At 47.7% G+C, this 139,571-nt stretch overlaps 6 protein-coding genes, 11 non-coding genes and 2 pseudogenes across 26 annotated transcripts; 14 read left to right on the forward strand and 5 right to left on the reverse strand.

Moving 5' to 3' along the window:
• The first annotated feature begins 10,067 nt into the window (after positions 1–10,067).
• LOC115865470 (H-2 class I histocompatibility antigen, Q10 alpha chain-like) lies at positions 10,068–26,821 on the forward strand. Of its 3 annotated transcripts, XM_030880357.3 has the most exons (8): positions 10,068–10,410; positions 14,180–14,287; positions 19,421–19,681; positions 21,113–21,388; positions 23,761–24,030; positions 24,149–24,244; positions 24,570–24,602; positions 24,781–26,821. In XM_030880357.3, the coding sequence occupies exons 2-8, from the start codon at positions 14,239–14,241 to the stop codon at positions 24,843–24,845; spliced, it is 1,050 nt and encodes a 349-aa protein (XP_030736217.3). In that variant the 5' UTR covers positions 10,068–10,410; positions 14,180–14,238; the 3' UTR covers positions 24,846–26,821. The 3 variants fall into 3 exon arrangements, with proteins under 3 accessions (XP_030736217.3, XP_069901398.1, XP_069901399.1); XM_070045297.1 differs by having other exon boundaries at positions 24,570–26,821; XM_070045298.1 differs by lacking the exon at positions 10,068–10,410 and adding an exon at positions 17,140–17,344 and having other exon boundaries at positions 24,570–26,821.
• Positions 26,822–33,473: 6,652 nt separating this feature from the next.
• On the forward strand, positions 33,474–37,796 carry TRIM52 (tripartite motif containing 52). The gene is made up of 2 exons (XM_030880358.2): positions 33,474–34,402; positions 37,728–37,796. The coding sequence occupies exons 1-2, from the start codon at positions 33,581–33,583 to the stop codon at positions 37,794–37,796; spliced, it is 891 nt and encodes a 296-aa protein (XP_030736218.1). The 5' UTR covers positions 33,474–33,580.
• A 9,001-nt stretch (positions 37,797–46,797) lies between these two features.
• On the forward strand, positions 46,798–51,414 carry RACK1 (receptor for activated C kinase 1). Its single transcript, XM_030880360.3, has 8 exons — positions 46,798–47,023; positions 48,031–48,202; positions 48,731–48,878; positions 49,125–49,220; positions 49,637–49,747; positions 50,184–50,324; positions 50,828–50,938; positions 51,308–51,414. Exons 1-8 carry the CDS (start codon positions 46,915–46,917, stop codon positions 51,371–51,373), a joined length of 954 nt encoding a protein of 317 aa, XP_030736220.1. The 5' UTR covers positions 46,798–46,914; the 3' UTR covers positions 51,374–51,414.
• On the forward strand, positions 47,286–47,353 carry LOC115865565 (small nucleolar RNA SNORD95). The gene has a single exon (XR_004044348.1). It is a non-coding gene; the product is annotated as a small nucleolar RNA SNORD95 (small nucleolar RNA).
• Positions 48,488–48,566, forward strand: LOC115865563 (small nucleolar RNA SNORD96 family). The gene has a single exon (XR_004044347.1). It is a non-coding gene; the product is annotated as a small nucleolar RNA SNORD96 family (small nucleolar RNA).
• An 836-nt stretch (positions 51,415–52,250) lies between the features above and the next one.
• Positions 52,251–62,560, reverse strand: TRIM41 (tripartite motif containing 41). Of its 7 annotated transcripts, none has more exons than XM_060296791.1 (6): positions 60,986–62,554; positions 57,160–57,255; positions 55,204–55,434; positions 54,626–54,648; positions 54,301–54,530; positions 52,251–53,876 (listed from the first exon to the last, which is right to left on the reverse strand). In XM_060296791.1, the coding sequence occupies exons 1-6, from the start codon at positions 61,793–61,795 to the stop codon at positions 53,272–53,274; spliced, it is 1,995 nt and encodes a 664-aa protein (XP_060152774.1). In that variant the 5' UTR covers positions 61,796–62,554; the 3' UTR covers positions 52,251–53,271. The 7 variants fall into 7 exon arrangements, with proteins under 7 accessions (XP_060152774.1, XP_030736196.1, XP_060152773.1 ...); XM_030880336.2 differs by having other exon boundaries at positions 54,301–54,428; positions 55,204–55,467; XM_060296790.2 differs by having other exon boundaries at positions 55,204–55,467.
• Positions 62,561–63,939: 1,379 nt separating this feature from the next.
• On the forward strand, positions 63,940–64,012 carry TRNAV-CAC (transfer RNA valine (anticodon CAC)). Its single transcript has one exon. It is a non-coding gene; the product is annotated as a tRNA-Val (tRNA).
• A 388-nt stretch (positions 64,013–64,400) lies between these two features.
• TRNAK-CUU (transfer RNA lysine (anticodon CUU)) lies at positions 64,401–64,473 on the forward strand. Its single transcript has one exon. It is a non-coding gene; the product is annotated as a tRNA-Lys (tRNA).
• A 3,232-nt stretch (positions 64,474–67,705) lies between these two features.
• On the forward strand, positions 67,706–67,778 carry TRNAV-AAC (transfer RNA valine (anticodon AAC)). Its single transcript has one exon. It is a non-coding gene; the product is annotated as a tRNA-Val (tRNA).
• Positions 67,779–74,225: 6,447 nt separating this feature from the next.
• TRNAK-CUU (transfer RNA lysine (anticodon CUU)) lies at positions 74,226–74,298 on the reverse strand. The gene has a single exon. It is a non-coding gene; the product is annotated as a tRNA-Lys (tRNA).
• A 460-nt stretch (positions 74,299–74,758) lies between these two features.
• On the reverse strand, positions 74,759–74,830 carry TRNAA-UGC (transfer RNA alanine (anticodon UGC)). The gene has a single exon. It is a non-coding gene; the product is annotated as a tRNA-Ala (tRNA).
• Positions 74,831–77,101: 2,271 nt separating this feature from the next.
• TRIM7 (tripartite motif containing 7) lies at positions 77,102–88,893 on the forward strand. Of its 2 annotated transcripts, XM_030880351.3 has the most exons (7): positions 77,106–77,918; positions 78,807–78,902; positions 83,412–83,642; positions 84,455–84,477; positions 84,764–84,879; positions 85,395–85,430; positions 87,307–88,893. In XM_030880351.3, exons 1-7 carry the CDS (start codon positions 77,412–77,414, stop codon positions 87,816–87,818), a joined length of 1,521 nt encoding a protein of 506 aa, XP_030736211.1. In that variant the 5' UTR covers positions 77,106–77,411; the 3' UTR covers positions 87,819–88,893. The 2 variants fall into 2 exon arrangements, with proteins under 2 accessions (XP_060152778.1, XP_030736211.1); XM_060296795.2 differs by lacking the exon at positions 84,764–84,879 and having other exon boundaries at positions 77,102–77,918; positions 87,307–87,503.
• A 2,197-nt stretch (positions 88,894–91,090) lies between these two features.
• On the forward strand, positions 91,091–91,163 carry TRNAT-UGU (transfer RNA threonine (anticodon UGU)). Its single transcript has one exon. It is a non-coding gene; the product is annotated as a tRNA-Thr (tRNA).
• Positions 91,164–93,649: 2,486 nt separating this feature from the next.
• TRNAP-UGG (transfer RNA proline (anticodon UGG)) lies at positions 93,650–93,721 on the forward strand. The gene has a single exon. It is a non-coding gene; the product is annotated as a tRNA-Pro (tRNA).
• A 297-nt stretch (positions 93,722–94,018) lies between these two features.
• TRNAV-AAC (transfer RNA valine (anticodon AAC)) lies at positions 94,019–94,091 on the forward strand. Its single transcript has one exon. It is a non-coding gene; the product is annotated as a tRNA-Val (tRNA).
• Positions 94,092–94,423: 332 nt separating this feature from the next.
• TRNAL-AAG (transfer RNA leucine (anticodon AAG)) lies at positions 94,424–94,505 on the reverse strand. The gene has a single exon. It is a non-coding gene; the product is annotated as a tRNA-Leu (tRNA).
• A 2,044-nt stretch (positions 94,506–96,549) lies between these two features.
• On the reverse strand, positions 96,550–97,150 carry LOC115865558 (EP300-interacting inhibitor of differentiation 1-like; annotated as a pseudogene).
• A 20,609-nt stretch (positions 97,151–117,759) lies between these two features.
• LOC138842609 (olfactory receptor 2V1-like) lies at positions 117,760–134,137 on the forward strand. Its single transcript, XM_070045091.1, is given in 4 exon segments — positions 117,760–117,821; positions 120,436–120,677; positions 120,680–121,011; positions 134,096–134,137. Coding segments are annotated over 4 exon segments (678 nt in total).
• A 4,515-nt stretch (positions 134,138–138,652) lies between these two features.
• The window catches only part of LOC115865557 (olfactory receptor 2M3-like), a 925-nt pseudogene continuing 6 nt past the window's right edge, over positions 138,653–139,571 (forward strand).

Raw genomic sequence — 139,571 nt, forward strand, 5'->3', positions numbered from 1 at the left:
CAGGAAAGGTCTAGGATGCTTAAGTCCTTCCCCGAAAATAAGAAATGGGGGACCTGGAAAGGCTTTTGTGCCCAGGAGGGCCCCACAGGACTCTGCTCAGTTTCAGAATGGGGGTACATACAGAAGCGGTCTGAATGGGCCTTATTTACATCCTGATTCCAAAAACGTGCTCTGAAAGACATATTTATGGGAGGTACAAAATACGGGGTGTAAGATGGGCTGCAAGGATGTATTGTACAACACGGAATATAGCCAGTATTTTGTAATAAGTGTAAATGGTGTGTGACCTTTAAAAATTGTATAAATAAATAAATGCTTTTATAAAAAAGACATATTTACATCCATTTTGAAAATTAAATTATGCATCTGGCATTAAGCAATACGAAGAATAACTGTTAATTTTGTTTAATGTGACAAGGTCCTGTAACCAAGCAGGACCCTGAGGGGCTCCTGGGCATAAAAGCCATTCTGTGTTCCCCATTTCTTGTTTGTAGGAAATAGGTTCCATTCAGCCTCCATGACCTTCCCTGAGTTTCAAAGGGCAGAGGATCAAACAGTTGTTAATCAGAGAACACCGGTTGGAGCGGTGGGGGGGGGGGGGGGTGTTTGCTGAGACAAGGGAGGAGCAGTCAAGAAACAACAGTGCAGCCTTGGGGCAGGGTCCTCATTCCCCATCAAGGGCTATACATAACAATATCTTTCATCTGTTCTGCCAAACTAAAACCTCCACCAAATGGAAGATGTTAACTACTTGATGAAGTATTCTTCACTCCAGAGAGAAGGTCACAGTTTGATAACCTCAAGAACCACAGAAGCTTGTCAAGAGATTACCTGAGACCAGATTAAAGGAGTGCAGGTCCTGCATACACCTTAATCTTATCAGCAACCCCACCCTTGAACCATTGCTATAAAAACTCCTCACCAGATCCTCCCAGGTTGGGACACACAGTTTTGAGGGGCATGAGCTTGCTGTGTCCCCCTTTGCCTGACAAAGCAATAAAACTATTCTTTTCTACTTCACCCAAAACTCTGTCTCTGAGATTCGATTCAGCACTGGTGCACAGAGGCCGGGTTTTCGGCTTCAGGGTGAAGTAAATGTGGTAGTTATGCAACCTGGGTGATGGGTGTAAGGAGAGGTCATTATATTCTTCTTTCTACTTTAATGTGTTCTTGAAATGTTTCTAAATACAAATGCTTTTGACAAGCAAATGTAGTTTTTAGGAAGGCAGGCCTAGGGCAACTACACAAGTGATTTCTATTTCAAGTTGTAATAAGTTGTTATTCTTCTGCCTCCAGTGCTTCCAGCTGCTCAAAGGATGCAGTTAACACTCTTAAGGAAGTATGATATGATCCCCTCCCCCACTAGCCTTGTATTTGTCTCACAGCCCCCAGGGGTTCTGCACCCAGTAGGGCAGGCTCTGGGCCTGGCCTCAGCACAGGGTTGAGAAGTGAGGGTGGCCCAGTTTCCTCTAAGATCTTGTCCATTAATACTACAGCAGTACCTGTAGGTCAGTGATAGTCTGGTGTAGTGGGATCAGGTCTGCATGTGGTCTGCCCAGCTCTCTGGGAAGGATTTCAGTCTCAGTCTCTTTCCTCATTAGCTAAAGCAATTTCCATACACAGTGTGTTAAAGTAGTAAAATAGTCCTTGCAGTCACAACGGTCATCTCAGGCAGTTGCTCTTACAGTTATTACTGCAGTCACCCACATTCCCCAGGATCCCCTCTACCAGTAGCAATAAAGCTGAACTAGAGGATGGTAAATCCGACCTTGTGTTTGTGTATGTAACATTGTGCCACTTATATTAGCAGAGAGTAGGTTCTTGTCTCATCGCAGAAAGAATTCAGAGGCAAGACATGGAGGCCAAGAAAGCAAAGTGAGGATTTATTAAGTGAAGGTGTAATAGAGCGCGGCAGTGCACAGCCATTGCTGCATGCTGTTACCCACCCCCCTACTCCGTTACCAGGCAACGGTTATTGGGAGACCATTAATGGCCGATGGTTAGAGCTGAATTAGAGGTCCTGCTCAGCCATTGGTCAGCACCATTCAGCCATTGGTCAGCGCTGCAGTGGGCTCCGCCCCCAAGTGAGCAATTGTCAATGAGCGACGGTTAGAGGGGCATTGAACAAATGGTCTGGGGAGTGGTTGGTAGTCGGGTGGAGAGTGAGGTAAGAGGCAGATCCCAACCTTCTTCCCCAGGGCCCTCCAGCTCACCCAGCCTCCAGCCGGCCCAGTGAGCTGGAGGGCCCAGAGAACAGGCTGTGGGTGTGTCCTGCAGGCCTCCAGGGCCCCTGCCAAGACTGTCCACAGCCTGGGCCGAGGCCCTGAGGCGGCGGGGAACCTCTCCTCCATCCATGTCTCTGTGACCTAATGGCAGTGACAGTTTGCATGGGACACAGTCTAGGGGACCTGGCACTGTTTGGGTGGCCTGAGGAGCCTGAGGGGCAGTTGGGTCCTGGACACCTGGCTCGCTCAGTGATGACAGCCGGGCAGGGTCTGGGGACCTGGCCCTGAGGGAGCTTCCAACTGAGATCTGCCTCTCCAGCCAGGCCTGGGTGATGGTGGGAAGACCCAGACTGGGTGCTGGACAAATTCTCTGGGGCAGGGGAACCACTGCCCCTGCCCCCGCAGGGACCTCCTTCTCTTAGCCACGCCTGGATCTCGGAGGATGAGAGTTGTGCCTTGGGACCTTGCCCTTTCCTGTCAGAACAGAAAGCTACATTTGTTTGGTGGAGATTTACAGGAACATCCTTACCTGACCATGACCTGACCTTAAGAACAAAGGAGCTGGGCTTTTCTGGTGGTGCAGTGGTTGGGAGTCCGCCTGCCGATGCAGGGGACACGGCTTCGTGCCCCGGTCCGGGAAGATCCCACATGCCGCGGAGCAGCTGGGCCCGTGAGCCATGGCCGCTGAGCCTGTGTGTCCGGAGCCTGTGCTCCACAGCGGGAGAGGCCACAACAGTGAGAGGCCCGCGTACCACAAAAAAAAAAAAAAAGAACAAAGGAGCCGACACCAAGAAGCTTGCAACAACTAACCACACCTCTCCCTCACCTTTCCTATAAGAGGGCTTTGCTGAAAGCTTTCGGGGAGTTTGGGGTTTTTCAGGCATGAGCCACCCATCTCCTTGCATGGCCCTGTAATAAACCTTTCTCTCTTCCAAACTCTGGTGTTTTGGGATTGTTTGGCCTCGCCGTGAGTCGGGCACACGGACTTGCGTCGGGCACACGGACTTGCGTTTCGGTAAGAATCCTACACTCTCAGAAGGGAGAGCAGGCAGGCTCACGTGAGTAGCTGCCCTGAATTCCTTCAGTAAACTGGTTCTATGATGTGTAAAAATGTTTGGGCAGAATATTCATTGAGGAGGGGAGGGGGTTTATTGTATTGATACTTCCTGATTTTCATCCCAGCTCCACCTTCCCAAGTGGAGGAGGGATTTTAGTTCTTATTTGGTCTTGATCAGAAGTGTCATGGTTTCAGTGCATGAAGGGAACTTCTTATCTGCAAGGCTAATTTTACTGTAATGAGGGCATAATGAGCAAAAGGTTACATTCTGACCCCCAGAGATTCCCGCCTTTTGCCACCTTTCTTTGTCTGCCTCTAGGACCCCTGTCACCACAAGACGTATGGTTTCCTGCCACCTGGCCCATGACCCCCCTTTTCTCTGCTCATATCTAGCAATCTGCCTACTCTAACTCTTAGAAAGCTCTTGCTTACACACTTGCTGCATTCCCTACACCAGCTGCTACCCCTGTTGCATCTACAGCTCAAAGCAGAGACCAGCGAGAAGCAACCTCTTAACAATACAAGCAAGGAGGGTGATGCTGTTCCTGCTTTTGCCTCATTTACACCACCACCTGGAAGACATGACAGAGGATCCAGGAAGGCCCAGTGGAGAAAAGAGGTCTTTTGTAAACCAGAGTAGTGCCTCCCTTACTCCATGCTGGGCTCCAGCCTCCTCTGGCCAGTAACTAGTCTCTGGGGCTCTCTCCAAAATCCCACCACTCTGTCAACACCTGTTCCTAGGTCTCCAGGACACCCCCTGTGGGGAAAAGACTCTTTCCCAGTGTTGATGGATCTGTTACAGAACCGTTGACTGAAACCTCCCTCCTTGGCCAGGAACAGTGATAACCGCTTGCATGAGTTGTCTCGCAACAAGAGGTCCCGATAATGAATGCCGTGCTACCACTGAAAACTAACCGGAAGAATCTGGGAGCGGCCGAAAGGAGGGAGGAGACACCAGTCCCTGTGTCCTACCGACCTCCCAGAATCCTCCTCACTGGAATCCATCTTGACTGAGAGATGTGTGCCACCAGGAAGGACCCTGAGTCAAACCAAATATGGGCCAAGCAAGATGATTGCCCAGAGACAACCCAAAACCTAACTCCATTACCATACAACCCAAGACTGTAAGCCACGTGGCAGAGCAGCTCTCCTGGATTCCCTTACCCTGCTGCTCTCAACCCAGGTGCCACTTCCCAATAAAGTCTTTTGCTCTGTCAGTACGTGTGTCTCCTCAGGTAATTCATTTCCGAGTGTTAGACAAGAGCCCACTCTTGGGCCCTGGAAGGGGGTCCCCCTTCCTGCAACAGATCTGTCCCTAGAATGCATTTCTAAAGGAGCCTGGCTATTCCCTGACCCTGCTTCTCCTCCCAAGTATAACTCACCTCAGTTAGGTTTCCCGGGCTACCCCTATTTCGTCACCTCCTGAGGGTTGACAGCACTGCGCACACTGGGAGGTGGAGGATTGAGCAGCTGAAATCAGTTCAAGAGTAGATGGTGGCCTCCGAGAAGGGGCCATCTCTAGAGGAAGGAACCTGGATAGACCCCTGTCCTCTGCTTCCCCTTGTCCAAACCCTCCCAGTGTGACTTTTGTTCCCCTCCCTGTCTGCTTTCCTTCTTACCGGATTTTAGGTGCAGGAAGATGTAGAGAGAGATGGAGTCCTGTGTGATTCCCCAGGACTCCTAGGTCCTGGGGAAGCCCCAGAGCCCAGCTCTGCTGCTGGTGACACATCTCCCATTGTGCAGCTCTGTGTATACCCACGTCTTCCGGTCCCCAGCCAGCCCTTCACCCAAGTCACTGCCCACCCACCTGCCTCAAAAAGAAAAGAGATTTAGTATTTCAGAGACTGGTGTCCAAGTTACACGGTTAGCAAGGACCGACCCGGGGCTGGACCCCAGGGCTTCTGAGTCCTTGAGGGGTGGGAGTGTGGTGGCAACATCACTGCGGTTTCCCTCCAGGTTTGCAGGGATCCTCTGTGTGCTCTGAAACCTCATGGCCTGGCTTCTAACCCAGCACTACTGCTTCCCAGCTCTGTGATCATGAGCAGGGTCCTAACCTCTCTGTGCCTCTGTGTCCTCATCTCTAAAGTGGGGATCACGCAAGGGGCTTGAACCAGTGATATCAGAACCACTCAGGTCACTTGTGACCTAGAGATGGGACCCTCTGCCCTTCCCAGTGTTCCACTCCCTGTTGTTCTTGCACGTGTGGCATCAGAGGCTCAGCCCAGCATACCTGGGTACATTGCCTTCATGTGCCTGGAGGACCGGATGGTCACCTAGTCTGACACTGAGCATCAGAACGTGGAGTCCTTGATGCCATGGTTCCGAGACAGGAGGGAGCCTCCTGGGAGTAGAACTGACCTGGGTGCTGGGCTGGCAGTGCTTGTTCCAGGACTACCTGCATGCCACGATGGGCTACCTCAGTGACAACCAAGGTGAGTGATTCAGGAGGCGGCACGGTGTCGCGCTGCAGAGACCCCAGGCCTGAGGTCCAGGGCCTCTCACCTCACCCAGCAGGTCAGGGGGCAGCAATGCGGCCCCTGCTTGGCTGGCCAGTGCCAGTACCCTGGGGAGGGATAGGCTGTCAAGGTTGGGGTGGGGGAAGCAGCCCTGAAAAATGGGCAATTCACCTAAAAGCACTGTGTAGAGGGGAGGATCATAAAACAGACTCAGAGGGCTTCCAGGGCTTCCAGTCATCCACATTCAATGTCCCCGAAAAGCACAAAGGGCACGTTTTGAAAAGTTCCTCAGGCATTTTTTTTTTACACTTTAACATTTATTTTGCATATGAAATATACATAAAACCTTTTCAAATAGTAAATATTCTCAATAATAAAATTTTAATAGTGACAATGTGTTTGAATATGCATCATTATTTTTGTTTTTTTAATATATATTGGAGGATAGTTGATTTACAATGTTGTGTTAGTTTCAAGCGTACAGCAAAGTGAATCAGTTATACATATACATATATCCACTCTTTTTTTTTTTTTCCAGATTCTTTTCCCATATAGGCCATTACAGAGTATTGAGTGGAATTCCCTGTGCTACACAGCAGGGTTTTATCAGTTATCTATTTTATATATAGTAGTGTATATATGTCAGTCCCAATCTCCCAATTTATCCCTCCCCCACCCCTTATCCCCTGGTAACCATAGGTTTGTTTTCTACATCATGCCTCTATTACTGAGTTGTAAATAAGTTTGTTGGTACCTGAAAGGGTCCTCAGGCTTTGAGCAGAAAACCAGTGTGTGAGGCAGCCTGCGTGACCCCTGGGTTCTCACCTGCCCCCCCACCTCCCACCCCAGAGCACCCTTGATGAGGCTGGGGCCTTCCAGGGTTCACATTCTCCAGCTCATGGCCAGATTCAAGGTCCCGACTGATGGCAGCGTCCAAGGGTTTTGTCAGTTTGCTCTGATGTGGACGACTACATCACTTGGAGACTGATGGCTGCCATCATGTCACCCTCAACACCAAGTGCAACTGGGAGGCAGCGTGGCCATTGAAAAGCAAAGGAAGTCTGGTCTGGGGCATGAGTGTGTCTACCTCCTGAAGAGGTTCCCAAAGGACCAGAGCAAGCCCGTGGGTCAGACAGGTACCTGTCCCTCCAGCCTCTCGTCCCAGCAGCTCACCGTGTCCACGGTCCCACCAGGTATAACAGCAGGGTTTGGGACCATCAGTGTTTAAGCGGTGCCCAGTGGAGCTGATGGCCAAGCTGTGCTGCCTACTGCTTCTCCCGTGATTAGAGACTTTGCATCCACAGTATCAACACCTCATTCAGCAAAGGCGGAAGCACTACCCCGTGCCTGTCTTCTGGGGCTACTAGGCTAAGAACATCCCAGTGCCCACCCTGGGGCTTTACCATCTCCTGGACAGAGGCTGTCCTCCTACAGAGAGGGCTGAAAATTAATTAATTTTGAAATTAACGTTGAGCAAGTGCACATGACACACGAGTCTTGATTCCACATCTAGCAGCACCTGTCTACATCTTTATCTCTTCACTTGGAAAACGGGGGTAAATTGCATGCACCTCCACACTGGTACAAGGACCACGTGAAATTTCGAAAGTGTTCAGTAAGGTGCGAAACACCGTTCACAGGTAAAGTGACGTCATTATCGTCAATGGATGTAGCAGGACACAGGGGCTCTCTGGGGGCATCTTCCTCCCCCTCGAGTGTACAGGCACTCACCTGAGTTTACCTGAGTGCCAGTGTCAGTGTACAAGAGAGGCTGTGAGGAACTGTCTTTCTCTTGTGTCTCCTTTCAAAATGAGGCTGTGGTTCTGGGTGACCAGAACTCAATGGATTGGAGAGCAAGCTGAGAGGTGCTGCCAGGACCTGCCCCGGAGGTGCAAACACACCCCCTTGTCTCACTTATGGACTAGATGTTTCTGTTTACAAAATGCCTCCTTGACTGGAAGAACAGAAACGTGGTGCATTTTGCTAACCCAGCTGGGCTCCATGCTGCCTCTCTCAACCTGCCTCCTCCGATGTGAGTCCCAGACCCTCCTCCATTTCCCATCGTGTTGCTGGAGGCAGGTGGCATAGAGCAGCCTTAACTCAGGTCTTGTCCTGGGACTTGTAAGGGGGGGTGGGAGGGAGGTCCAACAGGGAGGGGATATATGTATACATATAGCTGATTCACTTTGTTGTACAACAGAAGCTAACACAACATTGTAAAGCAACTATACCCCAATTAAAAATTAACAAACAAAACAAAACAAAAAACAGCTCCAAACATGATGGAACACCTGCTGTGCACCTGCACTCTCAAATGTGTGTCATCTCAGTTAATCAGCCTTCCTTCATTTCCTTGTCTTTTTTTAACATCTTCTAAGCAAAACTCTTTGCTAAACTCTCGGTAGATTACAGTTTACCTCTGTGCTTAGTGAATTTCCAGAACTTCAAAGATCAGATGTATAGAAGAGTCATTTTACCAGCAGTAGAGGCTACCCGGGTGAGGCATTTCAAGCAGGTGTAAAGGGGGTCCTCAACTCACAGAAATCTGGGGCTCTAAGGGGACGGTGCTGGTGAGTGTGAAAACCCAGGTGCTCTGGGTTCCCAGAGCAGAAGTCCTGGGGTGCAAGTATTCGCTGCTCGGGGTTTGCCCCCAGAAACCGGGGTGGGGACAGGGACAGGGAATGCACCCTCTCATCCTGGAAGGGATCAAAGGCTGGGTACCTTTGATCAAAGCTGGGTACCCCATGTGGCTCCTCCTGGTCCAAGGTGTGGATGGAAAGACTCTCTGGCAGGAAGCTCCAGCACCCCGCACCCCCCCTGTAGCTCTCTCTTCCCCTCCATTAACACCCTCTTCATGGGTTTGCTGCCATAAGGCAGGATTCTCAGGATAAGGTTGCCAGGACCATGGTCACTTTAGCTTTACGTCCTCACTGGCCAGGAGCCCTCATCCACTTCAACTCCTCTCTCCTTCCACACCACACACGCCCCAGTGTCCCTCCTGACTGTGGACCTGGACAACTTTTAGTATTTCTTCTCTTGCCTTGTCTTTCTCTGAAGGTGAGCTAAGCAGAACTTGGAAGGTGGGGGAAGTGTGAGAGAGGGCAAGGGCTCCAGCTCAGTGAACTTTGTGGTTCCTTCCTGCTCTCAGGTGATGGTAGCCAGCACTCCCCCACAGAAGGAGGCCTGTTTACCATCTTCCTTCCTCCTTCCTCCCCTCAAAGCTCTCAGGCCAGAGCAGTGAAGACCTTATTGGTAGATGAAACTTACCCAAAGGTTGTGAAGGGTGAGAATTTTTTCTCATAAATTTATTTATTTTTATTTATTTATTTTTGGCTGCATTGGGTCTTCGTTGCTGTGTGCGGGCTTTCTCTAGTTGTGGCAAGCGGGGGCTACTCTTCATTGCAGTGCGTGGGCTTATTGCATTGTCTTGTTGCAGAGCACGGGCTCTAGGTGCCCGGGCTTCAGTAGTTGTGACACGTGGGCTCAGTAGTTGTGGCTCACAGGCTCAGTAGTTGTGGCGCACGGGCTTAGTTACTCCGCGGCATGTGGGATCTTCCTGGACCAGGGCTCGAACCCGTGTTCCCTGCATTGGCAGGCAAATTCTTCACCACTGTGCCACCAGGGACATCCCTCGATTAACTAGATTTTTCTGATGCCCAACTTCCTCTATTCTTTCCCCTCCTTGTGTTCTTTTGACAATATTAAAATGCAACAAACGTTGTGCTCTAGACTCAGATCGTTCCAATCCGGCTTCTCCTCTCCTGTTGGCTTGGCAGGACACCACGTGTGTGGTGGCCCCGAGACAGCGCAAAGCTGTACTTCTGGCCTTTCCCTCTGTTGTGTAAATTGCTCCCCTCGCTCGCCCCAATCAGGATCACCAAAGCTCTTCCTATGAATTTTCAAATATCAGAAAAGGCCCAGCTGAAAACTATTATCCTGAACATGGGAATCCCTGGTCAGAATTCAGGGGGTCTGTGAACCCAGATGGGGAAAATAACCTTTATTTTCACTAACTTCTAGCTGAAATTTAGCCATTCATCCCCTGATGAGTAGAGGTAGCAAAGCTCAGTGGTGTTAGCAGGACCGTTGCCTCGGTCCCAACAGAAACCACAGGTGTTTTCGTATCACATGACAGTTGTCTCAGACACCGCCCGACTTTCCAAATGGCTGTAACTTGAGTTTCACTGCCTGGTCTCGTGGTCTCGTTTCGTGAGGCAGTGAAGAAGCATATGTGCTGTATTTCACAATTACCGCAAACAATTGGGGTTTTTTCATGTTTTCTTTTCCCGAGCCCACCAGAGGGCGCCATCAAGGACCTGAGGGCGGGCCCCAGGGTGCGTGCGGTGGAGCCGCAGCCAGAGCCCGGCCGGAGCCTGAACCTGAGCCAGGGCGGGGTCGCAGCTGCCGCGGCCCTGGGGGCACTGAGCACTCTCCCGCCCGGACCCCGGCGAGGGACGCGTCCTACTGTCGGACGGCGGCCGGCGTTGGCACGAGGCCCCTGCCCCACAGCTGAAGACGGACTCCACCGGGACCGGCACCCTGGGGCAGCGCGTGAGGCTGCCGATCAGGCGGCCGCAGAGTCCCGGGAGTGCGCGGGACCGGCAGTCGCCGCTGCCACCACCGCTGCTGCTGCTGCTGCTGCTGTCGGGACTGGTGCGGGAGGGCGCAGCAGGTAACCGGGCGGAGAGGTGTGGGAGCCGGGGCGGACCCCCAATCGTCCCCCAGCCTCGCGCCTGTGGCGGTGCTAGGGAGAGATCCACCAAGAACGCGGAAGCTATTCTGGGTTTTGGGGAGGGGGCCGGATGGTGAATCGGAGAGCTGATCCAAGATCGCAGGGGTCGCTGAGCCCCGGGCTAGGCAGGGCCCCTGTTTTGCCGCCTCCCATTTCAGACCCCTGATCGGACTGAGCGGTCAGGAGGGTGGGGACCCCGGGGGACCCAGCCGACGCCACAGCTTCCTGGGGGTCCCTTGGCCTCTCTGGAGGACGCCGCTCGCGCTCACTTCCCAGGGCTGGGTCCTCCAGGAAGGCCCTGGGGAAGCTCCGTGGAGGCAGGAACCTGAGCGTCGCCTGCACAGCCTCCGCCTGCTAGCTCGGCGAGGCACCTGCCCATCGCTATAGGTCTCCCTGGCTCCTTGGCGAGGTTCCCTCGGGTTGCCCGGGCAACCCCTTGTTGAGGTGGCGGGTGATGCGGAGCAACAAGGGTTTTTCTGACCTAGCGGGGAATTTCCATCCTTTAGCCATTTCCGTTCTGCGCGCAAAACTGCTGGGCCGGACCTCCCCCGGAATTCCCGACCGCTACCACCGAGCACCGCCCACCCTGACCGCACAGATGCCCGAAAGTTTATTAGCACAGGCGGGAAGTGTCCACCATCATGGCAGTAATAATAGCTGATGTCCTTTATTCCAGGCTCTGTTCCAAGGGCTTCACGTCCAAGAAGCCATTTCGGCTCTTAGAACACACAAAATTTACAATTTACAGATTTAAAATAGGGCCCAGAGTGGGCGCTAGGTGGCAGCACTGGGATCCAGAGTCGGAGTTCTTAGATTTTTTGTGCTTGGACCCTGTCTCAGAATGTTTTTAACACAAAAAATGACATACATAGGATTCCAAAGGAACCCAGTTATGTTTTTATAAAGCTACTAAAAAATTTAAATAGAAATATAAGTTTGTGATATGTAATATATGTGCTTCTAAGTTAGTACATTAAAGAATGCATTAGATAGCAACAATTCCCAGAATTTGGAAGTAGTGAGGGTAAAGCATATTTCCAGGTGTCTGCAACAACGGTCACATGATTCGAAAACATCTGTGGCTTCTATCAGAGACCAAAGCACAGGTTCTGCAAATCCTGCTGAGCTCTGTTGCCTCCATTCAGCATGGGAGAAAGGCCAAACTTCAGCTAGAGGTTAGTGAAAATAAAGAGGTTATTTTTTCCCTCCAAGTTGAGCCTCCTGAACGCAATAGCATGCATCTCCAGGAGGATTCAGCCCTCAGCTCCCCATGGGAAACACTTGAAGGAGAATCACCCTGGATGTCTGGGCAGGAGATCAGGGGAGAGAATGGAGCCAGAGATGGGGACGAGTTTGGCCAGTGTCCCTGAAACAGGGACCCCAGGGGAGTGGGGCTGTGAACCTGAAAACCAGGACTGGTTACACTGTGTCTCTGGGCCAAGACTGTAACCAGCCCTGGTTCTCAGGTTCACACAGCCCCTGAGGATCCTTCTTACAGCTCCCCCCAGGGGTGATACAGGGACGCATAGGCGATTCCAGTTCTGCGTGGCAGGGATGGTCATGGGTGCGTGTGCATAGACCCTGTAGCCTTGTGAGGGGAATGGTCAAGGCTGGCCCAGGGGGACAGGTCCCCAAGCCAAGGAGGAGGGAAGGAATGGAGGGTGACCCTGGTGCGTGCCAAACTGTAGGAGAGAGATGGCACATGGCAGGGAGGTAGCTAGGCATCTCCAGCAAGGCCCCTCAAACACTCCTGGGTGCCAGGCTTTCCCTGCAGGAGGTGGGGAATGAAGAAGTGGATTTCAAGGGGCAGATGTCATGAGTCATGCAGCAGGGAGTTCTAAGCCTCATAGCAGCTTAGAATTGAATCCTATGACAAGGATTCAATTATTATCCCCATGGTAAAGATAGGGACCCTGAGGCTCAGAGAGGTTAACTGGCTACCCAGGGTCTCCCAGAGTCTCACGGCTCGTTAGAATTTGGGTTCCAGGCTGGCTCTGGAGCCCATGCTGCCTCAGGCAGAAGCTGAGGCAGGGAGTCCTGGCCCGGTGAGAGGAGATGGCAGAACTAATCCGTGGCCCTTGGGATCAAAGCTGTGAGAGACAGATTAAGTAGAGATAAATGATTACAAAGCTGGTTACTACAGCAAAGCTGGAATTAGGGCCTGGGGAGTGGGGGTGAGAGCAGGGTAAGGGCCGTACTCTTGGGTATCTGGCCTGGGCAACCAGGGGGCACTGAGACAGGAGCAGCATCAAGGGCAGGCTAGGGGAGGGACTGCAGAGGCCAGTCCTATAGAACTTCAAGGGCCATGACCACTGAGACTGCTTCTGGTCTCCCTCTTCCCTTTTCCACCCTCCTCCTCATGTGACTCTGCGTGCCCTTGTTACTCTGCCCCCCCCTTCCTGCACTCCATCTCAGGTTCATCCAAGCCAGGGATTCAGGGTCTCCTCCCTGCTGTCCACAGCCACACCCTTTCTGTGGCCCAGACCTTGCCCTTGAACTCCAGCCCATAGGACCTGACCCAATTTGGCCTCAAGGAGAAACTGAGGCACGAAGAGGCAATCTAGCCCTTTTTTTTCCTCCCCAGACTCATCTCTTGCATTTGTAGTCGTCCCTTGACCTTGGTTTTCCTGAACACACCACACTCTTTTTCATTCCAGGCATTCCCAGGTGCCAGTGCTTTTGCCTAGAGCAGTTCTCAAACCTTAGAATCACCCAGAGGGCTTGCTGAACTACAGAAAGCTAGGACCCACCCCCAGAGCTTCTGACTCAGTAGGGCTGGGGCCCAAGAATTTGCATTTCCCCAGGCGAGGCTGATGCAGCAAGTTCTGAAACTACACTAGACTCACACGAGCCCCAAATTTCCTTCCCTCCTCACGCACCCTACTGCCAGGTAACTCACACTGTGAGGTCTCCTCCAGGTTTCAGCCTACAAGACCCCTGACCTCGGCACCCTCCTGCCCCAGGATGCCCCCGGCACCTGGTACTTCTGCTCCCCGACACTTGTCAGCCCCCACTGGCCTTACTGGATCTGCTTGTGTAATTGCTCGATTGTCCCCTTCCCTGCCAGACCTGAGCTCCCTGGGGGCTATGTCTGTCTCTCTGTCCCCACACACACCCCCACCTGGCTCAGTGCCTGGCTTGTAGTAGGTGCTCAATAGATGTTTGTCAAATGAGTAATATTGCAAGCGGAGAGAGGTCAGGGCTGGCACAGCTGAGCAGGTGGGCAGGGCAGAGCCAGGAGGACCTGGGCAGCACATGAGAATCACCCGGGAGTTTTCAACGCCCGCCAGTGTGCAGCCCTCCCTTACCCCCAAATCCACTAAATCCATATCAATGGCAGGATAGTCAAAGCAGCGTTGGGCAGCCGGATGGAGAACCTCTAGCAAAGCCCAGTCCTGGTTTCCCTCCTCTCTAAGTGGGAACAATCAAGACCTGCCTCACAGGAATGCAGGGAAAACACCACGAATCAATACTTGTAAAGCTCAGGAACCACGCCTGGCACCAAGGCCCAGACCTCAGCCCTGCTGGCTTTGTGCCTGGGTGCTGGGGGGAGCTTCCAGCCACTCCTGTGGCAAAGGCCCCACATCCCTCTTCCCTTTCAACGTGCCTCTCATCATCATTCCATACTGTCTCTCCCAGCAAACACAAGGATGCGTAGGATGTTTATACCTTGAGATTCATACTTCCCTTTTCCGTTTCTCCCTTGCAGAGAGTCCCTGGGGGCTGCCCTTGGTGGCCGATAGCCCGGCGGCCAGGGCAGAGGTGGTGATGGCAGAACTGGCACACCTGAAGTTGGAAAAGAAGCCATGGCCTACAGGTAAGATCGTGCCTATCTGCTGAACAAGGGGTAGGATGGTGGAGGCCAGGAGCCCCCAGTCTGCAGGAGGCCGTGTGCACAGTCTTGGAATCTAGTATACTGTCTTGGGGCGGGGGAACTCTGCCAGGGTAGAGGACACAGAGGCCAGAGCCTTTGGAGGGTGTCCCAGGGGATGAGACCTGACCTCCAGTGAGCTGGCCCCTCACTCAGTCATCTTTCCCCACCCCCGACTCCAGCTCTCTCCTTCCCACGGCCACCTCTCCCTTCAGAATAGGAAAGCTCTAAGACTAAGAAGATGAGGTCTCCATGCCTGTACTTCTTCCTTATTTTCATTATCTCACCAAATGCTCTAGCACTCTGGAGCAGGTCAGTTAATTGCACCCACTTACAGATGAGGACACCAAGGCTTGGAGCTGTGAAATAACTTCCTCATGGCCACGCAGCTAGGAACTGGCAGTGCTACGTGGATTGTGGGGGAAGTGAGGCAGATGCACAAAAGTCTCCTGGGCAGAGTGGGAAAGGGGCTGGCCTCCACCCTCCTCCACCACAGTCAGAGGAGAAGGTAAAAGGCTGGGCCAAAGCGGGTGCAGGACTGATCCTTGTTGGGGGCTGGCCACATGGCCCAGTGACCAGGAAGTGGCAGTGGACGGGGTCGGGGGTGGGAAGCTGATGATACAAACAGGCCCTGAAGCAATGATGGGCATGTAGCCACTTCCTTAGGCCATGTCACAGCAGGAGCAGATCCCCCTGGATGCCTGCTGTGTGTCCCCCACTTCCTCCTGCCATGGTCCCACAGTGCGTGGCACTGACCCCCAGCCTGGCAGGTGGTATCGCCTCCAAAGCCAGGAGATGGCCTCCTTCGGCTTGTTTTGCCACACTCTGGGCTGCAGCCCAAGGCATGATGATCCCTCCTGGGCCCAGTTAGCAAGTGGGAGTCTAGTCCCAGCTGAGACGGTCCTCCTGGGGAAAAGATGGGAATAGGCAGGGTGTGAGCCCCTGCAGAGAGCCGGCTGGGCTCTCAAGACCATCTGGCAGGCAGAGCAGAGAGCAGTGGGATTTTCAGAGAGGAAGAGATGGCAGGCGCCTCCCTGGATACATGGGAGGCGGTATCTGGAAGTCAGCTGAGGGGGTCACAATCATGAACTTGCCCTAAAAGCAAGTCCTTGACTCTCAGGATGGGTACCAGATGCCAGGACGTAGGCCATGGTGAAGCAGTCCAGGGCAGAGCAGATGCCGGGAACCAGAGCCCTCGTGGCAGGGAGGGCTAGGCCAGAGGGCTATATCCAAGCCATTCCAGACACCATCTGGACAAGCCTGGGAAGGATTCAGAATTCAGCCCCTTCTTTCACCCCTACACCCACTACACTGAATCACACCACCATTTTATTTTTCCCCTGCATTCTTGCAGCAGCCTCAGAACACCCCAAGCATGCTCCTGCCTCAGGACCTTTGCACTGACTTTCCCCTCTGCAGACCTGGAATTCTGTCTCCCAGATCTTTACATGCTGGTTCCTTGAGTTCTTTAATAGTTTCCTTTCTGGGAAGGCCTTCCCTGCCCATTCTATCTAAAATTTTTAACTCCTCCCCTGATATTTTGTATATCTCTGCTTTATTTTTTTCCCTCAGCACTTATCACTATCTATCCTACCATACATTTTACTCCTTTATCTTGCTTACCCTACATTCATGTAAGCTTCCTGACAGCAGGCACTTGGGGCTCTTTGGGTTATCCCAACATCCCCAGGGCCTCGGAGATAGCCAAACGGTAGGTGCTCAGAAAGTACTTGCTGAGTGGGGCGGCAGGGTGGGCCCTGCTGGGCCATATGATCTAGGCTGCCAGGATGAGCAGAGCTGAGCCATCTTAAATTGCAGCCAGGATGGTGTCTTGGGAGGGCAGAGAGTGGAGAGATGCCATGGGGAGGGGCCTTCTCATGTGTCCCCAGCCACTCAGTGTCACCCAGAAGTGGGTTCACTAAAGGGTGGGTTCAAGCCAAGGATCGCCTTGAGAATCTGGGTGCGCAGTCTGTTCCTGCCTTTCACTACTGGTGTGAGCTTTGCAGGTGGCTTTGCCTCCCTGTGGCTCAGTTTCCCCATATGTCATAGATAGGTACAATAGTACCCTCCTGATAAAGTTGTTATGAGGGTGACCTGGCCAACATCTTATAAAGTGCTCAGGACAGGGCCAGCCCCTAAGTGCTTTAAAAGTGTTTCGTAAATTTTAAAATATATATATATATATTGATCGACTTCCCTTCATTTTAACCAAAAATAACTGGCCACTAAAGCAGCTAACATTAATAAATAGTAACATTACATAGTAAGCAAGGTCGTGCACCTGCCCTAACAGAACGACCAGGTGTGTGTTGCTCCCTTTCCCACCAGGCCTGACCTCAGGATCGCTTGCTCTTTCCTGCATTTTCCGCACCTGGGGAAGAGCACATCCGTCCCTTCACGGCCTCTTTGCTTAGGTGATGGGAGCACCAGGGTTCCTGGGCCTCTACTTCTGTGTCCCTCAGTCTTTGGCACAGCTGTCAGAGGATGTCCTTGCTCCCAGATGGTGCATTCTCCTCCCTCTCTCTCTCCCTCCCCCCTCCACTACCCTCCGCCGGCCCCGGGACTCACTGGCCACCAAACCCTCAGGACCTAATGGGCTTCAGTCGAATACTGTCTGTTTCCTGTAGCTGCTGTAACAGGTGACCACAGCTTGGGGGCTACAAGCTACTCATTTCTTCTATTTCAGTTCTGGAGGTCAGAAGTCCAAAATGGGTTTCACTGGGCTGAAATCAAGGTGTTGGCAGGGCCGGCTCCCTAAAGAGGCTGTAACGGAGAATCTGTTTCCTTGCCTCTTCCAGCTTCTAGAGCTGCATTTCTTGGCACGTGGTGCCTTCCTGCATCTTTCTCTTCTCCATCTTCACATCACCTTCCCCTCTGACGTCATGGACTCTCCCTCCGCCTCCCTCTTCTAAGGACACATTAGGGCCCGCCTAGACAATCCAGGATAATCTCTCCATCTCAAGATCCTTAATTTCATCTGCAAAACTCCTGGTACCACATAAGGTAACATTCAAAGGTTCCAGGGATATCTTGGGGGGGCCATTATTCAGCCTATCACACTATGCTTCCTGAGCTGTGGAGACAGAGGCAGGACAGGAGGCCCAGCTGGCATGGCTTCCTCACCACCCAGGAGGCCAGCAGCTACCCAAAGACACAGGATCTTTGCCCTCCCTCACTTCCAGGGCAGGTAGAGCTGCTGCAGATCAGAGCCAAGGAGTGGGTGGGTCACCTTGACACAGAGAAACCGTAGCCTCTGTTCTCCCCAACGCCTTTGTGCCTGTTCACAGCTGCCAGCACAGGAGCACACCACACTGATCTTAACTCAATGGTGTGCAAGCAAACAGCACCGTGAGAGAGACTCCAGGCATTTCCCAGGAGGCCCACACCAGCCCAGACCCGATGTTAACCCTTCACTCAAACACTCTTAACATGGACCCCTCTTGCCTCCCATGAGGAGGTTTCTCCAGCCGTGAGAAGAGAACACCTCTTTCCTCAGCTTAGAAAAAGGCAGCGAACCCTGGGGAGAGAATATGGGCTGCCCTCTTTCTAGTGCATGCCTTTGAGTGCTATACGTGGCCTCCCCTGGACCTCGGTTCCTTTATCTGAAAAATGGGGCCAACCACACTGACCTCTTAGGTTTATTGTAAAGATCAACTGAGATAGTGAGTGAGGAGCCGTTAAACCAGTACACACAGTGGTCATTCCAAAAATGGCAGCTGTGATTATTGTCACTGCCATTCATGTTCTTATTTTTTGTCCAGTTCAACAAAGGCCAGAAGTAAGTGCTCACTGTGTGCCAGCTGTGCTGCTAGGCCCTGGGGAAACAGCGATGACAGAGTCAGATGTATTGCCCACCCTCATGGAGTCCACAGTTTCACAGGGAGCACAGGACACTATTGAGACCCCTCTGAGGGACATCAGGCTGAAATCAGGAGGACTTCCTGGAGGAGGGGACACCTTACTACAACCTGAGGAATGAGGAAACTGGCTGAGAGAAAACAGAGAGGGGAGTGCAGCAGGTGCAGAGGGCCTGGGCGGAGTTTGGTGTAGCCTGAAATAACAAGAAGGCAGTAAAAAAAAGAGCTGTGAGTGGGGAGATGTGTTTGACTTCTCCTTTCTCACTTGAATGTTCAACCATTGAGCACCTACTGTGTGCCAGAAGCTAATCTAGGTGCTGGGGAAACAGAGCAATCCATACAGGAATCGCTGCCCTTAGGGAGCTGACGTGGCAGAGGAGAGACGGACCATTAACAAGACAAACAAAGTGCATATTCTCTAGGAAGTGTAGTGCTATGGAGAAAAATAACAGAGACAGGAGTGTTGAGGGATAAAAACTTCTGAGCAAGAAGTTTTTTAAAAATTAGGTAAGAGAGTAAGCCAGGGATATCTCTGAGAAATGTGGCCTGCGTTTCTTAAGATACAGCATTTGTTTTAATAGCTTGAGTCAGGACTGGCTGCTAAGTAGATTTCATCTCCAGCACCAAGTTTAACTGATGAGTTGGCGCTTTTGGAGACATAGTAGAGGGGCAGCATTTGGACTCAAAGAGAAAAGAGATTGACTAGTAACGTCTGCTGTGGGAGCAGGAGGGAGTGGGGAATGGAGTCAAGATGCCACCAGCTTGGCGGCAGTGATTCAAGCTAAGAATGATGGCCAACCTTTCCCAGGTATGTCTGGGCAATGAATAATTCCACATAAATTAAGCTTCCAAACAACCAACTCTTAAAAAGAAATATTTTTAATTTGAAATGGGAAACCAGAAAATCATACTTATTAGAGATGAGTATAAAGTATGAGTAAGTAGGCCCTGAGTGAAGAGCTGAGAAACTTTCTGGGAAGAAAATCCATAAGCCTTAATGCATGAACTTTGTTCTCAGTGTTTGACTGATTCTGTCTATATTTAAACTCTTTGGATGCCCTTATTTTTTCCACTGAAATTCCCAGTTCTTGCTGATAACGAATTCTCTGGATACGTTTCCACTGCCAACCCTACCCAGCACACTGACCACCCTCCCCCGACCCCCACCCAGTGCAGACCCAGGCAGTCCATGTGAGCCTGAGACCAGCCTGTGTTTCCACAGGGACACACTCGCTCCACTACTACTACCTGACCCTATCAGAGCCAGGCCCAAGCCTCCCTAAGTTTCTGGCTGTAGGCTACGTGGACGACCAGCCCTTCATCCGGTTTGACAGTCGTGTGGGCAAGGCTGAGCCCCAGGCCCCGTGGATGACGCCGATGGATGCCCAGTACTGGGAGACGGAGACCAGGAAGCAGGAGAAATGGGCGGAGGTGCAGCAGGTGGAGATGTGGACGGTGATGGGCTACCACAACCACAGCAGCGGTGCGTTGGGCGGACTCCCCATGCTTCACGCTCTGCACACTGACCCTCGAGGCAGCCATGCCCGTCATAGGGTGTGGGACAAGCTTCTGATACTTGGCTCTTCTCAGTCTCCTTCCCCCACAGCCAAGCAGGGGCCTCAGGGCCTCAGAATCAGGGCTTCAGCAGCCAGCCCACAGGCCAGTGCAGCAGGCCTCCACAGGAGCAGAGGGCCCACGATAGCTCCCCCTCTCCCCTTGGCTACCCAGGGTTCTGGACCTCAGCAGACTGGGAGAGGCTTTTCCCTGCCTCACGCACCACCCTCAAATCACGCCTTCCCACCCAGGTCCTCAAGATGCCATCTCAGCTTCCCCATCTCAGCAGCAGCAAGCTTACAGCTACCACCAAGGCTGCTGCTAATTCTCAAGAAAGTGCTTATGGAGCACAGCTCGTTCACACAATACCCTCCTGCTCTGTGGCCAGACACACCCAAATGACCAAACTAAAAGCCTCGGGTCCCCAGAGGCCTCAGAAAGAGTAGATATAGGGCTTCCCTGGTGGCGCAGTGGTTGAGAGTCCTCCTGCCGATGCAGGGAAAACGGGTTCGTGCCCCGGTCCGGGAAGATCCCATATGCCGCGGAGCGGCTGGGCCCGTGAGCCATGGCCGCTGAGCCTGCGCGTCTGGAGCCTGTGCTCCGCAACGGGAGAGGCCACAGCAGTGAGAGGCCCGCGTATCGCAAAAAAAAGAGAAAGAGTAGATATAAAGGACTGAGCCTGGGAAGGGCTGTGCACCAGCCCAGGGCCCCCGAGATAAGCATGGCATGACGTAGTCTTAGCACTGAGGACATTATACACCCATAAGTAGTGTGGGATATGAAATAAGGATGTGTCTAAATATGAACTTGAGTGTTCATCCCACATGAGAGGCCCAGCAGGTTTCTCAGCCCAGGCTGCTTATCAAAATTACTTGGGAGATTTTTTTTAATAAACTTATTTATTTTATTTATTTATTTTTGGCTGCATTGGGTCTTCGGTTCTGCACGTGGGCTTTCTCTAGTTGTGGCGAGCGGGGGCTACTCTTCGCTGCGGTGCGTGGGCTTCTCACTGCGGTGGCTCCTCTTGTTGCAGAGCACGGGCTCTAGGCGCACGGGCTTCAGTAGTTGTGGCGCATGGGCTCTGGAGTGCAGGCTCAATAGTTGTGCTCGGGCTTAGTTGCTCCATGGCATGTGGGATCTTCCCAGACCAGGGCTAGAACCCGTGTCCCCTGCATTGGCAGACGGATTTTTAACCACTGCGCCACAGGGAAGCCCCCGTTTTTGTTTTTGTTCTTTAAATGCTGACACCCTGTCCCTCCACCCTTTGGAGTCCCCTCTGGGTGGTGGGCTTCTCTGTGCCTCTCAGGGACTTGACACCCCCGGCCACCACTAACCAAAGTCTTCTTACCTGCACACACAGGGATGCACAGTACTCAGCGCATGTTCGGCTGTGAGATCCAGGAAGACGGCCGCTACAGGGGCTTCTGGCAGTTTGGCTACGATGGGCAGGACCACCTGTCGCTGGACCTGGAAACCCTGAGCTGGGTGTCAGCTGAACCCGTGGCCATGCGGACCAAGCACTGGTGGGAGACAGAGCGCTGCTACGCAGAGTACGACAAGGCCTACCTGGAAGGCCCCTGCCTTGCCTCTCTGCACAGATACCTGGAGCTGGGAGGCCAGAGATTCAGCCGGAGAGGTAAGGCCCACCCTGTGGCAATGCAGAATGGCCCCATGCTCCCATTCTCGAGAGCCATCCCATTTGACAGAGAAGCCTTTGGGTGGGGGGGTGAGGAAGCAGGCAGTGTCCCCCTGGCTCAGACAAGCCCACTGGGACCCAGAAAGATGGCCAGCTAGCCAACAGCTTTTTCCTGCAGAGGAGGAAGAAAGCCCAGACCACAGGCCTTCAAGTGAGGTGGAGTGGGGAGTTGTGGAGCCTCCCCTGTCCCAGTGTGGTCTTGGAGAATAAACCCCCTTTTTCTGGGCCTCATTTTGTTCATCCACAGAGCGAGTGGGTTAAACTAGGTGCTCATAAAATCCTTTTGGGGTTTAACATCCTTTGGCTCTGCTCCTTGGGAAACAGACCCCAGGCCCCAGGGTCTGCATCCCTCACCACTCCCTGGACCACTGGGGACTGCCGGGGAAACTGAAGCCCTCTGCCCCTCTCCTCCCTCATACCCCTCATGCTAAACATGCTCCCCAGACTCCAGGTGCATCGCAAACTTCTCCTGAACCCAGTCAGCAGGGCTGGAGACACAAGGGCTGGGATGGACACTAGGGAAGGTGGGTGCTTTGGGGTGCCGAGGGTGAAAGCCTCGCGGCTGTGGTGGTCAGGGAAGCTGCTGGGGGTGGGGCTGATCAGAGCACCCAGCACACCGTGATGTCTGGTGATTGAGCAGTGGGATGTGAATCAGTTGAGGTAATGGGGAGGATATTCCTCAAAGGGAGGCCAGGACAGGTAACATCAGGAGCAGAAGATGTGATTATGAGAGCAGAGCGTGGTGGTTCAGGGCTCAGGCACTGGAGCCTAGCCTCTAGATACACAGCTCAGCTCCAGGATTTGCTGGCTGTGTGACCTTGGGCAAGTTACTTGCCCTCTCTGTGCCTCAGTTTCCTCATCAGTATCATGAGGGTGGCAATAATACCTGCTGCCTCCCCAAAGCAAACATATTGGTGTGCGTTAAGTAAGTAGTGTGGAACTCTCATTCAGCACCAGGTGTTGTCTTCTGTCCTTCACCTGGTAGATTAGTCAGGATTCTCCACAGAAACAGAACCCACAGGATGCATAGAGAGAGGAAAAAAGAGATGTGTTCTAAGGAGTTGGGTCACATGACTATGGAGGTAGAGAAGTTCCAAGATCTGCGGTCAGGAAGCTGGAGACCCAGGAAGAGCTGATGTTGCAGTTCCAGTCTGAGACCAAAGGCCTGAGAACCGGGAGAACCAATGTGTAGTTCCAGTCCGAATGCTGGAAAGTTCGAGACCCAAGAAGAGTCAGTGTTTCTTTTTTTTTTTTTTTTTTTTTTTTTGCGGTACGCGGGCCTCTCACTGCTGTGGCCTCTCCCGTTGCGGAGCTCAGGCTCCAGACGCGCAGGCTCAGCGGCCATGGCTCACGGGCCCAGCCGCTCCGCGGCATGTGGGATCTTCCCGGACCGGGGCACGGACCCGTGTCCCCTGCATCGGCAGGCGGACTCTCAACCACTGCGCCACCAGGGAAGCCCAGTGTTTCATTTTTTGAGTCTCAAGGCAGGAGAGACCCGTGTTCCAGCTCAGTAGTAAGGCTAGAGGAGCTCCCTATTACTCAGCCTCCTTGTCCCGTTCAGATCTTCAGCTCAGTGAATGGGCTCACGCACACTGCAGAAGGCAATCTGCTTTACTGAGTCCACTGATTCAAATGTTAATACCACCCAGAAACACCATCACACACCCAGAAAGATGTTTGACCAAATGCTTGGGCATCCCGTGGACCAGGGAAGTGGATACAGAAAATGAACTATCACCCCTGAATTACGTCATTTGGAACTTGAACTCTGAGCGGAAGGAATGATGAAGGAAGGCCCTGAGCGCTGGCAGAGGGCTGTGGACCAGAGTCAGACTGGGCTTCATGGCCAGGATGTCCAGCTCCGGAGCCCACAGTCATAACCATTCTCATTATAGGGTCAGAGAAGTAACCTTCTTGCCCTCATTTAACAAAGTCTTATTAGGCACCTCCTGTATGCAGGAAGTCACAGGGGGAAGTATGTCAAGCCTCTGAGAAAACCCTAGAGTCTCTGTAGGGAGAAGGGGGAGGGTCAGTCTAGGGCCCAACAGCCCCACCCAGGACCCTCCTTGGAGGTTGGGGGCAGGAGGTCATATCCCCCTCATGGAAGTTCCCGGGACAGTGCCCTTCTGGAATGGTGGGCAGTGGGTTGTCCCTGCTTGCAGCAGTAATTGGGTGCCTTCCCCGGAGAGAGACCCTGTCCCTATTTCCTTGTCCTCCACCCTGGAGGATGCGGGAGGAGCCCGGGATTAAGCATGAGGGATGGGCAGAGCGCAGGCACTCAGCAGCCTTCCTCGCTCCCCCTCTCCCTGCAGAGCCACCCACAGTGCGGATAACAGAGCACTCGGCCAAGGATGGCGGCACCATCCTGAGGTGCTGGGCCCTGGGCTTCTATCCACCCAACATCTTGCTGAGCTGGTGGCTGGGGGAGAAGGAACTGGACTCCGAGTGTGCGGAGACACGCCCCAGTGGGGACGGCACCTATCAGACGTGGGCGGCTGTGTGGGTGCCGGCGGGGAAGAAGGCCCAGTACACCTGCCGCGTGCAGCACTCCAGCCTGAACCACACGCTCACTGTGTCCTGGGGTGAGGAGCTGGGGCTTGGCCCGGAGCGGGTGAGGAGGGGCTGGGGAGGGCCCAGGGCACCTGGAGACAGTCCCATGGACTGGGGGTGGGGGGGCCCCTTTTCTCTGTCTTTTCTTAGAGTCCTCTCATCCTGGACTTACTGCTGTGGTTATCTCCCTCATCCTGGTCTTGCTGGTGGTTGTTGGTGGTGTGACCTTGACCAAGTGCATTCAAGGTAGGTGGGGAAGAAACAAAGGAGTGGGAGGCCCTCTGGCTGGTCCAGCCTTATGGGGAAGAATGCTGTGCTCCCATCCCTGCAGCTAGAACTGTTCCCTCCTGGGGAGCAGCAACTACTGCTGAGGTCCTGCCCCCTGTCCCCCACCTGTGGAAAAGCCCAAACGTCCCCACCCCACAGCTGCACACCACCCCGAGGACCCTGCAGATCCCACAGTCAGGGGACACCACTGGGCCTGACTTTGGGAAGGGCCCAGAGCGGGAGCGGGAGGGAGAAGGTGGGGACACACCACCCACCTCCTCTCTTGTGTTCTCTTTCCCCACAGCCAGAAATAAGGAATCTTACGAGCAAGCCTCAGGTGACTGTGGGGTGGACCGGTTGGGGAGAGGAAGCCCCAGGTGTTCTCAAGCATGGCGGGGATGCCTTGGAACTCAGGATGGGGGCGGGGCATGGGGTGGGTGCTTTCCCTGGCCTCAGCCTCCTGCCCCATCCCACCATCCCGGAGCCGGGGTCACCTCCCTCCTTTCTCCCTGCAGGTGGAGAGGACCCCCATAATTCCCAAAGCCCAGCAAGAGCAGGGGCTACTCCACTCATCTGCTGACTGAAGGTCACCGTCACAGATCAAGGAGGTGTTTTGTGGGGTGTTTGGGGACCTGAAGGCCCCCGGCACTGGCTGGCTGGTATGAAATCTGACTGTGAAGGGCCCACCCCACCCCGAAACTGAGGCGTCCTCACCCCTAACAGTCTTGTTACAAGTGGTCTGTGCCACTAGGATGGCTTTGCCATCTTCCTGAAGTCCTTTTAAAAGTCTAATTATTTCCTGTTCCGGGGACGGGGAGAAGGGCAGTAGTAATTCCTCAGATTGTTTTACACGTGACAGTTTGCAGAATGGTTTCATGTTAAGTGTAAATCCCACTTGAGCTTCTCAGGCACCCTGTGAGAGTTTGGCTATGTTATTCTCATTCCCACTTCCCGAACGTGAAAACCAAGGGTCTGGGCAGTCAGGGAAGAACCAGAACAATAGTCAAAGAGTTACAGGGGCAGCATCCTTCATGCACCTGCTAGCGTCAGCAAGAAATGGCTGAATGCCTGCCTCATTTATAAGCGTGTTCTTTTATGTATGTCTGATCCGCTTTTGGGAAGATTCGAGTGTTGGGGCTGTGAGGGTGTAGGGGAGGCGGCAAGGGTGGGAACATGTGTATGTGAGGGTGTGTGGGTGTGTATGTGTGAGGGCGAGAGGATATAGGGTGTATGTGAGGGTGAGTGTGTATGTGGTGTGTGGGTGTCCTTGTGTATATGAGGAGAAGCTCAGAGAGACAGGTGCCTGGGGGCCTGTTCGTTGGTCCCAGGCAGCTGGAGGATGAGAAACAACACAGGCCATATTTTCCATTATTTCCTGTCCTTTTGAATGATTTGAATTTTTGCAATAAGCACGTGTTACTGTTACAATAAGGGAAAGACCCCTTTTCGCTGTGTCCTGTGGAAATGCTTGTGAAGGATATGTCTGGAGAAGGCCCAGCCTCACCTTTGCATCTGCAGTGGAGCAGAAACCCCACGTCTCCTCTGTGAACAAGAATCCAGTCTCACGGCCATTTGATGTGCTAAGGGGCTGGGACTCCAGAGCCCTGGCAGAGAGAGGGAGTGCTCACAAAGGACACAAGGCCAGACCCCTCCCAGGGCACCCTCTGCCTCCCCTTCAGCTGACCCCAAGGTGTGACAGAGCCTCCTGTGGGGACTTTTGAAACCTCCGTGTCTGCAGCCCTGGGAGGCTCCAAGCCTGAGGATGTGAACGACTGTAATACTAGAAAAAGATTCAGCCTGCCCTGGTGGCCTGCAGGACCTCAGCAGTGAGCTTGTAATTATCAGATTGTCCTGAAGACGTGTCTTAAATGTCTGTCTTTCTCAGTGATGTTGTCATGTTCCATATACGCTGAGCAAACCACATACTAAGCAGGGTTCTGAGCACTGTACTGTATACTAAGCTGTTTAATCCTCAAAGCACACCTGTGCGGGAGAATTAATACTCCTGTGCTGCAGGTGAGGAAACTGAGGCCCAGGGTCCCGCAGCTGGTTCATGCCAGAGCTGGGATGTGAGGCCAGGTAGTCTGGCCACTGCACCAAAAGTCTCAATGACAACTGTGCTGTTCTGTAAATAGGCAAGCAAGTATAGGTCTGCAATCCCTTATCTGCAATTCTGAAATCCAAAAAAAACGCCGAAAGCCAGAAGTTTCTTCCTAACTTTGTCATCATAACTTGACCTGGGGGACTTTCCTGGTGGTCCAGTGGTTAAGGATCTGCCTTCCAATGCAGGGGACATAGGCTCAATTCCCGGTTGGGGAACGAAGATCCCACATGCCGCGGGGCAACTAAGCCCATGAGCCACAACTACTGAGACCGTGTGCCACAATTAGAGAGCCTGTGCACCACAACTACTGAGTCTGCTCGCTCTGGAACCTGCCCACCACAACTAGAGAGAATCCTGTGTGCCACGAGGAAAGATCCCGTGTGCCGTAACTAAGACCCAACGCAGCCAAAAATAAATAAATAAATATTAAACTAAAACTAAAAAAAAAAAAACTGACCTGGGAGAGAGGTGGGAGGAAAAACAAACAAAACAAAAAACCTTAAAGTGAAGTCAGGTTCTGTGCTTCCACTGCAGGGGGCGTGGGTTGGATCCCTGGTCGGGAAACTAAGATCCCATATGTCGTGCGGTGTGGCCCAAAAAAAAAGTGTTATTCATGCTCATTTATTCTTCTAGTGTGCCTTTTCACAATTTTCCACAGAAATATTGATCTGGGGGATTATGGGGCGTCACCCCAGACCCCTCTGGTAGTATTATGTAATATTCAGCATCCATACCTGGGTAGCTTTCTAAAGCCCAAAGAATTCTAAATTCTGAAATACATCTGGCCCTAAGGGTTTCGGGTAAGAGATTATGGACCTGTATTAATAAGGTTTTGCAGCAATAAACATGTTTTATTTTTACAGTTGTCTGACTGGTGAGACAAGTTAGGAAACAGGGCAGGTCTGGCCCCTACAGATAGGAGGCACAAGTGCCCAGGTGGACCCTCAAGGTTCCCTCAGCCCTGGATGCACTTAGGTCCTCCTGAGCAGAAGTGAAACGTTCTTCCCTGGGGAAGGGGTAGAGGCAGAGTGTGTCTGGGGAGAAGCAGATTGGAGGAGGCTTCTGGCCAGTCATTCTCTCTTTGAATTGGTACAGCTGTGTCACCTTTCTGTACCCTACACATATCGCCAAGGCTTCAGGCTCCTCTACACACCTCCCAGACCCACCTCCTCAGCTTTGGTCCTGCCCAGCCAAGTGTAGACCTTAGACTGGCAATTTGCATGGCTTCTTTGACGCAAGGGCATTGAATATTCAGGGAGCCTTAGATAGAGGGTCTGGCTTCTATAAGTGCAAGCCCTGGGCAGAATGGGCCAGAAGTTCCCGTCCAGTTCTGTGCTTCTCTGTGTCTAGGACCCTGAATACCTCTGGGGCCGCGGGATTATAGGACCATCCCTCCAGATGAGGAAAAGGGGCAGAGAGGCCATGGACTGGAACAGTCCCACAACAGCCCCTACAGGACAGTAGCAGGGCCCCAGGCACCTGCCACCCAAAGGCTACAGTCATTTCGCTCTTCCATTAGCCTCATTGGCCACTTGGTTTAGAAACTACCAGAGGGCAAAGGCCGAGCAGTCAATATCTGTCCTGGATATCCATCAGCAAACCCTAGTTTTTGCACCTCACAGCCTTTTCCTGCTGGCTTTCCTCACCCTCTGTCCACTCGGCCTCCTGCCTTCTCACCAGAACACGACATCTGCAAGAAGACCTGGAGCTCCGGGACCAGGGGACTGGTAGACGGAAGTGCCTGAGGTGAAGGAACAGCCTCTACGCCTATCCTGGCCTGGGGGCCCTTCCTCCCCCTTCCTGAGTCCTACTAACCCTTCCCTGCTGAAGCAGCCCGCACCGCAACTTCGCACCCCAGGCAGAACCTACCAGCCTTTATGCTGCCAATGGCGCCACCGTCCTGACGTTCCGGAAGTGTCTGCTCCATAACTGGGTTATGAGCTCCTCGGCAACTGAGCAACTTCAACTTTATTTTGTTTTAATCATATTTCCCTTAGAGGCTAGTTCAGTGTTTTGCCCATGGAACCATAAAATACATTTTAGGGGAAAGAACCAAAAAGTATATAAAAATAAAAAATAAAATAAGAGATTTAAGACCTAAAGGGATGCTAAAGCATCTCTAGGAGCCCCTGATAATTTGACACTCTCACTACCCCACCCCGTCATGCGACTCCCCTCTGCTGAGGTCTTGAGGCCTCTCACATTAGAGTCCTTCCTGTCCAGGCTGTGAGCTCTCTCAAGTGTGTCTCTCTCTTACCTCCCACCCCCTCCCCAACACAGATTGGTCTAAGTCTGGTGCACCTGCAAAAACGGAAGCAAAGGCAGATGCTTCAACTAGCACCCGCCAGCCAGGTAGGAGGTGAACCTAGGGGTCCTGAGTCTGATTCCACAGAGGAAGGAACAGGCCCAGAGAGCATGGCCGTTTCCCCTAACCCAGGCTTTACTCCACCCTCATTTTTGTTTCTCTGCTTAGTAGCAGCTTGTCAGTGGTTTCAACCAAAGTCCGGGGCTACGGGCCCAACTGGACCAGCCCGGATGCCGGCCTCTCTCCTGGGTTCCTTCCTCAGCCACCCCTACCAGGTGAGAAACTTGTCAGCAGGGCACTGACTTTGCGTCCTGAGGGTACTGCCACAGACCTCTCCTGGGAACTGCTTCCCTCTGTCAGCCAGACCGGACTGGCTGGGGCTCAGAATTGTGGGATCTCCACCCGAAGACCCACCCCTCGCTCACCCTGTGGGCAGAGTCCAGACTTCAAGGCCTCAGGCCACCCTGATATCCTCCACACCCCACTTTGCACAAATCTCACATGCTGACCACTCAACTCAGGAGTCCTGTCCCAAACCACAACTTTTCAGGGGCCACTACATTCGGAGCAGAATCTCTGGCTGCTCAGTGTGGCCTGGTGCTTTGTGATTATGTGTCAAATGAATGAAGGAATTCATGAATGAATAATAATGAATCATGGGTATTCAGTGAATGACATTAGAATCCAAACTCACCGAATGGCAAGCCTTTCTTACAAGCCATCTTCGATGCAGCCTCACTCCCCCAGTTACCCTCACTGTTCCAGCCATGCCTGCCCTCCCCCAAGGCCTTCCAGAACCCTGGAGACCTGGCCATCCCTGCCATGAGTACCATGATGAATAATGCAGGACGTATCCAGGGAGCCAGGGCCTGGACAGATGGGAACATACGACAAAGGCCAACCGGAAGGCCCAGCCCTGGGCTGGTTGTTTTTTTCTCCTCTAATTTCCTAGCCCCTCCAGGCACCTTTGCTCCACAGTGACAGAGTCAGGACAGGGAAGAGACCCAGGAAGCCAGAGCTATCTGCACTGCAGCAGGGGCAGAGGAGAAGCTGGGCCTGAGTTTAAGGAAAAGCAAGGCTGACCCACTGGTCATACTCACTCTGTCCAGCCAGGACCTCTGGAATCTGACTGGGAGGAGAGAGTGCTAGGATGCTGGGGACGAGCCCGCGTCTTGAACCCAGAGGGGAGAAACAAGCCAGAATTGTAACATCAGAAGGCATTCTGGAGGTCCTCCATTCCAGCCTCCTAGCACAGGGGTCAGTAAACTTTTCCTGTAAAGTGTCAGATAGTAGATATTTTGGACTTTTGTGGCCACATACAGTCTCTGTCCTAATATTCACCTTTGTTTTCTATTTTTACAACCCCTTTAAAATTTAAAAATTGTTCTTTGCTCTTGGGCCTCACAAAAAGAAACCGAGGGCCAGATTTGCCAACCCCTGTGTGACCAAGCCCGTGCTAGACTGCCTCTCTGATACCTCTGATAAGTGGTCCCCAGTGTCTGTGTGACAAGTACCTGCCTCCTCACCATAAACTGGAATTTAATCATCTGCAGTTGTGTGGGGTTCTTCAGCCTGAAAAGGCTGATGTAAGTTTCCACGGATACATTTTCTGAAATCAGAGTCCTGAGAAAAACGCACTGGCAGCCACCACCATTGCTGAGCCCTCGTTCCTGAGTGCCCTCCGCTGCAGCTGTTTTCCCAGTGCCCCTGGGACAATGGCACCTGAGGCCCTGTGTGTGCCAAATGGTCTACTCCAACAGCCCACAGCTCCCAACTGAGTTCAGGAGAAGGCTAGCAGTCTTCCTATGAATAGAAGAGTGTGCCTCGTTGCCGAGGATGCGGAATTTGCAAGAGGGCTTAAAACCAAGCCTCCCGTATACCCTGATAAAAACAGCTAAGCCTCACAGCTGGAGGGAATCTAAACAAAGCCCCTCTCCCAGCTGTCACTCGGATTTGAGGAGACGTAATTCAGAGGAAAAAGAAGATAAAATAGGTATTGAACTTTACAGGTCTTTATTCACCCACGTATTCTTGATAATGGGTGTCCACTCTATGTTCCTTTTAAGTCTCGACAGTTCCTTCAGGATGATCCCACAAGCCTTCTCTCACCATCTTCTTCCACCCATTCCCCCTTGCTCTTTCTCCAGCTCTCCTTCCCACCGGGGCTCTGCTCCCTGGGGCAAGCAGAAACTTTTATAAGCAGCCCCCTCTTCCCTTGGTCTGCTCCCCAGCTCTTTGCCCACCCGCTTCCATGTGCAGGGGAGAACCTGCATTCAGAGATGGGGAAGTATTCCAGCCTTGAAACTCAGTTCCAGTTCTCATGGCTCACATTTTCCCCGTGGCTTCTCAGGGTCAGTCATGACCTCCAGGATGGTTCCCAGATTGTATATGGGAGTTTACTTGCTAGTTTTCTAACAAACACCACCAATAGGTGTCCCACCTTAGGCAGGTCAGACCTGGGTTTCAACTCCCTCCCTCTCCAGACAAAAGGCTCTCAGAACCACTAGCATGACAGGGAATTCCCCGGTGGTCCAGTGGTTAGGACTCCGAGCTTCTACTACAGGGGGCACGGGTTCGATCCCTGGCCAGGGAACTAAGATCCCGAGCACTGTGGCCAGGAAGAAAAAAAAAAACCTAGGATGACAGATGGCGTATTATTTTTCCCCTCAGCGTTCAAATCACTTGACCCTACTCAAAGTGGGAGAGAATAGGAGATAAGGGAGAGTTTCTTCTAAGGCTTATCTACTACAGGAAAGGAATATAGTGGCAGGTGATGAGGATAAAAAGATAACTCCAGTGGACACTGTTCAAACCATTTTACAATTAATCCAACTTCACAACAACCCATGACGTGTGTGCTACTATCATCTTTATGTTGCAGACAGGGAAACTGAAGCACAGGGATGTTAAGAAACTAATCCAAGGTCATACAGAGAGTGACAGAGTTGGGATGTGAACACAGCCTGGTGCCAGCCTCAGGGAAGAGTCTCCTTCAGGAGATTATGCCTGGGCAGAGACTTGAAGGTTAATTAGGGATTATATCCAAGTGAAGCAGTGAGGTGAGAGCCTTCTAGGTGAGTGAACAACATGCCCAAAGACATAGAGGCAACAACTTGGCTTGAGTGTCAGACTTTCATCTCAGGTGAATGGTACTGGTGGCTGAAAGATGGACTTAAAATGAGGCCAAGTGACCCTTCAGGAAACTTCTTGTCCATTTGGAAGCTATGGGGTCAGATGTAGGCTGGAAGGAACAGAGATAGAGAAGACCTAGATCTGAAGAGATAAAAACCAGCAGGACTTGATGGTAGCAATTTGTTGGGTTCCATTTATTTACTCAGCAGATATGTAGGGAGTACCTGCTATATGTTCAGCACTATGACAGAGGAGCTATGTGTACAATGTTGAATAGCACGTTTACCATTCTTGCTCTGTGGGACTTAAGAGTCCAAGCTTGGGCCCAGAGAGGGAAAGGAAGGGATCCAGGGCTCGTTGAAGTTTCCATTAGGGCAGGTGGAGTTCCTCAAACGAAAGTGACCAATTATTGAGGGGTGAAATCACTCCAACGGGTGTTGAACAGCATCTTAATGAAGTAAAACAGAACATATCAGAGTGACTTGAACGCCCTAAGGAAAAGAACAATTTCCCCCAATTTTGTTTCTGTCATATATGTGCAAGTCTGTATTGGATCAGTACTTGCAATGTAATTCTTACTGAGGGTCAAGTTAAAAAAAGAAAAAAATAAACCTTGTGAACGTTGGGTGAAGGATGACCGCTCGCGTATAACTCTATACTCCTTGAAGGAACAATCATGCCTTACTCATTTTTTTGTTCCTATAATGTGGATAGATGAAAATGGATGGATAAATGGATGGATGGGTTATGCATGCCTATGATGGATGGATGGAGAGATAGAGGGATGGATGAAAAATGAATGGTTATTTGGGTGGGTGGATGCATGCATGCATGGTGAGTGGATGGTGAATGGAAGGATTATAAATGGAGGTAAAACAATCCACAGGCGAAGCTGGTGCCTGCTGAGGGCAGGAAGCAAGAAAGGGGTGAACTGGTCTGAGGAAAGTTGGAAGCACCCAAGTCTTCACGCGAGATTCTTTGATCTCACCGCCACCCAACTGCGCAGTGAGCTCGATCCCGCCAGGTTGCTACAGACCACGCCCTCGAGCGCTGCAGCAGTGCAGACAGAATCCTCCCTACCACAAAGGCCTCTGGGTAGAGGGGCCGGAAGTGCACGAGAGTACCAGAGGTCAGCCACAGCAGTCCCCACCCTTTTGGGTCCATCTGGGGACGGGCTTTCCTGAGCGGCTGTTGGACCCTCTGCGTCTGGCTGATTAGAGCGCTCAGTGGCTTAAACTGATTCTCTCGCTGCCTCCACCCATTCTGACCAGGCCCTCTTTCCTGTCTGGGACGGCTGGATGGGCTGCAGGGGTTTCCGGGGGTCGTGTCTCTGGTTTCCGGGGGAAACCATAGAGAGGTGGCCCTCCGTCCGCCCAGTCCGCCCCCTCCCGAGTGTGGGCTAACGCGCCTACGTCATTTTCGGTCACCTCTGGCGGGGTGAGGAGCGCCGGCTTCTGAGGCGGAAGCCGCCAGGTGAGGCAAACCGGAAGGGAGGCGAGAAACGTGAAGGGATCCGAGTTTGCACGCTGAGTCTCAAAGGGAGTTGGGGGCCGCAGCCTGGTTCCGCCCCCACTGCCTTCCGAGGGCAGCTGTGAGTTCGGGCCTGGGGCTTTCGCGCTTAAAGCTGGGGAGAGTCTGAGAGAGGGGCGCAAGGCTTCTCTGAGGGCCCGAGCAGGCAGAGCAGGGTTGGGGACAGCTTTGGATCACCAGCGTCGCTTGGAGGCAGGCCTGCAGGTGTGTCCCCCGCTTCTCAGCTGTGAGCGGACGCATCCATATGAACCGGCAGCGCGTTAAGATGGCTGGCTATGCCGCTGCTCCCAACGCCTCGCAGACCCTTCAGGAGGAAGCGGTGTGTGCCGTCTGCCTGGATTACTTCAAGGATCCCGTATCCATCGGCTGCGGGCATAACTTCTGCCAAGGGAGTGTGACGCAGCTGTGGGGCAAGGAAGATGATAAGGAAGTCAGGGACGAAGAGGAAGGTGAATGGGAGGAGGACGGCGAGGCGGTGGGGGCCATCGGTGGATGTGGCAACTCCATTCGAGAGGTTTTATACCAGGGGAATGCTGACGAGGAGTTGTGCCAGGACCAAGAGGATGATGAACTCTGGGACGGTGACGGTGGCGTAAGAGATTGGGACAACGTGGATTATGTGTGGGACCAGGAGGAAGAAGAGGAGGATACGGACTCTTACCTGGGAGGCGTGAGACATGACCTGAGAACTGACGTCTACCCAGAAGAGGAGATATTGGAAGAATACGATGAGGACGACCAAGAGCTGTATCCTGACACTCACCCGCCTCCTCCCCCGACCCCTCCACGGCAGTTCATCTGCCCCCAATGCCAAAAGAGCTTTACGCGTCGCAGCTTTCGTCTCAACTTGCAGCTGGCCAACACGGTCCAGATAATTCGCCAGATGTGCCCCACTCCTAATCGAGGGAGCCAGGGGAATGATCAGGGCATCTGCTCCAAACACCAAGAAGCTCTGCAACTATTCTGTGAGGTGGACAAAGAGGCCGTCTGTGTGGTGTGTCGAGAATCCAGGAGCCAAAAACAGCACAGCGTGGTGCCAACGGAGGAAGTGGTTCATGAGTACCAGGTGAGCGGCATGAGGGAATGTGGGGATTTGAAGGGAGTGGAGGAGAAACCAGGGGAGCTGGGGACTTGGCAGTTGAGCCTCTTCTTCTGTGACAGATGGGGCACAGGGTGGAGAGAGATGGGTATATGTGGACGAAGGAGACATTGGCTGAGGCTGACTGGCTTCCCCAGAGGAAACTGACAAAAGACAGTAACTGGGAGCTGACCACTGTTGTTACTCCCTTTCAATCTACCGAAGTATAAGGGGGTATAAGTGACAGACCCCCCCCCACCCCCAGTACTTAATTTCCCTCTGATGTGAGTCCTGAGTCTATACCTGACCAAGACTCGGGGACCTTAATACATAGGAATGGAAAGCCACAGTACTTGTAGATAACAGACATTCAGGACGTCAGCACAAGCAGTATCAAAACAGAGGACTAATACTGGTTAGACCAAAAATCCAGGTGTGATTCCTGGACTAATAGAGCAACTGGACACACCCACCCTCCCAAAGTCTGGGGTCACTTTCCCACCTTCAGTAGGGCCCATTTTCCCTGTAGAGAAAGGCAGAGGGCATAAACATCTTTGATGGTTCAGAATAAACCTCTTGGCCTGATCACTTTCCTTACCTGGTATTTTATCAGAGTGGAAGAAGTTAAGGATTTAGGATCAGATGACCTAGCTCTGCAATTTACTGTCTAATCTTGGGCAAGTCTCAACCTCTTAGCTTTACTTTTCCCTTAGGCTTGTTAAGATTAAAAGAGATCATATATGTGAAAGTATTTTATAAACCATAAAGCGCTGAACAAATGTTTCTTTAGTTTGACTTTCCTCTAGTTTCCTTTCATTTCTTTGGGTTCTGATTTGGTTAATACCTTGCTTTCTAGGCCTGATCTGAGTATTAGAAAATTGTCTCAATGACAGCATGAATACTGTCAAGAAGCCTAGATGGATGTGACTCCTAGCAGTACCCAAGGAGGGAGAGGTTGCCTTCAAGTCCATAAAAGTCTTATAATCAATAGCAACTGCTCACGTCTTAGTAGTGCTTTACAGTTTATAAAATGTATTTCCTCATGTTCTTCTACAGCAGTGACTTTCAAACCATAGATTTTGACCAATTAGTGGGTCTTAAAATAAATGGATTATGCCCAGCATTATTTTTAAATGAAACAGAAGAGAAAATATCAGAGTGCATGGGAGCACAGTAAGTACTGTTTTATGAAACTTTTAAATTATATGTACACAGGTGTATACTTGGTTTCAAAACACAAAACAGAACACTGCCCTACAGGCATTACATATTAGATAATATCATCACCCCCTATTTCACAGTAACTATTGGCAAGTGCACAGTTAAGACTCAAATCTTCACTACAAACCACTGCTAGTTCCATCATATTAATATGATTTAAGAATAAACCCTACTACCATGCTTTCCCCCCAGGGTAATAATTAAGTTTGCTTATAGAAGAAACTATGTCCTATATTTCTGGGTTTTGGTACATTGAAGCTGAGGAGAGGAGGTAACCTTTCATTCCTCTGCTAGGATTCTCTAGAAAGGATTTTGAAACCAAACTTTTAATTGAAAGCCAATTTAGACAAGAGAAAAGAGGTGGTCTTTTCATCTGGGGAGACCAGCTAACACTCATTTGAAACCTCAGAAGTTATTTATAAAGCACCTTAGTAAGTATAAACAGCAAAACCAAGTTAAACAAATAGGAGATAATCCCTTTCAAAATATGTAATATTTTTTTAAAAAATAAAACTTATTTTCAAACATATACCAGAACTTAGGTTGATGGTGTTACCAAACATAGGAGTTACACTGAAGACGTAAAAATTATGTAGGCTATGTGTAAACTGATATTAACTGACATAGTCCTTCATTCTTTATACAGTTTATAGTTTTGTTACTTCCTTTCATTGGTAAACATGCACCTTACAGTAGCATGATTTAGAATCATAGTATACAAAACTCTCACAATAGTTAGCATTATATGGAACTTTTTTTTTTTTTGCGGTACGCGGGCCTCTTACTGTTGTGGCCTCTCCCGTTGCGGAGCACAGGCTCCAGACGCGCAGGCTCAGCGTCCATGGCTCATGGGCCCAGCCGCTCTGCGGCATGTGGGATCTTCCAGGACCAGGGCACGAACACGCATCCCCTGCATCGGCAGGCGGACTCTCAACCACTGCGCCACCAGGGAAGCCCAGAACTATTTTTATATAATGGTTTATTTAATATGCTATACATTAGCCACCACATAGTTCTGGTTACGTTAAATTCTCTCTTGTCGGCTACTAATTCAACAAGATTTTAATCTTACTTTGGAGGTGATCAAGCTTTTTTAGCTTTAGGGTCTATGAGTCGGGAGTTGTTACTCACAGACTCAAGGAATAGGTCAGTGATTTTCAGGAATAGAAAAGAAAGGCATTCTCTCCCCCTCCCTTCACACATTATATCAGCATTGCAGGGTATGGGGAGAGTTATCATTTATAAAATCATATTTAGTATTATAATGTTAAAAAGAAAAAAGATTTAATTTTTCATAATATAAGAAATAAACTGGAAAGAACTCCTTGGCTGGTGGGAATACAAAGATGGAGCAAGAATCATTCAGCGTAAGGCCTATTGTCAGTGGGGTGTATAACTAGTTGGATACCCAGAGATGTTTGTTGTGGATATGGTGCCATTTATACTGCTATTCCTTAAAGTTTAATTTTGTATAAGAAGAGGCTTTTTAGCTCTGAAAAGTTTACTTATTTACATCTTCCATTTTGTCCATCCCATGAGTTAGAGTTCGTCTTGACTCTTCAAGCTAGAATCAGAGGATTATGAAAATAAGATCATTTAGATTGACCAAGGGCACCATTAAATGGTGTCAGGTTTAGGCGGCAGACGGGTGTATAAAAAGAAAATGAACAAAGATTTCACTTGTTGAGGCTCAGGCATAACTGGATGCCTGTAATTGCCCTGCCACCCAGCTGCCGCTGATAAAGTCATTCATCGCTCTGCAAGAGGGACCAGATGCTTCCATCATCAGTACTCCTTGTTTTTCTGTTTTGTCCTTTGAGGTAGCTAAAGATGGCAGCCAAAAATTTTTTGAGGCTTTTATCAAGTATGGATTCATGTATTATGCAGAAGATAGGGTCAACTTCTTCAGCTGAGTTATCTGAAAGTGTTGGGCAGTGACACATGCCAAACACTGTTAAAGTTATGCCACTAAAAACAGTATTCTGCAGAGCACAATTCTCTGCAGTTTTAAGACTGGACAGTATTGGAATATTAACAGGAATCTTCAAAGGCAATGAAAGCTTACTATTAAATAGCCCTTTTAATTGCAAAGGAGAAAAAAATGGAGAAACTTGTGAAACCTTGCATTCCGAATGCTGCCACAACTTTGAGAGGAAATTGAGGAATTCCAGAATTTCTTCATCGATTTCTGCGTCTGAACTCTGAATTCATTGACTGAGCATATCAAATGTCAGGTTTTAAAAAAAACAGCTCATCCTTCTTTGCTATTAGTTGAGATTAATCTACTGATGAAGAAAATTGTGCTTTGTTTATGTTCAGAATAAGGCTTTAAAAACTGTGGATGTGCTATTTTCACTAAGCGAGCACTAAAGACAATATTTTTGAAGTTGTATGAAATGAACTTGGAAGAAAAAAATTATAGGAGTATATGTTGGTAGTGCTACAGCAATGACATGTTTTAGATATGGGTCTTTGTCAAAAATTCAAGAAAACTGGCATTCAAGATGTACTGCAGGGCTTCCCTGGTGGCGCAGTGGCTAAGAATCCGCCTGCCAATGCAGGGAACATGGGTTCGAGCCCTGGTCCAGGGAGATCCCACATGCTGCAGAGCAACTAAGCCCGTGCGCCACAACTACTGAGCCTGCGCTCTAGAGCCCATGAACCACAACTACTGAGCCCGCATGCCACAACTACTGAAGCCCGTGCGCCTAGAGCCTGTGCTCTGCAACAAGAGAAGCCACCGCAGTGAGAAACCTGCACACCACAATGAAGAAGAGTAGCCCCCGCTCACCGCAACTAGAGAAGGCCCTGCACAGCAACAAAGACCCAACACAGCCATAAATAAATAAATTTATTTTGAAAGAAAGAAAGAACTTCAAGCATAATTTAACACGTTGAGGCTTAAAATACATTGACCCTGAAATGTCAGGGGGCAAACACCAACATCACTGCTCATTACGAAATACTTTAAGTACTTGCCAAAAATCTAGCTACAGATAGCAAACTCATGCTTAAAATGTCTTAATTTTCTTGGCCAATCTTTAGAGAATGGGATACATGAATGTTATTTCCAGGAAAGGAAGAAAGAGAGAAGGAAGGAAGGAAAGAAAAGGAAGGAAGGAAAAGGAAGGAAGGAAGGGAATCTAAAACTATTTTGGGTGATGTGTTCTTGACCTTGTTCTTGAAACCTACCTGCGGTAGCTTTTGGGAAGAATGTTTCACACTGATGTTCAATCCTCACTGAAAAACTTCAGGAGGAGTTTGTGGAACTCAAAGTCTGATTGTTTTGACTAGAAACTTTCAGACTTTAATCCATTCGTTATTCCATTTTCTCCTTATATCTTAAAAGCTTTTTTTTTTTGGTATAACTAACTGTGGGAGAAAACACTGCAAGAGTGTTGTCGAAGCAGCTTGTGTTTTGTTGCATCTTCTACACCATCCAGGAAAGAAAAGTTAAGGCTTAATAGTGACATGGTTATTACATCATCTGAAAAAAATTTTGCCTTCCAAAATTACCATTGCTTTGATTAATTTTAATCATGAAACTTAATTTTGAAATTTTAAATAACACTGAGGGAGAGAGAATGTGAGATGTTAATGTATATGGAAAGTAAAGGTGTGGGTTACAAAAACATTGAGAAAAACTGATATATATCTACATGCACCAGACGCTCATCTGCTTATTGAATGTCTTCCCTACTAGGTTCAGCTGTTGACTGCTGTATCACAAGACAGACTGTTTAAACTTGCTCCTCTCTACTCCTGTGGCTGTACCCTGCACCTCATCTTCACACAGACTTGCTACACATCTGAAATCCTGAACTCCAATTGCACCATGACCTTAGCTCTTAGCATTCTAGTGCAGTTAAACACACTCCAGTTATACCTGCCCTTCATCTTTATGGAGGTCACTGTTGCACTGACTCCTAATTGTTTTCTTTCCCAATTTATCAGACACTTGTTAGCCTCACTTACTATCCTTCTGACCCTGGACCGCATGATTAGTCTTGGCACGAAGAACTGATCCATGTTGTGGTCTAAACCAGGGTTTCTCACCCTCAGCACTCTTGACATTTTGAGTGAGATAGTTCTTTGCTTTGGGGCGTGGGGGATGTCCTGTGCATTCAAGGATGCTTAGTAGCATCCGTGGACTCTACCCATTAGATGTATGGAGCACTCCTCCACCATTGTGACAACCACAAATGTCTCCAGACCTTGCCAAATGTCTTGGGGAGGGGTGGTGCGAAAGCATCCCTGGTTGAGAACCACTTGTCTAGTCTCAGGGAAAAGTGGTCAGATCTACGGACGTGCCATGACTAGCCTCACTTAGGCCCTATAGCCAGTGCCTAGCACAGGTGTTCAAAAGTGTTCAGTGGAAGAACAGCCTCACCTATCTGGAATTTTATTAAATGTAGCCTTAGCATCAGTGGATTAATTGATATGACCCCCACTTCTCCCAGCTCTTGGCATACAGGTGGCAGGGTCAACAGGCCTTTTGTAAACATTAGAGCTGTCTATATCACTGCCATCAAAGGCTAAAACAGATAAAGCAGTATATGAAATTGAGATCTAGAAACAATTAGCAAGAAAACGCAATCACTTCAGCTATTCCTTAGTTTCAGCAGGGCCATAGGGCAATTGTTTATTTTGTTTTTTTAAGTATTATACAGAACTCATAGATAAGACCAGAGCCTCTCTGTTCCTGTCAGAGTGGGAGAAGCCCTGGGCTGATACATATTATATAACATCAGCCCTTAAAGCACTTCCTTAAAATCTGAGGCTCCTCCTCAGATTGGCCATCAAACTCTGGTTCCTATGCCATCCCTTCTGAAACCTTTATAGGACCAAGAGATTCTATGCTGTTTGCCACCCCTAATCCCTGACCACCTTTGAAAGCTATCCTGTAACAGTGAAGTTAGCACAAATATTTATTGACTGATAAAACAGGATTACAAAAAGGGGGAGACAGGGACACTAGCCCTCTATACCAGCTCTAAAAGGACTTTCTGCAATGATGGAAGTGTTCTAAATCTGTGCTATGCAATATAGTAGAGGCACCACTGGCTGCATATGACTTGAGCTCTTGAAACGTGGCAAGTGCAACTCAGGAACCGAATTTTTCATTGTTTTTAATTTAAATAGTCATATATGGCTAGTGGCTGTCAAATCATGTTGAACTGTACAGTTCTATACAAAAAAGGCAGGTTGAATTCTGGTCCTTCCTAGGACCTTCAGGAGTACTAAAGTCCAAAGGGAAGAAGAAAAAGGCGAAGTAAGACAACTTTCTTTTCTCAGTCAGGAGAGAGATGGCTGTAAGGTGATATTTTTAGGTATAAAAGGAGAAAAGGCAGCTCTCTTTTTTTTTTTAAATCTGACCAAAATGGCCTTGAGCCGGTTACAATTGTGATCCGTGTGGATCACATGTAAGAGATGTGACAGGGGAGAACTCTAGTGAAAAGCAGCTAAAAAAACCCCCATTACCCTCTTCCCAAAAAGAGCTGGGGCTAGAACCTCAAAACAGGAGGAGTGTAAGTATAAATAAGGTTTTATTTCATGCCTGACTTTTTGAAAATGGGATGAGGGGAAGAACCTAGTGTTTAAGCAGGTAAGTAGGTTCTTCCCTTTCTCCTTTCACACTAGATCCTGACAGAAGGTGGTGAGGAGGTCTTGGAGTCCTGGAAGGGAAAGCAGTTTCCGGTGGCAGTGTTAATGAGAGAAGATGAAGTGAGAGGTTCTAAGAATAACAGGGCTGAAGAGGAGACTGTGAGAGCTAAAGGTAATGATAAATTTAACTTTTAATGATAGTGTTTGCCCACAAACCAGAGTCCTCAGAGGTACAGTATGAGAATCTGGGGCTTGGGGAAACAGCTCATCTGTGCATGTGGGAAGTATAGGAGGAGATGCCACAAGGCTCCTGTTACTAGGAGACCTGCTACTCTTCTCCCCAACTATCCACCTTCCAAAAAGGGGGGAAATGGATACCTCAGGGATTTGAATTAGATATAGCCTTAAAGAACAGGGAGGTTCATTCCTCCATATCTATCTCACTAACTGAGGTTCATGCTTAGGCCTTCCTTGCCTTTTCTCCCATCCTAAAGGATTCAGATCCAGAGTTGGTCAGAGCCTTCTGGTTGAAAATTCCACTTGGCATCTAGCAGGGCCCCTGCAAAGATAAATGGGGATCCAGGTGGCCTGCAAGAGGATCCCTGGAGGTCACACCCCCTTTTTTGTCTACCATTTCCTAGGCACATAAAATCCCTTCTCTCCCTCTGTAGCAAAGGATGGAATTTCTCAGCAGGCGCTGGCTGTTTAACCCAGGTGTGAGCAGGGAAGGGTTATGAGAGCTGAGGCCTGTCTCCTCAGCTGTCATATCTTGTAGTGAGCTAGCTAGCCTCAACGTTCCATTTCAACATAATCTCCTGACCCTGGTTCATATGAAATCCTCTTCCTGGTAAAAAGCCGAGAACAGGCACCTTGGGTCACCTTTTGTCTCTCCCTACCACCTAATGCTGCTTTAAATCCTTTAACAAGGCAAGAAGCTTGCCTTCTGCTGGCATTTCTTATAGTCCTGCCTGGAATACACCTGACCAGATCATGCCCACTTTCATAGCCTCTGATTCTGCACATCTGCTAAAGCACCCAGGCCCTGGGGAATCCCACAGTCCCTCTCGCAGGGAAGACCCAATAGAATGCCTTAGCAGCTTTCTAGGCGACAGTTAGACCTCAGATTACTGGCTAAGATGGACAAGGAATCTTTTTCAAGAGACATTAAAAAATGGCATGTGATTTCTTTGTAAGATCTGTTCCCAGCATTGATTTAATGCCACATCCCCACCTCTCACTAGGAAGAATGGAACAGAACCTATAATGACAGTCTCACATTTCCTTGTCTCCAGCCTTTCTGAACTTAATTCTTTAGGCCTCAATCATTAAATAGCTTCTGTATTCAGAACCCGAGTCTAGACCCTGGAGTAAAGGAAGCAGGGTAGAGATGGATTGGAAGAGATGGTCAACCCCTCACTCATAAGGCCTTTGGTTAAGTCCTCTGTCCTTTCCTTTGTAAGACTCTCATGATCCTCTAGGAGACCCTCCTGTCCAGCTTCTGAACTCTACTTGTTTCTAGTCTTACTCCTCCGACCTAGCCTTCACTCTGACTACAGATGCCTTTCAGTAAAATCAAGGCTAGGCAGGAGAGGGATGAGATAATCCTAAAGAGACTGTCCTGGGCTTCAGGACAAAAGCACTAGGGTTCCCTGCCCACCTTGGATTTCACTCTACTTTCCTTCTTGAAACCATCACTCCCAAACCTGTGCATGCAAACCACTTGCACACCTCGTCCCCCAAGCTGATCCCTCTGCCTGGAGCGCCCCTCCCTTTATCTACTTGCCCCTAACTACTCAGCCTGTGGGGCTGGCCACCATGATTAGAATCTTCCTCATACCAAAGCCTCTACCAGGTGCTGGGAATGCAACATGTGAGCAGAAACAGCCTAGTCCCTGTCCTTAGGGCACTCAGAGGAGACGGTGGCAGAACTTAAATGAGACCCAACAAACACTGCACCACCACTATGACAGCATGAAATAAAGGAGCCTCACCTACATCTGAGGGTCACAGAGCGCTTCCCAGATGTGGCAACCGGAGCTGAGACCTGAAGGAAGCTTAGATTTAACTAAGAAAAGGGGGGTTAGACACGGTGGGCCTTCCAGGCAGAAGAACAGTGTGTGTTCTGTGTGGGAGAGAACGGATGAATTGGAGGAGCAAGGGAGGGCCAATGTAGTCACAGCAACAGAGCATGGGGCATGCCAGAGCCAACCACACTGAATCCGCAGAAGGACAGTAAAATGATGAAGGGAAACCGCCTGCCCAGGGCTGGCAGTCAGCAGGCCCTCTGGTCCTGGCCACACACCTTTCCCTCCGTCCCTTACCCAGCACCTACAGAAGCCCTCACCTCAGCATTCAAGGGAAGACCTCTCTCACCTCTTGAATGCTGGCAGGAGGGGATGGAGGCCTCTGCTCCCGGAGATCACGGGCCTCTGGCAAGAAGCCTAAGGGGCTCTTTCCAGCTGTGTGGGTCCTGGGGGCTCCCTTCAGAAAAGGAATAGTGAGACAGACTTGCTTAGACGAGCCTCTCCAATTTCTTCCGTGGGATTCGTACCTTGTGTGGAATGGAGGTGGTGCCCGTCGGGACGGGTAAGATGGGGCAGCCCAGGGGCTCAGATGATAAGTGGGTGAGACAACACTAAACTCGGGGCCAGGACCAGTTTTGCCTATAGGGCGTGGGCAGCCTGGAGAAGTGAGAAGATGGCTTGGAGGAGAGCTGAATTTTCCCCAAAGGGCAGGTGAGAGCAGGCTTCCACCTCCCTGAGGTTGGAGAAAAGATGCCCTGGGTGAGAAGGAAGAGGGCTGGAGGCCCGGCCCAACCTGGCTAGAGTAGTTAGTATACTTCGTTGTGAAAGGCACAGCTGATTCTCAAACTATCCAGCAGCGGAGGGACATCACTGTATGTCCCTTTTTCCCAAAGGCCAGGCTCCCTTTGCTAACTGAGAGTGAACCTACAGATTCCTACTTGAGAGGAGTGAGGAGACCAGGTGGACCCTAACCGGGCCAGGCGAGGACCTGGATGCCCAGCAGGAAGCCACGGACGCCCTTGAGGGAAGTGGGCGTGGATGGGACTCAACTGCAGCTGGGGCTGGGCAGGAAAGGCTGCTCCACCACCACCACCCCCGCCCCTGCCGGAGCTACTGCCAGAGGTCCCCAGCGTCCCCAGGGTTGGGGCAAGGCCTCCTTCGGCTAAAGATTGTCTTTCAGTGGCATTATGGCCTGCTGGCCTACCCTCCAAGAAAGGATAGGCCAGGTGGTGGTTGGAGGAAAACTCTGAAGTGGAAAGCCTGAATCCTGCAGGGTCAACAGGAAATTCCACTACATCCCATTTCTCTCTCTCCTCCACTGGCATCACTGGCTTAGTCCTGGTGGGCTCCAGGGCAAAACCTGAATTCCCTCCTTGGCCCCATAGGAGGTGGCGCTGCGAGAACGTCTCAAGAGTAGAGACAAGTGTGGGGAGGAAAGGCACCTTCAAAGGTCTCAGCCCAGAGGCAGGGCAAAGAGGACTTGGGAGGGGCTGGGCAGAGGTGGGCTGGGGAACCCGGGAGGGCAGGGCTTATCTGGGAGGCTTCTGGAAAAGAGCCTATGTTACAGAAAGGTCCCATCTTTGAGCCGGTGTGAAGGACCTGGCTGGCTCCTTTTGAACCTAGTCTCCTGGTGGCCTACCTCAAGGACGCGGATTCCACAGGGGCACCCCGGGCAAAGTTCAAGAAACAGAGAGCCGAATGAGGTTTCTCGAGGGGAAAAAATGTAATAATGTGATTGAGTGATGGTGTCTTTGGAGAGTGGAGGTAGGAGGTGGAGGAGCCAGTGTTCGCGAGGGCAGAGAGTAGATGCTGGGCAACACATCCCACATTCCACACTGAGATGACAAAGAATCGCTAACCTCTCCACTGTGCTGAGCGCCCGGTAGGGCGCAGGCACGGCGGGAGTCATGGGCAGCGAGCTGGATACTGGGGTGAGTAAACGCAAGGGTCTACCACGACCACAGGAGAAACAAAACACGTGGGTGGGGGTAGAGTTGTGTTGGAAAAGCGACAGGATAGCCAGGTGGGGGCGCCATGGAGGCAGGTGATGTACAAGCCTGGAAGCCTTAAAGGACAGTCGTTAGGCTATGGAGGAGCCCAGCGTGGCTGCGGAGGAAGGCAGGGGTCTGCAAGGGACCAGGAGAGTAGCTGCTCTCAAGGGATGGATTCTGGCCTTCTTCGCACACTTGAGTGGCCATAACCCACAGCAGCTTTGCCATTGCCCCTTGCCTTTTTTTCCCAAAGGCACGCGTTCTAGCACGGCTTTCCAAGGTCCTTCCCCCAGACTGCGAGGCCCTCAGTCAACTGCCCCCCACCTCCCTCTCATTGTTTTGGTCCCCACGGCCTCCAACGCTCCAGCTCTGTACTTTTGCACTGACTCTTCCCTCCGATTGGAACATTATCCCCCCATAAATTCTCAGGGCTTTCTCCCACATCTTCCTGTCTTTGTTAAAATCTCCCCCTCGAGCTCTCTCCTCTCCATCCCATCGTATGTAAACTCAAAAAGCAACAAAGAAACAGGTACGTTTTATCTTGTTCACTGCTGTATTCCCAAGACCTAAAATAGGGTCTGGTACCCAAGAGGTGCTCACTAAGTTGCGTGCATTTACTCTGCCAGGCATTTTTCTGGGCGTTTTACCTATCTTAACCCATTTACTCTCCACACCATGTGAGGTAGGTACTATTATTCCCACTCTCATTTCACAGATGAGAAAATAATACATGTTACAAACAGGAATGAAATACCTGGGCACGCCTGGACCCGCAAACCCCTCACCTTTCTGTAAGTGGTTTGGCCCGAGTATGGAGAAGTCAGAACCCGGAGGTCCTTCCTCTTGGGGCCTTTCAGTTTCTGCGAGAGCTCTCCGCGCTCTTGCCTAGGCGGGAGCGGGCTACTGTCCAGCAGCCCACAGACTGATTTTTCCTCCATCCCCGGTTTTCCGCTCCGTAACCCATTCCTGCCTTAGTCCTGGGTGGACTAAGTCTTTCCGGGCATGGAGTTCCTCAACCAAAATCATCAGAGCATCAATCTCTTGAGGGAAGAGTTGCCCCCGCCCCCTGCGCGCAAGGAAATGTTAGAGTTTAATAGTTTACCTGAGCACAGTTTATTTTTACAATTTAATACCGTATTTTTCACATTGCCCACCGTTACTCACAGTTGCGCCCACGAAATTACGCTCCCTCTCCGCTGCCCTCCAAGCCACCAAGCGGAAAGGGCCGGGTTCGCGCTGAGCCACGTAGGGATAGTGAAGACGCTAGGCGATCCTTACGGGAATGGGGCGTGCACTTTCTCTCTTCCGCTTCTTAGACCTCATGCCCCAACCGTGAGGAGCCTTTTTTAAATATTCGGGCGTGTTGGTTTCGGAATGTATTTGTAAGGTGTTGCCGAATTATGTTGCGCGGCGGAGGAGACCATGAGGTGGTCTTATTTTACATCCCACCGTGCACTACACGGCGCCACCATCTTGAGCAGAAGTGAATTATAGGAGGGCGCCATTTTGCTCGGGAGGTCGGATATTTCCGGTTCCGGCGCGGAGCTACTCCCTCTTTTTCTCCGCAGGGCCGCGGCAGGAACGTGTGTGTGTGGGTCGCCTCTCTGAGCTATCCAGTTCCATCCTTGTCGCTGCGGCGACACCCGCATCCGCCGCCGTCATGACTGAACAGATGACCCTTCGTGGCACCCTCAAGGGCCACAACGGCTGGGTGACCCAGATCGCTACCACTCCCCAGTTCCCGGACATGATACTGTCCGCCTCTCGAGGTACGGCTGAGGTGTCAGGTAGAGGACTGAGGGGTAGGGGGCGTTGCGCGCGTCGCATGACTGGACCTGTGGGCCGCGAGGTGGGGTGTGAGTTGACCCCTGCCTAGTTGTCAGCACGGCTAAACCCATGAGGCGTCCCCACTTGGCCGACTCCGAAACACGGATGGCTGCCGGGAAGGTTGCACGGTTGGGGGCTTTTTTAAAGTCTCTGGCCCCCTAACCCGCGTGTGTGGCTGTGTGCCTAGGAGCCTACGCGTCGGGCGGCGCGGTGATGAACCCAACATGCCATCTGAGTGCCCATGCTGAAACCCAGAGGCTGTTTCTGAGCTGCCGCCCCGCCGTCTACTCGGTGGGAAGTGGGGGGACTCCACGGAGAACCTCGTGACACCAGTCTCACGGCTAACCCGCGTCTGCCCATTCTGCTCTGGGTTTTTCTTATTCACTGTGTACCTGGTTGCCTTTGGAGACTTCTTGTGCCTTGTGTTTGCGCCCACGCTATTTAAAAATGGATCATCTAAGGCTAGGATCGTGTCTGGCACTTAATAGGAAAGCTTGTTGAGTGGAACACGTTGCAGGGAAAGCATTCAGTCCTGTAGCGCCTAAAGTGACTTCTAATTCCAGCACTTCTTGCAGCCCTCAGTAGTCTCTGGAGGCCCACAGCTAGTCTTCCCACACCCAGGCTGCTGTGTTAATGCATTAGATCTCAGAAAATACTTAAAATAGACGTTGAATTGGTCTGAATCTCCAAAAGGGGCATCCATAACCTGGTAAAGTTCCACACACCTGAGTTAAATTCTCAGGGTACCACTTAGCTCTACTTGACTCTTGAATAGAGAGTCACTTGGATTTGGCTAGTAACTGCAGTCATAGCCTGTAGTTCCCCTACGCCCTAAACGCCCTTAATTAATCTTGTGAGCCCACCAGTCACCTTGAGGCATTATCCAGTAGGTCAGAGGGTGGGCTGTGGGGTTTCTCACTGGGTTTTCTTTTGTTTTACCTGCTCTTAGACAAGACCATCATCATGTGGAAGCTGACCAGAGATGAGACCAACTACGGTATCCCACAGCGTGCTCTTCGGGGTCACTCCCACTTTGTTAGTGACGTGGTCATCTCCTCAGATGGCCAGTTTGCCCTCTCAGGCTCCTGGGATGGAACCCTTCGCCTCTGGGATCTCACAACGCAAGTAGCTGCTCTGGGGCACTGGGGGAAAGCTGGGTAGAAATGAGGTAGATAATATCTGGAAGTGGTTTCCCAGGGGTGATGGGTTCGTTGTGGGAACTATAAGGCAGAGAATACCTGGAGAAGATAGTTGTGTGGCCACCCTCCTTGTTTTTAATGTTATACAGAATTGCTGAGGAGTGGTCTGGCCGAGCAGTTTTATCAGATATTGCACTTGGGAGTAGGCACAGTTTGACTGTGTTGTGTGCTGGTAGCTCAGTCTTTGGATGGTCAGGCATAACGGAGGATCTTGGTGATGAGAGGTGACATTGTCAGCCAATCCCCACATGGGAGTGAGGACATGTCCTGCAATTCTGAAGGGATTCTCCGGCATATTCTCGGCCAAGGGCCTGCTGTTATCAAAGCCATGTCCAGGGTTGTGTGAGTGATGCCGCTCCACTGGGAGAGGAACCAGGTCAGGGAAACAGTCTGACTGTGTAAGAATGTTTGCAAAGTCGGTCTAGAGAGTAACCACGTCCTTCCTTTCAGGGGCACCACCACGCGCCGATTTGTAGGCCATACCAAGGATGTGCTGAGTGTGGCCTTCTCTTCTGACAACCGGCAAATTGTCTCTGGCTCCCGAGATAAAACCATCAAGCTATGGAATACTCTGGGTGTATGCAAATATACTGTCCAGGTAAAGTGAAGGCACGTGTAGGGAGCACATGTTGAACACTTTCTCCCACCCTTCTTAATGGTGCCTTTATGTGGTGATTTCAAGCCTCATCTGGAACCTAAAGGGGTTCTGTCAATCTTAAAGGTTTGGATTCTGAAGGTATGAATACAAGACTGTCAACATCCCACGTAACTGAGGGGAGGGGTGGGGTTCTACAGTTTCATGGGACAAGACAGTTTCTCCTTATTTCCTTTCCATCCTTTGCAGGATGAGAGCCACTCAGAGTGGGTGTCCTGCGTCCGCTTCTCGCCCAACAGCAGCAATCCCATTATTGTCTCCTGTGGCTGGGACAAGTTGGTCAAGGTGAGCTTGGACCCAGGGTGTAAGGCCTTTGCCAACCAGAATGTGTTCTCACTGCCTCCCAGTTGGTCACTCTGAAAGCTTTGTTCCTCAAGTGACCATTTTCTTCTTGATATTTGCTCATTACAGGCCATTAAATTTTGATATTTGGTCTGAAGTAGCTAATTGGGAACCCAGAGTCCCTTGTAAGATGGCACACAGAAAGCTTTTTTTTTTCCCCCCTCCCTTGTTTTAATCCTCATTGTCCTTACATTGCCAAGACAGATTCTTTGACCTTCTTTGTTACTGATAGAATGGAAATTGGCTATCCTATCCAGGAATACTTGTAAGCACGGTGCCATGCCTTTTATTTGAGCTGAGCCCTCTTGACCCTGATGGATCCCCAGGCCAGGTTCTTCACCTATGACCCACAATTCCAGGTATGGAACTTGGCAAACTGTAAGCTGAAGACCAATCACATTGGCCACACAGGCTACCTGAACACTGTGACCGTCTCTCCAGATGGATCCCTCTGTGCTTCTGGAGGCAAGGTATTCAGAGGCCAGGAGTCTCCTATTCATTGGGGGACAGTGTCTTAGAATACCTAAGATAATGAGATAGCAATTTAAGAGTAAATGTTTCTGAAGAATATTCTGAAAATGACATAGATATGGTATGCTCTTTAAAAGAGATCCTTTTCTGTGAAGCTGGTTTCCTAAAGCTGCTGATGAGATTAGGATCCTGTGTTTTTGGAGCTTATAGTGATGCATTTTGAAGTTGTCAGAGACTCTTGATAGGGTTAGTGAGGTGTCATGTATTAAAGGAAAAGCACACAGAGATAAATGTTGATACTTGAGAAATTGGCTTTGGGGAGGTCAGGGTACTGTGATAAGCAGTTAAGAATTAAGGCAGAATCTTGAGACAAGGTGGGTGGGATTAACATCCGGAAGAAGTCACATTGCCCTCACTTGTGCCTTGTCCACCCAGGATGGCCAGGCCATGTTGTGGGACCTCAATGAAGGCAAGCACCTTTACACGCTAGATGGTGGGGACATCATCAATGCCCTGTGCTTCAGTCCCAACCGCTACTGGCTCTGTGCTGCTACGGGCCCTAGCATCAAGATCTGGGTGAGTGTGGGCTGCAGTTGAGGCCAGATACCTGGCTCTGCAAGCCCCGGCAATGTTATTTCCCAATGTGTCATCTGGCTCACTGGTGGGATTTGAACTTCCTGAACAACTGAACCATCACACTGCCAGTGGATACCTGAGAAGAATGAGTAAAACTTCTTGGGATTGGGATTTGCAGTGGTGGTAGATCTTTGCCTACTGAAAAAGAAGGATGACCAAGTGTAGCAATTTACTCAACCTCAGCACAATTGACACTTCGGGTAATCCATTGTTGGAAGAGGCAGTCTTGTGCACTTTAGGATGTGTAACAGCCTCCCAGGCCTCTACTTCCCACAAGATGCCTGTAGCAAACTAGTGGCAAACAAAAATGCCTCTCGGCATTGCCAACTGTCCCCAAGGGGGCAAAAAAATCATTCTCTTTTGAAAATTACTGAATTACAGATCAGAGAGGCTTTTGAGAGTGGCATTGAAGTGCTGAGTGTCCGGTTTTACCCCTTCCCCAGGACTTGGAGGGCAAAATCATTGTAGATGAACTGAAGCAAGAAGTTATCAGTACCAGCAGCAAGGCAGAGCCGCCTCAGTGTACCTCTCTGGCCTGGTCTGCTGATGGCCAGGTAAGTGGGTCTGTCCTCAGGTGATTCAGCTTGTAACCTTTCTCACTTTCTGCTCGTCAGGCATTTGACACTGTCAAACCAGTGTCTTTGACATAAGTAAAATGATGGCTTACTGTCATTTTACTGACACAGCATCAGTAGGAAGATTGTGGTCCATGGGGCAGTGGTTACCTGTCTTCAATTAAGACCTTGATTAACTTCACCAGTTTACAAACCTGTGCGTGCTTACTGCCAGCTGTTGCTTCCTCTAGGAATACATAATCACCCGTGAATAGTAGTGGCTGATTAAAAAGAAGGGCCATCTTTGTGGCAGTAGCAGGACTGTAGAACTCCATGGCTCTGATTTAACCTGTCATTTCTCCCTTGCAGACTCTGTTTGCTGGCTACACAGACAACCTGGTGCGAGTGTGGCAGGTGACCATTGGCACCCGCTAAAAACATGGGAGAGCTTTAAAAATTAAACTGGTTTTCTTTTATAGTGAGTGTCTTCTCTGAAAACTTCCTGAAACTCATCAGGTTTGTGCCGTCTGCATCAGATTGGGGCTCTGGTTAAAAAGGTTTTGCTTTTCTTGTTTTAATCCTTTAAGGCAGTGCTCCCCGACCTTTTTGACAGCAGGGACTTGTTTCATGGAAGGCACTTCTTCCACGGACCAGGGTTTGGGGAGAGGTTGGTGGTTTGGGCAGTAATGTGAGCAATGGGGAGCAGCAGACCAAAGCTTCCTTGCTCGCCCGCCACTCACCAGAGGTTGGGGACCCCTGCTTTAAGGCAAGGCAACTCACCAGAAGAGCTGCTGCGTAGTGACTCCTTTGCACTCCTTCCATAATTGAAGATTCAAAATAGTGTGGGATGGTCTGGTGGTGTTAATAAATATAATCACAGAGATGGCTTTTCCTCAAGTGGCAGCTAAATGACAGATGTGCGGCATATTGAGGTCTCTTACATATACCCTCCAACTCATAATGGCAATGAGTCTTTTCTTTGACTTCAATTTAGTGGAATTTCAACTAGATATAATGACATATAAAAAGACTTTGGAGATGTAGTGTGCCTCAGTCTTGGGCTTGAGGGCCATGGTATGGTATAAAGTCTCATAGCAGTGGTAGAAAAGAAGTGGCAAATGTTCTTCAAGTAGGTATTCTGAGGGGCCTGCCAGTAACAGGCTAGGCAGGGTATTCAAATGGAGGGGGGTAAGATTTATACCTCAGTCTGTTGAAACAGAATCACACCTGATAGGGAAGGTACAATTAATCTGTCCTCCATTTGGTGGCATCTCCTTACTTTATACTTTTCTAAAGGAGTGGACTCCACAAAAGCAGCAAATAAACTTTTTATTTCCGCAACACAACCCATCTTCCCTTTCCCCCAGGAGCATAAATTGACCCCAGCCATCAAAGCAGAGGACAAAAGCTAATAAGTGACAGAAGGCAAAGGGTTACTAGAAAAATAGATTCTGCCCAAGGCTCTCCTCCCAGGGATTCAAATCCCTGTCCCCAGGCTCCCCTCCAGGGCTCACCAAATGGAGGGAACTAAGCAAAGAAGAGAGGCTGGAACCCTGACAAAAGGAACTCCACTGAACAAAAGGGAAAGGAGCCTGGCAGTGAAAAGACCTGAGGGTTTGGGGAGGGGAGGAGCTTTGCTCCTAGATTAAGTGCTGAAAAAAAGGAAGGGGGCGAGGAATAATTTATTGGGTGACGTGATGTAGGAAGTTTTGATCATGTCGACCATTCCAGATCTCTCACTGAAGCTAAATTCTGGCCAGTCTATGGAGGTAGAAATTGGGGATGGAAGAAAAATTAGAATCCTTCGTACTTCCCCCAGAGAGTAGACTGTTTATTATCCAGGTCTACCCTTTTCCCAGCCTGCTTCCCCCAAAAAAGCTTCCAAGTCCCTTAGCTAAAATTTGCATCAGAAAATGGAATTGGAAATGAGGGCTGTCATGAGTCTTGCCCAAATCCTCCAGTCTCAGAACTGACATGAAAGTTGAACGGGGATGGGGAAAGGGAAGTTTATAATGAGATTACAATCTCCCCTCATCCCCTACTCAAAAACTCAGATCCCTGGGCGGAGGGAGGGAGAGAAGACCAGGCAACTGTTCTCATCAGGGACCCATGCAGACCTGTTGGACAAACATAGTAGGTGAGAAGACTGAGCTGGAGGCTAGGGGAGTTCATTAGGCTCCTAAGGGAGAAGCAGGGGCCTGGGGTCAAGGAGGAGCCGGAAGCAACGCAGTAACAAATAGAGGAGCCTTTGAGCTCCCAAATTTATGGGCTACTTTCCACCACCACCCGCCCCCCAGTGCTAACCAGAGGGGCCCCTGCGGGTGGCAGGTTGATCAAGGGCAGAGCTTGATACGGGTACCCTTGGAGAGCACCCGGAAGAAAGGGAAGACACGCTCGCCCAGGAAGGCAGCCGAAAAGGTGTGCACGTGAGCCAGAGTCTCTGCATTGTAGAAGCCCAGGCGCCCGGCCTCATAGTCCAGGTACACACCAAAGCGCCTTGGTTTCTCACTTGGGCTCAGCAGTGTCTGCTCCGTTGAGCTCTGTGCCTGGTAGCGTTTGCCATTGGTGCCCACACACCACACTTCCCGCTGGAGCAGGGGCTGCTGGGGCAGGTGGAGCCGGCGGCGGCGGTGGTGATGGCGAGAGGAGGAGCTGGCATCACCGCTGCCCACAGAGGACCCCCCAGAGCCCACCTTCTCCTTATGATGGGTTGATTCACGGGCAGCACCCACTGCCCAGCCCCGCCGCCCGCCCACCTCTACCTCCCAGTAGTGCCGGCCAGAGCGGAAGCCCTGGGCCCCCAGCACGCAGCAGTCTGCCGAGAAGCGCTTGGAATGGTCAGCAACCTCCTGCCGCCGCTCTGCCAGGCGGACCCCCCGGCGGTCAGGGGACAGCATCAGGGCCGGGTGAGCCGTGTCAGGGTCCAGCGTCAGGTCCACTTGGGAGGAGGGAGGACAAATACGCCAAGGCTGGAACGACTGTTCCCTGTTAGCAGCTAACTCCAAGGTTTGGCCTTTCCTGCTGCCCTGCCGTTCACCTCTCTCCCTCCCCACCATCCAGCTGTCCTCAGCTCCCCACCCCAACCTAGAGTCCAGGCTCAAGTTCCTAGGGGCTCTCCTCCTTTCCCCACTCTGTTTTCAGGACACCAAAACACCATGTTTCCCTCTGGCCCCAGCTCTTATTCCCCAACACCTACCTGGGCTAGGACAAAAGCTACTCTGGGCTTGAAGCCCCCCAGTTGGCCTCCCTGTATCCTGCTCCATCTCAGTACCCACTATTCCCCCAGGGCCCAACTTCCCTCAGAACCCAATCTCAGGTATGTGAAGAAAAAGGCAAAGGAAGGTCAAACATGACCTCCCTACCTCGGGCAGCCTGACAGAACATCCGGCTCATTTTCCTCACGATGGCGTCTGTCAGGAAGTCATGGCTATGGGGTTGACACGGGTCAGGGGACCAGACCTCTGGGGGCTGCAGCTGTACCTCTTCACACCTGGAGGAAGGGGACCGGGCAGGGGGTGGGACCATGATATTCCCAGAGGGAAGAGCAGAAGCTGAGGGGAAGGAGAGGGTCCAGGAGGCAGAAACTCGGGTCCTGGGGAAGGAAGGAGAGGAGCAGGATATCCAAGAGAGGCAGGGATGGGGAACCAGATGCCACTGGGTCACAAAGGATAAAGGGTGGGAACACACCTATTGAAAGTCTCCTTGATGTCCTGGGAATAACAGAAACAAAAAGAGGGAGAGGGAGAAAGAGACAAAGAGAGAGTCAGCTGCACAGGGATGGCTCCCTTCTCCCCATCTGATTCCAGCCAGAGAAAGAACTGAACTTGAACAAGGGAGTAAGAAAAAGGACACGAGGCCCTCAGTGAACATGCATCCATCTCGACCACCCCTATGCCTCAGTATGCCTAATTTAACTCATCCTACTGTGGGCCCAACAGAATTTTCAACCCCAGTAAAAGGATTTTCACAATACGACTTGGTTATATTTTTCAGGATGTCACTGTCAAAAATTCTTTCCTCAACTCTTAAAACCCTCCTCCTATGAACAGAATCTTCGTTCTTTTCATTGCGTATAATCAACACACAAACCACATTTGGCATCAACTACTCTGCAGCCTCAAAAACCTTTTTGGTCTTCAGGTTAACTCACTGTGGGTTCCTCCCAGTGAGAAGAGAGGCAGCTCTGGACAGGTGTTTGGTAAGCACCGCCTGACAGAGCAGACACAGGGTTCTGGAGGGTGGACAGGGAAGGGGCCATTGCTCACCTGGAGCAGCCGCAGGCCCCCCTGCTGGCTCCGCTCCTGGGCCTCAGCCAGCAGGCGGCTCAGCTGGGCAGCCTGCTCCGAGAGGCGGCTGGCCGCTGCTCCCGCGCGCCCCAGCTGAGCTTCGTGCATCTCTCGGAGGCGCCGCTCTAGCCCTGCCTGCTCTTCGGCCAGAAACCGTGTCAGCCGCCCAAATTCTGAGGCCACAGCTGCCAGCTCTGACTTCATCTGGCTCTGGGATGATGCAAAGGGGATGGTGGATACCACCTCAACACACAGAAACATAAACCTCCAATTTTGCAACTGCTGCCCCTCAATCCAAGGCAAAGGAGCCCTACATTCTGAATGGAAAAAGGGCCCTGTCCCCTTCCCCATCTCCTGGCTTTAGCAGGCACCACTTCCATGCTCCTGGCACACTGGTCCCAAACTCACCAACCAATGCCTGCAACACTTATCTCCACCCTGGCTACCTAACTTGACTCGTTCTTCAGGTCTAAGCTTAAACATTCCTAAGAGAAGTATCTCTCTTCCAGATCTAAATCAGGACCACCCTCATAAATATCATTGTATCTCCTCATGGCATATATCTCAATTTGAAATGTTGTATTTACAGTGGAGTATCTTTTAACATTGTCTTCACCCACTTCTCTGTAAGCGCTGTTGCCACAGGGTCCTCGGACCCTGGCACAGTGCCGACCACAGAGTAGGTGCTGGTAAGAAGTTTTTGAACTGAATAAAAAATTCAGGAATCAAGATATGAAATTAGGGTCCTGGCTATACCACTAAGGACCTTGGGAAAGTCACCCAATCCTTCTAGATCAGGAGTCAGCAAACTTCTTCTGTAAAGGGTCAGATAATATTTTACACTTTATGGGCCAAGAGACAAAATCATGGATATTATTATGTAGGTAACTTCTATATATAATGAGAGAAAACCTCTGCCCATTCCCACCCTATCTGCCTGGGCTGGACAATCCCAGATGATGGGCACACTTTTTGCCCAGATATAAGATGGAGACATTCTTAGGAAAAAGAGTAACAGGCCAGAGTGGGGAGGAAAGTCCTGGCTGGCCAAGTGGGTGAAGGAAATAGTCAGTTTCACTCTCTGTTGCAGTGAAACTCAGATCCTGACACCTCTGCACTCCAGGAGCCCAAAAGTCTCAACCTGGGCAGCTGGCTAGAAGCAAGATAACTCCCCAACTCCCAGACTCAGATTTCACCACTCAGTGCCTAGCAACTGCCAGCAACAGAGTCCCTATGTGTATGTGGCAATGAATGAGCACGGGCCCCGGGAAGCGGCAAGGCTCAGCCACCCTCTCAGGGTGGCAGGCATTGGAGGGATGGGGGAAGAGGACAGACAGGAAGGATGCCCTGGCTTGGTCTCCAAAGCTCAGTGCCAGGCTATTCCAGTGCCTCCCGGCCTTACAAAAAGAGGCAGAGGTAAGGGGTGGGAATTTGGGGGAAAATATCTAAAAATACTCCTTATATCAGAAACACTGGACTAGAAGATATTAGGTCTCTGCAATGCTAACATTCCTCCCCTCATGCTCACTGCTGCTTTGCCCACCATTTGCCATCTATCCTGGAACCTGGAGCTTCTCTGATAGCTGATATCTGAATTTTGCCTTGCCCTCTTCTGCCCTCTGTGTTATCTGGTGTGGCGGGCACAGCAGTATGGGGCAGCAGCTCTTGGGTTAGGTGTCTGGGGTGGTAAACCTGCTCTGCAGCCTTGGGCCAGGCACCAACCCTCTCCAAGCTAAACCTGTTTCACTCCATTTTGGAACCTAGGAACAAACATGCCTCTTGATCCACTAAGGCCCCTCTCTCCTCACAACCCTGGGAAGGTGTCTGCCTCTCTCCCAGGCCTCGGCTGCCCCTCTCCAGCGGATCTAGTCACCCCTTGTTAGAGCCCATCTTCCCTGCTCTGACCACAGAGCCCTGTCAAGGACATTCACTCACCTTCAACTCTGTCACCCGCCTCTCCTCCTTGGCTTTCATCTTCTGCACAGCCTCCAAGTGCTTCCTCAGTGGTTCCACATGCCCCTGCAGTTTGGCCTAAGGAAACGGGGAAAGGAAGATTAGAGGCCTGGGATGCGAGAGGCACCTGTTCTCTAAGCCCACATACCCCATTCTCCCATTTGGGGTTGGGGCTCAAAGCCTGATCACCATCACAGGTATCAAAGGAGCATCACACTCCCTTCCTCCCCTTTCTTCTCTTCAGATGATGATAAAGGCCTCCAACACTCCACCTGCTCTCATGTACAAAGCCCTGGGTGTGCTCTTAAGGTAGGATCCTGGGACTTCCCAGGCAGTCCAGCAATTAAGATTCCACGCTTCCACTGCAGGGAGCGAGGGTTCGATCCCTGGTCAGGGAACTAAGATCCCGCATACCATGCAGCACAGCCAAAAAGTAAAAAAAAATAAAATAAAAATTAAAAATAAAGGTAGGATCCTGATGACTACATAGCCCCGCACTCAGAGTTGGAGTAAACCTGGCTTGAGCCCCTCACCACACAAAGTCCTTCCATATGAATGTTCCTACCTATAGTCCCTTCCCCCTCATAAGCAATCTTCCTCATAATTTTCATCTCTAAATACTCTTCTGATGATTTTATGCCTGTGCTAAAAATCTTTCAACAGTTCTCCATGACTTGCAAAATATGAGGCTCTCATTTCTAGCCTCCCCTCCTACACCTCCCCTCCTACACCCCCTCAACGTAGACTCTTAGTTTTAGTCACATAAAACTTGTCTTTTCCTGAGCATAATTCCATACCTTTATCCATGCTGTTCCCTCTGCCTGGGGCTGCCCTTCTACACTTAGCCCAAGGCATTCTTCCTTTAAAACCCAGCTACCTGACCATGTCCCTGATGGTCCCCAACTTCCTCTGTGATCCCAAGGAACGTGAATTCGCCTTTACAATACTCCCCTGCACGGCAATCATTTACAAGTGTGCTGCCCCCAGGACACACAGACTCATGGCAGCAGGAACCCCTCTTTACTTATTGTAATTTCTATGCTTCTCTCTGTCCACTGGCTTTCTCTCCTACTCAGTTACTTGCTAAATGGAAAACAAATACCCTCTCCTCCTAAAGTTTTAACTCTCTCAGCAAATATGCTCTTGAGCTCTGTGTTCTAATCATCTGTAGCAAAATCTTTTACTTTAAAGGACTGTTAGACTAGAATGGATGAGATAAGCCCAACTTTTGTGCTCTTTCCTTTTTTATGCCATCTACTCCTTCTGCCTTCTATGCCTTCTCCTTTTCCTTGAGGGGTAATACAGCATAGAAGAGCTCAAGCCTAGACTCTGATCTGAACCTGAATGCAGCCCGAGGCAAGCCATGCTTCCAGTTTCCTCATCTCAAAAGGGGAACTGGGAATAACAGAATCTGCCTCACAGACACTATGCTTAGCACAGTGTCTGGCATGGAGCAAAAGATCAGTACTAAATGTTATCTAAAATTCCCTACCCAAGCCTCAGCTGCCAATGACAGCCTGACAATGACCCTTGATCCAAAGAGGTGAGTGTCCCAGAGCACAAAAGGTAGTTGTTGCACAGGTTAACTGGTCGAAGAAAAAAATCATAATAAAATTACAATCAATCCATAACATAAAAATAACATAAACTACACAAAATTTTGCCTTTTGCTATTACTATCTACTTTTCTCCACAGTAATTTCAACTCTATTAAGTCAGAATTCATGAGGCATAAGTTTCTCATTTAATATTTTTCCTAAATTGTTGACAAAAAATTCATACACACAAATCCAAATAGAGTACCATTTAAGAGAAAGTTTCAAGAACATTTAACTTTTTTGAAGCTTTATTTATACATCATTTGTGCATTATTACCTATTCAATAAGGAAATATCTCTACAAAACAACAGTGTGCCAAGCTAATGCTAGTTAGTGTACATACCTGAAAAGAAACCACCTGCCTGTAAAATACCCTGTAAGTTAGAAAGGGAGTCACTCAAATTATCGTTTGACATAATGAAACTTATGTATTTGCATTTGCTGATCAGAGTATTTGTGTCTATGTGGCCTCTCCAAATTGCACAGCTCTACTGGCCTGGCATTCAACAGCTATGGCTAACACAAATTAAAATCCAGTTTCAGAAGCTCTTCAGAAGAGTTCTGCAAGGGAAGTGTGGAGAAGGGGTGGAATGCCCATGGATATTCCGCCCTGGGATCCAGTTAACAAAGTGCCTGCACATTGTGTGATGAGTACAATTAACTAGAAACTGAGGGGATACAAAATGGAAGGACAAAAGGAGCTCACAATCTCCCCTAATAATGTAGGCAGTATTACCAGTTCAGTAATTCCCATACTAGCTTGGGCTTTCTAAAGATATTCTCCCTGTCACTGATTCAGAATCTCTAACGGTATGGCGCACTGTACTTCTGAAAACCTCCACTAATAATTGGGACAGTCAGCCACGTTTGACAATCACTGTGTGCAAGGAATAGTTACTTGTCATGAGGGGTATAGGTTTGTATTAGCTGTATGTATCACTCACAGCTGAGAAGCTCTAGACATCTCACTCTAAAACTGGGGTAATGATAATAATACCTAAATAACGTTACTGTAGGAATCAGGAAAAGGTATGAAAACACAAGTCATAAAACAAAAAAGCTCTGTGCAGACTACATAGAAGAAGCTACCCTCTCCTCCTGGTTCCACTGCTACAAACCCATCTGGGCCTTTGCTAAATAATGTTATTTCTACTGGCTGTCTCACACACAAATCTCCTTTATCTGTGTCCAAAGAATCAAGATCAGAAGTAGGAGGCAAGATATTAACTAAACTAGAATCAGACTCCAAGAAAAGTCACATGTCAGAAAAGTCAAACAAACAACAGACATCCAAACGGTGGTGACGCTGTTAACAGTATAGGCCAGGGCGGGGGGTGGTCAAAACCAAGTCCACCAGTTACTAGTAGCTGTGTGGCCCTGTGTATATTACTTAAATCTCTCTGTTTCCCAATCTGTAAAACAGGAATACAAACCATATCAAACTCACAGGATTGTTCTCTGTTTTAAATGAGACAGTCCATGAAAAGTGCTTAGTACAGTGCTGGGGTACATACTAAGAAATTAAAGTTCAAAGACATTCAGAGACTAAAAGCCAGGTCTTCTGACTTAAAAACCTCTCCCTCTTTTCTGAATTCCCAGGAAAGGTAAGAAGCCCTGGCCACGACACCAGAATGATGCAGATCCACGGAGAGAACCAAGCCGTATCTTGGAGTGGGCGGGGAACGCCTTAGAAAGCAAGTGAGGAGCGTATGGGTCTGATACAAGTACTCAATACTACATTCCTGCCCCTCAGAGCCCCTTCTTATTTGAGCCCCAAGTTCTTTCCATTGCTAGGGGTTTTAGTCAAGGACACATTTAAGAGTCACCCAGAGTTAAATGAGACTGGTAGTAAAGCCCTAGGGGCTTGTCACTTGCATTCCTATTACTTAGGGACAGTGGAAGTGTAGAAGAGCAGTGGCTTTTCCCCAGAAGACAAAGCCCAGAGATACGGCATCACCAATTTTGCCAGATCTCCTCTGAGGAAACCAGTCTTCCCTGGTCTTCTTCACTGTGTCTACTTTGTCTGTGTCCAGGATCCTTCTCACTCTAACCCATCCTGGTGCCAGTAAGTGCTTAGGTAAGGAGAATCAGCTCAACAGTACATGAGGTTCTTCGAGGGGGAGCGGGGGGGGGGAGACATGTTTCCTTTTCCCAGCTCCTCTTACTTCCTCTCCACCCCCACTAAACTCCCATCTTCTACTTCTCTCACCTTGTACTCCTGCACCACCTCCTCCAGTGGCACCACGCTGTGCTGTTTGTGGCTCCTGGATTCTCGGCACACCACACAGATGGCTTCTTCATCCACCTCGCAAAAGAGCTTCAGGGCTTCTTGGTGTTTGGGACAAATGCCCTGCTCGTTCCCACGGCTCCCTCGACCAGGGGTTGGGTGCATCTGCCGAATCACCTGGACCATGTTAGCCAGCTGCAGGTTGGGGCGGAAGCTCCGCCTGGGAAAGCTCTTGCGGCACTGCGGGCAGGTGAAGCACCTCCGAGGGGCTGGAGGCGGGGGCAGTGGGGTGACGGGATCTAGCTCCTCTTCCTCGTCCTCCTCCAGCACTTCCTCCTCATCCTCCTCATCCTCCCCCCTCAGGTCCCCCTCCACGTTCCCCAAGTAGTAGTCCAGGTCTTCCTCCTCGTCCTCCTCCTCCCATACGTAGTCCATGTTTTCCCAGTTGGACCCGCCCATGCCACTGGTCCAGAACACACCCTCCTCTTCCTCCTCGACTTCCTCCTCCATGTCGCCCTCATAGTCTTCATCCCGCATGGGGGTGTCCCACCCCCCACCGGCCCCCACAGCCTCCACTTCCTCCTCCTCTCCGTCCTCCTCCTCTTCCTCCCGGTCTAACTCGTCCCTGTCCTCTTCATCCTCCCCTCCCCACAGCTGGGTTACACACACTCGGCAGAAGTTGTGCCCGCAGCCGATGGACACAGGGTCCGTGAAGTAATCGAGGCAGATGGCGCACACCGCCTCCTCCTGAAGGGTCTGCACAGGGTTGGGTGCCATGGCAACGGCAGCCATCTTAGTGTCCAGTCAGCCAGTGTAGACGGGCGGTGGGGAGCTGGGGGGCGGGGGGGGTCTTCCCTCTCAGACGCCCTGACGACCCAGCCCCACCCCCAGCCCTGCCTCTATACACCTTGCCTCAAGCGCAGCCAGAGAAATGTCCTCCCGACAACCCACCCCTCCGCACAGAGTTCCCTACTCCCAGGCAACAACCGTGTCCCTGAGAGGGGAGGGGATACAGCTGAGCGCTACCCCCAAGTCCCTCAGGTGGCCCTGAGTGCAAATCTACCCCAAAGCTCCCTTGGCCTCCTCATAAACCCCCGCCCCTCCTCACTTCCTGGCTCCGCCCCCTCATTTCCGTCCCCCCAACACTTCCGGTGCTGCGAGCCACCCAAGCTCGCGAGTTCCATCCGCGGTCGCGCTACATCCCTTTCTATCCCTCTCCCCGCCCTTACCCGCCCCGGGCCCCTGGGTGACAGAAAACGGTGCGAAGACGCTCTAGCAGGCACTCGGGAACAGGGCGGGAGACCTAAAAAGACAGAGGCGCACGCCTCTGTGATGCGAAGGAGCAGGGAACGCAGACGAAACAGAAAGCTCGGCCTCCCCCATCGCCCGCCACTGGGGATAAACTTCGGGGGACGGTGGAAGGGCCTGGCGCCCGTCTGCTCTCAGTGCTATGACCGCATCGGCCCGGCGCCATCCTACCGACCGGACACAGAGAACTGCAGCAGGGACTCCGCACCGCCGATGCCGGAAGCGGAGGGGCGGCGGTCGGTGAGCGCCCTGAAGTACTTCCGGCCCTTCTAGGCGAAGGACTTTGTTGTTTGAGGGCTCTGAGCGTCCCTCCGAGACTAGGGGGCGGGGCCTGTAGAAGTGCGGTGGAGGTGGGACCGGAGGCCCTCCCCCTCCTCCTCCCCTCTGTAGTTGGCATTTCCACACCCATTTTAGAAACTGCGGTCGGTCACTATTGCATCGTTTAGATGAACTTTCCTAATTGCCATCAGTAAAGGAACGGTTGCAAATCATGACATGCACATTCACACATTGGAACACTTTAGATATAAAAAGGGAATCCTCTTCAAAATGTACAGTATTCTGAAGTGAAAAAAGCAAGGTGCTGAATAGTGTGTAGAGTATATCTGTAAAAAATGGGGGGGAATAGGATGTTAAATGTATGTAATAGCTTTATAGTCTTGTGTTTACTCATAAAGTAAGGGCAGTTGTTTCTATCTCAGAGGGCTTAGTGAAATTAATGTAATGCAAAGCTATTAGAATGTTGCTTAGCACATGGTAAGTGAGATACAAGTTTTAGCTACCCATTATTATCATCGTCGTCGTCTATCTCTGGAAGAATACTAGTTTCTCTGGGAAGTCTGAGGATCCAGGATAGGAAGGACACTTTTCCGTAAATGTCGTTGTGTGTGTTTTGAATTTTGAACCATGTCAATGTATTGCCTTAAAGAAAAAAAAAGTTTATTTCCCCAAGTGCTGTCGATTCATTTAACACTTTCTGAGCTGTGCCCCACGCGTGCTCCACGCCCAGAAAACCTCGAGGTCTGTCTTCGTGGAGTCGCAGTCTAAGAGCAGGGACTCAGAATGGGTTTGCGGAATTGATTTTACTTGAGAGAATCCTAGGGGGCATGTAGAACGGCATCAGTAAAGATGCTGCTGTGGTACTCAGAGCAACTCTGCCAAATAGATTATTTGTGCAATTGAAATAATACTTGATGGTTTAAAAAATATATATATCAGTTAATTAAAAATTTTTTTAAAAACTGCGGGGAAAGTTACAGGACCTGTGTCCATGTACAGAATCCCCAGCGAATGTCGGACGTTGCGCGATGCCAGGGCTGGGCATGCAGAATTGACCCTGATCTCGAGGCCCTTCCCGCCTCTTGGGGACGCTCCAAATGGACGTGCTTTCTAAAGTGGTGGTCCGAACGCGCCAAAACCACGAATCCTCGTGCGTGAACTGTACTAGGCCGTGCCGGGAGCTGCGAGTGCTACTGTGGCAGAAAGATGGGGCCACAAGACCTGAACACGGTTCAGCCGACTCCTGATGGGAGCCCCTTGTTCCTCTGGATTTGTGGTGTTTCTCAACCCTGCCAGTTCCGGCTACGTGTAGATTTCAGGGTATTATCAGGAACGCTTTCGCTATGGGTGTTTCCGTAGTGTAGTGGTTATCACGTTCGCCTCACACGCGAAAGGTCCCCGGTTCGAAACCGGGCGGAAACAACTTTTGGTCCTAGTCACCGTCTCTCCGGCATCCCGGAGAGTGAAGGCTGTCACATGAAGGACAAGTGTGTGTTTATCACTATTTCTGTTTCTCGGAGACTGGCCGTGAGGCGGTACCGTAGCAGTCTATATTCTGCATAAGTGCTCCAACGTAAATTCAGTTCTCGTTACCTCAGCTAATCTCTTTGCTCTTCCCCCCGGACGCCTGCACGGCCACCTCTTCCGTGTCGAGGGGGCGTAGACTTCGGACCCCTCGGCCCTAGTCATTAGGGCAGAGCCAGGCGCACAGTTGGCGCTCTATAATACTTTTGCGGTTGCGTAGCAGTGTGCCTGCAGCCTTGCTTGTGGATCTTGGTCCCTTGGGACAGAAAAGGGACCTTCACTAGTCGCCCGGCTAGCTCAGTCGGTAGAGCATGAGACTCTTAATCTCAGGGTCGTGGGTTCGAGCCCCACGTTGGGCGCTAGTTCATTTTGGAAATGAGGATAATAAAAGAGCTTTTGATGCAAGGGCAGCAAGGTATTCTCCAGACCAAGACGCGCACTCGAGATCGAGTGCACCCAGCTCTAAGGCCTATCGCTTCCCGAAAGGGAGAGTGAATGGTGACTGCCGGCGAACAAATTCCTAGGGGCCTGTTCCTCAGACCACATTCCGCTTACTGAAATCCTCCTATCAGCGCTCAACATGTATTAGGCGCCCTCTATTTAAGAGACGACCTGCCCGCGTGTCCCGGGCAAGCTGCCCTGGGAGGGAGGGGACAGAGTGACCCCCGGAAGCTGCGGTAGGACCCCAGGGACCCCTGATGAGCGACCACCTTACCAGGTGATTTAGAGATTAGTATTCCGCGCTCTCACCGCCGCCGCCCTGTTTCGATGTCCGAGACCCTCATGTCCAGTATACTCTCTTTATGGTCGGTATTGAGTCGATCTTTTGTGAAATGTTGCCCCACACATCCCAGCCTCCACATTCCCCCTACACGTAAAGGAACGTTAAAATGTCCTTTCTTGGAACACCCTAACATGAACATCTTCCGTTTACCGGTCTTGTCACGAAATTCTTCCTTAACTTCACTTGAATTCATCCTTTTCCATTTATTGTTCCTTAGTCCTGTAAATTCAGCCCATTTTCTATTTTCCGTCTATAGAAGTCTCCCCACATACATACCAGACCACGAGAGAAGTCTGTTGATTATATAAAGCTGGTTTATTAAACTTGCTAAGCGAAGGATAGTACCACCTTCGGTCTCAGAAGTGTATCAAAAGGGAGCGTTAGGGAGGATTTAGCATGACACCCTCTGAGAGCAGTGTGGACAGGAAATGGGCAGAGTTGCTAGTACAGGCCTACCTCACGCGTCCCTGGGGAGTTAGTGTTATTATGGTCCTTTCTTGGAACGTTTGGGTCTAAACAAGACGGTGTTAGAAGAGTTTGAACTTTGACATTTCGTCTTGTACAAATGCTTGTGGATTCGTTTGCAAAGTGGTTTCAGGGTTATTTTTTACCACCTTTAGTGGGACTGGAAAACATTCCTAAAAGATTCTGGCTTTTTCATTAAGAGAAAGCCGAAGTGCACGACAGGAATAAAGATGCAGACGTAGAGAATGGACATGAGGACACAGGGAGAGGGAAGGGTAAGCTGGAACAAAGTGAGAGAGTTGCATGGACATATATACACTACCAAATGTAAAATAGACAGCTAGTGGGAAGCAGCCACATAGCACAGGGAGATCAACTCGGGGCTTTGTGACCACCTAGAGGGGTGGGTTAGGGAGGGTGGGAGGGAGACGCAAGAGGAAGGAGATATGAGGATATATGTATATGTATAGCTGATTCACTTTGTTATAAAGCAGAAACTAACACACCACTGTAAAGCAATTATACTCCCATAAAGATGTTAAAAAAAAAAAAAGAGAGAGAGAGAATCCTAAGTGGACAAGCTTCTCTTCCCTGTCTCCCAACAAGCCCAGGGCACGCCCGCCCGAGCTTTTTGCTACAATTCCTGCTTTTCTTTCCTCTCCGCCCCTTCCACCAATGCCCCTCGGGCCGGGTCTGGTTTAGAATCCCTGTGCTAGTAAGTGACCCACGTTGCTCTTGGCGTTCTTAGGTTCAGACGTTAGGCAAATGCATGGTAGGATCTTTGGTCTTTTCCTCGAGCTGTAGTAAAAGCCGCAGAGGCAGAAGGACTCGCACTGATTTACGTATTGGATTCTTTCAGGAATGATGAGCAGGAGGTGTGAGGGGACTGAGACCGCGTCAGGGAGAGGGGCCGGAAGGAAACAGTCACGGTCCAGACAGGAGGCGGCTGGCGCCAGGGGCAAGGCAGCAGCCGACCGGAGAAGCGGTGAAGGAGCTGGATGTATGGTTTGTACTCAGGGCAGGAGAGGGGTCTCCTGGATTTCTGCTTTCGATGGTTTAACAACCGAGATCGGATACTGAAGATTGGAAGTGGCGGGGGAGAGAGGAGAGAGGAGTAATGAGTTCAGTTTTGAACAAGTTGGGAGACGTCTAAAGGGACATGTGCAAGACAGGGGAGAGCAGTCTTAGCTGGAGTCTCAGTTGCAGGGATAGAGTGTGGGTCAAGCTGTGAGCTGGGATCTGACCCTCAGGGAGATGGCCTCAGGTACAAGAAGGAGGAGTCGGAATAGGAGGAAAGCCAGCAGCGAAGCTTCCATTGAAGCCAAGGGAGTCGAGATGTGCAAAAAGGGACGACAAGTGGGTAGAGTCAAATTATAGTCTAGGAAGGGAAAATGGTAAAGCGTCCATGGATTGGGCCACTTGCAGGCCCCTTGGTAACCTTGAACTAGACTTGGACAAGAGGGCCTCCTGCCCTGTGCTCTGGGGGAGAGGGCCTTCCGTGTCACAGACACTTTAAGGATCCCTACTCAGTAGGACTCAGCCTCTGTTCCAATTCCTGGTTACCTAGGTCTTTGGGAACAAGCATCGGCAACAGAAAAACATTTTGCAATATTATACCATCGATACTAATCTTAAATTTGCATACATGTAGCTCTACATATAGCATATGTTAAACCTCATCCCAATTCTGGAAATTGAATGAGTTTTATTTTTATAAAATACTTAAAAGATTTCACTACGTTTTCAAAATTTAATAAATTTTTTTCAGCTTTATTTAAATAACATCGACTTAAAATTTGATATTCACTAATTTCAATCTCCCCTTTATTCTTAATAATTTTGTATAATTTCTAAGAAATATATAATTATATTGAAAGCATATGTAAAATTAATTTCATTGTTGCGTGTTCATATCTAATTTACATTTTGACGAAAATATATTCAAATCTCATATACTTTGAATGTATTTGAACCCTTTAGATCTAACTGTCAATAGAGCACAAATTATCTGAAAATTTAAACCTGGCAGCTATCTCCCTAGAAGACAGAGATAATGGAGAGGGTTATCCAGCCTCAGGCCACATTTTACCTTCCCTCCCACGAGGCCCGCTGCTTTCATTCACACTTTTTTTTTTTTAATTGCTACACTTGATTGATTTCACTACCCACTAACGGATCGCGCTCCACAGTTTGACAAATACTGTTACCCAAGGCCACCAAGGGACCGGTATTCCAGGGCAGAATGGTTCTGGGGACTCTGAGCCAGCGGATGGGTAGAGGGTCCTGGACATTGACCATGATCATAAGTCCTATAAAAGGTATGGGAAGCCAAACAGTCATGTGTTTCCGTAGTGTAGTGGTTATCACGTTCGCCTAACACGCGAAAGGTCCCCGGTTCGAAACCGGGCGGAAACAACAACGTTATATTTCTTTTTTTTTCCCCTGCTAAAATTACAGTTTCTTTCAGTTAACTTGCCTACTTCTGTCATTTGTTGCCGGAATGTATGTGTATAAAAGTACGCATAACTTTTACAGTTTTATCCATACTCCTGTCTTTTCCAATCTATTACCAGTTCCCTTCAAGCTAATATGTTCCACATCTCTAGGTCTGTAGTGCAAAAGCAGGTGGTCTATGTCTTAGAGCCAGACTTCACAGAACTTAAAATCCTAGAAGATTTAGAGGCAGCAAAAGGCGGGAATGCCACTCAACGACAAATGAAATATTTTTAAAAAGTACAAGAAGGAGTGCGTTGGAAACGTATAGTGGAAGTCAGGCCGGGGAATTGTTCACAGGAAAGATAGCAGTAATAACCACACCATCTATCACATCATGTTGACTGTGTCTGGTCCTGTTGCAGGTGTCTCCCTCTACTGTAGGTGAGGCCACTGAGGCGCAGACACATCACATAAGGTGAGCAAATGTGGGGTAGAGGAAATAGTAGACGGTGCTAAAGAACGGAGAATGGGGGAAGAAACAGGGCACCGAGAGAAATTCAAGTTAGCACAGCCGGAAAAGCACCTGGTTCTGCCAGTGATCTGCTGGTGACTGGCTCCCGCTCGGCGCTGCTGGCTATCGCGACAACCTCCGCCTTACGGACAACACCGTGAGCGAGTCTGAGTTTTTCTACCCTGACTGGTTTCACTCCCATCCTGCGCCTCCTCATCAACCTGTCCTCAGCGGCAGTGCAGAACAGTAAAAAGAACCATCAGTCTCTCCAGAGGTGTCTCGGTCAGCCGCCTTCTTCACCGATCCTCACTTGCTGCGCATCTGTTTCAGGCCTGTGAGAAGTGACAGGTGTGTTGAGAAACGGGCTCCAGAGATCAAGGGGAAAAGGCAGCGAAGGCTTCACAGAAGAAGACCAGCGGTGCTTGGAGTCCCCAAAACAGAGTTCCCGGCCGGAGAGATGTCAGTAGAGAAACACACGATGTGGACTTTTGCAGTGCAGCCTAGAAAATGGGGTTCACACTCTCATACACCTGACGGTACACAAACTTACACGTGAGAGAAGCAACTTCTTTCCCAGGACTTCTGTCAAACTTGAAAGTCGAGTAGAGAAAACATCAAAGTGGTAAATCAAATTCTCTTTCAAGTTTCACGCATTTTTTTTTTCTTTTCTTTTTTGGCTTCGCTTCGCAGCTGGCAGGATCTCATTTCCCAGACTAGGGATCAAATCCTGGCCCTGGCAGTGAAAGTGCCGTGTCCTAACCATTGGACCTCCAGGGAATTCCCTAAAATTTCACACATCTTAAACTCAGACAAAACGTAACCAAAAATAGCCCAGTGATGGCAAAACTTGTTAGGCCACCTGCATTCACATAACTTACACACACACAGAATCAATATCGGGCCCATCTCTTTATCATTGCTCTTTTATACTTATTTGTATGCCTTACCTGGGTTTACAGATGTAAACCCAACCAAGAATGACAGGGCCTTGTCATGCAACTTAGAGCCCTAGAAGAGTGAAGAATTTTGGACCCCACTTGGAAGAATTCTCCCAGGCTTTCCCCTGCTGACCCAATTTCTTTTTATTTCCTCGTGTTTTTCATAGTAATTTGAGATGAGTCAGTACAGTCCCTGCATCCGAGGCTCCGGACTGCCAGAGGTTCTCTTGCAACCCCTCCAAGCCGACCCAGGACTCTGGGAGGCCAGGACCATCACTCAGTCCTGTCACTCTTCTCCAGGTGGATTTTGGTCTGTGCCTCAGCTAACGTAAGAGTTGTCATCTGACTTCCTTGGGGAGACAGTAAACAAATTCAGTGCAACACAATTAACACCAAAGAACCAGCTGGACTGAGCAATAAGCTTGACAGAAAGCTGTCTCACGTGAGTCATATTTCTTTTGGGTTACCTTTAATGCTAAATCGTCAATAGGACTTGACAGCTTTCCTAGATTCATCTTGTTTCAATTAATGCTAAAATTATTCTCTTTTTGATCCTTAAATTGTAGCTGCTTGTCAGTGGAAGCCCCTTTAAATTGGTCCCTTGGTCCTTTCAGCATTGCCCTGGCAATTTGAGAGCATCCTTGTTTCCTGGTAGAAGTTCACACTTCGGGCCTATCTATAATTTTTCCTGGATGCAGGAGAATGTTCAGGGACCTTGATTGATAGATTGATTTTTAGTGAAGAGTAAAAGAAAAGAGCCAAATCTGGGTGTCAGGACAGTGCATGGGGCCAAAAGTCCCTAGCTCCCCCACTTCTGACGTACCCTAGGGAAATCCTTTAAAGGATGTAAGCTTACACTGAGAGCTCTATTTAATTGTAGCTTTGCTAGATCTTTACTTTTTTTTTTCAAATAAACCTCAACATCATTACTCTACAAAATTATTTACCTAAATCTCTCACTCAAAAGTAATTGTATTCCTTTTTGCTTTCATGTTTTAAACTTTTATTAGAAAATTTAAAGTAGACAGAATGGTATTAGGAAACCCCAAGTACTCATCACTCAGCTTCAACACTTTTCTCTCTTCCACCATTTCGGTTTTATCTCTACATCTACCACTTCCCATCCCACTGCCTCTTTTCTTCATAATCCTCATAGATTTCATGGAATAGCCTTCTATCGTCACTCTATTGATCATCTCCCTTTCCCTCTGGTTCTTTTATGTGTAAAACTTCAAGGTTAGGAAATAATATTAATAGCTACAAATCTCATGAATTGGGTCCTTACCGTGGACTAGAAACTGTTCTAGATGCTGGGCATCATTGACTCCTTTGCACCCTTGCAACAAACCTATGGTGTGCCACTATTAAAAGGAAACTTCATTCACTCGTTCATTTACATTGCAGTGAAAAAGACAGACCAGGTCCCTGCCCTCCTGGTGTTTACCTTCTGATGGGCAATTAAAATAACAAACAAATAAACAGGTAGAAAAATAATCTCAGAGAGCGATAAGGACTGTGAGAAAATTAATGAGGGTGATCTGATAGAGTGGCAGGCAGAGCACAGTATTAGAGAGATAGGCCACAAAAGATGCATCAGAAGAGGTGGCAATGAGCTGAGTCAGGAAGATAAGAAAGAGCTAGCCTTCCAAATATCTTGGGGAAGAGGCCTTTGGGAGAGGGAGCAGAGAGTTCAAAGGCCCTGAAGTAGGAGTAAACTCGGTGGGTTCAAGGACGGAAGGCCAGGGGCTTGGAGGCTAAGGAGCCACACCTATACCTCCTTGGCTCTGCATTCAGATGACTGCCTCCGCACCATTTGCTGGTTTTGTTTGCAGGTGGATAGAAAAATGAGTGGAGGACACGGGATCTTATGTCTTTGAGGACTCCCAGGCAAATGAAGAACAGAGTAGAGTTTTTAACGCAATGTGGAGTTTTTAAGGACAAATGAATTAACACATAGGTTCATTCAGAAAATTTCAAATAAACAACAAACACCAGCTCTAGATTCCAGCTGTGACCTAATCACTGCCTCCCCAGTGCCTCCCTCACCTCACCATGAATTGAAGGTTCAGATAAATTCTGTAATTGTCATTTAAAATGTCTAAGAGAATATCACCAGTGGCTTAGGTGTTCAGGAAGATGCCTTTTGGTAACCTTAATTCATGAAAGAACCAGTGAAAGGGATTGTTCCATTTGTTTCAGAAATTTCTAGCTCTATAAGAAGAACAACAATATTTGTAAATTAAATTTAAAGCCTTGAGGAAAACTAGACTTTAACATTTACAACTGTAATACATTGAATATTAATCACAAAAGAAGTATGTATTGAAAAGAATACATACTTTTCCCTATTCAAAAGACTCCCCCTTGCCCTTAGGCACTAAACATCTCAAATGATAACAGAGAGGGTTTCCCAAAATAGCCAGTGATTTTAGTTCAGTTGGTCCTGACACAGAATAGAGGAGCAGGTCATTCTGGGTCGTCTTTTTTGGCCACTCTTCCTTTTGCAGGCAGTCCTCCAGAATTAGCTTGTTCTGGTTGACATTTTGTCTTCCTCCTTACCCACAATTCACATTCCCCATGACACCAGCATGTGACTGAGACCTGCCGTTTTCTTGGGGGGACTTGCACCCTTAAACCAATGTGTTATGACATAAACAGCAATGAAATAATGGGTGAGTGTTTGATAGTGATTGAACCTTCTCTCCTGATGCTACACAGACCATAGAAGAATGATTTTCTCAAGTCTAGTAAAGGGAAACCAGTGGCTGTTAAAGAAAAAGATGATACTGGAGTATTTTTAGACTAGTTAGAATATAGCCATGAATATATTAAACCTGGAAATAATCTTCTGTTTCAAATGAGGTTTTTAAATAAGAATATTCGTGTGGATGGTTGATTAATAATTTACATATAAATTATATATAATCATTGTTTTAGACCACTTCATAAACTACATGCATGATCTAATAATTTATATATCCCCCATATGACACCAAGACCTTGTATAACATCACATACAAATTTAATGTCTTATATCTTGTTGGAGTCTCCTTGTCCAAGGAGAAAATTTGCCGAGTAAAAAATAACTGAGCAGGCCTTTCCAATGATGTCATGGCTTTGCAAGTGAAGAAAACATGATGGCCTCCCACAGAAACAGGACTGAAAAGAGAAAAAAATAACGTTGTCCTATAGAATTGGATTAGAAACCGTAAATTAGAGTGACAATGTGATCTTCAAAATCTTTTGTCCAAGTATGTGCCTGTGAGAGGCAAAAGGAAGGTCCCTCTCCCTGTTGGCCCTGCAATGGTTATTAATTATCCTATAGGACAGACAGTGAGGGGCCCTGTTAATTTTAAGGGGGTAGGGACAGTCACATGTTAGGTTTGTTGTTAAAGCAGCCCGATGCCACCAAGGCAGTGAAGAAACAGTCAATCTTATTCATGACTGGTGGGAGGTAAGATCACCCTGTAGGACCCATAGCCTGGTGATTTGTCTATTTTACATTACAACTTCATATATACCTTGACCCAGGAATCTTACTTCTTGGGAATTTGCCTTACAGATATAAGTTCAAAAGTGCAAAATGACAACACTACATGCTTATTAACTGCAGCATTGATTGTAATAGCAAGAGATTGGAAACTATGAATATCCATCAGTAGGTGATCTGTTAAACTAGGGTTCATCTACAGTGGAGTATTATGCAGCTGCAAAAAAAGACTGAGGAAAATTTCTATGTCTTGAGATGGAAAGATCATCAAAATATAACAGAGCTGTAATTATATTTTTGTGTAAAATAGGGGAAAACAAAAATATATTTGCATTAAAAAACTCTGGAAGAATATGTATATAGATACAAAACTTGTTACCTAGGAAGGGAGGATGGAAGTTAGATTCTTTTCACTGAATATTTTTATAGATGGTTCAATTTTTGAACAGTACAGTTTATTACCTACTCAAAAGATGTTTTAAAAACTCATTTTGTGGTGCAGCCTCTGTGGAAAATGGTATAGCAATTCCACAAAAAATTAAACAGGGAAATACCATATATCAGCAAATCCACTTCTAGATATATACCCAAAAGAGGTGAAAGCAGGAACTCGAACATGTGTACTAGTAGGACACCCATGTTCATAGCAGCATTATCCACAATCGCCGAAAGGTGGAAGGGACCCAAGTGTCTATCGAGAGATAAATGGATAAACAAAATGTGGTATATACATACAATCGAATATTATGTAGCCTTAAAAGGAAGGAATTCGGACACATGCTACAACGTGGAAGAACCTTGAAGACATTATGCTGAGTGAAATAAGCCAGTCACAAAAGGACAAATATTGTATGGTTCATCTTATATGAGGTCCCTAGAGTAGTCAAATTCATAGAGACAGAGAGTAGAATGGTGGTTGCCAGGGGCTGGGAGAAAGATAGTTAGGGAGTTAATGTTCACTGGGTACAGAGTTGCAGCTGGGGAATATGAAAAAGTTCTGGAGATGGATGGTGGTGATGGTTGCCCAACAATGTGAATGTGTTTAAAGCCACAGAGCTGTGAACTTTAAAATGGTGAAAATGAACAAGGTCCTACTGTATAGCACAGGGAACTATATTCAATATCTTGTAATAAACCATAATGGAAAAGAATCTGAAAAACAATCTATATATATTATCTTTGCTGTACACCAGAAGCTAACACAACATTGTATATCAACTATACTTCAATTTTTTTTAATGGTGAAAGTGGTACATTTTATTATGCATGTCTTAAAAAAAATTAAAAAAAAATTTTTTTAACCCCCCAAAATTTTTAAAAACCCACTTTGTTAGTAAGTAAAGGATAGATTAATCAGTGAACCGGAGAGTGACAACAAAACGGCCTAGTGAATATCACACACAGGGAATTTCCCGTACAGGATTTCTTTATTTCTTCCGAAAGCGGGTCAGGCAAGGAAGTGCTTCGTGTGACCAAAACACACACTTCGCCCAACGTGGGGCTCGAACCCACGACCCTGAGATTAAGAGTCTCATGCTCTACCGACTGAGCTAGCCGGGCGTGTGTGTCACTTTTTTCAATAATTCTTACTTCAAGGTAGAATTCGGGCTGTATCTAGCTCCAGGTTTGAAGTTAGTTGGGACAAGATCTGGCCACTAAAGACAAGATTCTTAGCAGCCCAGGAAACTCAAAATCTACCGATCGTGCTTGACTGACCGTCCCTCCCACTTCCGTCCGTTTTCTTCTTGCCCTTTTCCGCCAGGGACCTTGCCCTTTTCCATCCCTGGAAAACGTACGGCTCAGCGCAGGGAAAAACTGCTCACGCTGACGCCATCGATGAGCTCACCCTGTGATTTTTCAGTCCGAAGTTTAAAGGTAGAGCCGCGGGGTTGGGCTTGTAGTGGGTGAGGGCCGCCGGCTCCTCCAACCTGCGCAAACTCCACTCTTTAGGAGTTTTCCTAGTGTTCTGCGTTTCGAAACTTGGAAGGAGAGGAAGCAAAACGGTCACGCATACCTGCGCTGGAGATGCCGGGGATCGAACCCGGGGCCTCATACATGCAAAGCATGCGCTCTACCACTGAGCTACATCCCCACTCTCAGACAGCGCATTTTCCATGTTCCCTTAGTCCTTTATTGGCGAAAGGCAAGGGTGAATGAATACCATCGCCAGTCGCGACAACCCAAACGCAGCAAAGCTCGGCGGCCAGCGCCGGGAGCTGTTCCAGGGTCCTCTACTGATTCTAGGCGAGCGGACCACTACCGAGGGTCGCCCGGGGGGAGCACAGGACCGGGATAAACCCTTGGAGGCAGCGGGGAAAAAGAAGGGAAAGTCATCCGGCACGATACCCAAAATGAACTGTGAGCCGAAAAAAGGAAAGTTAAGACTGGGTGCAGGATGTTACTTTTGTTAAACAAAAAGAGGGGGGAGTGTAGCAAAATATGTAATATTTGTATAAAGTAATTCAGAATTGCAAAGTTGATTGCTTGGGATTGTAAGGGAACTGGGACGTAGGTGATAGGCAGATTTTTCACTGTTAACCGCTCTGTATATCTGAATTTTGAGCCACATTTAAATCAATTCAATCCAAGAAAAGTTTACCGAGCTCTACTGTGTACCAAGAACTGCTCTAGAAAACTGGAGGTTCAACTGTGAACAAAACTGACATAGTCCATTACATCTATCAGCTCCTATTCCAGAGGAGGTAGAGTGCTAGAGAGAAAACAGAGCCGGCGTTGAGGGAGAGAATATAGTAATGTGTGATTTTGAGAAGGTGACTTTTGAAAAAAGGCTTGAAGGAGATGGGACCTGAGCCATGCAGGTATCTGAGGAAAGAGAGGTCCAAGTAAAGGTTAACAGCCAGTTTAAAGGCCCTGAAGTAGGATCTTTCTGACTTGTTATTGCAGGAATAGTAAGGAGGTCCATGTGGCAGGGGAGAGTGATAGGAGATGAGGGTGGAGAGGTTGTGTGCAGGGGATAGAGAGGAAGAATGGGTAAGGCCTTTAGACGATTGTGAAGACTTTGACTTTTACTCTGAGAGAGATGGGAGCCACAGGAGGATTTCAGCAAAGGAGAGCCCCTATCTGATTTAACATTTTAACAGGATTGTTCTCACAGCTGGATGGAGAAGACAGGGCAGGAGTGGGGCAGAAGGGGAGAAAACTGTTGTGATCATCAAATTATAGGAGATGATGCGGTGGAGGGGGTGAGAGAGTGAGGAGATGCTGAGGACTGTGAGTGGGGCCTTCTCATTTCCCTTGTCTGTCAGAGGACTCACCCCTTTGGGCCTGAGCACCTGGAGGGGTAGAGTTGTTAACTGGGATGGGGTGGGGAAGGCTGTGGGCGGAGCAGGTGGAGGGGCAGAGCAGAAGTGCATTGTGGAAACGGTGAGTGTGTGCCTCCCCCTTAGAATGCTGCATGTGGAGATGCTGCCCAGTGAGTTGGATGTGGGAGCCAGGCATCCTAGGAAGAGCTGGGCTGGGGCTTTGTACTGTGGAGCAGGGAGAAGGTCTTTTAAGCAATAAAGTGGAAGAGATCACAAGGAAGTGAGTATAGACAGAAGTCCAAGGGTTGAGCAAGGGCAGGGAGAGGAGGAGGAAACCACCGCGGTGGCCAAGAAGTGGGTAGGAGGCCATGGAGGTGGGAGGAGAGTCAGGGAGTACAGCATCCCAGAAGGCGCTGAGAAAGGGTGTCCGGAAGGGGGAAGCATCAGAGGAGAGGGGAGGTAAGGCCTGAGAAGGGGCCTGCTTTCACCTTTGGGTTAGGATCGCTGTGGTCACTGGTGACCTTGACAGGAGCAGTTTCTGAGGAGGTTGGGGAAGAAAATCTGCCCCAAGTGCCCTCCAGAGGGAGTGAGGTGAGAGAGGGTGTGAGCAAATACAATGGCAGTTCTGGGCGGTGGGTAGGGGGACTGTAGAAACGAGCTAGAGAAACAAAGGATTGGGTTTTGGAGGGGTATAACACCGAATAAAGTGGGGGAATTGACTGTAACTGTATTACTTGCTTAAAAAAACAAAACAAAAATAAAGAATAAACGGGGAGGCGGGGGGACACAATCGCGGGAGAGGTAGCTACAAAAGTGGATACAAGGCCACGCTTGGGGGTCGGGGACAAGAGTCAGGTTCCAGACTCTAAATTTAGCTCAGCACAGGGCCGGACAAACCTGAGCTCCGGGAACCTGACACTGGTCCGGCGCCAGGCCCTCGGGCTGTGCTGGCTGGGCCTCGGGCGGCAACTGGGAGTGGCGCCCAGATGGGCGTGTGCTTCCACCTGTCCCGGCCCGTTTCCCAAGGCTGACTGGGTCAGGCTGGGGCGGCCTAGACAGGCTCGCGTTAGGGCTGAGAGAAGGGAGAGACGGAGAGAGGGCGCCTCGGGACCCAGGAGGCCGCGGGCCAAGGCGGGATATTGAGCGGCCCAGAACTGGAGCGCAGAGCACTGGCCTGCGCTGAGATCCCCTCGCCCTGTGCTGCCCGGTCAGCTATCAAAGCGCACCCTCCCCTCACGTTTCCCATCCTGGCGCACCCTCAGCTCAAGTCTCTGCCAGCAGGCGTCAGCCCCGCCCTTCTTCTTCCCGTGGGCGCTCGGAGGCCCGCCCCGGCCGCTACGCTGGGAGCGGCGTACCGTAGGGTAGATATCCTCTCCCGCGCCGCCCGACTTGGGTGAGCTGAGGGTGCGCATGGCGGCGGTGGGGCCGCGGACTGGCCCGGGCGCTGGGGCCGAGGCGCTGGCGCTGGCGGTAGAGCTGCAGGGCGAGGTGACCTGCTCCATCTGCCTGGAGCTCTTCCGGGAGCCGGTGTCCGTCGACTGCGGCCACAGCTTCTGCCGCGCCTGTATCGCGCGCTGCTGGGAGCGCTCGGGCGCCGGGGCCACCGCCGCGTCCCACAAGTTTTCCTGCTCGCTGCCCTGCCCGCAGTGCCGCGAGCCCGCGCGCCCGGGCCAGCTGCGGCCCAACCGGCAGCTGGCCGCGGTGGCCACGCTGCTGCGGCGCTTCAGCCTGCCAGCGGGCGCGCAGGGGGAACGCGGGCCTCCGGAGGCGGGGGCGGCCGGGTGCGCGCAGCACCGCGAACCGCTCAAGCTCTACTGTCAGGACGATGGACGTGCCATTTGCGTGGTGTGCGACCGCGCCCGCGAGCACCGCGCTCACGCCGTGTTACCCCTGGACGAGGCGGTGCAGGAGGCCAAGGTGAGCGCCGTCCCCACCCCTACGCGTCCCCGGGACCCCCAGTCCCCGTTCTGCGTTCCCGCGCAGGCAGGAAGGCCCAGGTGAGCCCCTGCTTCTTTTCCCTTGTCCCATGCTGCGCAGCATTGGCTTCGGGACTGAGCGCGGCTCTCCCTCTGTCACCCCCGACACCACCAATACCACCTTCCCAAACCCCTCGCGTTTCCCTTTGGGCCCCTACTGGGCCGTCTGCGTGATGCCCCACAGATTTGGAGATTTTCTTTCTGTCGGTACCTGGCTTTGAGCGGTTTCTCCGTCACACCCACACATTCGCTACCCCCACTCTCAGCCCTTTCCCTGGACATAGCTCTGTTCGGTGTTCTCACCTTCTGTGGCCGAGCGGGACGACCTTCCCAGGAGGTCGGGGTAAGGGGGTGGGTGGCTCCAGGGCTGAGTAGAGAGCCAAGAGCCATCTGGGATTCTGGCACCTCCCATTCCTGCCAACTTGCTAGGGTGTGCGCGGACGCCTTTGGCACAGTCCCCGGTCTTTCTTTGCTCTTACCCTGCTCCAGCTCTCCCACCCAGAGGGCTTTCTGATGGTGGTGAGGAGAGCAGAAGAGAGGACTAGGCAGGTTGGGCTGCTGGCGGGCTTGATGTCAGCCTGGATGGTGCACAGATGGTCTTGAGGACGGGAGACCCTGAGGCCTTTGGAGTCACCCAGCAGCTGTCCTGTACCCTTACGTGCAGCCTGTGCAGGCTGTAGCCATCCCGACGTCCAGAGGTGGCTTCAACCCTGCCGCCTCTTCCTCAATGAACAGGGCCTTCCCTTTCTCCTGGGTGGCTTCAGGAAGGCACAAGTGGGAGTTGCCAGAATCCTCTCCCCACAGTGTCCTCCTTCTCACTCTTCCGCAGGAGCTCCTGGAGTCCAGGCTGCAGGTCTTGAAGAAGGATCTGGAGGACTATGAGGCATTTCGTTCCACCGAAGAGAAGGAGAGCAAGGAGCTCCTGGTGAGCATGGCAACCCCCAGGGTGGCTCCCCTGGGTGACAGCAGAGGGCCACCCACCACTCTGGCTAGGTGTGTGTGGCTTTGGAGTGTGTGCCTGGGGAAGAGCCGAGGTGGAGTTTAGAAATACAATGAGGTGCATATTATATAGGGTGACCGTGTAATTTATTAAATAACCAGAGCTTTTGAGAGTGAAAGGGAGGGCTAAAATAATTATTTTAGAACAGCTGGCTTGAAGTGGAACTGTCCAGGTGAATCAGGATGTATAGTCCCCCTAATATTACGTAACACCCCAGTTAGGGTCTGTGGAGCATCTTGTAATGGAACACATGAATATTTCTATAGAGAAACATATGAATATTCGTACTAAGTGGGAGCCTTCTGTCAGTCTATGGCGTACTTTACCACCAAAGGAGTTATGAAAAAAACTTTAATTTTTAGAGTTTTTTCGATTTTGAAATCGAGGCTAGGGGAGCGGGGTTGGGGGGATGGGGGAGGGGATGGCAGAGCTGCTCCCCACCCAGCAGAGGGCAGGAGGTTCCGGGACTTGGGTTTTCAGCAGCCGATTGTGCTAGCACCCCACTGCCCAGCGCTTGGGGTGGTATTTTGTCTTCCTTGAAGTGGAACAGGAAAGTGAAATGGGGTTCATTTTGGTTAAGGTGGGCAAATGTGGGTCACTGTCACTTTCTATCTCGAAAATTCAGTTCCTAGCTCAAAAACTAGGGGTTAAGAGAATGAAAGGATCCACTAAGCCCTGTTAGGGCAGGGCTCTTAAGTCCTAGAGTTGGAAAATGGAGGGAGAGCAACCTGAGGGCCGCACCCCCCCTTAAGGGAAGGAGGTGTGGGGTGAAGGGGAGGACCCTGTGTACAGGTGCCCCAGGGTCCTTTCCTGACCCTGAACTGCATCTGGTACACCTGCATCCCATGCACATCTCAGGCATTCTCTTCTGAACATTCACTTCCCTCCACAAGGAAGGGCTCACCCCTCACCTCTCCAGATCTCCACCCTGCTCTGCTGGAAAAAAAGAGTAAGCATGTGGGGCTTCCCTGGTGGCGCAGTGGTTGAGAGTCCACCTGCTGATGCAGGGGACACGGGTTCGTGCCCCGGTCCGGGAGGATCCCACATCCCACATCCCACATCCCACATCCCACATGCCGCGGAGCGGCTGGGCCCGTGAGCCATGGTCGCTGAGCCTGCGCGTCCGGAGCCTGAGCTCCACAACGGGAGAGGCCACAACAGTGAGAGGCCCGCGTAACACAAAAAAAAAAAAAGAGTAAGCATGTGGCTCTTCGGCCATTGCTGTACATCCATGATCCAGAGGGCCTTCTCCAGCTTGGGCAGCTTCATGGTCTCTGACCCCACACCCCATGACATTGCTTAGCACTTTCTACTCTGTCCTACCCCTACCCAGCCAACCCCCCTGTGGCCCACACATCCTTTATGATTACAAAATACCTGCTTAATGAGACAACCATTGCTGCTATGAGAACAAGGAGAAGGAATATTTTTATTTGAAAATGCTCTTACCATTTAGAGGAGTAGTTCTCAACTGGTGGCAATTTTGGGCCCCAGGGGACATTTGGCAATGTCTGGAGATATTTTTGGTTGTCAGCACTGGGGCAGGGGTGCTACTGGTGTTTACCGGTAGAGGCCAGGGTACTGCTTAAACATCCTGCAATGCATAGGACAGCCCTCCACCACAAATAATTATCTTGCCCCAAATGTCAATAGCGACGAGGTTGGAAACCCCGATTTAGAGTGCTTTGGTAAATATTGTCCCACTTGTGTTACTTCCTTGGGAGACCGTATGCTATAATTGCAAGAAGCTTGGACTCTGGGGTCAGACTCCCTGGATTAGAATCCTGACTTCCCACTTCCTGGTAATGCACCTCTCTGTCTTGGTCTTCTCATTTGTAAATCAGGATGAGAGTGTACCCACGTCACTGGGTGGTTGTCAGCACTGAGGGAGTTAATGCCTGTAAAGTTCCCTTTGCTGTTGCTGCCTGCTTGCCCAAATCCTGAAGACTGGGGAGCAGCGAACTGAACCCAGGTCTCCTAACTTCAGAACCCACTTATAGTCTCCTCTTCCAGCCACCCCCTCCCCCGCTAGAGTTTTCAGGGAAGAGGAACTTTGACATTTGCGCTTGTCCTGGAGGGATGGAATCCTTCTCACTGGCCACGAGAGGCCTCGCTTGTTATATCATGCAGAGTCCCTCCCAGGTGTTCACGTAAAGACTCAAGAGGGTCAGGAGCGAGAGTCTGTGTCTGAAATCACAGGGGTGAAAATCCTGTGGACAGTGGTCATGGAAAGAATAGGATAGAAAGCTTGCACACAGCAGACTCTTACTTAGGTCGTTGTGGGTGTGCTGTTACCTCTGATCACTGGCATTGATTTTCCTTCCTTCTTTCTACTTTCCTGCATTTCCAGGTTTTATATTATGAACTTGTGTTGCTTTTACGATTGCTAAACAGAAAAGGTGCCCTTTAAAATGAAGTAAAGTGAAGAGTGAAAGTTGGAGGGGTGACAAATGTTAAAGTACAAAATTCAAATGAGTAAAACTTAAAGATCTTATTGGCTTTATTGGCTTTATTGGCTTTATTCAGTGGTTCATAAATCAGCCAACATCCCATCTTGCAGAAAGAAAGAAGTTCTGAAGAGCTATACAAGGCGAGAGACTTTACAGGCAGAGGAAGCAGGAACAAGGAAGTTGTACTAGGCAAAAAAGTGGGTTGGCCACAGAGGCTCATGAGTAGAAGAGTTGTTTTGACGGTTAAGAAGGCTTTTCATTGGCCCAACAGCACGGGCTCCCACTCACCAAGAATGATCTAGCAGCTGCTGCTGCTGCCCAATGTTCAGCCTGGCAGCAGCAGAACCACTGCAGAGGCCTCATATAACATCACCCTTGAAGGAAACCAGTTACTTGGTAGCAGATGGATTGCACTGGACCTCTTCCACCCTGGAAGGGACAGCATTTTATCTTGGCTGGAACTGACACATTTCTGAGTAAGAGTTGTCTTTTCTGCCTGCAGAGCCCAAGCCAGCACTACCAAGGACTTCTAGACTGATTCATCAATATGATTTATGATCCCAAAGTAGTTTGGGTGTCTGATTAGAGAGGGAATTTAAACATAAGAAGTGCTGTGAAGGTAGAAGTATTTTAAATTTATTTCCAATCTTGCAGTTTTGATATCCTGTTAGTACATGGTTTTTTTTTTTTTTTTTTTTTTTTTGTTTGTTTGTTTTTTGGCGGTACGCGGGCCTCTCACTGTTGTGGCCTCTCCTGTTGCGGAGCACAGGCTCCGGACGCGCAGGCTCAGCGGCCATGGCTCACGGGCCCAGCCGCTCCGCGGCATGTGGGATCTTCCTGAACCGGGGCACGAACCCGTGTCCCCTGCATCGGCAGGCGTACTCAACCACTGCGCCACCAGGGAAGCCCAGTACATGTTTTTAATGCTGTGAATGTGCTTCTTTAAATGTGAGACCTGCCATCATCTCTCCATTAGATACTTGCGTCACCCTTGCAGCCTAACAACGAATTAGGGTACTTTGTTGGCCTGCTTGTCTGATAGCCAGTGACATCAATGATTTACTTTAAGTTTCTATGTCTTAAAATGAGTTTTCATCAGCAGCCCCCACTCCACCCCCCTACTTCCACAAAGCCACACCTTAAAGTTGCCTTATAAATCATATATTAAATCATCGCTGAAAATGTTGAACTAAACCGAAGTGAGAAGAGTTATACGGCATTATGTTTGAGATCTCAGTGTGTGCTATCAAAGATGTTTTCCAACTCTACAATAACTTGAAACCATCACGTGTTTGGATGCTCTAATTTCAGCAGAATAAAGATCATAAATTTGGTCACACACACACAAAAGTGGGTTGGCTATTGCCAAGTTGTTTTCCCTGTAGGGGATGGCAGGGGTTTATCAGGCAGATTACTGAACAAATACTGATCAGGCCGTTCCTTATAGGCTGGTTTAAGATAACATTTGTGGGAGAGCTGAAACTGTCATTGGGTCTCGGTTTGGTGATGTGGGGCTTAACATAAGCGACTCCATTTGGGGCCTGTTGTCTTGCTTTGAACACAAAATAAATGTGTTTGGGGACCTCAGTTTAATCCTTACAGTGACGGCAGGAGGCACTATTTTATCCCTCCCACTTTTCAAATAAGGAGACTGCAGCCCTGGGGGATTCTGGGGTGAGTCTGAAGTTTCCCTAGGTTGGTGGGAGAGCCTAGGTTGGTGGGAGAACCCAGGTCTAAAGAGACACATGGGCGCAACTGTGACAGGGAAAGGGAAGGCACGTGTTGAGGCTGCTGCGTGCTCGGAATTGGGACATTTAAACTAGAGCGTGTGCACGGTGGGCATGCACGCGTGAGTCTCTGACCCCTGAGCAGTGAGGGGGATGCACCCCTGCCCTGTGGGATGGCTCAGAGGCTTCTATCCAAATGCTGTGTCTCAGATGCCCACATCCCTTTGCCCTCTTCAACTTCACCTCTTCTGGGACAGAAGCAGATGGCAGCCGAGCGAGAGAAGGTTGGGGCGGAGTTCCAGGCTCTGCGGGCCTTCCTGGTGGAACAGGAGGGTCGGCTCCTGGGCCGCCTGGAGGAGCTGTCCCGGGAGGTGACACAGAAGCAGAATGAGAACCTGGCCCGGCTTGGGGGTGAGATTGCCCAGCTCTCCAAGCTCAGCAGCGAGATCCAGGAGACAACTGGCAAGCCTGATCTTGACTTTCTCCAGGTGAGCCTGGCTTGGCCAGGGTACGAGTCCTTTATCCTAAGGCAGGAGGCATGAATTTATCCCTCCCACTTTTCAAATGAGGAAACAAGAATGGCGGCGAGAACAGAATCAGATCCTATGAGTTTAGTAGAATCACACATCTGGAGCCAAAGTGGACTAGAGAGAGGAGCGCTGATTTTCCTGGGGTTAGAGGTCTACAGGGATGTGATAAAAACTTTCTTGACCATGATCCACAATAACATCTCTTACAATGTATTCTATTATATACGTTGTGACAAAAGTCTCAGAAAATGACACTTACCTGTACTACATGTGATGCACTTTGATGTTTTTTTATTGTCTTATTTCCTTCTAAAATAAATAGTCACAATCCACGAAATAAACTTCACAAGTCACAAATGGATCAAGAATGGTCATTTAAGTGAATTCCCTGGACTCTGTACTTCCACTGCCGGGGGCCTGGGTTCAATCCATGGTCAGGTAACTAAGATACCACAAAGCCATGAGGCCAAAACAAAACAAAGCAAAACAGGTCATTTAAAAGACACTAATCTGAGTGATGTCCAGGTGTTGCATAAGAGCTGTCACTCGTCTTGGGCGATGTTGAAAGCAGAGGCAGCATTGGGTCCTAGCCCTTGGCTCCAGTGATGATTCTGTAATAAATGGGAGCATCGGGAAGCTCTTGCCACCTGGGGCCCATGCAGGAGGTAGGGGGTTATACACCTGCTTCTTCCCCTGGAAGGAGGGAAGGGGCCAGTTTTATTTTCTCAAAGCTGAATGCTGATTTGGTTTTCTCTCATTGTTCTTTCCAGGAATTCAAAAACACACTAAGCAGGTGAGTGGACCTAACGATACCTTGGGCCTCTCTAAGCTGGCTCTTCTTTTCCACTTAGCTTCCTGTCTTCATTCCCCACCCCTGACCTCTCACCTCCCGATGCCCCCAGTGCCTTACCTGGGTACCTTCTGAGACAAACATCTGCTGCCTGGCCATGGGTATTCAGCACAGGGTCAGGCTCTCCTTTTCACCTCTCCCCACCCAGAGGACCTCACCATCCTAAGTGTCAAGCCCAGTGGGAGTGGGACAGTGTTAGTGGGCCTTCCTCAGGGTCCTTGTCCTGCAGGTGCGGCAATGTGCCTGCCCCCAAGCCAACCACAGTCTCTTCTGAGATGAAGAATAAAGTCTGGAATGTTTCTCTCAAGACCTTTGTCTTAAAGGGGCTGCTCAAGAAGTTCAGAGGTAGGGACTTGTGTGTGGGGCTGGGCCCTGCAGTCCTGGTGGTGATGGTGTGTTTCTGGTGGTTTGGGGTCCTGAAGATGTGCCTTTCCAAAAGCTGTATGATAAAACAGGAACTAGGGTGTGTCAAGGCCAGACTGGTGCGGGGAGGCGGTGGTGGCTAATTTATTTAGAACCCCCGCCCCTACCCCAGGGCATGAAGCTTCCCCTGGGGACAGATGGAGTAGAGGGGCACTGGGGGCAGAAAGAAGGATGAAGAGGGAGAGCTCAGCTCAGAATGGCTCCAGACAAAAGAGGGGGAAGTGGGAGAGGTAGAGCTAGAATACAGCCCCCTCCCCACCCCCATGATCGGCCCAGCACTTGCCCATCAACTCTAGGGTATCTGGGGAGTGAGTGAACCCCCAGATATTTAACATTTACAGTGGGGCTGTCAGTGTCAAGAGGTGGTGTCACCGTTGTTGCCAAATAGAAATTTCCCATGTCATTCACACACAACCTGCTTTGTTTCTCCTCTTCAGAGGATCTTCGGGGAGAACTGGAGAAAGAGGAGAAAGGTATGATGGCTGTTTTAACAGCGAGTGCCCGTCATTTGGCCATGCAGAGACCCAGTGACTGTCTCTCGGGGCTCTGTGCATGGTTGGTTCCTTCTGCCTGTCCACCTCAGCAACTTTGCCATCAACTGCCCTTTCTTCCTCATCCTCACAAGTCTGATTCCTTCAGGCCACCGTGGGGCCCATAGGCCTATAAGTTGTTCCAGAGCAGGAGTGCCCTGCACCTTGAGATACTCAGATCAGGGAGTGCTTGTCGGTCACCTGGACAAGCCTCTCTTCCCTGTTCCCGCTCCCAGAGAGCTGGAGACCTCTCCTGGGGACAGGGATTGTGTGCAGGGGTCGGGGGAAGCAGGGGGAGACTGAAGACTGGAAGGGAGGTGGTGATCACTCCTGCAGGGCTCTGGGGTGAGTGGGATCTAACCCCAAGGGGAAGGGAAGTGGGGAGGGGAGGACACATATTCCTGATGCTGATGTGACTGAGCTAAATCAGATCTTACTCGGGAAGAATCTAAACCAACTGAGTCAGACTATGTCCTCCTCTGCTCAGAACCCTGCCTCTCTCACTCAGTAAGGGCTGGAGTTCCTGCAGTGCTCTTGAAGGTCCTACGGGGTCTGGAGCCTCACTGCACACTCTTCCCCTGGTTCACTCCGTGCAGCCACACACAGTCCTTGCTGCTCCTGGAAGGCACCAAGCACACAGCTGCTTAAGGGCCTTTGCACTGCACCGGCTGTGCCAGGGCCTGGAACACCCTTCCCCCAGACAGCTGCATATCTGACTTCCTATCTCCTTGATGTCTGTGCTCAAATGCACCTTTTCAGTAAGGCCTTCCCTGGCCCCTCTAGTTGAAATTACAGCCTGCTCTCCTGATCCCTCTATCATGTATTGTCTCTCCTCCTCCTCCTCACAGAAAGGAAGCTTCAGGAGGGCAGGGATACTCCACTGTGGGATTCTCAGGGCCTAGAACAGACCTGGAACATAGTAGCACTTGCAGCAAGTGTGCATATTTTAACTTTTTATTATGGAAAATTTCAAACATACACTAAAGTAGAGAGAAGAGCATGACGAGTATTATGTACTCATCATACACCTTCATCAATTATTGACTCGTGGCTAGTATTTTTCATAAACACACCTACCCACTTCTTCCCACTGGATTATTTCGCAGCAAACCACAGATAGCTCTCATTTCCGTAAATATCTCAGTATGTTGTCTCTAAAGAGATAGACTTTAAAAAAAACATAAAACCATTAAAAAAGCAAACACAAAACCAACATCATATTAATGATTCTTTCCAGTATCTAGTGTCCGAAATCCCCCACTTGTCTTTTTTCTTAATTTTATTTTTTCAATTGAAGTATAATTCATTTACAATGTTTTGCCAATCTCTGCTGTACAGCCCCAATTTTCTTTTTTTTTCTCTTTTGCGCTGCCTTGGGTCTTCATTGCTGCACGCGGGCTTTTCTCTAGTTGTGTGCGCGGGGTCTACCCGATGCAGTGCACGGGCTTCTCATTGTGGTGGCTTCGCGGGCTTCAGAAATTGTGGCTTGCGGGCTCTAGAGCGCAGGCTCAGTCGTTGTGGCGCAGGGGTTTACTTGCTCCACCTGTGGGATCTTCCAGACCCAGGGCTCGAACCTGTGTAGCCTGCAGTGGCAGGCAGAGTCTTAACCACTGCGCCAGTAGGGAAGGCCACCCCACAGTCTTTTAAATTGGATTTGTCAATCTGTTTGAATTGAGATCCAAATCAGGTCCATAAATTGCCTTTCTGTGATTTCAACACCTACTTAATGAGGGGGCGGTGGGAGTGGGGCGATGGGAGCTGTGCAAGGACACTGCATGGGACGTCTCTCCCTGTCTTCCCCCTTCCCCATACCCCGCAGTGGAGCTGACCTTGGACCCCGACACGGCCAACCCCCGCCTCATCCTCTCTCTGGATCTTAAGAGCGTGCGCCTTGGACAGCGGGCCCAGGACCTGCCCAGCCACCCGCGCCGCTTCGACACCAACATGCGAGTTCTGGCATCCTGCGGTTTCTCCTCCGGGAGGCACCACTGGGAGGTGGAAGTGGGCTCCAAGGACGGCTGGGCCTTCGGCGTGGCACGTGAGAGCGTGCGCCGCAAGGGCCTCACGCCCTTCACCCCCGAAGAGGGCGTCTGGGCGCTGCAGCTCAACAGCGGGCAGTACTGGGCGGTGACCAGCCCTGAAAGAACGCCCCTCAGCTGTGGGCACCTGTCCCGCGTGCGGGTTGCCCTGGACCTGGAGGTGGGGGCCGTGTCCTTCTATGCTGCGGAGGACATGCACCACATCTACACCTTCCGTGTCAACTTCCAAGAGCGCGTGTTCCCCCTTTTCTCTGTCTGCTCCACTGGTACCTACTTGCGAATCTGGCCTTGAGGGGCATTGCCCGGCCTCCCTGAGGGGGTCAGTCGGTCATGGGAAAGCATGTTGCCCTCGGATGGGGCCTCCTGGTCACTCTGGGTATGCTCTCCAGATTCTTGTCCCAGGCTGCCTTAGAGGGGCTTCTGCAGACTACAGCATCAAAGACATGAGAATGGGCTGTTGGGGAGAAGGGCTCTGAGGTCAGTTGAGCAGGGGAAGAGATGCTTTGGACCCTCCTGGCATGTCTCCTGCCTGTTGTCCACGTGTGGATTTGGCCTGAGCTGTGAGGAGGTGGATGAGGACAGGAGCCCAGCTCCACCAGAGGTGCTTCCTATCACTGCCCCAACTCAGCAGGGCTTCTGGTTCCGTGGAACAAAACCAAGCTCTGGTCCTTTGCCATCCTCAGTTGCAAGGGGGGCAGGTTCCTGCCAGGCCAATCAGGATCATGATCCCTTCTGCTCTGCCTTCCTGTCAGCTGCCAGCTCTGCCTTCAGAGACCTGAATCTAGCTGGCCTGACGAAGTTGTCTACTCAGGGAGGATCACTGTACTTCCAGCTCAGTGGAGAGTTTGGGCCGGAACTGGTAGGAGACCCTTGAGGGTCTTGTACATGAGGGCAAAGCCCAGGGTAACAGCATATAGGCATAGCTGCCGTCCAGTGTGGCTTAGCCTGATGACAGAGTGTATGTACAACACATCCTTGGCCACAGTGACTGCTCCGTGTACTCAAGTTTGCCTAAACCCTTTTCAAGTGCCAAAGTACTGTCTCCCTTGGGTAAGGAGACCAAAGATTCTGGAATTTTGAAACTCAAGGCGGCACGTATAATTTTACAGAAGCAACTAACACCAGCATGGAAATGCACAGAGCACAGGCATGCCCCTGACAGACACTTCCTGGAGCTTCCCAAATGTATGCCAGCAGCAGAAGACCCTGGTGCCACGGCCTGCTCAGCCCGTACCCTGGAGGGTGTTATTCCCTTGCCTAATGGTTCCCCAGCTTCTGCATGGCTGGGCTTCTGGGAGAGTGGAGGTAGGCTGTTCCCTGCTTAGTGTGCTCCAGGAAAGGGGCATGGGGAGATGGAAATACAGACTGTGAGCTCATTTCTAGGGTGTCTTGGCTCATTCTTAACTCCCCCAGTCTGAATGCAAGATCACAGTTACGAGCAAAGGTTTCTGCCAGACTAGGTGAGCATGTGTGTTCATCTGTGTGAGGAACGTTTGCATGTGTGTTTAGATCTCAGATCTCAGGAGCGGGGGGCGAGGCCACGTGGATTTTGGAGAGGGCGTTTGTGAGCATGCGTATAGGGTTTAGGTGCAAACAGACATAGGTCAGTATGGTCACACCCTATTTTTGATTTGTAGTTGTAAAATATTAGCCACCCCATATTTAGGTGAAAGCCAAAGGTTTCCTTCCCCCACTACCTAGCTACCCAGCTAGATGAAATCCAGTCTCAGACCTAATTCTGTCCCGCACACATTGTTATAGATAGACGTGTTGGCATGCAGGGGCAGTGACCATCAAACAGTCTGATCTGCAAGCATCTTGGAGTTTCCATGCTCTCTGTCCCTGAGATACTTCAAGCACACTTTGCATACAAGGGACGGTAAGAGAGATGTTCTTGTCGGGGCAGGCATGACGCTTTTCTAGAGGCAATCTAGAGATATAGCACTAGGCAGTCAAAATCCAGTGTCCTGTGGGCTGGGGACAGGACCATTGAAGAGTCCAGCCTATAGCAGCATCCCAGAGGGTGAACCCTGTGTGGTGTTCATACATGGAGAGTGGCACGAGAACACTGTAGCCAATCAGTGTATTTGAATACCACTGATTTCCACAAGGAAAATCCATTTCTAACATTCACTTATTAATTAAATTGCCTAATGCTATCATCAAGCCTTAATGTTATCCAGGCTTGTATGGCTTTTGGATTGAGTAGCACAATTACCCTTTATATCATCTAACAACTGTGCTGAAGTATTGCAACACATTACAGGTCACGGAAGGTAGGGTGACTAGGTTCAGGTCTGGGCACTGCAGAGGTGGCTGTGTTTATATTTTCAGCTTTTGTGTTTGTGAATGTGATTGTGTGTATCAGAGTTTGCAGAATAACAATGTAGATATATACATATTCGAAGAGATGTAACAACAGTTACATAACAATTACACGTGGACAGTACGACAGATGTTCTCTCTTGGTCACTAGGGTGGTGCAGTGACTTAGGATGTCACAAGGCTGGTTTGAGAGTATGCCTGTGTGTGTGCATTTTCCTCTCCCATCCTTTGACCATCATAAGATCTCTGAGATGTCTGGGCCTCTGAGAGCAATGACTGGCCTAACTTGGGTTCCTTCTGACTCCATCCATTCATTGGTCCTAGATCCTTGTGAGCTGCTGAGACGTGAAAACCCACATCCTTGAAACCAGACCCTCACACCACTCCTCAGCATCCAGACAAGAGGGCACCTAGGGGCCTTCCTCTGGCCTGGCCACCCAGTGACCTAAGTCATCTGGCCTTGCAGGGACCAAAGGGTGGGCTGGGCCATCAGACCAAGTTCCACCAACTACAGCCACAGTTTCTGACCATTTCTGGGCTAGGGCTCCTGTCCCTCACCTGGGCTCTCAATCACTTCCCTTTGTCCCGTGGGCGCTTTGGGGGGCCCCGATGGAACCAGCTCCCCCAAAATTCAAGACGGGCCCCTAAGGATTTCCTTTTCCTAATTTGCCTTAAGTTGCGGTAGGGGCTAGGGACCTCCTGTCCCGTTCTAGTCCTTCACACATCGACCTTTTGATTTTCCCACCTTTCTCTACCAATCTTTCCCTCCTGATCACCCACCCAGACCAGACCTGGATTCCTCTCAGGACAGGCATACTGACACCCTTTCTCTAGCCCTCCTCTCAGAGCCCCGACCTCGGACCCCTACTGTCATAGGACCTCTATCCTCAACAAGTTTTCGCCCCAGACCCCAAAGCCGGGCGGAAGACCCCAGGCCCTCCTCGTATTCAGCCCATTGGTGGCCCCGCCCCCTCCCGCAGCGCGCCCCGCCCTCACCAGATCTCTCACAGCTTCCGCTCCCCAGCGGGCGCAACTCTCCTCCTCTGTCCTCTGGGCTCTCTCCCAGGATTTGCAGCTCGACCCGCGACACTGACACTGACGCCGCAGCTGAGGGGGCGGCAGCCGGACGGGGCGCTCACTGGCCGAGGGACGTGAGCCCCGCCTGCATGTTGGTGTCTGCGGCTGCGCGGTGACCAAAGCGGTGTCAAGTACTCGTGCGCAGAAAAGCGACTCGCAGTTGGCTCCATAGCTCAGGGGTTAGAGCACTGGTCTTGTAAACCAGGGGTCGCGAGTTCAAATCTCGCTGGGGCCTACTTCGATATTTTTCCATCCCTCTCTTCTGAGGAGCTGAAAATGCACACCCCAACACGAATTTCCGCCATTATGTGTTTTTGCCTCTCAAGTGCCCCTTAAATGCTTGCCACCCTTCGGTCCCTCCCTCCCGTCGACTCTCGCGAAGATCCAGACCCACTGCGTCCTTGGCTTTGAGATCACAGGTTCTGCTGGCCCCGCGCGCCTTCTCCCCCGCGACCCCTCTCTCGCTTCCTTATGCGCGCCCTCTCCGCGAGTTCACGGCGGGTCTTTCCGTTCCCCTCCTGTCGCTCCACTCGGCCAGGGGCTTGCCCTGGTCTCTAATGCTTTCTGCGTTGCTTGGGGGATCACCTGTGAAAGCCCTCCCGCCCCCGCCCCCTGGGAATCTACTATTTTAGTCGAGAGTGGAGCGATGTTTAAGACCCCGCGTAGCTTGCCATTGGTCCCCGCAGGGGCTTCTTTAATGAGGTGGCCTTCCGGTAGGGCAGTCACATAGGGGTTGAAGAATCCCGGGAGTCCGGGACGCGCAAGTGCCTCAGCGTGCCCGTGTGGGGCGAGTCCCTTCGGGTCTTGATGGAAAGCCTGCCTTGTTGGATGGGAGCTGGTTTGTGTGAGGGAGGGAAGTGTGTGCCTCCTCTGCCACCCCCCCGACCCACCTCATTCACCCCTCCTGGGCGTCTACCCAGGTTCCTGCGAGCGGTTTTCTCTCTTTGGTGAGGAGACCCGAGTTCTGTTATCGAACGCTGATCCAAGCTAGACCTCACGTGGGATGGCGACTCGCTCAGGGCTTTTCTGAGGGTCCTCATCCGCTGGAGAGAGGGCTCCAGCGGTCTCGGATGATGCGGCGGGGCCTAGTCAGGGCTCTGCTTCTGCCAAGGCCCCCCGGATGGGTCATGCCCGCGAAGGCCACGGCGGGCGGGCGGGCGCCCGAGACCTCCAGCGGGCCTGGTTCTGCCCATTGGGCAGGGGCCCCATGTTCACTGAGGATTTAGGGTCATTTTGTACACTTGACTTCCGTTAACAGAATAAATAAGTCAGAAGGTCAGCATGTATTACTGTTTTTTGTTTGTTAAAAGGAAAATAAATAGTTTTAAAAAAAGACTGGAAGCGAATGTGACAAAGTTACACTTTTTAGGCCCAGGTGTCACGAGTGTGGACATTTGTTTGCACTTCTCTTTATATAATTCCACAGAGAAGAGAAGCGAATGCTTGCAACACGGAGGCGGTAGTGACTGGGAGGCCAAGGACGCACAGCCGCCGGAAGCAGAGGAGAGCCCACCTAACGCTGAGTGCGCACGGGAGGAGGGGAAGACCACAGCAGGTGGGGATGGAGTGGGTTAGCCTCGTGGTCTCCAAGGAAGAGGCCGAGAGGAGGAGCGGCAGCGAGTAGAGAGGTCAGGTCAGAGGGCTGAGCAAGATCTCGGAGAGTGGCAATGGAAAAAATAGCACTTTTCCCCCCTCGGAGTAGTTTAACCACCATTTGTCTCTCTCTTTTGTAACAGCCATCCGTGTAGGGAATTTCTCTACTGGTGGCACAAAAATAAACTTTTGGGTCCACTCTGAGCGGATTTTCGTGAACTTTGAAAGCAGGGATCCCGAATCACTGCTTTGTACTACTAAATAACCCAGTGGAACTGGAGGAGGAAAGCGCCCGCACAGCCCGGGGCCTCCGGTTCAGTGGGCGCGCGACTGTTCTGGGGCGATCCCGGGAGAACGCAGCTAGGGCGGGTAGCCAAGACACGCGGCCTGGGCGCCGCGTGTGTGTGTGTGTGAGCGCGCGCACCGATGCTAGCCTCGGGGGGGCTGCGCACCAACTACCTTGGTCGGTCACCCTTTGAGGGAGCGGGGTTCCTGGCCATCTCATTTATGCTTCTCATTTCTCACTTCCCTACACTTTCTGAATATTTTGCAAATAAGTATATGTTGTTTTTAACATTTTCATAAAACGATAAAGAAAAGGCCCCCTCCCGCCGCCCCCTCCCGCCCATACCAGGCGCTTCACAGGAAGGAACTACCCAGGTTTCATTTCGTCTGTCGCGGCTCGGGACCTAGTCCATCCCGCGTCCCCTACAAGCCCGGCTCCCGGTTCTCTCCAGGAGCCCCCCGGCTCTCCCGGCTTCTGTACCCTGCCCTTGGGCCTCCAGACTTGCGCCTTATTTGGGATCCCCTGGGAGAGGAGGAGTCCCCAAAGTGGAAGGATGCCCCTGCCTGCTGCCCGAGTAGCCTTAGCAATGAGGCGCTCATTTGGATTCCAGGAGATCTCAGAGGGGCCAAGGGATACCGAGCTTTTATGCTGAGCGAACTATCTACTGCTGAGAGTTAACAGTTGACGCGAAGACGGTCGAACAGGGATAGGTTGGGCGTGAGAGACTCGGAGATCCAGAGAACGCTTTCATTATACCAGAAAAAAATGTTTACTTTCTCAGCGATGAAACGACTCCACCTAGAAGCATATCAAGGATTGAATCAGAAACTACTTCACCGGGTGGCTCGTTGGTCTAGGGGTATGATTCTCGCTTTGGGTGCGAGAGGTCCCGGGTTCAAATCCCGGACGAGCCCCATTTTTTCCTTTTTTCATTTACCTTCTGATAATTTCTTGTTATGTGGACAGGTTTCGTCCTGGACGGGCAGTGGGCATCACCAAGAGTTCCGGGATGGGAAAGAAGTGCAGGTAGAAGAGTGGGTGAGCAGCTTGACGGTGAGAGATTGGGTGCAGAGCCTTCTGTGGGCGTTTCCAACGATCTGGATCGTGGGACCATTGTTTCATCACCATAGCACTATGTATGCACTGTACTCACAAGAAGTTTTCCTAACTACAGATTTTCAGTAGTATTACGAAGAGCATTTACTGGGCCTGTTTCCGTAGTGTAGTGGTTATCACGTTCGCCTAACACGCGAAAGGTCCCCGGTTCGAAACCGGGCGGAAACAGCGTTAACCCTCGGCTGGCTTTCCCTTTTTGCTTCTTGAAATTTATTACTTTGGAGTAAGTTTGGTCCCAGTTCAGGATATCCCATCATCACCTCTTCCAGTTTTCCAGGGAGGGGAGAACCAGCATCTACGGCGCTGGGTTCCCCGACTCATCCTCGGGCCCACCCAATTTGCGGTCTGGGACTTCGGCGCGCCCTGAGCTGAGATATATCTCAGCAGGCTGGTGAACACAGTCCCATGCTCCGAGTGAAGGCGGGGCCCGCGGTTGAGCGTCCAATTTGCATAATCCTTTTTGTGATGAATGGGGGGCGAAGAAAAAGGGATAAACAAGCTGGCAGCGGTGGGATTCGAACCCACGCCCCCGAAGAGACTGGAGCCTTAATCCAGCGCCTTAGACCGCTCGGCCACGCTACCCTGCCTTTGGCCACGGCTTGGGTGTTATTTTTCAATTTAGATAACACCCGCAGGGTCCTGTGGGAAATCAATTGTTGGGGTGGGTCTACAGGTCAGCAGAACCACACTCCAACTAGCAGAATTAGATTGCCCAGAGCCACCGGCGTGGAATCTGCGCTCTGCGAGCTCTCTGACAAAGAAGGATTCGCGAAGCACAGACGCACACAATGTTTTTGGGAAGGAAACTCAAGAAATCACTCCTGCAGTTCACTTTGGGGGAGTGGGCGTGGACGCAGGGGAAGCCTTCTACACTATCACTTGTTTTGTTTTGTTTTACCCGTGAGCTTGTGTTGCTTTTACGAATTAAAAAAAGGAAGGGGAAACACTGCACTACTTCCTCCCAATTCTTTTTTGTTTAACCCATAACATTTTTTGGCAAATAACACCGACACATTCAGAAGTGGTTCATTAGTGACCGCCTTGGCGGTCTCAGAAGCCTCCATCCATGCAGTTCTGTTGCCTGATGCTTCCATCCTTGAAACAAATGTTCCAGCTGGAGGTATGGAGGTATGGGGTCTTGACAAAACACGCTTGACTGCACACTGTACGGAGACACACCCCCCCGCCCCTCATTATAAAAACCCACTTCTTAAAAAATAGCAAATCCAAGAAAAAAAGTATATAGAAAAAAATTAATCTACAAGCCCCAAACTCAGAGACAACCATCACTATTTGGTGAACTAATCTCCAGTTTGGTTTTCTGTTGATTTTTACCTGCATCAGTGCATGATTTTGCTTCAGATACACACTTGAATTGTGCTTTAAAAAGAAAAAAATTACCTCGAATGCCAGTGCATAACCAATAACAAGCTTAACTAGAGAAGGAAACTTCAGATACTGAGGGGGATTTCTGGGCAGGTTTAAAACCTTTAAGGGTTGACGGACATGAGTGTTCATAAAGTCTCTTTTAGATGTTAGGGCTTTCTTTTTACTCGACAATTTTCACTTAACAGTTCTTACATTATGACGTTGAAACAGTCTTTTACCTGTAAAGTTAAATGAAAAACAGAGAGCAAGTAAAACAGACACTTTCTCTAGAATATAAGGATGTTAGAAATAGTTTGTTTTCTTGTATTTTCACATACATTTTAATGTCTCAAATTTGAAACTTTATTAAGGACGTCTTAAATTTTACTTTTAAAAATAGTCAAGGCAAGGTATTTTCTTGAATTATAGATCACAGTAGCTATCTAAATGATTAAGATACAGTAGTACAAGCAAAATTTCAGATGATCTTGGAAACACATTTTAAGACGTAGCACACACAATACATATTTCTTTGGGGACTTGATTATCCTTTAGGGATACTGAAGAATACTCAATTTATCTTACACTAAAAATTTAGCCTTTGATAGCCACAGCTTGGATAGATCACAAAGTGGAACCTTCAAAGTTTTCTCCATATACTTTCAGACAAGGGAATTCCCTGGCAGTCCAGGGATTAGGACTCGGTGATATTACTGCTGAGGGTGCGGGTTCAATCCCTGGTCGGAGAACTAAGATCCCGCAAGCCTCGCGGTGTGGCAAATAAATAAATAAATAAATAATTAAAATGCTTTCAGTCCAAATAACTCAAAGAGATCGTGTCTTTAATTGGACAAATTAGTTACTCTTTGTCATGCAACTAATACAGTGGGCTCTTGTGCTGGTAGTCTGTCTTGGTCATGACTTATTCTTGCAAAACCATCCCTTACATATGAAAGATATTTTCCCCAATGCAAGGAAAATAATCTGGATCAATAACAAAGTCAAAGCCATAGGTGTTTTAGGACATTCTTGAAAACAGGATTCAACAGTACTAACAGCCTTTTTCTTTACCAATTATCTTCCTTTTTCATAACTGTGCTGTCCCTGCCCTATTCTACTCTGCAAAAATTAATTAATTAATTAACTAAATTAAATTAAATAAGAAAAAAAATTTTTTTTAGATCAAGTTTTCCATTGGCACAGACCTATTTGGAAAGAACCCGAGAGACAGTGGAACGCTGGGTCTCTCCCAAATCACTTAACTACTCTGTATCATATCAATAATCTAATCACAGCCGAGTTCTTCGGTCAAACGATTGCCAACCATAAGTGAAAAAAGCTTTTCCATAAAAGCTAACAGATCAAAAGAGGTGTTTTCATAACGCATTTGAAACCCGCCATCCAGAGCTGCTTCTCTTACTCTGGAGGTTCTCAGAAGCACGTTGTCTCCTCCAAGGGCTGCTGAAACTGCAGCCTGCACCACTCAGCGGCTCCTCTGCCGGATAGTCGCAGTCGTCCTCCCAGTCATCAAATTCCTAGTCTTTCTCGTCGTACCCCCTCCCCCCACCCCCCAACTTCTCCAAGCCATGGCTGACGATCTGGCCTGGCTACTCCCCAGAGCTGGGCCGGGTAGCAAGGCCTCTGTCCCCCTGGGGCTCCGCCGTTGGCTGGGCCGCCTCCTCCTCCATTGGGCCGTCCTGGTCGAGCTGTGGCAGGGCTCCGGTGCGGGGGTTCGAGGATGGCTCCTGGCTCCCGCTGCCTACCTGCATCTGTAGAAGGTCACTCTTGCCAGGCATCAGGTCCATCTGCACGTCATTGCTCTCTTCATAGAGCTGGGATGGCTCATTCATTCCCAACATTGTGCAAGCGGCTCAACCTCCCAAAAGGCGTTTTTAGCAAGATCGGAGCTACGCCTTGAATCACATTTTTTAAACTTAGATTTTTATGTTATTAAATTTTCCAAAACCTCATTTGAATGGTTGGCTCAAATTCTAGAAGACAAAAATATCCTGATTTCTGTCCCGAGGGCTCTGAGTTTGGATGGGAGATTCGAAGAGAAGAGGGTAACCAATACTCTGGGATTACTGCTGCATTCGGTGGCTTTATTCCTGGTGCTTATGTTAAATCTTAATGTAAAGATTGTGGTGTGATTTTTATAACTTTGTATAGCTGTCTGCTTTTCAACCAATGTGTGTGTCTCTCAGGCCTCATGGGCCTGAAGAGATTGGCCTTAGCTGAGTATTTCGTGTTTTAATAATAATAACACGACCTTCCACTCAGTCATTTTATTAACAGGCCCTTCCACTGCTTCACAGTGAGGTCCTCAGTGTGGATTAGAAAATGTGTCTGTAAAACCACATGGAATCATGAACTGACCACAGCCCCTGACATTAGCAGGGCTCTTACTATCTACACATTAGAGCATTAACTTCTTAGAATGTTAATTTGGAACCTGGGCTCAAAGAAAGAGAGAAAGAAAGGAAGGAAGGAAGAAAGTATTTTGAAATAATTATAGATTCACATAAAGTTGCAAAGAAATGTACAGGGAGGTCTCATGTACCTTTCACCTGCTCTCTCCAATGATGACATCTTGTATAAGTATAGTGCAGTAACGAAACTGGAAATTGATATTGGTACAACCCATAGAGTTTTCAGATTTCTCCATATCTCTATATAGCAATTTTTTCCCCAGCACATTCATTTTCTCATTCTTTATTTACACTGGAATCAACTCACTATTTAAACATATAATTTGCATTAATTTTAAATGTACATCATTTTTTTTCAATAACAGAAGTAAAACTTTAATTCACTAATTTGTGGAAACTAAACAATACAATCTTAAACAACCGGTGGATCAATGAAGAAATCACAAGGGAAACTGCAGAACACTTAGAGACAAATAAAAATGAAAGCACAGCACACCAAAACTGCATGTTTTTTCAATGTCATGATTGAACATTGTCTATTAGGCTACCCAAGATTTAAATTTACCTAGTTCTCAAGGGGCATGATTCTTTGTTTGACTCACTACTTCTTATTTTTAAATTTTTTTTTAAGGGGACAGTGAAGGATCTAAGAGATAGCACCGGGCCACAGTTGACCCCCAGTGACAGATAACAGCTACACTGCTGCCCCTTCCTGCCCCAAGACCTGATATATAGCAATTTTATCACATGTGTAGCTTCACGTAAGTGTCACAATCAAGATACAGAACTGTTCCATCACCACAAGACTCCCTTGGGCTACTTTTTTATAGCCACATACAACCCCTCTAATTTCTCCTGTCTCCCATCCCTAACCCCTGGCAACCACTAATCTATTCTCTGTCTCTAATTCTGTCGCTTCAAGAATAAATGGAGTAAGACAATATGTAGCCTCTAGAGATTGGCTTTTTTACTCTGCATAATTGCCTTGGGATCCATTCCAGTTATATCAATAGTATTTCTTTCTTTTTTAATTGCTGAGTAATATTCCATGGTATAAATGTACCACAGATTGTTTAACCATTCACCTGTTTACTTTTACGCCCAGTCTGTTGAATGTTTTTATCATAAAAGTGTACTAAATTTTGTCAAATACTGTTTCTGCAGCAATTGAGATGATCATGTGATTTTCCCTCCCTTAATTCTGTTAATGTGGACAACTTTTTAAAATATTAAGTTTTGATGCGTTCTTTATTTAGTCCAGCTACGAGTCCTTTGTCAAATATGTGGTTTGCAAATATCTTCTCCCCAGCTAATCTTTTTGTCATTGTTGTTGCTATCCTTTTTGCTGCTTGCCTTTTTTTTTTGAGGTAACATTGGTTTATGGCATTATATGTTTCATGTGCACCATTGTACTTCTACTTCTGTATACACGACATTGACAAAGGGGCAAAAACAATTCAATTTCTCGGAGAAAGGACAGCCTTTTCAACAGATGTTGCTGGAGCATCCGTAGGCAAAAGGATGTATGTTCTGCTCTCCCTGGAATTTCCTCCACTCAAGTCTCACTGGCCTCCCTTCCGTTCCTCCAACAGAGCAGGCGGATGCAAGGCTTGCTCTTACCTCCTCATATAATACTCTCGCCAGGTATATTCTACCTTGTTCCCTTACCTGCTCCTCACCTTCTTAGCCAGGCCTTCCTCCACATCTATTTCGAGTTGAAATCCTTTTTTCCTTCTCATTCCTAACCTGCCTTATGTTTTTCATTGCGCTAAACACCATTGGGCATGCTACATTTAATTCACATGAATTTTGTTATACTCCTGATTTCTCGACTAAAACCTATATTCACTGATGCCACTTTTGCACATGGTGGGATCTCAGGCTCTTAGGACAGTGCCTGGCATATATTTTGTTCCCAGCACATATCTGTTGAATGAGTAATTGTATTATGCAAAGCAATTCAAGAAATTATTCTGGCATCTCACGTGCTCATTTCTTGCACGGTAACTATGGGTGTTTAGTTAGCGAGTTCATTTTTCTTCCTAGAAATGACACCATAAAACAAGTCACCTTTTGGGGAAAAAACGACTCAACATCCCCTCTCCTCCCTGCCTCTTTACCTGCATCTCTCTCCACTCATCCTCTGTCTTCCTGCTTTAGAAAACTCTTCAACCCATCACTGTGGCCCCCCAATCCAGACAGAGGGAAAGAGAAAAGAAAAAGGTCAATGAGACACTAAGTTAAGAAAAAGGGAGAAGTAGATCAAAGGAAGAGGACTGGAAGAAAGAGTGAGAAGAGGCATAACACTAGAAGATATATGCCCACCCCCTCATCCCCCCAAAAGAAAATAAAAACTAACAGAGGCAGAAAATAACAGGAAGAGAAAATGCTGATCGATAGAAATGCAAAATGACCAGCGATCAGTAATAGGAACTGCAAAAAGGAGAGAGGAGGGTAACAGGTAAAGACCCTCACCTAAAGGTGGGTTCCCTGGAAGAAAACAAACTCAGCAAATACCCTGTGAAGGAGATTTCAGCCTCAAAATCATTTCATCCTCCTTTCTTTGTTTGCACTTACTGGGTCAGAGGGGTCAGAGAGGAGCCCCCCAGCTCTGACCTTCCTCAGCTCCCACCAACCTCTCAGCCCAGCTGTGGGTGTCCACGTCACCCTCAGCCTCCCTGTGACTCTCTAGCTCAGACAGTGGGCCTCAGACAGGCAACAGCCTCCTCTCAGCAGAAGGGGTGTGGAGAAAGTGAACTTAGTCAAGGAGACGGTGGTGGGCAGATGGGGACAGAGCCAGGATCCGTGTATCTGAGCCCACTCCCTGATTCCCATCCACCTTCCACTGGCTGCCTCCCAGCCTGGGTTGCAGAACTGTCTCCCGCTGCCCATGCAGGTGCTTTAACACTGAAGCTGGGTGAGGAAGGTAAAGCTGTGAAGTCCCAGGGGAGCCCACAAACTCCAGCCCTGTAGCAGAAGCTCCCAAGTTTATAATTAAAGAAAAGCAAACAGGGAGCTTGGGGACAGGACCAGAAGAAGGGCCAGTGGGACAGTGTGGGGAAATCTGGTCATGGGAGGGGCACAGGGCATAGGAATGGGGTGCAGGTTTCTTGGTGCTCTACCCCCCACCACAGACACATTTCAATGGTTCCCCAGTGACCTCCCAGGCCCACATGGGGTCTTTACCTGTGACTGCCCCGATTGGCTCTCCCTGCACTGCGCCATCCACACCTGTCCTTTTCCTGTCCTGTGAAGTCAGCCTGCGTCTACTGGAGGCCTATGGTATGCAGAGCACTGGGTGAGATGTTGCACTTGAATCAAAAGTGGGAACTGAACACAATTCTGTCCCTCCTAGTGGGAGGGAAAGAAAAACACCCATCTTTGAGAGAGTCAGATGGTGGCATGGGAGCTGGGTGTCATCCCAAACCCTGTTAGATGTTTATTTAAGCTCAGTGTCCTTCATGTTTTTCTGTGGACAATCCTGTGGTCTAGTTATTATGCCTGTTGTCCCAGCGTAATCATGGATAGCACTCCCTTTCACTCTCAAGAGTGTCTCATGTTGAATGATAAATTTTATGGTTTCTCTATTTTGGGCTTTATGTCCTATAGAATTAATTAATTTTCTCACTGACCAATATGGTGGCATTTTACCTGCCAAATGGCTAAGTCACCAAACTTGTTTCTTCTTAATCCTTATATTTTCAGGTGTCTGTAGTATAAGCTCAGACAGTGGCTTGTTTGTTTGTTTGCGTTTTTTATAATGCAAGTACCTGACTTAAGTTTTGATTGCCACTTCTTTGAAGGCATCCACTTCAAAGAAGACTGTGTGGAATGAACACATTGCCAGCCATGTTGCCAGACAAAGAGCCAGAGCCTGGCTGCCTCTCCCCACTGAGGCTCCTTTGTTTTAGACATCCTGGTTGATTTCAATAATTGGCCATTTGGGCTGCTTGTTTTTTTTTTCTCTTCCTGTGATTTAAATTCATGGTCTTATGTTTAAATTAACTAATGAAGAGTGATCCCCTAAAGTCCTAGCCCCCCATCCTTGACCCCTGTAAAAGCAGGACCCCAGGCCCACTCTCTTTCTTTCTCTTTCTCTACTTGCTGCCTCACTGTGTGGTCCCAGGTGTGTTGTGTATGTAATAAACCTCTATTTTTTCAAAGTTTCCTGATGGCTACTGCTGAAGGGTATGTTGCAGTCATAATAGGAACCACAAGGGCTGGTCCAGCCACAGCATTGGTTATTGATAAGATGAGACCATCATAAAACAGTGTCTTTGTTACAGGTTTTTTTTATGTGCCCCTTTGTGTGCTCTTGCTTCCAGCTCCTTCAGCTGGAGGCAAGGAACACATTGAGGGGAATGCTTAGAGGGAGAGGCAGGAAGACCAGAGAACAGAGAGTGGAATTGGGTTCTAGCAAATTGGTTTTCAGCACATTGGCTGCTGAGGACATGACAGAGCATTTACCACTCTTCTCCCTTTTCAGCCTATTCCTCTTATCCTCTTTATACATCTGATCGTTTTCAATGTCCACACTTTTGCTCAAACCATACTTCCCCATTGGAGATTACAGTCAGCCCTCTGTATCTCTGGGTTCTGGATCTGCAGTGTCAACCAACCATAGATTGAAAGTACTCAGGGAAAAAAAAAAAAAACTCCAGAAAGTTCCAACAAGCAAAACTTGAATTTGCCATGCACTGGCAACTATTCACATACCATCTACATTGTATTAGGTTAAGTAATATTATGATGATGATTTACAGTATATGGGAGGATGAGCACAGGTTATATGCAATTTAACCATTTATAAAAACGACTTGAGCCTGCAGAGGTTTTGGTATCCACTGGGGAGAGGGGATCCTGGAGTAAATCCCCCATGTATACCTGGGGACGACTGTACTATGTCTGTTTCCTCTAGTCTTCCTCGGTCATTACTAATTCTCCAAAATCAAGCTTGAGCACATCTTCTTTCAAACTACCCCAAAATTCAATCCACCATGATTTCAACCTCCCACGAATCACTGCAAGCCTACTGTCTACATCCTGGGAAACATATACTGTATTGCCATGTGACATCTCCTATATTACCATTCATTATACTGAACAGGCTCCAGTTATCTTGGACAAACAAGGAAACGCCTTTATTTTTGTACAACCACTGCTTTTAAATAGGACATCTCAATTCTTTCATCCCCATTTTTTCATGATATCTCATGCATATTCAAGAGTTGGGTGGTTAGACTAAAGCTCATTTAAGTATTCTAAATCCAGTCCGTTAAAAATCAGACTTGAATCTCATATTCAAGTTCAGTGTTTTTCTCCTTGATCCATCCTAAATCAAGATAGCTTGAGGCTTGAAGACCCACAGTAGGGAAGCGAGAAAAGTCTATTAATAACAATTATTCCTTATCTTTAAAGATTCTAAAGGCTATAGACGTAGTCTTTTCTCAAATAATTTTTTTTCTCAAATAAACTACAAGGAAGTCTGAACTGATACCTTCTTTTTTATTTTGAAAACTACCTCGAATAAATAGAAGTATTCTGTTTTACTTTAATGCGTAAGTGTAATTTTCTAAAATAATTTTTCAAGTGTCTGAGGGTATTCAAATGACTCCCCCAAACTTTAAACACTATAAAGACAGCAGTAATTGTGACATAAATGTCCATGAGATGTCAATATCAATATTTCTCTGTTAGAAATTCTTTTAAAATGTTCATTCTATTATTTTTTAAATTTCCTTATCTTTTAGAGAAACACACTAATGTATTTACATGTAACGAAGTTATATGATTCCTGAATTTTTGTTTCCAAATAATCCACAGATGAGGGAGGCAGGGAGAGGTGGGTGGGAGAGCAGATGAAACAATATTGGCCATTAGTTGATAATTGTCAAAGCTAGGTGATAGGTACATGGACATTTATTAAACCATTCTCTCTAACTTCATACATGTCCAAATTTTTTTCATAATAACAAAAATTGAAAGCTCACTAAAGGTGGTCTGATCAAGTTATAATATAGCCACACGATGGAGTACTATACAACTGTAAAAAACAACACAAAGTATTTCTATCTGCTATGCTGAAGTGATCTTCAAGATATAATGTTGAGTGCAAAACAGTGTACATTGCATGCTATCTCTTGTGTAAGAAAGGAGGATAATTATATATATGTATATATATACATTTGTTTATATTTTCAAAATTGAAAAATGAATGGATAACCAAAAACTAATAAAAATGTGTTTCATATAGGAAGAAGGAAGAAATTTTGGAGAAGATAGGGATAGAAACTAGGCATCTTTGAATGTACTTTTGTTTATAGTTTGGGTTTTGGCAAATGTTTCACACAATTAAAAATAAAAATTAAATAAAGAAGAAAAAATTTCTAGCTATAGTGGAGTAATTTGTATTAGAGCAACTTTCACAATGAGAACAATTATAGAAGTTGGATAAAATACAAGAAAGCAAAATTTTTTGAAGGCATCATAACAATAGCAAAGCAACCATGACTTGAGAGGCTGAGGTCCCAGATAGAAGGGAAGTATTTTGAGATGAGTTGGATGTTCTGTGGTGCTTTTTCTTTCAAGGAATTTGTTGATTTAAGCAGCAAAGGGTCTAATGGCTGGAAAGCTGAGCAGAGCTTTCAGTAATCTCATAGATCTGGGAGACAAAAATTGGAGTTCAAAGCCCTCAAAAACATCCCAGGTTTCCAGCTAAGACCACAGAAGGACTATACCCTAGGAATAATAATTAATCAGAAATAGACAAATTCTCATAAATACTGACCCAGCTTCCTTCAGGTCAGTCATAGGCTAGATTAAAATCTGCTGACAATTTAGCTGCATGACAGAAGGAAAAGATTATCATCCAGAGCTTCAGACTATCTCTTAATATGTAATTCACAATGTTTTCCATTCAAGAAAAATATGAGGTATTCCAGGGCAAGGATAAAATGACCAAAAATCAAGAGAGAAGAAAAAGAAACAAACTCAAAGGAGATCCATATATTGACATTACCTTTTAGAGACTTTAAAATAACTATTATTATTATATTCAAGAGAAAAGAAAAGAAGATGGATAATTTCACCAGACAGGTGTAATCTATGAAAACATTCAAATAAAACTCTAGAATGAAAAAAAATCAAAAACTAAACTAAGAACTTAATAAATGGATTTAGGAGCAGTTTAGACACAAGTGAGGAGAGCAGGAGGTCAATAGAAAAATCAAGGCTGAAACACAGAAAAAGAACATAAAATATGGGAAGGAGCATGAGAAACATATGGACTCAGTGAGGTCTAATTTAAATGTAACTGGAGTCTCAAAAGCAGAGGGGAAAAAGAGAATAGGGCAGAAACAATATTTGAAAAAAATAGTGGTAAAGATATTTCCAAAAGTGATGGAAAACCTCAAGTCATAGAAGCTCTATTAGTCAAAAGCAAGGTGAATAAAAAGAAATACATAGTGTAAACTGTGGATAATCAAAACAAAAAGAAAAAATTTAACAGCATCCATTAAAAAAGACAGATTACATTAAGAAGTGCAGTAAGAAGACTAAGAGTTGCCTTTTACAAAAAATAATGGGTAAAGTGTTCTGAGGTCCTCATATTAAGCAGGAAGTAGCAAAAATATTTATTTGGATTAGACACTAGTAATCAAGTATGCCAGAAGTTATTAGAGAAAAAGAAAAGAATGAAAAATATTACCTAATAAATAATAATAATAACAATAATAATAAGGCAGGGAGAAATTAGTACAAGTGGAACAAGTGAAAAACCAAATAGTAAGATTATGAGTTTAAACTGAAATATATCAGATATTGTTAGGGGCTGAATTGTATCCCCCCTATATTCATACACTGAAGCTCTAACCCCCAAGTACCTCAGAATGTGACTATATTTGGAGATAGAGCCTAATAAATGTGATTAAGTTAAAATGATGCTATTAGGGCAAGTCCTAATCCAATCTGAGTGGTGTCCTTATCAAAAAGAGGAAATTTAGACACACAAAAGAGACATGAGGGGCAAAAACACACAGAGGAAAAAACGTAGTGAGAAGGCAGAGAATGAGGTATCACTTCACAACAGTCAGAATGGCCATGATCAGAAAATCTACAAACGATAAATGCTGGAGAGGGTGTAGAGAAAAGGGAACCCTCCTTCACTGTTGGTGGGAATGTAAATTGGTACAGTCACTATGGAGAACAGGATGGAGGTTCCTTAAAAATCTAAAAATAGAGCTACAGTATGAGCTACAATCCCACTCCAGGACATATATCTGGAAAAAAACATGGTTCGAAATGATACATGTACCCTAATGTTTATTGCAGCTCTGTTTACAATAACCAAGACATGGAAGCAACCAAAATGTCCATCAGCAGATGAGTATATAAAGAAGATGTGGTACCTATATACAATGGAATATTGCTCAGCCAAAAAAAGAATGAAATACTGCCATTTACAGCAACATGGATGGACCTGGAGATTATCATATCAAGTGAAGTAAGTCAGACAGAGAAAAATAAATATCATATGATATTGCTTGTATGTGGAATCTAAAAAAAATGAACTTATTTACAAAACAGAAACAGACTTAGAAAATGAACTTACGGTTATGGGGGGAAGGGTGGAGGGGTGGGATAGATCGGGAGTTTGTGATTGACATGTACACACAGTTGTATTTAAAATAGATAAACAATAAGGACTACTGTAAAAAAAATTTTTAAATAAAAAAATTTTTAAAATTAAATGTATGTAACAATGTGGCCTTATATAAAGGGAAACTTGAAAGAACTAAACGTGGAAATAGACAAATTCACAGCATAATGTGAGATTTTTGCACACATGTCTTAGTCACTTTAGAATACAGTAGCAAAAATACCAGTAAGGATATGGAAGATTTGAACAACTAGAGTAGCAACTTGACCTAGTGGACATAAGTAGAAAATTGTACCCAACTACCACAAAATACACATTCTCTTCAACTGCACACCCAACAGTTGCCAAAATTGATCACATGCTGTCCCATAAAGCAAGTCTTGACATATTTCAGAGCCTTGAAATCAGACAGATTTCAATATTCTTCTAGTATTACACTAGAAATTAATTGACAAATAGACAAAACTAGAAAACCCATTTATATGTATTATGAAAAATTAGTAAACAGAAAACTCAATAAAATAGAGCTGTGAGACAAGAAGGGGGAGCTCTCATGCCCTTCCATGATAGCAGAGCCCAACAGGAAGAAGAAAAACTTCTTTACTGACCAGGACTCAGCAGATGAAAAGCTGTGGATTCTGTTTGCTCTACCCCTCCCATTTTGTGACCACCTGGAGAGGTGGGATACGGAGGGTGGGAGGGAGACTCAAGAGGGAGGGGATATGGGGATATATGTATACATGTAGCTGATTCACTTTGTTATACAGCAGAAACTAACACAACATTGTAAAGCAATTATACTCCAATAAAGATGTTAAAACAAAAAAAGGTTCTCCTTCCCTTGTTGTTAGGGCACTTGCATATGGCTCCCCATGGTAGCAGACCTTGAATTGCAATTTTCTGCTGATCCTGAATAAATCCATATTTGCTGGAGAAACATCTGGAGTCTATTTGTTTCAGGTCAACAGTATATTCGTATATATGGAAATTAAGGGATAAGCTTCTAAGTAACCCACGAGTTAAATAAGAAATTACAATGGAAATTTTAAAATATTTTGAAAAGAGAGATAACCAAACTTGTCCAAACTTGTGGAATATAGGTAAAGCCATGCTTAGTGGGAAATTCATAACTTTAAATGGATATATTTAAAAATGAAAAAGGCAGAAAATCAACTGTCTAATTTCCATCTCAGGAAGTTACCAAAGAAACACTACATATATAAAAATCTCTGGAATACATTATATATATTTTAAAATAAAAAACTAAAAATTAGAAAATCAAGGTGTAGAACAGTGTTTATAGTGTTCTAACTTTTGTGTAAACATGGGGAACGAATTCATGTATGTACTGGTTTTTAAATGCACAAAATATCCCCAGAAAGATACATTCGATACTTGGGAGAGAATTTCACTCTACACCACCCCACTTTGTTTTTATTGGGGTATAGTTGTTTTACAATGTTGTATTAGTTTCTACTGTACAGCAAAGTGGAGTTCCCTGTGCTATACAGCAGGTTCTCATTAGTTATCTATTTTATACATATTAGTTAGTGTATATATGTCAATCCCAATCTCCCAGTTCATCCTACCCCCCATCCCCCTTTCCCCCCTTGCTGTCCATATGTTGTTCTCTATGTCTGTGTCTCTATTTCTGCCTTGCAAACTGGTTCACTTGTACCATTTTTCTAGATTCCGCATATATGCATTAATATACGATATTCATTTTTCTCTTTCTGATTTACTTCATTCTGTATGACAGTCTCTAGGTCCATCCACGTCCCTACAAATGACCCAATTTTGTTCCTTTTTATGGCTGAGTAATATTCCATTGTATATATGTACCACAACTTCTTTATCCATTTGTCTGTCGACAGGGTTGTTTCCATGAGCTGGCTAATGTAAATAGTGCTGCAATGAACATTGGGGTGCATGTGTCTTTTTGAGTTATGGTTTTCTCTGGGTATATGCCCCATAGTGGGATTGCTGGGTCATATGGTAGTTCTATTTTCACTTTTTTAAGGGACTTCCATACTGTTCTCCATAGTGGCTGTATCAATTTACATTCCCACCAACAGTGCAAGAGGGTTCCCTTTCTTCACACCCTCTCCAGCATTTATTGTTTGTAGATTTTTTTTTAACATCTTTATTGGGGTATAATTGCTTTACAGTGGTGTGTTAGTTTCTGCTGCATAGCAAAGTGAATCAGCTATACATATACATACATCCCCATATATCCTCTGTATTGCATCTCCCTCCCACCCTCCCTATCCCACCCCTCTACATGGTCACAAAGCACCCGAGTTGATCTCTCTGTGCTATGCAGCTGCTTCCCAGTAGCTATCTATTTTACATTTGGTAGTGTATATATGTCCATGCCACTCTCTAACTGCGTCTCAGCTTACCCTTCCCCCTCCTCGTGTCCTCAAGTCCATTCTCTACATCTGTATCTTTTTGGGTTTTTTTTTGCGGTACGCAGGCCTCTCACTGTTGTGGCCTCTCCCGTTGCGGAGCACAGGCTCCGGACGCGCAGGGTCAGCGGCCATGGTTCACGGGCCCAGCCGCTCCACAGCATGTGGGATCTTCCCGGACTGGGGCACGAACCCGTGTCCCCTGCATCGGCAGGCGGACTCTCAACCACTGCACCACCAGGGAAGCCCTGTCGACTTTTTGATGATGGCCATTTTGACTGATGTGAGGTGATACCTCATTGTAGTTTTGATTTGCATTTCTCTAATAATTAGCAATGTTGAGTGTCTTTTCATGTGCCTATTGGCCATCTGTATGTCTTCTTTGTATAAATGTCTATTTAGATCTTCTGCCCATTTTTTGGTTGGGTTGTTTGTCTGTTTGTTTGTTTTGATATTGAGCTCTATGAGCTGTTTGTATATTTGGGAAATTAATCCCTTGTTGGTCATATCATTTACAAATATTTTCTCCCAGTCTGTAGGTTGTCTTTTTGTGTGTTTGTTTATGGTTTCCTTTGCTGTGCAAAAACTTTTAATTTTAATTATGTCCCATTTGATTATTTTTGCTTTTATTTACATTACTCTAGGAGACAGATGCAAAAAAATATTTCTGCGATTTATGTCGAAGAGTATTCTGCCTATATTTTCTTCTAGGAGTTTTATGGTCTCTGGTCTTACATTTAGGTCTTTAATCCATTTTGAATTTATTTTTGTATATGATCTTAGAGAACGTTCTTATTTTATTCTTTTACATGTAGTTATCCAGCTTTCCCTGCACCACTTATTGAAGAGAGTGTCTGAATGAGAACCTTGCTGAGTAGTGTATTCTTGGTTGTAGGTTTTTCCCTTTCATCACTTTAAATATGCCAAGTCACTCCCTTCTGGCCTGCAGAGTTTCTGCTGAAAAGTCAGTTGAAAGCCTTGTGGGAGTTCCCTTGTATATAACTTCTTGCTTTTCCCTTGCTGCTTCTAATCTCTCTTTATCTTAATTTTTGCCATTTTAATTACATCGTGTCCTGGTTTGTTCCTCTTTGGGTTAATATTGTGTGGGTCTCTCTGTGCTTCCTGGACTTGGACGTCTGTTTCCATTCCTAGGTTAAGGATGTTTTCATCTATCATGCCTTCAAATATGTTCTCAGCCCCTATTTTCTCTCTGTCTTCTCCTTCTGGGACCCCTATAATGGGAATATTAGTGCACTTGATGTTGTCCTAGAGGTCTCTTAAAATGTCCTCATTCTTTTCTTCTTTTTTTTGGTTCAGTTCCAGTGATTTTCACTACTCTGTCTTCTAGCTCACTGATCCGTTCCTCTGTATCATGTAGTCTACTGTTGATTCCTTCTAGTGTAATTTTCATTTCATTTATTGTGTTCTTCATCTTTGGTTGTTCTTCATATTTTCTAACCCTTAAAAACCTCTAACTTCTCACTCTGTGCTTCCATTCTTCTCTTGAATTCTTTCATCATCTTTATGGTCATCACTCTGATCTTTTTCTTGTGTAAATTTCCTATCTCCACTCAATTTGTTTTTCCTCACAAGAGTTTTATCCCGTTCCTTCATTTGGAACATGTTCCAGTCTCATTTTGCCTAAATTGCTATTTTCTATGTATCTCCTAAGTTAGTTATGTTTTTTGACTTTGGATAAGTGGACTTTTGTAGGAGATGTCCTATGCATCTCAGCAGTGCACTCCTGTCTTGTCACCAGAGCTGTATCTCTAGGGGTCCCCCTGTGTGAGCTGTGTGGGTTTTTCTGTACTGATGAACTGACTACTGGGTCTGGTAGTCTTGGTTCACTCCTGGCCTGGTCAGTTGCCAGACCCTGCTTTGTGCAGATGCTGCGTGCTCCTGGTTGGCAGGGCCAGGTCATGAGGTGGCTGGTGCATAACCTCAATGGACCCCAGGGCTATTTCTGGTTAACTGGTGGGCTGAGTCAGTGTCCAGGAGATCCCAGGGCTGGTGTCTGTTCACTGGTGGATGAAGCCAGGCCCTGGGGCTAGTGCTGGCCCACTGGCAGGCAGAGCTGTGTCCTGGGGTCTTGCTGCAAGGTCCAGGGGTCCCAGGGCTGGTGCCAGACAGCTGGTCATTGGGGCTGGTTCCTGACACAGCTACCTGTAAGGTCTGGGGCGTCCCAAAGCTTGTGTTGGCTTGCTGATAAGTGGAGCCAGAGCCCAGCTAGTCCCTGAGCAGGATCTGGCCTGCTGATGGGTGGGCTGTGTCCACAGGCTGCAGGGCTGCGATTGTCCTGTTGATGTTGTTCCCTTGCTCTTGGGTGAGACTTGTCCTGAGGCTAGAGCAGGCTTGCTGTATTAAGTATCCTTTTTATATTTATGCTTCAGTCTGAATATTTTCTACTGGTGCTAATCCTGTATTCAGCTGTGTCTATTCTGGAGGTAAATTCATATGTTGGGTTTGTGATTTTATTTAATGTATTTTTCAGTTCTCAAATTTCCATTTGATTTTTTTTTATTGATTCCAAGTATCTAGTAAAATTCTCCACGGTGTGATTTTCCCCCTTGAATATATAAATAACAGTTATTTCGAAGTCCATTTCTTATAACTCCTAAGCCTGAATCTCCTTTATGTCTGCTTCTATTACCTATTTTGTTTGTTTGTTTGTTTATTTGGTCTTATCTTCTGAGATGCCTGGTAATTTTATAAACCATAGAAATAATTTGAAGGTTGTTACTTCCTAAACAGAGGGTTTGCTTTTGATTTTGTTTTTGGATTTTGCTTTAAGGTGGACATTCACCTTAATATAATCTATGATTGAACTGATTTAAAGCTGTATTATGGTCTTTGTGAGAGCTCATCTCTTTCCAGCTCACCATTGCTTCTAGGGTGTGTTCTTTACAACATTCCACCTGAAAAGTCTCTTTTCTTTTTAAAAAAAATTTTAGAGGAGAATAACTTCCTATTGCTAAGCCTTAACACCTATTTTTGGATCTCCAGCACATCAGACTACCAAAAGGTCTACTCGACTCCTAACCTTTTAGTCTCTGTTTTATGCTCAGTTTCTCACCCTCTGAGCCTTATGCTATTTATTAATCAGCAGACACCTCAAGGGGAAAAGGTCAGATAAAACTGAGTTCACCTTAGCATGCTTCCTTTTTCTCTGTGATTCTGGCCTCTAAGTCTTGGCTGTCGTTTCTTTCTGTTGCTTTCAAATTTCTCTTTTATCTTATCTAGGTCTTCCCATTTTTTTTGACAAACAGAAAGCTTCAACATGGAAACATTTTTAAATTTAATTTTACTTAATTCTGTTAAACATTTATTTGATACCAAAGTTAAAAGTATCATTGGTGCCTGTAATTAAATGAATGTTTGTCTCCCCAAAATTTTTGAGTTATGCCATAATACCCAGTGTGACTGTATTTGGGGTAAGGAAGTAATTAAGGTTAATGGAGTTTATAAGGATGGGTCCTTATCTGATAGGATTAGTGTTCTTATAAGAAGAGACACCAGAGAGCTCACTCTTTCCATGCACATGCTCAGAGGAAAGAACACATGAGGACAAAGTCACTGTCTACAAGCCAGGAAGAGAGCCCACACCTGAAACTGAATCCTGCCAGAAACTTGATCTTGTACTTTCCAGCCTCCAGAACCGTGAGTTAATTAGTTTTTGTTGTTTAAGCCACACAGTCTTTGGTGGTTTGTCATGGTAGCCTGAGCAGATGAATACAATGTGCATCACTCAGAGACCATCAGGAACACATCAGTTGTCAGAGTTGGAGGTTGCATTTTTGATCAAGGACTGATGTGTTTGTTAGGATTTCGTGTACCTCAAGTTAACAGAAAACCATTCAACATCAAAATAGAAGTCACCTTATGTGACAAGTTTCATAACAATCTTATAACAAGCTCCTCTTACACCCTCCCACTAAACATCCCTTTGTTCTCCACGCTGCATCAAACATTAACTAGTCTAACTCAGTTTGACTATAGTGACATTTTACTTCTCTGCTCCCTGATTGAGAAGGGATTCAAAAGTTCCCCTCCTTACACCCCTAGAAAGGGGACTGGCCCCTCAACTTCTGGATGGAGGCTCACTAACTACAGACACTCATGGGCCTGATTGCATGGAGTTGACCAGATGAGGGATCTCCAAGGAGAAACTGGCATGTGTTTCCAAGGAGACTGTATAGGTAGGTGAATGTAGAACTTGTGCTTGGACAATTCTGAAGTTGTGAGACAAGACAGAGCAGTTCATGCTGGCAAGAAAAGAGCAAAGTGCAGCAACAGTCCAGGGTCAAGATGACTAGATTGTTTATTTGTCAAGTAGATGTTTTGTGAGGCTACCATCTCAAGCCTTCTTGGAAAGCCCTCTCTTGAGAGTGGTCTGTGTAAGGGGCTGAAAGCAAAATGCTAGGGTCAGGAAATGAGGGGGTCACAAGAGGTCAACTGGAGAGAGCCTGCCCTTGTCAGGGAACTGTCACTGCAGAGTTCTCAGAGGGTGGGGAGGGCATTCAACATCTATCAACATGCAGGGATGATTAGATAGACAGATAGATAGATAGATAGATCACACAATGGAATTTGGATCTCTCACTGCAGATGACACTGATATATACTACTCAACAGGGTGCCCCATTGCCCCCCACATCCATAATCCTTCCTTAAATCCTAGAAAACCAAAGAAGGAAGAGAGATCTCGAAGTATCAGAATGAAGGGAGCAGGAGAAAGAGTGAAAAGACAGAATCTTTCACCCTTCCCTGTGGTAGGTCCCCAGACTCCCAAACAGATCTGAACTAGACAGAGGCCACAGGGGAGATTTTGAATTTGGTGAGAGATTTAAGTCACGACTTGTATCAGGCTGGATCTTATCCTACCTGAAAGTTGGTCTTGATTAGCTCAGTGGGAATAGACTTACACCTGAAGCAGACCAGACAGCTCTGAGATCAGCCTGATCTCCATCAAAGGTGGTGAGGGATTTTCCAGGAGTGAAAGTGGTCCTAGCTAAACATAAAGCTCTTTCTTGGTTGTATGCAATCAAGTTTCACCCAATCACTATGTAGGTTAAATAAATAGTAATGTAACAGATTTCACAGAGCAGAACAGGATAAATTGTCATTGTACAGACAGTAGACTGTAGGAACTCACAGAGGCTGAAGGGATGTGGATTGAATCTTTGGAAGGTGAGAGTGGTAATGATGGGCTTTAGATGGGTCTTTATAGAATAAACTGAGTTTCAGTAGGAAAAGACAAAGTAGGCAATGCAAGTTCTAGGGGAAGGTTAACTTGAGAAAAATGCGGAAGTGGAAAAACTTCAAGTACCTATAGGGAAGCAGAGTAGGTCAGCGGGATGCGGGGAATGACAGAGAAGGAGGCAGGAGCAGAAGAGTGTGAGGTGGCTGTAAGGAGTTTCTTCAAAAACCGGTTTGGTGTGCCTGGAACTAATTTGACAGAGGCCTCTATTTTCTAGGTCCCTCTGTCTCCACCTCCTTGTGTTTTCCCGCCTCTCCTTTCAAGTCCCCTTCTCTCAGCCCTCTGGTCTAATCTGTCCTCTCTGAGCATCAGCCTCCAACTAAAGGCCCCAAGAGATTTGTATGGCAGGAAAACATGTTTTATTGCTGCTGCGAAAATAAAATAAAAACCAGTCATACATCAAAGAGTTAAAAGAACAACATAAATTGATGATCTGGACATTTGGTTTCCAATGAATTGGCCATTTTGCAAATTGACCTCCTTCCATGGGACATAAAGTCAAAATTAAAGTGACTATTAAATTATCATCAAACCTAGGATGAGACTTCCCTGGTGGTCCAGTGGTTAAGACTCTGGGCTCCCAATGCAGGGATCCTGGGTTTGATCCCTGGTCAGGGAACTAGATCCCACACGAGACATCCTATGTGCCACAACTAAGACCCGGTGCAGACAAACAAACAAATAAATAAATATTTTTTTTAAATCCTGGGACATCCTTGAGAGTGAAAGGGAGTGCTATCCATGATTACACTGGGATGAGGGGCATAACTGAAGACCACAGGACTGTCCATAGCAAACTGTGAAAGGCTCTGAGCTTACAGGTATGACTGACCGGGTTTGGGATGATAGCCAGTCCCATGCCACCCTGTGAGTCTCATGAATGTGGGTGCTCTTCTTCCCCTCCCATCAGGTTATAAACTTCTCAGGGCCAGGATTGTGTTCAGTCTCCACCTTTGATTCAAGCATAACAGCTCACCCAGTGCTCTATATATCATGGGTTCTCAATAAATGTATGTTGACTTCATGGGGCCGGCAAAAAACATGTGTAGATTCTGGGGTGCAGAGAAAGTCTATCAGGGAACCCAAGGGTGGAGACCCCATGGAGGCCCTTGGGGTCACTGGGGAAGTGTGGAATTTGTTTGTGGTGAGGGGTAGAGCACCAAGAAGCTTGTTCCCCATTCCTGTGCCCTGGTTGCTCTGTGCCCCTCCCATGACCAGGTTTCCCCACACTGTCCCACTGGCCCTTCTTCTGGTCCTGTCCCCAAGCTCCCTGTTTGCTTTTCTTTAATTACAAACTTGGGAGCTTCTGCTCCAGGGCTGGAGTTTGTGGGCTCCCCTGGGACTTCACAGCTTTACCTTCCTCACTCAGCTTCAGTGTTAAGCACCTGCATGGGCAGCGGGAGACAGTTCTGCAACCCAGGCTGGGAGGCAGCCAGTGGAAGGTGGATGGGAATCAGGGAGTGGGCTCAGATACACGGATCCTGGCTCTGTCCCCATCTGCCCACCACCGTCTCCTTGACTAAGTTCACTTTCTCCACACCCCTTTTGCTGAGAGGAGGCTGTTGCCTGTCTGAGGCCCACTGTCTGAGTTAGAGAATCACAGGGAGGCTGAGGGTGACGTGGACACCCACAGCTGGGCTGAGAGGTTGGTGGGAGCTGAGGAGGGAGTTCAGAGCTGGGGGGCTCCTCCCTGACCCCTCTGACCCAGTAAGTGCAAACACATGGAAGGATGAAGAAATGATTTTAATGCTGGAATCTCCTCCACAGGGTATCTGCTGAATTGGTTTTCCTTCAGGGAACCCACTTAAAGGTGAGTGAGGGTCATTTCCTGTCACCCCCTTCTCTCCTCTTTGCTGCATCTATTACTAGTTGCTGGTCATTTCGCATTTATATTTAATTATCAGCATTTCTACTGTTGGTAGGAATGTAAATTGATAGAGCCACTATGGAGAACAGTATGGAGGTTCCTTAAAAAACTAAAACTAGAACTACCATATGACCCAGCAATCCTACTACTGGGCATATACTCTGAGAAAACCATGATTCAAAAAGAGTCATGTACCACAATGTTCATTGCAGCTCTACTTACAATAGCCCAGAGATGGAAACAACCTAAGTGTCCATCGACAGATGAATGTATAAAGAAGATGTGTCACATATATATAATGGAATATTACTCTGTCATAAAAAGAAATGAAATTGAGTTATTTGTAGCGAGGTGGATGGACCTAGAGACTGTCATGCAGAGTGAAGTAATCCAGAAAGAGAAAAACAAATACCATATGCTAACACATATATATGGAATCTAAAAAAAAGTTCTGAAGAACCTAGGGGCAGGACAGGAATAAAGACACAGACATAGAGAATGGACTTGAGGACATGGGCAGGGGGAAGTGTAAGCTGGGGCGAAATGAGAGAGTGGCATGGACATATTTACACTACCAAATGTAAAATAGATAGCTAGTGGGAAGCAGCCACATAGCACAGGGAGATCAGCTCGGGTGCTTTGTGACCACCTAGAAGGGTGGGATAGGGAAGGTGGGAGGGAGATGCAAGAGGGAGGAGATATGGGGATGTATGTATATGTATAGCTGATTCACTTTGTTATACAGAAGAAACTAACACACCATTGTAAAGCAATTATACTCCAATAAAGATGTTAAAAAAATTATCAGCATTTCTTCTTCCTGTTGTTGTCTGCCTCTTTCAGCTTTTTTTTTTTTTGGAGTAGGTGGAGGGCACATACCTTTTAGTGTTATTTGTCTTTGTCTTTCCTTTCTTTCTTCTAGTCCTTTTCATTTGATCTATTTCTCTGTTTTTCTTTCTAAAGAAAGAAAATGTATCATTGACCTTTTTCTTTCCTCTTTCCCTCATTTTGGATTGGGGGCCATAGTGTTGGGTTCCTGGGTTGAAGAGTGGTTAACAGGAGGAAAAAGGATGAGTGGGGAGACATGGAGGTAAAGGGGCAGGAAGGAGAGGGCTGATATGTGACATAGAGTCAGCTTGTCCCCCAAAGTATATTTTAGATACAAGGTGGCTTCTTTATGGTGTCATTTCTCAGAAGAAAAATGCAGCCATTAACTAGTCAGCAGAAAGGAATGAAGTTAATGAGCAGGAAATGAATATGTGAGATGCTAGAATAGTTTCTTGAGTTGTTTGCATACAATCAATCATTTGACAGTATTTACTGAGCACGTAATACATGCCAGTCACTGCTCTAAGAGCCGGGGATCCTCCCATGAGAAAAAGTGGCATGGGGGATATAGGTTCTAGTTGGAAAGCAGAAAACAAATTCATGCGAATTAAATGTAGCATGCCCAATGGTGTTGAATGCTAAGAGAAACATAAGGCAGGGAAGGAATGGGGAGAGAAGAGGGATTTCAACTCCAAATAGGTGTGAGGAAGCCCTGGCTGAGAAAGTTAGTTAGGAGGTGAGTGGACCAGGTGGAGCGTATGTGGGAAGAGATTTCCATGAGTAGGCAAGAACAAGGACCAAGGCCTCCGAGGCTGGTGTGGGAGGAAACACAGGATGCTGGTGAGACGAGAGTCATGGGAATTCTGGGGAGAGCAGAAGGAAAGGAGGTCTGGGTGGTGATGGAAGTTCTGCTGATAAAAGCATTCCTTTATTCTGCTTCAAGAACCCATCTTCTTAGAGAGACGGGTTCACTTCAGTGCTGTGTGCAAAGAGACTGGGATGGGGGCAAGGATGGAATGAATGATGAGGCAAATTCAATTAGGGGCCACCATCAACCAGGGGAGCGATGATGACAGTGTGGCCAGGTGAGATGGGCAAGATTGTGAAGTGGTCAGAGTTACATACATTTTGCAGGAAGAACCAGCAGGGATTTATGATGTTGGGATGTGTGAGGGAAGGAGAGGTTCAATGTGACCCATGTGTTGTACCCTTGGAAGCTGGACAGACCTGCCCTTAATTTACCTGGGAAGAAGGTTAGACCAGATGTTTCTCCAGAGGAGACCAAGGACTCTATTTGGTCACTTTAGGTAGCATAAGCCCATTGCACATCCAAGTGGAGGTGATGAGTACACAGTGGTATAAGAATTAGAATTCAGGGCTTCCCTGGTGGCACAGTGGTTGGGAGTCCGCCTGCCGATGCAGGGGACATGGGTTCGTGCCCCGGTCCGGGAAGATCCCACATGCCGCGGAGCGTCTGGGCCCATGAGCCATGGCCACTGAGCCTGCGCGTCTCTAGCCTGTGCTCCACAACCGGAGAGGCCACAACAATGAGAGGCCCACGTACTGCAAAAAAAAAAAAAAAAAAAAATGAGAATTCAAAGGAGTTTAAATGTCATTAATCAACTCTATGATATTGTAGTATAAGGTGGTGGAGGGTTGTGGGGGGGAGAAGAGGACGTGTAGAGTGCATGTCTTTGAAGGTGCATGTAGCTGAATGATTCTGCACACAGTACGTCCTTAGCACAAGAGGAGGAATTTCTGGTGTGAGGTCTATGGGACCTGGTTGGTTCAGTTGATTGGTTTAGTCTGGGGCTAATATGGCCAAGATGGTATTTGAAGGCTGTAGGAACAGTGATTTGCTCCTGTAGGACCTCCCCACTAGCTTCAACATCACACCTTGTGTTGTTGTTGGCAAAGACACCTGCGCATGTCTTTTTTGGGCATGAGTCAGGATGTGCTCCATTCTGTAAGATCTCAGCTCACAAAGCCTGCCTCCCTGGTGGTGGATCTGGGCAGGCCTATCCTAGTTTTTGAAATTACTCTGTTTCTTCACACAAAGAGTGTGTTCTGTGGGGTTGACTTGTTTCCTCTTTGCAAGGAGGTAAGGTAGACATGAATACACCCCAAACAAATGTCACCTGGATGCCACTATCATCCGTTTGCAGAGAAGTCCTGTTTTTTTTTTTAAATACCTCAATATTGTTCTTACTATATCACTCACTATCCCTCAGAGGAAGAAATATAACAGTGAACTAGTATATTGAGGTCAAGAACAAGGGCTCCATCAATTAAAGGGGGAGTCTCTCTACTTTGAGAAAATGGAAGCGGCAGGCATGTATTACTTCATCATGATTACTTTATTCAATCAACACTTACGTACTGAAGGTTATACTATGAACTAGGCAACCTTTCTAGGGGCTGCCAATGTCATGGTGAATAATAAATGGTGCTCTTATTCCAGTGGGATGAGACAGACCATAAAAGTTTAAAAATGTAAGCATGTGTGTGTGAAATGGTATAAGTGCTGTGGAGAAACCAAGAGCAGGGGAGGGCTTGAAAATGCAAGACGTTTATCACTTCAGTGACTTTCACAGAAGCCATCTCTAGAGAGGTTGGCATTTGAATAAATATCTGAAGCAGATGAGAGACAGAAATCTGAGGAAAGAGCATTCCAAAGAGAAGAAAACGCAAAGATCCAAAGGTGGGTGTTTGTCCAATTTGTCCAAGGAAATTCAAGGAAGCACAGTGAGTGAAGGGGACACAGTAGGAGATGAGGTCAGAGGTATCGGTGTATATGAGTGTGTGTGTGTGTGTGTGTGTGTGCGTGCGCGCGTGTGTGTCTGTGTCTGTGTGGGTGTATCATGTAGGGCCTTGTGTGTCACTGCAAGGATTTGGGCTTTATTTGGAGTAATTTGGGGAGTCACTGAGTTACTTTCAGCAAGAGAATTACATCATATGACTTAAATTTTAAGCAGACTCATTTGAATAGTTATGAGAGCAGACTCAAGGGATTCAAGGATAGATGTCAAGAGACTGGATAGAAGCCTACAATAGTCCATCTGAGAGAAGATGGTGGCTTGGACCAGGACAGTTGCAGTGGGCATAAGCATTCATTGGATTCTGAGGTATTCTGAATGTATAGCCAAGAGGCTTTACTGATGGTTTGGATCTAGGGAATAAAAGACATAGAGGAATTAAAAAATGATTTCAAGATATTTGGCCTAAGCAAAATAAAAAACATCTCAAGTCTCCATTACCTTCCTTTATTGTAACGTATATGAATGATCTCTTGGGGTTGAAATGGTCCAAGTCCTGCTAGAGATAGTTTACTGAGTCCATTTAATCCCAGCTAAAAACAGTCAGTGCCTTATGGGAAAGCCAATGTTTTGCCTATTGAAGGATTGTCCAACAGTCCTATGACACATAAACTAATTCAGTTTCTATTCTTCTTGGTATGAATATGTACAAATGTAGATAAATGGTTCAATTCTATGAGCTAGCAAAGATTCTATCATCCGTGTCATGGGAAAAATGAAAGAATATACTCGTGTGTCCCTAGGCATATGTTGTTGTGCTCTAATAAATTACAAAAGATACAGAAGACTGAAGAATAATAATCCAGAGATAAATAAAGACATGTCACTCAATCTTAGAATTTCTCTGCCCATGTTCTCAGGTGACTGGGAACAACTGATCCAGGGGATCTATAGATGGCTTCATCCTCTTGGGAATCTCTTCTCATAGCCAGACTGATCTTGCCCTGTTCTCTGTGGTTATGGTGGTCTCCACAGTTGCCCTCTGTGGCAATGTCCTCCTCATCTTCCTCATCTACATTGATCCTCGTACACCCATGTACTTCTTCCTCAGTCACCTCTCCCTCATGGACTTCATGTTGGTCTGTGCCACTGTGCCCAAGATGGCAGCCAACTTCTCTCTGGCTGAAAATCCATCTCCTTTGTGTGTGGTGGCATACAGATTGTTTTTCTCATCTCTCTTGTGGGATCTGAAGGGCTCTTGCCGGGACTCATGGCTTATGACTGCTATGTGGCCATTAGCCACCCACTTCACTATCCCATCCTCATGAGTCAGAGGGTCTGTCTCCAGATTGCTGGGAGTTCATGGACTTTGGGGATAATAGATGGAATGATGCAGATGGCAGGAGCCATGAGCTTACCCTACTGTGGCTCGAGGAATGTGGACCACTTCTTCTGTGAGGTGCCAGCTTTATTGAAACTGGCCTGTGCAGACACATCCATTTTTGATACCCTGTTTTTTGTTTGTTTGTTTTTTGCGGTACGCGGGCCTCTCACTGCTGTGGCCTCTCCGGTTGCGGAGCTCAGGCTCTGGACGCGCAGGCTCAGCGGCCATGGCTCACGGGGCCCAGCTGCTCCGCGGCATGTGGGATCTTCCCGGACCGGGGCACGAACCCGTGTCCCCTGCATCGGCAGGCGGACTCTCAACCACTGCGCCACCAGGAAAGCCCTGATACTGTTTTTTGCTTGCTATGTATTCATGCTGCTCTTGCCCTTCTCCATCATCGTGGCCTCTTATGCTCACCTCCGGGGATCTGCGCTCCCCATGCACACTGCTCAGGCCCATAAAAAGGCTCTGGCCACCTGTTCTTCCCACCTGACAGCAGTGTCCCTCTTCTATGGGGCAGCCATGTTTATCTATCTGAGACCCAGGCGCTATCAGGCCCCAAGCCATGACAATGTGGTCTCTTATCTTCTACACAGTCCTTACTCCGATGCTCAACCCTCTCATTTATAGCTTGAGGAATCGGGAGGTGATGGGGGCCCTAAAGAAGGGGCTGGGGCTTCCCTGGTGGCGCAGTGGTTGAGAGTTCGCCTGCCGATGCAGGGAAAACGGGTTCGTGCCCCGGTCTGGGAAGATCCCACATGCCGCAGAGCGGCTAGGCCCGTGAGCCATGGCCGCTGAGCCTGCGCATCCGGAGCCTGTGCTCCGCAACGGGAGAGGCCACAACAGTGAGAGGCCCGCGTACCGAAAGAAAAAAAAAAAAAAGAAGGGGCTGGATCGTTGCGGGATTGGCAGTCGGCACTGACGGCCAGGGCATCTGCTACCTGGTGCTGCCACCTCCTGGTTGCATAATGCTGCAAAGTCATTCACCCTTTGGGAGTGTCTATTTCCTCATCAATAAATGAGAATCATGACACCTGCCTTACCTCACAGGGATTCTGTAGGGATCACTGCATGTAAATCTAAAGCCCCATGACGAAGCAATGCATTGTCGTTATTGTCATTATTGATCATTTATGAAGTCCTTGAAGTAAATTCACTCAATTTCTTAATTCTTCTTGGTTATAACTGTGTTTTGTTGAACGCTTACTATGTGCTGGGCACTGTCCTTTTTCCTTTTTGTGTCATCTATATTATTAAATTGATGATTTTACCTAATAAATATGGATATTAAAAAAAAACTTTCTAGATGGCAGAAATTGAGTCTCTATAATTCTTTCTTGGGTGGTCCCTAGTCTTCTCCCATGAGAGGCTTTACAAAACTTCCTTTAAGAGATATAAATATACCCTTAACTGCTTAGAAATTATTTGTGTGTTTTCAATACCTGGCTCTGTGCCTTATAGACAACAGTTGCTTAATAAAACTTTATTGAATAAATGCAGGAAGAGGCATCTAATGGGATAATATATATGAAACCATTTTTAAAAGCACTATTCACATAGCAAATTTGCTGTGGCAACTGTGATTATTTCTGTACTTCAAGTTCTGCAAAAGTAAAACTATACGTTTTGGAAGTTGAATATTAGAACAGAAATAAAGACAGAAATTGAGCCATTATTTTATATCTTACATATCAGACAGGGTCCCGCCAGGAATAAAACCATATCCATTATTTTAGCAGAAAAAAATGTAGTGTAAAGAGTTGTTAACCAGATATTTGAGATCTGAAATGACAAAACAAGAACACTAAGGATTGAAGAGGAAAAAACAACCTGCAGAAAGAAGCTACTATTCCTAGGCCTGGGGATGTAAAGGGAGAGGTTAGAGTCATTAAAACCCGAAGTCTTAGAGTCCAGATGTCTGAGGAGTGAGCACTGACCAGCTGGTATTCCTATCTCAGAAGGTACCTATGGAGGTGTCTCCCATATAGGTGACATAGAGAAGCCTGCTCGGCCCTGACTTATGATGGTTCCTCCAGAGCCTAGAGGAAAAAGAGGGGATTGCAGAGCTCGGTCCTAGCCTTCTGACAAGTGGGGGCTATGCAGTTGGTTCTGACACCCCAGAAGTTCACAGGAGAGTCTCTATCCCAAGACTGCCCAGGAATAGGGGTTGGTCAGCTAGTGCTTGCGCCTCTGAAGGACAGGATGAGACTGGTTCTGTGAGTGCGAAAATAAACTGCAAAGTCAAACCAACTGCCTGGATGAAGAGACATTGCTGGATTGGTTGGACAGAAGAAAACAGGAAATCATGAAAGAGTTTTCTATCTCTTCCCCTGGCTTACGGTCTCCTTCTAGTGGCCCTATTGGCAGATCCTAATGTGAACCTTGAAGACAAAGCAGCCCTAGAATAAAAAATTGGAGTGTAGAAATGTGAATTTTTTTTTCGCAGTATGCGGGCCTCTCACCGTTGTGGCCTCTCCCGTTGCAGAGCACAGGCTCCGGACGCGCAGGCTCAGCATCCATGGCGCACGGGCCCAGCCACTCCGCGGCATGTGGGATCTTCGCGGACCGGGGCACGAACCCGCGTCCCCTGCATCCGCAGGCGGACTCTCAACCACTGAGCCACCAGGGAAGCCCTAGAAATGTGAATTTTGAGCTGAGGCAATAGTTTAAGAACTGGCACAGTCCACTCCTTTGGCTACTCAGCATCCGGATCATTTTACCCATATTTGAACTTCTGTTAAATAGCAACAACAGCATAACAATGTGTAACTATTCTTCATATACAGGTTATCCTTCATTAGTTATAGTATTCATCTATGGGCAATGTCAGTTATAGCTCATACTCAGTCACAATCTCTGCATATTGGCTATCCACAGCAATCAGTATATAAATAGTAAGAGGAAGGAGCAGAGAGAGAGATAAGAACAAACTAGCTCACATACATGTGCGCGCACACACACACACACACACACACACACACACCCCAACAGGCTAATTGATCATGAAGCCATAATTGATATTTATAACTTTCTTCTTCCATTTTCCATTCCTTATTTCCTTTGCTCTCAGCTAGAACCTCATGCCTTTGGGATAATTTATCTGGTGGTGTACTCTATGTCTTCATTCCAAAAAGGTCTGAATCCTCAGTGGTACTACCTGTATTTTTGGTGGCTGTACTTTTCCATTATCTTTTACTATTGGACATGGAAGTACTGAAAGGTGCCCCAGAGAATCCCCTGTCTCAGGATTGTCCTCTATAACCCTTGTAATTGAGATCAATCAACCCACCCCACTCTAGTGGAACTGCTGTCTTATTTACCTATTAGTTCACTGGCATGAGAAGTCTAAAATAACCAGGTAAAATTTCAATTTCTGATTGGATGGGACCATTGTTGTTCAGTTATGGGAGAAATAGCCCCATATATTGATTACTGAATCAAAGCACATACTGCATTATATGAGATAGAACTCCATATTTTCAGGGTCTTATTTCTGAAATGACACTGTAAATGAGTTGGTACCATAACTGAGGCCAACTGCTTCTGAGTGATGACACATATACAAGACCAGTCAGTTCTATGGACACAAGTCCATTGCTGCCATTCTTTTGCTATGAAATAATTTCCTGATCAGAAGCAATGCTGAGCAAGGTACTTTGATTATATCTGAGGCATTCTGTTAGTACATAGGTGGTAACAGCCACTGCAGTTAAAGTTACCATCTGATTAACTTTACAACAATCTATAGTAATTTTCTAAGGTCCATTCACTTTCTGTAAAGGCCAAAAAAAGATGTGCACATTTCAAGTTTATGGTAGCATTAATACATGCAGGTCTCCTAGAGATACAGTATTAATTTTTGTTTACTCTCTGGTAGGAAATAGAAGTTCCTGAGCTTCCACTCGTTCTTTCTGCCATAATAAAACTCCCGCTAGGGTTCAGAGAGCCAGTATGGGTTTCCTACTAGTTTCTGGGTATGACTATTCAAAATATACATTAAGGATCTGGGAAATAGCTACGCGATAGGTTTACGGACCTACTAGGACCACTGTGATTTGAACTTGGGCCAAAACACCACTTACCACCTCCTCATCATAAACCCCCACTTTGGTAGACTGCAGTGGAGTTTGGGGTCACAAGAAATTATCAATTTAGAGCTACTATCTAGAGGAAACTAAGACCATCTGTATTCACATGACTTAATTATCAAGATTCAAAATGAAAGTCCTTACATCAATAAGACTTTTCTATATATTCCAGGAAATTCTTGCCCAGGATGATAAGGCTGTAAGTCAGAATATAACTTCATTGTTAGCTTTATCTGAACACTAGACTGTTCAATCAGTCCCCTTTTCTGCATGATGGATGACTCAGCTGGCCAAACTCAGCTTCTTACCAAATCATTGTTTTCTCACCAAGACTCCTCCCCAACTCATGCTCGTGGTGACCATCAATCCTGTTATATTATGGATTTTGACCAGTTCCAGTCAGATCCTTGCATTGTCAGAGCCACTTCAAACTACTCAAATCCAGTTCCTAAAACTATACACATGAAGCATTGATCTTCCCTTACGAAACTAAGATTCTGACAAGATGGTGTTTACCTTTTCTAATTAAGTAATAATATTGGCCTTGTTTGATCTGCAGGTTATTCGGGTGTTATTTTGGGGGTAAGTCAACACTTTTAATTCCTAAAATGTTTGAATACATCTGTTTTCCCCATGCATGGTCGCTCTAGTAATTGGCAACACATCCTTTTGGGTGAATATCTTTTTCCATCCCTTCACTTTCAGTCTGGATGTGTCCCTAGGTCCCCAGGTCTCTTGTTGAGGGCATACATATGGGTCTTGTTTTTGTATCCATTCAGCCAGTCTGTGTCTTTTGGTTGGAGCATTTAAACCATTTACATTCAAGGTCATTATCCGTATGTTTGTTCCTATTACCATTTTCTTAATTGATTTGGATTTGTTCTTTTACTTCTTTTTCTTTTCTTGTGTTTCCTGCCTAGAGAAGTTCCTTTAGCATTTGCTATAAAGCTGGTTTGGTGGTGCTGAATTCTTGGCTTTTGCTTGTCTGTGAAGCTTTGATTTCTCTGTCACATCTGAATGAGATCCTTGCTGGGTAGAGTAATCTTGGTTGGAGGTTTTTCCCTTTCATCACTTTAAATATGTCCTGACTTTCCCTTCTGGCCTGCAAAGTTTCTGTAGAAAAATCAGCTGATACCCTTATGGGGATCCCCTTGTTTGTTATTTATTGCTTTTCCCTCGCTCCTTTTAGTATTTTTTCTTTGAATTTAATTTTTGTTACTTTGATTTTTATGTGTCTTGCTGCGTTTCTCCTAGGGTTATCCTGTATTGGACTCTCTGCATTTCCTGGACTGGGTTGACCATTTCCTTTCCCGTGCTGGGAAACTTTATAATCTCTTCAAATATTTTCTCAGACCCTTTCTCTTTCTCTTCCTCTTCTGGGACCCCTATAATTTGAATGCTGGTGCACTTAGTGTTGTCCCAGAGGTCTCTGAGACTATCCTGGATTCTTTTCATTCTTTTCTCTTTATTCTGCTCTCAGCACTTATTTTCACCATTCTATCTTCTAGCTCACGTATTCACTCTTCTGCCTCAGTTATTCTACTATTGATCCCTTCTAGCGTATTTTTCATTTCAGTTTTTGTGTTGTTCATCAATGTTTTGTTTGTCCTTTAGTTCTTCTAGGTCTTTGTGAAACATTTCTTGTATTTTCTCAATCTGTGCCTCCATTCTATTTCTGGGATTTGGGATCATCTTTACTATTAGTAGTATTAGTAGTATTAGTACTATTAGTCTGAATTCTTTTTCAGGTAGGTTGCCTATTTCCTCTTTGTTTATTTGATCTTGTAGGTTTTTACCTTGCTCCTTCGTCTGTAACATATTTTTGTCATTTCATTTTTTTTTTTTGATGGGTGAGGCTGTATTCCTGTCTTACTGGTTGTTTGGGCTGAGGCATCCAGCAGTGGAGTTTACAGGCAGTTAGGTAGAGCTGGGTCTTGATGCCGAGATGAGGACCTCTGGGAGACCTGACTCTGATTAATATTCCCTAGAGTCTGAGGTTCTCTGTTAGTCCAGTGGTTTGGACTCGGGGCTCCCACCATAGGAGCTCAGACCCGACCCCCAGGCTGGGAACCAAGATCCCACAAGCTGTGTGGCATGGCAAAAGAAAAGAAAAGAAAAAGGACAGTAAAATACCAAAGAATAAAAAATAAAATAAAATTCGATAAATAAATAATATATTAGGAAAAATAAAAATATAACTGAAACAATTACAAGTTAGAACCTCAACAGAAAAAAGAAAAAAAAAGGGGGGGGGGGAACAAGCCAAAAGAATAACAAAGTATAATGAATAAAATAAAATTAGAAATATAAAAAATTTATTAGAAAAAATAAAAATATAAATGAATTAACAGTAACAAGGTGAAGCAGAACCACAACCTAAAAAACAAACAAACAAATAAAAAGGCTGGAAAAGGCCTTGGCTATGGGGGACAGAGCTTAGGCAGGGGTCAGGGCCTATGCTAAGAACCTGTGAGACCAGAATAGGCTTTGGGGGCAGGGTCTAGGTGGGGCGAGCTTTAGGTATGAGGTGAGGCCTAGGCTCAGGACCCATGCAGCCGGGAAAAGCAGCACAGCCAAGGGGGGCCTTGGAGTGTGGAGTTCGGAGGTGAGGCCCTGGGTGTGTGTGAGGGGTGGATTTTAGGCCCAGCACAATTGAAGGGGTTCTCAGAGGCTGGATGATTAGGCCTGGGACCTCAGCAGGCTCCACGGGGCCCAAGTGCGCGAGGGAAATGCTGGCCACCCTCCTTTCCATTCCTCCACTCTCCCTCCCACTCCCGCAGGACCCATGTGGCTGGAGGGAGCTTTGGTGGGCAGAGGATAAGGCCCAGGAACTCAGCAGGCTCCCCAGGGCCCAAGTGGGCAGGGGAAATGCTGGCCATGTTCCCTTCTGATCTTCCACCCTCCCGAGGGTCTCCTCTCCAGGTGTTGGATCCCCACCCCTCCCCCAGCCGCCCTGAGGGGGGCCAGTCCCAACTCACCTCCACTTCTCCTCACCCTCCTTCACCCCCACGTCCTACCTGGTCACTCGGGGGTTCCTCCTGTCCACTTAGGTGTCCGTGGTTCCCCACCAGTGCCTGGTAGATGCCCTAGTTACACAGAGATGCAAACTCCACGTCCCCTTAGGTCACCATCTTGACTCCTCCCTGCTCTGCTTCTCATAGGCTCTTATTATTTTTTAAACCTCTGTCTATACAATTCTATTAACTGAAGTGTTTACTCCATTTATATTTATTGTAGTTATTGCTGTGGATGGATTTAAATCTACAATTTTGCTCCTTGTTTTCCACTTGTACTTCCTTTAAGAAAATTACTTCTGTTGACATTCTATTGGATTAATCAAAATTGGTGTTCCATTTTATCCCCTCAATTACCTTTTAGGTATACCACTTTCTTTGTTTTTTAGTGGCTGTTTTAATATTTACACTATGCGTCTTCTACTTCTTACAGTTTACAGTTTGATTTAATGTTGTATCAATTCAGGTATAATATAGAAAATTTACAATATTTTAAATCTATTTATGGTTTTTCTGGCTAGTGTGTTTTTGTCATATGCTTATTTCCACATATGTTTAAATCCCCAATGCACTTTTAATATTTTTTTCTAGACAGGAAGTGATTAACTCATTTGAGGAAATATTGTCTGTTATATTTATTTACATATTCTATTTTGCTGCTTTTCATTCCTTGTGCTTTGATCTTCTATCATTTCCCCTTAGTCTGAAATAATTCCTTTAAAAAATCTTGTTTGCGTATGCTGGAAATTCTCTTGCTTTGGCTTGTCTAAAAATATTCTTATTTTGCCTTCATTTAAAAAATTTTTTATTTTATTTTTTTGGCTGCACTGCGCAAGCATGTGGGATCTTAGTTCCCCAACCAGAGATCAAACCTGTGCCCCCTGCAGTGGACATGCAGAGATTTAACCACTGGACTGACAAGGAAGCCCCTTGCCTTCATTCTTAAACAGTATTTTGCTGGTTTTAAAATTGTAGATTGACAGTTTTTTTCTTTCAGCACTTTAAATATGTCTTTCCATTTGTTTCTTGTCTCCAGTTTCCAATGAGTTCACCTATATATTTAATGGAGATTATTAATTATGTTGTGTCCTGTTTTCTTAGGTTAATTTTTTTTTTTTTTTTTTTTTTTTGCGGTACACGGGCCTCTCACTGTTGTGGCCTCTCCCGTTGTGGAGCAACAAGCTCCGGACGCGCAGGCTCAGTGGCCATGGTTCACGGGCACAGCCACTCCACAGCATGTGGGATCTTCCCAGACCAGGGCACAAACTCGTGGCCCCTCCATCAGCAGGTGGACTCTCAACCACTGCGCCACCAGGGAAGCCCTCTTTGGTTAATTTTAAGGCTTTTTCGCTACTATATGTTTTCAGCAGCTTGATAATAATGTGCTGAAGTCTGGGTTTCTTTTTAATCATTTGAATTAAATGATAATTAGATCTACACACTGGGGTCATATATAATTATGGAAAATTTTAGGCCAGTACCATGTCAAGTATTTTGGGGAAATATTTCTCTTTTCTCTTTCTTGGACTCCTTGACACACTTGTTAGATTATTTGATATTTTCCAATAGGTTTCTGATGCTGTTTTCATTTCCATTCTGTTCTCTTTCTGTGTTTAGCTTGAGGACTTTCTACTGGCTAGTCTTATAGTTCAGGGGTCAGGAAACTATGACCCATGGGCCAAATATGGTTATTTTTAAAAATGGCTATTTTTAAAAATAAAGTCTTATTGGAACAAAGCTACAATCATTTACACATTGTCTAAGGCCACTTTTATGTAAAAACAGCAGAGTTCAGTAGCAGTGACAAAGATCATAGGGCTTGCGAAGCCTAAAAAATTTACTATCTGGTCCCTTAGAAACTTGCCAATCTCTGTTCTACTTCATGATTTTTTTACCTTCTACTATGTTCAAGATGCTCTTAATCTCATCCAATGATTTCTTCATCACAGCTTGTGTTTTTCAGGTCTAGAATTTCACTATTGTTCTTTCTAAACTTCTATTGCTCTGCAGAAAATCTCTCTTGTCACTCAATCTCAGGTTCATCCTGTACCTCATTTAACCTACTTGCACTGGTCATTTAAAAATTCTTTCTTCTAATTCTAAACCTGGGCCACCTAGGGGTCTGCCTGTATTGATGGTGTTTTCTCTTGGCAGGTAACAATTTTTTTTCTTGCCTTTTTGAATATTTTATAATTTTTGATTTTATGTCACACATTTTGAATAACCCACACTGGAGACTGAAAGAGATCATTTATTTGTTTTATTTTCCCAGAAATGTATGAGGTGCTGATCATTTTGAGCTCACCATTAGAAGAGCTGAGTTGGGGCTGAGGCAGTTTCAATTCTCCTTTGGTTTAAAATGTGATTACTGCCTTTCACTACAACCCTTGAATTCTTTTAGTGTCACACCCACTGAGGATTGTATTTATTTGACCACATCAGGATTTGAGCTGGAAGACGGTTGGATTCCACTTATAATAGTGTCAGTTCACTTCTGCATTCACCTCTAGCAAGACACTGGCTAACCCATGACTGAGAGCGCCCTGTTTTCCAGCTCCATCCCTTCTGCTAATTAGCAGAAGTTCTCTGGTGGGAAGAACTGTTAATCAAGAGAGTTATATTTACATTTAGGACTCTTCTAGACTTCAATCTCATGGCAGTCCACATCTTGTTTCTCCTGGGTTTAATGGAAACATGAAAGGTGGGAGAACTTTTGCAAGGGTCACATTTTTCCCCTCATCTGGATGAACTCCCTTCTCCATAGTATGAAAAAGAAATGTATAATAAATATGAGAGTAGCATTGTTTCTAGCCAATGACTATGAGGTTTTTGAGCATCAACCCAACTGGATATACGCTTGTTACCTACCTGGTGCTTCACTTATCTCATCTTATATACTCACCACAAATACCCTGTGATATACGGGTTGTTACTCCAGATGAGGTAATTGTGACCCAGATATGTGAATGATGCTTTTCTGGGATGACTGCTGTCAAGAGAAGAGGGAAGGCAGCAGAGGATGGAAGTCTGTCATTGGTTGAGTACCTTTTGCTTGCCATGCATTTCACAGATACCAATTCACTTAACTTTCCTAACGGCTTTGTAAAATCTTTATCCCTATTTAACAGACAAGGAAAAGTGAAGTTCACAGAGGTTGGGCAACTTGCTCAAGGTTGCTGACTGAGAACTGGTAACTCATGATTTGCAGTAATTCTCCAAACCCTTGCCTATACCTGTGAAACAGGTCCATCTGTTTCTGGACTCGAGGACCACTTTGATTTGCAGTATTTATTGAGTCATCTGTTCCTCAATTTTCAGAATAAGGAAGGAGAAATGTCCAATTATCTACAACTTTTTTTAACATCTTTATTGGAGTATAATTGCTTTACAATGGTGTGTTAGTTTCTGCTTTATAACAAAGTGAATCAGCTATACATATACATATATCCCTATATCTCCTCCTTCTTGCGTCTCCCTCCCACCCTCCCTATCCCAGCCCTCCAGGTGGTCACAAAGCACCGAGCTGATCTCCCTGTGCTATTCGGCTGCTTCCCACTAGCTATCTATTTTACATTTGGTAGTGTCTATATGTCCATGTCACTCTCTCACTTCGTCTACTGCTTGTTTTTAAAAACGCCTTGTATAATTTTGTGGATCTCCTCCGGCCAGCTATTGTGGTGAGGACTCTGAATTTTCCCTGGAGGCTTGAGAGTAAGAATGAGAGAATTACTCTCCTTTGAAGATTTGGGTTTCCATAGGTATTGATTTTGCATCAGGTAAGTGAGTCTCTTTTCAGGGTCCTCTGTGAGTGGAAACAAGAATGGGGGCCACCTTCATGTCTTGGAGCTAATATATTAAGGAAGAAGGTCCTCAGTCCCCAAGAACGGCTGACATTTCCATGTCTCTTCTCTATTTCCCTGGTGACAACAAATACCTACAGAATTGTGACACTTAATGTCAAGCTTACTAGTTTAAAAACTTGTAAAAGCAATATAAAAATCTCTCCTTCCCCCACTCTTGATTTTCCCCCTTTCCCCTTCCCATGTACATATATATACTATGTGCTCACAACCTGTCCACACCAAGCCTGGGGGAAGTTAAGAATCTCTTGAGTCCTTCAAATGCTGATGTCTTGCCCTGACTGGAGACAATGGGGTTCAGGCCTGGGAAATGGGGAAAAGAAAAATGGGGGTGAATGGTGAACCTGAACTCTTAGGACTCCTTCTGTCCTGCTCATCCATTCTGGCTGCCAAGACTTAATTGACATCAGACGAGGAAGATTAAGGAGCCTCCCGTGGTACTTGACACTGGAAGCCACGTGATACATTCATCTCCATCCCAAAGACCATAAATAAGTACCTAAACCTCTCAGCCGGAAGGACTACCACCCTTTGGTGAAGTTGCAGTCTCACGCCAGAGGAGGAAGTTCCCAGACTCGTGCATGCTGGTTGGAGCTCTGTGCCCACGGAGACATGGAGCTTTTTTCGGCAGGAAGGCGCCTCTTGCTGGAGAACTGCCCGCCCCAGCCCGGGCTTTGGCACTGGAGATGCTGATCCAGCATTTTAGGGATGCTTGCAGCCTCAACAAAAGGCACGCTGCCCATACGCGCTGTCTGTCTCAAGGGTGCGCTGGAGCTCTAGTTCCTGGACCGGGTTGGAGCCCAAGATGGCATCTACCCATCTGCAGCCTACCCTAGTGCTCTTCAAGGTACTGATGGAGATGCAGGGTACGGCTGGCCCTTGCCCCAGGGAGACTGGAGCCTGCCAGCAATGGGAAGGAGAGCAAGGCTGAGGCTGCACAGCCTCAGGCCCTGGGGATGGAATTTAGGCTAATGTTAACTTGTTTGTCAGAAGAATAACAAGTTGAAAGGAGCTGAGTTGCTATTTTTATCCTATTCTTACTTCCAATATGCATTGGGTGAGTTTCTGAGCGTAGCCAAACCTTACAAGTTGCTCCACTTTGATCCATCAGGTCTCAGTACAAGACCAAATGGTTTAATTCACACAACTTAATAGAACCTTGGTGATTTGGTGTCTGCTTGCTGATGACCAAAAAATATAAAGCCAAGAGAAAAAAAGGAAATAAAGTCAGGTTTTTAACCTCGCATATTATTTCCAACATTTCAGGTGTATCTAGGATCCAAAAAAAGTTTAACAATGAAACTGTGTAAGAAAAACAAAGGGAGGGTTTCCCACCGCTTTTTGGGTAAACAATATTAGACTTACAAAAAATTTGCAGGAATAATAGAAAGAACTGTACAGGAATACTCCATAAGTGATGTTGTGTCTTTCTCAGAGAATCACATTCTGAGCACCTGATCTTTTGCCCCTTTACTGTTGATGTTAACTTTGACCAGTTGTTCTTTGCCTACTCTTTCCTCAGTAATTAGTAAGTGGTTATGTAGAGATTCTTTAAATCTATGTTTTTCCTTAAGCCCTCCCTTGTTCAACCCTTTAGCATCCATTGATGCATTCCTGAATCATTTTACTATGGTGCTTGCAAAATGGTTAATTTTCTAAGCCCATTTTTTCCCTATATTTATGAGTCAGTATTCTACAGTAAGGAAGAGCTTTCCCTTCTTCCCCATTTACTTACTTGCCTATCTGCTATTTGTCTTCGAGGACAGGAGAATATGTCACCCAAAAGAATTCCACTGTGCTATCTTGATTGTTTTGAGCTAAAAGCACTTGAAACACAGTGAATGCAGGGAGAGACTTTCTCTGAACTCCCCCTTATGTGTCTATAAACATATCCTCCCAAAGGAATGTGGTTGTCAAAACTCCCCTCCCCAGGAGTTTCATCCCACAGGGGAAATTGACTCTTATCATGGGAGAAGAGATACGAAGTGACACCTACATCCAGATGAACTTTGTCAGAAACTATCATATTTCCCATCTATTCTTCTAAGGCCCATCCATCTTTGCTAAAAACCACCTACTCTTCCTTAAGTGGCCTGTATCTCCACTCCTCTTTTGAAATTAAGATGGTATTTAAGCCTGAATTCTAAGTCATCTCAGAGTTTTTCACTTTCTCCAGTTATCTCACTTGTATACATGAGATATACATATTAATACATTTCTGTTTGTTTTTCTCTTGTTAATCCGTCTTTTATTACAGGAGTCAGCTAAGGACTCAGATGATGAGAGTGCCTGCCATTGAGTCCCTGCCAAAATGCAAGTGACAATGGTTGATTCCCTTGCTGTACGAAGCTCTAAATAGTGTTTACTTTTCTCATTTAGCTGGTCTTCATTTATATCCACAGTGCTCAACAATTATTTGTTGAATGAACAATGAAAAAACAATAATTGAGTAGAAAAATTACAGGACTTCAATTGAGTACAAGATTTGCAGAAGAACTGACTAGACTCCACTTCTTGTCATTCACGATTCAGTTCCCAGAGAGTAGCTAAATATTCACTGTGACACTCAGTGGTGATCACATCTCTCCCAGCCCCCATAGGTGAGGTGAGGGTGGAGACCCCTGAGAGAGGTATAAGTGGACGTGTGAAGGGATGTTTCATGGATGCCTCTTTCCTTTGTTTAGAAGGGAGTCTGGGGTATTTTTCAAAGCCAGGGCTATGGGGAATGAACTTTGTCCTGAAGCCATTTCATTAAGTTTGGCTTGCTCGTTGGGATGGAGCGTCTGTCTGTTCTCTGGGGTCATTATGAGCTGAGTTGGGTCTCCCAGGATATTTATTCTACAACTAGAGGTGTGAACCTGGGACATGAGCTCATCGATTTATGAAGAAGCAGAAGAATGCCTTAGATGGTTAATTCTATAAATTTTTATTTGGAGCCATGGAGTTGGAGGAGAGTCTACGTGTAAGAGCCTTACTCAGGCCAACATTGCTCATGCATTGCTCTGAGGACTAGATCTTTGTGTATTTTTTGGGTCTGACCCATCTCTGCTGAGCTCCACAGGGTGGAGTGGAAGGTGAACCGTGGAGACCTGAATGGGAGTGGTAGGTGCTGAAGGGGGTGAGGGAAGACCTGCCAGATGACGGACTAAAGGTGACCAGAAGGGGAAGAAGTGGATCTGACTTCAAGTTTCAGCCTAGGGAGCGTCCAGCTGGATACAGACATATCTCCTTGTTGCCAAAAGTTGTCAGTATCAGAGACCAAGAAGATGGTAATCTTACTTGGGCAAAATTGTTATCATTGTTTATTTGATCTCCAGTCTCTGGACTCAGTTCCAAAGTAGGCAGACAGACCTGTTGGGTCACTGCCACACGTGTGCCGTCATTACTGTGGTGCCCTGTGGCCGTACTTCATTCCTGCCTGTGCTGATCTTGGCATCTACCTCCCTGAGTTATTTTCTGTCTCCCTTTGCTGGCATGTCTCTGTAACTCGCTATGTCCTAGGATTTCCCTGTCTGCTGCCATGATATTCTGACTCTAGTGCTAAGATGAAAATGGCATTGTGCATGCACACTGTCCTAAGCCAGTGTGTGAACCTATATCCCATCAGAATCACCTTGGGAGCTTTTAAAAACTCATATATGACTACGCCCCATCCAGACCCAGTACCCACTCCCCCATGGGGTGGGACCAAGGCATATGCACATTTTTTTTTTTTTTTTTTTTTTTTTGTGGTACGCGGGCCTCTCACCGCTGCGGCCTCTCCTGCTGCGGAGCACAGGCTCCGGACGCGCAGGCCCAGCGGCCACGGCCCACGGGCCCAGCCGCTCCGCGGCACGCGGCATCCTCCCGGACCGGGGCACGAACCGGCGCCCCCCGCATCGGCAGGCAGACTCCCAACCACTGCGCCACCCGGGAAGCCCAGGGAAGCCCCCATATGCACATTTTTAAAAACATCTTCTCAGACATCTTAGAGACATAAGCATGACTTCAGTCATGAGCACAGGACCCCAGGAATCTCACTCTTGCTTCTTTTTTTCTGTTCATAATTATCTTCCTATCACAAATGGTTTCAATAGTTTTTGTCTCTCTTTGACAGTCTTTCCAGTTTCCATTAGGGGAAATTCTTGAATTGCAATTGTGACATCACACGAGACAGAAGCAACACACTCCAAAATACACCTGTGGAGGCCCACCATTTGTGGAATGAGTATTGGCCATTCCTTCTTTGGAATATTATTTGTCACTGATTCTTAAAACAGTCACAGGTTTTAACCAGGTTAGTGTCAACCAAGGTGAGTGATGTACAACCGGGAGACAGATATGTCCAAGTCCCTGCCCTCATACACCACACTGTCAAAGTAGCAGTGTGGGCTGGAGGGTTGACATATGTCCAGAGATGCTGTGGACCAGCTGAAGAAAGAGGATCTCACCGCCCAGGGTCAGAAGGGAAGGGGTAAGGAACTGAAGTAGCACCGACGGATGGGGTCAGAAGGACCAAGACAACTGATGGTTGCAAGGCAAATTTTATTATGCTACAGTTGCAGATTATCTAGACTAGAAAAAGGAAGGCTGCCAGATGGTGGTTTACATTACCTACAGACTGTCTCGGCTCAAGGTTAACTTCCCTGGGAGGAAACCCATAAACCCAGAAGCATCAAAAATAACCTGCATGTGCAGGGGGAAGACAGCTTTGCTTGTCTCATTTTACATTCTTTCTGATCTCTGGGCCCTGGTGATTTATCGCCCATGGAATGGAACAAGGAGGGGAACAAGTAGGGACAGTCCCTTCGAGCAGCGGCCGCATGCCTGGCATGTCCTTACCTGCCCTCAAGGCTGACTGCTTCCCACACAGAGAGGCATTTCTAGAGTTCTGAGGTTCTCATGATGCATTTGACACAACACTTAGCTCTGTTGCAGTGCCTGCTGCGTTGGGAAAATATAATTAAAAAACAAATGTCCTCCCTACCCTGAAAACCTCTCCGCAAAAGTAGAAGAGAAAGAAAACAGTTTTATTTTTGAATAAACATTAAATCAGCACGTGATGTGCATCACAGGTAATCTGCCAAGAGATTGCAAAGACAGAAGGAATGCCACCCTTTTGTATAGGTAGACAGTGACAACCCATTACATAACATGCTCTCAAGATAAACAGTAGCTACTCCTCAAGGAAGAGGACTTAACAGCACCGTTTGTCACACAGAGTTCATCCTAGATTCACCTGGTAATTGGGGTGACTACCTGTGTTAGGTAGCTGGCTTTATCCAAACAAATACAAACTTCACACATGTTATGACAACAGAGAGTTCTGCAACTTGGAGCAAGGTGCCTGCTGAAGTTAGGGTCCTGACCTACAGAACCTGAGATGTAAGGGCTCTATCTTCCTTGATGATTACATTTCAAAGAGATGGATTCTAGGTCCTTGAGAAGACATTCCTGAGTCAGAAATCTGGTTAGAGCTTATTTTAGTTTTAAAAGGTTTACATACATTTCAGAGAGATAAGGAACTTACAATTACACGTTTTTTTTTTTAATTACACGTTTTTTAAGTAATTGCTAAGGAAAATGGAGGTAGGAGTCTTTTCCTTTCTTTTCAGTTTGTATTGGTCCTTGCACCTGTCACCCCCTTTCCCACCTCCTTCTCTCTCTCTCTGCACACCCAATACTCACTTCCCCCTGTCAGAGGGGAAGAAATTTTCCTATACCTGTCGAGGTTCTTCTTACTGGTCTAAGAATTAGATTGACATGAAACAGATTCACAGGAGAAAATCAAACAAAGGTTTAGTAACATGCATATCTGAGAGAGACTCAGGAAAACTGAGTAACTCACCAAAAGGGTTAAAACCTTCATCTTTTTTTTTTTTTTTTTTTTTGTGGTATGCGGGCCTCTCCCGTTGTGGAGCACAGGTTCTGGACGCTTAGGCCCAGCGGCCATGGCTCACGGGCCCAGCTGCTCCGCAGCATGTGGGATCTTCCTGGACCGGGGCACGAAGCCGTGTTCCCTGCATCGGCAGGCGGACTCTCAACCACTGTGCCACCAGGGAAGCCCTAAAACCTGCATCTTAAATACCATCTTCAGTTTTCAAGACAAAAGAGGATTTGGGGGTAGTGGTCTGGGACTTCAAAGGGGAGGAAGGCAATTCACAGGGAGATGAAAAAGCAAATGTTTGGTAAATAAATGTTTGCTGGGCCATACAGTGACAATGGGAAACAGAGTGGACTCTGATCTCTAGACTCCGCCTAGAGTTTCCCCCAACACCCCACACACCCCCTCCCCCCGCCCCTACACACATACACACTTGGTGCATGTTCTTTGTAGATATCTCTGGTGATAGCTCTATTCTGGGACAGGCCCTCTGTCTAAATTCTTTTAGGTGCTTAGGGGGAAGGTCAAAGTTTCTTCTTTAGTCTTTTGTGCCTGGATTGTTTTCAGCTCTAAATAATCCACATGCCAAAGAGACATTTTGGGGTGACATTGTGTTCCCCTACATCTTCTTAAATCTATATCCCCTTTTCGTAAATCTACGGCTAGTCACCTGTTCCTTAAAACCCCTTCTCTCTCTCCCTTGCATTCTCTGACCCTCCTCCTCTGGGGGCTTGCTCCCTGGTCTTTCAAGAGAAATTAGATCAAATCCTGAGGACCTCTGAGAGCAAATGGATATTCACTGCAGAAGGAAAGGATGGGGCTATGACGGTGCGCTGGGCACTGCCCTGTAGAAGAGACAGGAGGCAGTTATCTTCCTTGTATGAGGCAGATGCCAGGTAAGTTGCTTCGTCCTTATGCTTGCTCCTCTATTTTTTCTTCAGGGCCAAGGCCATGGATGTGTGGAACCACACCGCCCTATCGGATTTCATCCTTTTGGGTCTGTTCAGCTACTCACCATATGATTTCTTCCTTTTTTCCCTCGTCCTCTGGCCTCTGCTGCCGCCCTGGCTGGCAACATCCTCTTCTTCCTGCTCATACAAGCCGATAGGTGCCTGCACACCCCGATGCACGTTTTTCTCAGCCAGCTCTCTATCATGGACCTGACCCTGAATGACACGGTAGTACCCAAGATGACAGCCAACTTCCTCTCGGGCAGTAAGTTCATCTCTCAGGGTGGCTGCGCAGCTCAGGTCTTCTTAGTGGTCATGGTAGGAGGAGCTGAGTGCTTCCTCCTAGTGTCATGGCCTATGACAGGTACGCGGCAGTGTGTCACCCCCCTGCGGTACCCTACGCTCATGAACTGGAAGGCCTGTTGTCTGATGACCCTGGTGTCCTGGATGGTTGGAGTGGCCGGCAGCGTGACTGACATGGGTGTGGTCTTCCGCTTCCCCTACTGCGGCTCTCTACAGGTGGATCACTTTTTCTGTGAGATCCCCGCCCTGCTGAGGCTCTCTTGTGCTGACACCTCGCTCTTCAGGACTTCATCTACGCTTGCTGTGTGGTCATGCTGCTTCTGGGCGTCACTGTGGCTTCCCATGCCCGGGTCCTCACGGCTGTGATTAGCATGCCTTCTACTGAGGGGAAACAGAAGGCTCTGACCACTTGCTCCTCCCACCTGGCTGTGGTGGGCCTTTACTACAGGGGAGGCACATTTAACTACATGCAGAAGGCTTCTGCTGGAACACCAGCGGGAGACAGAGCCATCTCCACCTTCTACACCATCTTTGTGCCAATGCTCAACCCACTCATTTACAGCCTGAGGAACAGGGAGGTAATGAGGGCCCGGAAGAGGGTGCTGGGGAGACGGAGA

Source organism: Globicephala melas, chromosome 3, assembly GCF_963455315.2.
Source record: "Globicephala melas chromosome 3, mGloMel1.2, whole genome shotgun sequence".
NCBI lineage: Eukaryota > Metazoa > Chordata > Mammalia > Artiodactyla > Delphinidae > Globicephala > Globicephala melas.

Coding starts and splice junctions, on each gene's coding strand:
- LOC115865470 (XM_070045297.1), top strand. CDS start 14,239: ATGGCAGAACTGGCACACCTGAAGTTGGAAAAGAAGCCATGGCCTACA. Junction 21,389..23,760: donor CCAGAGATTCAGCCGGAGAG/GTAAGGCCCACC, acceptor CTCTCCCTGCAG/AGCCACCCACAGTGCGGATA. Junction 24,031..24,148: donor CACGCTCACTGTGTCCTGGG/GTGAGGAGCTGG, acceptor GTCTTTTCTTAG/AGTCCTCTCATCCTGGACTT.
- TRIM52 (XM_030880358.2), top strand. CDS start 33,581: ATGAACCGGCAGCGCGTTAAGATGGCTGGCTATGCCGCTGCTCCCAAC. Junction 34,403..37,727: donor AAGTGGTTCATGAGTACCAG/GTGAGCGGCATG, acceptor TTAATTGCAAAG/GAGAAAAAAATGGAGAAACT.
- RACK1 (XM_030880360.3), top strand. CDS start 46,915: ATGACTGAACAGATGACCCTTCGTGGCACCCTCAAGGGCCACAACGGC. Junction 48,879..49,124: donor TATGCAAATATACTGTCCAG/GTAAAGTGAAGG, acceptor CATCCTTTGCAG/GATGAGAGCCACTCAGAGTG. Junction 49,221..49,636: donor GCTGGGACAAGTTGGTCAAG/GTGAGCTTGGAC, acceptor CCACAATTCCAG/GTATGGAACTTGGCAAACTG.
- TRIM41 (XM_060296790.2), bottom strand. CDS start 61,795: ATGGCTGCCGTTGCCATGGCACCCAACCCTGTGCAGACCCTTCAGGAG. Junction 57,256..60,985: donor AGGTGGTGCAGGAGTACAAG/GTGAGAGAAGTA, acceptor CCGTTTCCTTAG/GCCAAACTGCAGGGGCATGT. Junction 54,649..55,203: donor GGGGCCTGCGGCTGCTCCAG/GTGAGCAATGGC, acceptor TGTTATTCCCAG/GACATCAAGGAGACTTTCAA.
- TRIM7 (XM_030880351.3), top strand. CDS start 77,412: ATGGCGGCGGTGGGGCCGCGGACTGGCCCGGGCGCTGGGGCCGAGGCG. Junction 77,919..78,806: donor AGGCGGTGCAGGAGGCCAAG/GTGAGCGCCGTC, acceptor ACTCTTCCGCAG/GAGCTCCTGGAGTCCAGGCT. Junction 85,431..87,306: donor ACTGGAGAAAGAGGAGAAAG/GTATGATGGCTG, acceptor CATACCCCGCAG/TGGAGCTGACCTTGGACCCC.